The 123,599-nt window shown below is 45.7% G+C and overlaps 1 protein-coding gene across 3 annotated transcripts; it reads left to right on the top strand.

Moving 5' to 3' along the window:
* Positions 1-22,581: 22,581 nt before the first annotated feature.
* Positions 22,582-119,966, top strand: TP63 (tumor protein p63). 3 transcript variants are annotated; one of them, XM_042878484.1, is made up of 14 exons: positions 22,582-22,738; positions 40,292-40,420; positions 40,718-40,850; positions 71,280-71,534; positions 97,636-97,822; positions 99,571-99,686; positions 100,022-100,131; positions 101,006-101,142; positions 101,963-102,045; positions 102,925-103,061; positions 113,565-113,722; positions 114,571-114,715; positions 115,597-115,690; positions 116,952-119,966. In XM_042878484.1, the coding sequence occupies exons 1-14, from the start codon at positions 22,677-22,679 to the stop codon at positions 117,246-117,248; spliced, it is 2,043 nt and encodes a 680-aa protein (XP_042734418.1). In that variant the 5' UTR covers positions 22,582-22,676; the 3' UTR covers positions 117,249-119,966. The 3 variants fall into 3 exon arrangements, with proteins under 3 accessions (XP_042734418.1, XP_042734420.1, XP_042734419.1); XM_042878485.1 differs by lacking the exon at positions 22,582-22,738 and adding an exon at positions 37,246-37,320; XM_042878486.1 differs by lacking the exons at positions 113,565-113,722; positions 114,571-114,715; positions 115,597-115,690; positions 116,952-119,966 and adding an exon at positions 106,901-111,091.
* The last annotated feature ends 3,633 nt before the right edge of the window (positions 119,967-123,599 follow it).

Below are 123,599 nucleotides of genomic sequence, written 5' to 3' on the forward strand. Positions count from 1 at the left end.
ACATTTCCACATTTCCTTCCTCAGGTATTCAGTATTTCTAAACAATTCTGAAATTCTGAAAGTAGGTTTAAAATGAAAATTTTTGGCTGGCTTGGAAATTTATCTTCAGTTATGTTTGAACTAAGAAAGGCAAGAGAAAGAGAGAGAAGAGTGGAACCAGGTGGTTTTGCCATGGGAGGAACCAGGTGGTGTTGCCATTGTAGGGCATAAAATAGGGATCTGTCAACTGGAAATGTGAGCCAGGCAAGATAACTATAGGCAAGAAAAGTGCCATTTCAGCACGTTACTCCTGTCCAGAAACAAAGTGACTGGGTGTGCACCACAGTGCCTGGAAATGTGGCCTCATGGTTTCTGGAGCCAAGCTGATTTGTGCACCATCAGCACAGAAGTATCTGTGCTGCCCTCCTCAATAGTGGTAATCCAAGGCTGCCATGTGCACGGCCTTCTCAGGCATCTCTGTGTCTCAATGTTTGGGGGAAATTTAGTCTCAATCAAGATTGGATGGCTGCGGATCTCCTGGGGAATCGATCAGAATAAGGTTCCTGCATTTTCTCAGTTGTTGTTGTTGTTGAAAGAGGGTGCCATTTTTCTGGAGAGGTTCTCCTAGCCTGCATATGGAAAAGGAAGAAACAACAAAACTCTCCTACCAGGGACAGGAAAGGCTGGTAGTGGTAAGTGCCAGGCATGGTGAAGAGCAAGAAAGCTTCCAAGGTCTTCTCTTATATTTTGTCAAATCCCTGACTGGCTTTTCCACAACTCGTTCCTCGTACCTTATAAATAATACTTAAGTCAACACAGACAATTGTGGCTACTGGTAAAAACCACAGAAAGCAGTTAAACACAATGGAAATGACTTATTCTACCATTTGTTTCTGCTTTGGAACAAGAGAAAAACTTATGAAAAGAAGTGAGTCATTTTTTTTCATCCATCTTGGCTTTTGTCTGCTCAACAAAGTGTCCTTTTTGTGCACAGTTGTGGTCTTAACGTTTTTGTTGCTTTTTATTTATTTACTTTTTTTTTTTTTTTTTTTTTTTTTGCTTTGCTTTGCCTTCTTGGTTTAGGATTGTCTCCCAGTGACAACTGTTAGCACCACAGAGCTAGAACCAGGTAAAAGACGAAGAAAACCGCCATGCCTTTGGGGCAATAACTCTGCTACCTTGCCAAGAAACATGTTTGGCAAGTTTATAAGCCAAGGTGGAGCTGAAGTTCCCTGAGCCCTTCTGCCCTCCTTGAAAGATGTCAGGTGGGAACCTCAGCAAACCTAATATATTGAGTAGTATCTCCAGGTCTGGGCAAACTGGTTCAGGTAGAAGAAATTGCAGCTCGTACTGAACCTTTGCCCACTTCTTGATAGGCTCAGCCTGAACGGTATCTTCTTCCACCTCACAAACCCAAATCTGGCACATGCCTGTCCTCAGAACTGAACTTTCATAGATGATGTGAAAAGTATGGCTGATATCTTAAAATCTTTCTCTTGCATGTCTGCACCTCTACCCTCCCTTGAGGTTAATTGTTTGAACATCAGCCAGTATTTATTCCATGCATGCTAATCTTGGACTGGTGTGGGCTTCAGGCCTTCACTAGAGCATTACTCCCCACAGGGCCACAAACCAACGCATCCCTTTGGCTTTGCTAAGAGTGCATTAGGAAGTAGGGGCTGTGGAGATGCATGTGGTTAGCCCAAGCAGCCACTTGTCATTTCTGGAGAGTCTTTGTGGTTTTTGTGAGGAAAGCAATTTAATGGTCTTCCTCTGAGTTGACTTAGAAAAATTAGAGTGGGGGCCTGCGTGGAGAGAGGTGGAGTGGTTGATTTTTAACCTTAAGGCAATCTTGGTAATTATAGCTGTGTAGACAACTGATCTTTGCAGGGTAAGTTATCTCTAACTTTTCTAGTTGTATTAACCACAACTCAGTGCTGAAAGGGTAACCAGGCACTCGCTCAGCCCTTGTGCCAGCTGCTCTAGGGAAGAAAAATAATTAGCCTGACTTTGTGAAAGGATGTTTGACCTTTTTGGAAGGAGCTGACCTCCTGAGATGTGTTTCATGGCATGGGGAGCGTACGTTGACCCACCTGTATAAAGAGCTGAGCTAAGGAGAAGTCCCACTGGAGAAGTAGCTGAAGGACATCTATGTTATATATGGAAGAAAAGCTACAAGAGCAATGAAAGAAGGCTTAGAAGAAAGAAAAAGTTTGAGGCAGAATAATCCAATATATTTTCTGGCATAATGTCTTCTGATATTTATCTCTTTTGTATTAAAAAGAAACAAAGGGGTGAAGAGCAAGGGTATGTACTACATCCCTGAAATATGAGGTGGCCTTCACACTAGGGATATCTGTGTCCTTTTTTCCAGTCAACAACAGGATGACATCAATATGGGCAGTAGAGATTTTGGGTTAAGGTAGTTCAAAATCTAGGCTGTTCCAGCTGATTGGGTTATCCAGAAACTGCAACTGAGTCTGTAGACTCCTGTTGCCACTACTAAGGGGAGCAAAGGTATCACCTTCCAGCTGCTCAAGCTAGTAACGTCAGCAGCTCTTCTGGGCTGGAAATCAGATAACACAGCAATACTCCTCTGGCCTTAAACTCCTCTTAGAAGATGTTTCTAGGGTTCTTCATGCAGCTGATACCCTGTTGCACATCTTTGTTAAACATAGGGCCTTGTGTTTATATTTTTGCTTGCAAATGACAGGGGTTGGCAGGTTATCTGAATACGCTATCTCTGTCTATATTTGCCTACTTCCAAATCTGTTTACAGTGTGAAAGTGTCAATATTTTTTCCATGTAAGGTAATATAAGCAACTGCCTGGCTGTTGACTCAACTGAGGATTACTAATTTCAATAGCCAGTTAACACATCAGCTTACATTCCAGGTAGAAGCGTGGTGCCTGCTACTTCTGGGAAGCTAACTCTGCAAGCTGCCTGGAGCCCAGAGCAAAGTCAGGGCAGAGCACTGAGACGTTCCCTTTGGGCAGGGCCTCCAGCTTCCCAGTGGACAAGCTGGGCTGGTGGGGGATGCTCTATGGGATGCACTATTTCAGGGTCTCTTCATCTAGTTCTTTGGGCAGCAATTTCCTGAAATGTACCCACCATTTAATTTGTGGTGGGTAGCTGCTGGATTTCCTTTCCTTTTCCTAGTATGATATTATTGAACTTATCCCTCTAACTCACATCTAATGCAGTGAGAGCAGCAGGGCAGGCTTTGTGTAGATTTGTCAGGGTGCTTGTAGGGGACTTGCCAGCCCAGATCCCGCCTATCTAGGTCATAACTGAAATTCTTTTGTTATGTGGTAGCTGTGGAGTGCCTTTAGGAAATAGTTTGGATCTATCTTGCGCTGAGCTATGTCTTGCTCCAAGCAAACAGATATTGAGTCTGAATATATACAGTCTATGCAAGACCTGTGACTGCTCAGGAGTGCTTCTACACTCATTTACACATCTTTGAAATACCAGGAAGTGGCTTAGTAGAAATCCATCCTCTCCATTTTCCTTTACCTTAAAATGTTCTTGAAGTGATCATGAGAATGTAGCGTAGGCTGTCTGTATTTATCTATCTCTAGTTTGGTTTTTCATTTCTTCTGTCGTTATCCTGTAAAACACTGTGTATGCTTTTAAGCATGTTGTTTTTTGTTTAATTTTGTTTCCCAGCTTTGCTAATCCCTTTCTTTTGCACAGATGAGATTTACAGTTCATTTTTTTCCTAAAGGAAATAATGTCCCACAGAGGTCTGCCCTAGGATTGGAGGAGCTGCATGAGTGTTCTTCATTATGTTAGAAATGAGGGTTGATTAAGCTCTGCTGGAGTTAATTTACTTGTATTTCCTTGTAACAATAGAATAGATTTTTATTTATGTACTTGTTCTTGCAGTTTTACTGTGCGTATAGATAAAATGAGGTCAGAATCTAAATAGAAGATGTCAGGATATGGGTAGTTTGTGCACACATTCATGCTTTGCTGGCATTTGGCTTGGCATAAAATGGCTCTCATCTAATGAATGTTTTTGTCAGCTTCTGTGGAAAATATCCTAAACTTGTCAAGCCTATTCATATTATCTGTCAGTGCCAGGAGGGCATCCATTGTGCCCACATAGCATCTGTTTCGTGGTCCAATTACCCAGTGGAATGCAGTAGTAAGTGAAAAGCAGCATTGGAGGGCCAAAGTCATAGTTCAGGTATTGATACCCATACATTATTGATTGGACTAGATGAACTTCATGGTGTTTTTCAAATCTTTATGATTCCATGGTTATCAAAAACTCTGGCTGCCTTGGTGATTCACTGTATCTCTTGCACATAAAAGAACTTAACATAGATGGGCAAGGCAAAGAATGGGGCAAAGGAAACCTTGACCCTGTTTTTTGGTAAGGATCTATTGCACAGTTTCAGCAACCCTTCTGAGGTTGTGCTGGGAGACTGCAGCCAGCGTGGCTGTAAATGTGAGAGCATCCCTCCTCACTCTCCTCCAGAGCTGAGGACAGCGTTGTGTGGGAAGGAGGGCTGTGCAGCAGCCCTGCAGTCACTTCTTGAAGAAAAGGCTTCTTGGACCATCTGAGTCTGTCCAGAGATGGGAACCTTCACCTCCTGCTGACTCACCCTTGGCTCATTTTGACTAGAACCTTGATAGTTTGGACAGATTGTTTCTCTTTCAGTGATTAAAAGGTTACTCTCAGGGCCAGCTGGGGAGAAGGCGTGCTCTGAACCTTCTTGACAAGAGCAAGAATCTCCCTGCTTATCTCACTTGAAATCATCTATTTCACATTCATCATCTGAATTCAATTAAAAATAACCTGCAGCTGTAATTGTTAAGGGCTGTTTTTAACTGAGCACCCTTCATCCCAGAGACGCTGGGTTTTCCCCCTGAAGTTACAAGAGCAGGTGGTCAGTGGGAAATTCCTGCAAGCTTCTTTGTGTGGGGTTGCTCTTGGGGGCTAGTCACAGCATATCAGATGTGACTCTGCATTCATCTCTGCGGAACAGAAGGCTGATTTACTATTCCCTCCCATTTTTATCAATACCCAGGAAAAGCTATGTGAAATGTGGACTTATAGGATGCAGATCTGTTCTTGGGTTTTTGCAGTGCTTGTGCTGTATGATAAGAGCATCGTTTTATGATCACCTGCAGGGAAGTTGGTGTGATCTACTACTACAGTGTGGTGATGGTCTATGACACAGAGCCATTTTAGTTCATCTTGAATGCATAGCATAAGTTTCCTGAAACGTTTGTGTGACTTAGCATGGTTTGTATCACAAAACAATTAGAAATGAATGTGTTTGGAGAGTGTTTAAGCATTCATTCATCATCCTTCCCTTTTTTGTTAATGGAAAGCTTCCTGTTAAGAACTGGGTGAGGCACAGCCTTGCAGAAATGTTCAAAAGCAGCGTGAGAGATCCTTGCTTTTGTTCCTGTGGTGTGGGAAGTCTCTGAATTTTGGGCACCAGTACCTCAGGGTGAACTTCTGCAAAATGCACTCATCCACTGCGGAGACATAACTTATTGCAGGGGAGCAGAGGGCCCTGATTTGCCTCAAGTTATCTTTGCTTTTCTATTCTCTGTCCCTGTTACCAGCAACCCTGGTAGAATTTCCTATGCATTTTTTCTTTTTAATTAGACTGAATATTTGTGGAAAACTTAAGCCTCAGTGGTTTAGCTCTCCTCTCTGACTAATAGCAGAGAAAAATGTTAAAACTTGTTACTCTCTTTTTACTCTGCTTGGCACGTAAGAAGTAGTAGTTTACTCAGAGAAAATTTGGAATAGAAACTCTCTTGATTTCACACAAAGGCTTTGAGTGTTGTGGTGAAAATGGCTTTTGATTAGATGAAGTCAAAAGCCCTTGAAATGCTCATATGTGCAGTGTAAGAAGTGGAATCCTTCTCTTCCAGCTTGTCATCGCTGCATAAATTTGAGCTCTGGGTACTGCTTTGAAAAAGCTTTGGATCCATCACTGCTCCTGGGGCACAGGAGGCAGGACAGCTTCTCCACTGCTGGTTTACTTGGGCAACAGGGTGGCCTTTTTCTGATTCATGGGCCAACCCACAGTCCACTGTGCATCTCTCACCCCAGTTAAATAGACACCTTCAATGAGGAGCAGTTCTGTCCTCACCCTCCCTCCCCCCAACTGAGTCTCTGCTTGTTGCACACTCCCTATTTTGTGGCTTGAGAAGCTGTATTTCTGCTTCAACTGAGGAATTCAGCCTCCTCCTTCCCTGCCTCCTCTTCCCTTAATGCAACCAACCATACTAAGTTGAAAAGATACTTGGCATCCAAACTAACACACCCGTGCTGTAGCTCATCCAACTTTACGTCTCCAGAGCAACTAATCCTGCAACCCACTGATGACTTTTCAGTGGCAGTATGGGAGTATCTCTGGGGCTGGGGTACAAGTGTGCATCTGTTCCTTGGAGTTCAGCTCCCATTCAGATATCCTTCCCTACAAAAGCACTGCTGGTTGGTTTCATTGCAGCACTTTGGAAGCGTTTGCAATCAGTGCTGCACTGCAGCTGAAGCCAACACCTGTGTGCTGGGGAAGCTCTGCTAACCCACCTGCTCTGGGCAGCTCTTCCTTTGCAGGCTGTGAGCTCAGTGTTGCTTCCTTCTACAGAAAAGCCACCAGCACCATTTCCCACTTATGCCAGTGGGAGAGAAAGACTCATCAAATGAATGCATTCCCATGCTCTTTTCCTCCCCTGCTGAGATAGACCACAATTTCTTCAGCTCTTGCTTCTGTGATTGGCCAAGACAATGAAGCCTATGGCTGTGGTGACGAGTGTGGGTTTTTTTGTTGGTGGTGGTTTATTTTTCCTCAAATCTTTTTATTTCCCCAGTGTGCCTTATTGGGGCTGCAGTGCATAGAAATCCACAGCAGAGAGATTCCCTGGCGAAGGAACGGATTCCCTGCCACCTAATAAAATAGTCTGCCCCATAGGTACTTCTACACCCAATTTCATGAATGTTTTCATGTACCAATTCTCCTATCTATTAAAAGCTGAAGCACATTTACAATCTTCCCTTTAAAGAGCACAAGGCACTTGTAGTACTTGCTTTTTGCCTTGCCATCAAGTAGCACAGAACTGGTAGGAAATCGGATTCTTTCTGAACCTCGGCCAGCAGTAATGGGAAACTGGCTAGCTCTCTTGCAAAGCCAGAGGGGAGATTTAGGTTGGATTTAGGCAGAAATTCATTAATCAGAGGTGGTGAGGCCCTGGCACTGCTGCCCAGAGAGCTGTGGGTGCCCCATCTCAAGGTGCTCAGAGACAGGTTGGATGGACCCTAGGCAGCCTGAGTTGGTGGGTGGGGGGCAGCCAGCCCACGGCAGGGAGTGGAGCTGGGTGGGCTTTAAGGTCCCCTCCAACATAAGTCATTCTGCAGCTCTATGAAAGCCACTGCCTTTTGCTGAAATCTTTGTGAAGGAAGATGGGAACTCAGCCTTTGGACGCTGTAACACAGTGAAGCAGTTCCTGAAGAAAGGCACCTTTCCAGCTTTCTGGAGGATTCTGTTCATGTGCTTCAGGGGTGTAAGTAGAAACACTTTCTTCTTTTTGTTACGCTTGAGAAAATGGCTACATCCTTGCTGTTGATTTTAGTGCTTTTTTTCCTTTCCTGCTCTGCTCCCAAGATTCTCCCCATTTCAATCAAACACCATCTTTTGTGTATATATAATAGATAATTTTATACAGGATAGTTTTCATTCACTGATTTCCAGAAGGTATTGTTCAAGTGAGAAGTGCTGCACCATCAGGATGCAGTTTGCTGTGCACACCTCACCTGAGCCAAGGAGCCTCTCCCTGCCACAGCACTTTGCCCATTTCCATCTGTCTGATACCTCTTAAGGGATGTGTGGACATCTCCTAGAGCTGGTTGAATCCCAAGCTACAAGGCTTTACAGAATCATTCTAAGCAGTTCAGTAATGTCCCTTCACCCTGTGCTGATCACATGGCCATTTCAAATGACTCGAGCATTTCACATTTTTGTGTAATCTCCTTAATATGGGGGCACTTTGGGTGCTCTCAGATTTCAGGGAGTTCAGGGTAATTTTAACTTGCTGCAACACTACAAGTTTCCACAGATCTGAGCACAGAGATCTGGTGGGCTTTGGGAAATGAGTGGCTAAGGAGGCAGCAGGTCTATCTGCCCTTCTTTTGGATCAGGCATTAACTGAACAAATATTGTTATTGCTTAGAGAAATAAAGGTGCCAGAGTGGCAGGGAGATGGGCACGTGCTTATTTGCAGATTAGACTGAATAGTGAAGAAACTTTTTGCTGGACAGTTGGACTTTTTTTTTACAAGGTTGCCATTCAGCCCTGTTTTATTGGCAGCATGTTAACACAGATTATTATGCAAACTCACTGAAATGCTTATCTGTGGTTTGCTGATGATGATCTATAAACAGTTCTAATCTCCCTGCCTCCATATCTCTTCCTTCTGTGTTTTGTGAAGTGTTACAGGGGAACACTCTTCAGTGTGGATGTTTCCCACCCTTTTATTTTCCAGCAATTTTGGGAAATGTTTGGAGCTCTGGTCATCTGGTCAGACTTCATCTTTGATCATCCACTGATTCTTAATGATTTTATTGAAGTGGATTTTTTGAAGAAAGAGCTAAGCTGTGGATTCAAGTTTATTCCAGTTTTAAAGTAGGCAGACTAATGGAAGGTAGACCAAGGCAACACACACAGCTTTGTTAATGCTACTCATCCAAAGCTGGATGATGTTGAAGCCTGGAGATGTGCTCCAGGCAGGGACCTGGTGAGCTTGGTCTACTGCGACAGCTCTTCAGACCCTGCAATAGACCAGGCTTGGTCCCTGTATTCAGAGCTGTAAGGAAGAGCAGAAAATATGGCATGTGAATTGTCACGTTTCACCTGTAGGCTGATGAGACTTGCAGGGGCACCAGCTCTGCAGGATACAATCAGATCCCTCCATCCTGAGCACATCCAAACCTCTGCACAGGTGGGAATTATGTTAAATTCAGGATTGAATCCTGCAGAGCCAAGGCTGCCACTGCCTACACCTGGGAGAGACACAGGGAAAGGAGCAGCTCAGTCAGAAACTAGACTGCAGCTGACAGCAACCGATTGTCAGAGGCAGCCTAATTTAATTAGAGCTGAACTGGATCATTATTTAATGAGATCTGAGCCTAATTAATTTTTGGAGTCACAGTAAGGAAGATGCTTTGTTCCTTTTGAATAGATAATTAAGTGAGGCACACATGGGCACTCTGTGCTCTGCTGCATTTGCAAAGGATTTGTTCTTTTTCTTATCTCCATCTTATTTGTATGAGCACTTTGGAATTAGGAATTAATTGTTTCGTTGCTGCTGATGTTGGGTATAATTATCTTGCTTTAGAAAGGCAGAATTTGTCTAGGACCCAGGGCTTTGTCTCCCAGAGCACACTGAGCAGAACCACTCTTGAGGTTGCAAAACCAAGGCTGAGTTACACGGAGATGATGCGTTGTCTCCAAAGTGCTGTGAGCTCAAGGTGCTTCAGGTCAGGAACAGAATAGCCAAGCAGGAGGCACTGCGGAGGGCAGGTGATGGTGTTTCACAATGCCGCTTTCAGTCGATTTCCCAAGGTAGACAAGGTAAATTTCACGTGGCTTATCCTCATCTTCTGTTCTGCCAGAGCTGAACGATGCACCACCGTGCTCAGCTGCCTGTCTCTGGCAGGAGGAGATTCGGTTTGTTCCTGTTTTATTTGTACTGGTGCTGATGCACCAGATCAGAACAGCCTGGCTGTTCCCCACACCCATAGAAGCCCTGGGGATTCGGACATTTGCAAACATATGTTAACATCTCAGTAATTGAAGTGGCGTTCATTTGCAAGCCATAGATTAATATTTTGAGTTTTAATGTTTCTAGAATAGTGTGTGAATTGTTCTTCCTTGGCACCAGCAATTAACCCGCAAGGTTCAATACCCAGCAGGTCATTTCCATTAGAAAGCACATGTTTGAGCCCAGCTTTCTTAGAAGGTATCAAGCTTCACAAGCAAAAAGGATTCATCAAGAACAAAGAGCTTCATGGTTCCTGGCACCTGAGTTAGTGTGAAACAGAGAACTTTCTCCATGATTTTTTTCCTCCTTTGCTTTGCATGCTTTTGAGGGCTCTGTTTGCTCCTTCACTGGACATGTGATGCAGCCACATACACCCATAGCATGAACCAGCAAGGAAACCTTGTGGCACTTGCAGGAGTCACTGACCATATGCCCGAGCTCTCTGCTGTAAAAGTTCCTTCATTGAAAATGAAGGTCATGGCTGTATGACCAGGTTAAGACATTTAAGTTTTAGTACACATTGTGTATCAAACACAGCAATGCTTGCCCTATCTCAGCTTGTCCCATCAAGGCAAGAGAATTGTAATGGTAACTCCTTTTGCAACCCACCCTTATTGAAAAGAAGAAAAGGAACAGCTCATACTGACAACTGATAGAAGCTGGCCAAATGCCTGCTGTATCTGTACACTGATTTTTGCCCCCATCCATACCTTTGGAGATCCCCTCCTATTTCAGCATCCTTCTAAGATGACTGCAAAAGAGGCCCTTCAGAGGGCTACTGCAGAGTAGCAGATGCTTCAAATCAGCTGCACAAACAGGGTGAGCTGCTGATCCATTTCTGCCAACTTCAGCTTCTACACCTACATTTTCAGCTTTGGAAGAGACCTGTGCTGAAAAATATCTTCAGATAGACCCTACAGCTTTAGCTCTGGGACTCCTTGCTAGGGTCTGCCTGTTGGATGCAGTCTGTTATAATTAGGCTTTCCTATTTTTAATTGCTCTAGGGCTGCTTTTCTAGTCACTGACAGTTATTGTTTTTTCCCCTACTCTTACACATCTCTTTACACCTTTCAGATGGTACAAACCCCTTGTATTTCCCCCAGAAACTCCTACCAAAAGCCATCCTGACATTCTCACCTCTAGGGCTCCCTGTTAGCCAGCTACAAAGTAGATCTGGCAAAATGCATTCCCTGTATCTTTGTGACTGGAGCCCTGGAAAGCCATGCTGATGGCCGCACTGGTTGTGTTCCTAGTGGGGTGAGCTTGACCCATAGCTGTTGGTGGATTATCTGACCCATAGATTTTGGTGGAGCTATGCTTCCTCACCTTTCCATGTGGCAACAGGAGCAGCAGCCTCAGGGCTCTTTGCCCTTTCTCTTACCCTTCCCAGCTCTGTGTCCCAGCTCTGCCCCTTTCCTGCACTGCTGGGAATTCTAGAGCTGCCTCGGGCACAACGAGGTGCCTCATGCTTGCCTTGATGTGGTGGCACAGGAAAGGCAAGGTGAGGGTGCTGAGGGTTGGAGCAAGAGAGCCTGAGAGAGCAGGTGCACTGCGGTTAGGGCAGATGACTCCATCCAGTTACTCATCTCCGAGCAGGTCTCCACTTATTCCTCTCTCTTCTTTTCTGGAAAGTTACTGTAATTCGCTTATTTATGATGCTTTCTGTCCCTGCAGGCGGGATGACTTGTTTTACTGCTATCCACTCACCTGTAAATCATTGCTTTAGGTCAGCTGCAGCATTCAAGGGCAGCCTGAACCTACTGAATACTGTCTCCAGCCCGGTTTGCACATTTCCTAACCATCTTGAAATGTGCAAGTAGTTCACATGCAACTTTACTGATGGTCTCACCTGAGGTGATGCTAGATGTATTTTGAAGGATGATGCACGTCCTCAGCACAGAGCCTGGCTGGGTCACACCTCACCTGAGGGAGTGGGTGGCAATGTAGTGTGTGTAGGCAGATGTGAGCTCCAGCTGGACAAAAGCCAGTGCTGGTCTGAGCTGTGTGGCTGTGGCTATTCCGGTGCCAGCATTACCGAGTATAAGGATATTCTGGCCAGGACTTTCAGCCAGGCTCGTGCAACTTACATGGGCTTTGGTCCTGGTCTGAGCAGGGCTCAGTGTGTCTGCTCAAAGTAGGGCAGAGCAGCTCAGCATACTTATCCCACAGATATGCCAAATGCATGTCTGTAGAAGCCAGTAATCGATCCCATCCAGATTCCTCACCATTAATCTTCATCTCCAGCTAGCATCACACGTCTTGAGGTCAACAGTGTTGAGATCAGCCAAAATCAATAAAAATCTACATTGTTAGTGTATCCTTAGTGCAGTGCAGCTGTCCTTGCTATGCAGGGAGCATAACTTAATCTCCCCGCATGATGTGTTGAATTTATTGCTTGGCGACACTCAGGGAATATAGAGTGGTGGTGGGTGGGGAAAATCCTGGCTTTTGATTCAGAATTTGTACTACAGCTGTGAGTAAAAACACACATCTGATGTGCTGACTCAAAGCACATGGCTCCCATCTGTGTTGCAGTCTCTCACCATAATGCTTTGCTTTCCTCCTCTCTGCACTTATTGATCCAGCTAGTTCCAGGTGGATGCAGACTGGGTGGAAAAAGGCATCAGGTACAGAAATAATATTGAATAAAACTGCTCATCAGTAGCAAGTCAGCAGTCTTTAATCCTTCCATGTAAGGGGAAAAAAAGTCATTCAAATTAAGAGATTGTTTTCCTTTTAACTCAGCTCTTGAAAAACGCCACAGTGAATGATTTCATCTCCTTAAGCAGATCCCCTCATCTGGCTCCCCGGCAGGCATTTGCTCAGCGTCTGTGCCACTCTCTGTGCACAAAAAAAAGCTGTTCACAATGTCGGCTCCTGCTCTAAGAGGGATTTCTGAATACCTTTTCCCCAGGCTGCTTGCTTGCTGAGTACACCCCAGGGCATGAGAAATGGGAAAGTAGCAACAGGGGAATGATACAGCTATAGCCCATTAATTAAAATGAAGAGGTTATCCCAGCAGCAAAAGCCTTAAATCAGTGAGAATTCTGCTGCGACTTGAATGAGGACAGAGTTTCATCCCAAGTTTATGTGCCATGTGTCCTGGCTTTGTGCCTGTGGAGCCTCAGTTCTGCTTATAGTTGGGTTTTACACTCTCATTCACAGACCATCCTTATAAGAGCCAGCTCTGGTCACCTCTCTGATGGTTACATCAAAGCCTAAACCAGGCACTCACCTGTGAGAAAAGGGAAGCCACTAGTCTGCAGGAGATTTGCACAGATAAGTAAGACTATGGCTTCTCTGAGGTCAAAGGGAGCTCAGCGCATGGCTGTGGAAAGCTTTGGGAGATCTTTGGAAAATGCTAAGCTTTGATCTACTTCTCCTTGAGGTCAAAGCAACTCCTATTATTTTGCTGCTGATTTGCTTGTGGGTTAAAGTTGAGCTAGAATTACGGAGCAGGACTTTCTGGCTTTAGTTCTGCAGCAAACTTCAAGGAAATCATGGAGAACTGCTTCTTTCCATCCCTGATGTTTCCTGCAGAGCTATTCTCAGTGTACATGTTGTCACCTTATGTGATTTATAATCAGTTGGAGTCCAGGACGTGCAAGCACATGGTTATGTGTATCCACACTGTGATCCCTTGCCCTGATGCCAGAGATAAATGCTTTGACTCTGGACTTCTATTATGTTCTCAGAACCAAACCACTCAGCAAGCCTGCCTCGTGATTCCACTCAACCCTGTCATAATGATTTTAGAAGGAAACCACAAGAAACGTGGTGGTTTTGGGTCTTCGTCAAAGCACAGCAGAATGGCGTTGGCTGAGCGTTTATTTATTTTTTAATTCACTTTAACATTACATTCAGAGTGAAAGTCTGGGCATATACCTAAGCAGACACAAACGTAAAGAAGGCCTTGCATATGGCTGTGGTGAGAAACCACTGGATCTCATCTGAAAACTTACTGGGGACACCAAGGAGAAGATAGTTCTAAATGCATGCAGCTATGTGAAATCCCACCATGAAAACCGTGTGCTCTTTTGGGTTATTCTGCTGTTTTTCAGCTCTTTTCTCTACAAAGCTCCATTTCTTTGGTATACATTCAAATTTTAGCTGCCATGAATCCAATGTTTGCTTCTCCTGTCCACTTTTTTCATGCTCTCCCCAGACTCAAAAACAGCCCAGCTCCCTCTGGCATAGCTGAAAAGCAGATACCTTCCTCTCCACATCTGGGTATGAACGCAGTGGCACGCTGCTGCTGTGGAATAAAATCTTTTTATGATGAATAATAGCTCTGGAACTTGCTGGGCATCTGACCGTTTGTAGTTAGTCAAGGAGTTGCCTAGGTCAGTGGCGGTGTGAGTAATTCTAAAACACTGGGCAGTTGCCTGGGTGGTGTGTAGGTGCCTGCACACCCCATAGCTCTAAGCATGCTTGCAGTGCTGTATGGATGGGGCAGGGAGGAGGTGGTATAGTCACCTGGCTGTATTTTGGGACATCAGACAGAGGTGCCGGGAGGGCGTTTGTGGGGCTGCAGTCTGTAGCAGCTTTCTCTTCCTGGGCTGACCACCATGCTGCTCAATTTGCTGCCAAGGACAAGGGTGGCCAGCCCCAGGGCTGACGCTGGTGCTAAGCAAGCGGTGCTGCACAGGGCATCTGGCTGGTGGAGGTGTTCTCTGTGACTAAGCAAGATCCAGGGCATCAGCCTTGAGCAGGTGACCTGAATTGTTCTTGTTCCTCTAGAGTTCCCGTGGTCCCAATGACACCTGGGCTGGAGGCCACCAGGAGGTAGCACTGATGGGGCTCTCAGTGCCCTGGTGAGTGAAGCCTGCAGTCCTTCCATGAAAGCAGACGTAGCAAAAGCCCTCTGGGATTAATAACAGCTGGCCACATGTGCAGTGCATGCTTTCCTCTTCCTGAGCACTTTACACAAGGATCCTAATGAAGCCAACCTTGCACACCGCAGACTGAGCTCTCTTAGCGCTCTTTAACGGTAGGAGTTGTGAAATATTTGTTGCAGCTATAATTAGGGAGTTGAACAGATGGCAAGAGCTTAGTTATAATTAAAGCGTAATGCACAGTGAAATAGTCCAATGCAGCCAGTGATTCAGCGGCAACCAAAGAATTTTAATTCTTTCTTTGCTGGGCTTAAGCTTCAATTGCAGGAATTGAGACTTCGGGGAAAGTTTGTTGCATCACTTCTTACATAGGGACGTGGCTCTATATTAAAGGACTGTGTGGAAACTTTTGATTGCTATGTATTAAGTTATATTGTGTGGTCTTATTTACCTTAGTAACTTGAAATTCTATGTGAAAAAGGCATGTGAATTGTTTAAACAGCACAGAATCTGCATTTTGCAATCTATAATAGCAGAGACTTTTAAAGTCTGTCTGCCTAATAGTTGATTGTTAATGCTTTAGGATAAGTTATTTGGCAAGGCATTAATTAAATGTTCTTAAGAATACGTTTTATTTATAAAGCTGCTTTAAAAGGTATTATCAGTAATAATAATTTAATGCATATTTAATACCACTTTCAAGTATGGTTCATTAGACACCTTGTGCCATTAGAAGTGGAAGCAAGTGGCTAAGCTGTTCATTTTCTAGGAGACAGTGCTAGAACTGAGAGCAGGCAAAGAGCTGATGCAGACCCTGGGAGCTGAATGGCAATGCCTGTGGCATTGAGGCTTTCTGAATGGATGCTGTTTGAGTTGACTTGCACCATCCTTCACAGTTCCTACCCTTGAGGAGGGCGACTGAAGCAGTCATAAATGCTCCCCAGCTCTGTGCATATCCCAGATGTGAGGTCAGGAGGCAAATGGTGACAAGGTGGCCCTGTGCTTCTATACCCAGCGACGTGACTCAGAGTGACTGGGAGACCCTGGAAAAGGCTGTGGGAAGGCGGGGGGCTGAAGAGGTACTGAGAGGGGCTGGATTGTGGCTTTGTGGGGAGCAAGTAATAAGACAGGAGTGAGACCAAGCTCCGTTTTGCTGACACTTGTGCTTGCAGGATCAAAAAGAAATAAATAAATGGAAAAAGAAAAAAAGAAAAAGAAAAAAAGAACCCACAGCCTTATCTCCGGTCCCAACGCGAGCATTTCCGGCCTGCTGGCCTTTGCGACTGAGGCGGCAGCGCTCAGCAGTGACACGGCGCAGAGAAGCGGTCACGGAGCACGGCCGGGCGGGGCGGCACCGGTAGGTGGCGCTATAACGCACCGCCGTCGGCCCGGCCTCAGGGCGACCAGCGCGCGCTACCCCGAACGCGTGGCACCGCCGGAGAGGTCAGAGGTCAGGGGTCAGAGGTCACGGCCGGCCGCGCGAGGAGGCCTCCCAGGCACAGCGGGAATCCGAGCTCTGCGCACCCAGTAGGTAGGTGGGTGCTTGGGGAGCAGGGACCGGGTTTCTAAGATGTCAGATCGCCTCTGTGGTGGGTGAGTAAAAGTAAGCCAGCCTGCCTGATGCTCCTGGAGGAGCAAAGGTGGTGATCCAGGTGAGCTGGGCCCATGTGGAGTGCAGGCTGCTGCACAGAGGATGTGCAGGTTTGTGAGCTTCCATTGCTGGTGGTTAATGCTTTGGGGAATTTTTGCTTTAATTGCTACTGGTTCTCAGACTGGCTTTAATCCCATCCGTTTGGGTATGCCTGCAGGAGCTGTGCTTACACCTCGGATTGCAATAGAGGCACATAGCCTTAGTGCTGGGAAGTGGAGTCCTGCCAGGCAAGCAGTGAGTTTATTCTGTATCCTGTTTGGAACTGAGAAAAATCTGTTGAGCTCTATGCTATTGCATGGAGGATTTGGCAAAAAGACAGAGAGGTTTCTGCCTGCATGCAGATTATGCAGAGATGGGGAAACACCAGGGGACAATAGCAACAGTAGTGATACATTGCTGAGATTTAGCTCAGCTCTGACTCACAAGGAAAAGTTGGAGGGAGAGAACAAGGAGCGATGCAGCAGTCTTCAGTCTGCAGCATTCCTGTTTCCTCCACTGAGGCAAATGCCATCCTTGTGAGTGACTTTCACTCAGAGGGAGTCTCTCCATGTTGGCGACTTGCTGGAAGCTTTTTGCTTTACGTAGAATAAATTTCTCCTTGGACTCACTTATGGTGTGGTGCTGCTATGTGCCACTGACTTTCAGAAGCAGATAGGAATAGCCCTAATACCTATGCACTGACCTACGTGGCATCTGGTGGGAAAGCCTTCAGGTGGGAGCAAAGCTGAAGAAAACTCCGGGACGGACCTTGAGGTGAGAGGCTGAGGGTGAGCCTGTGCTAGGGGAGTGAAGAGAAGCAGCAGGGAGCTGCTAGCCCTGCCCTGCCACACACCCTGCAGGATGCAGCTCCCAGGGTTACTGGTAGCAACCTGAGCTTGACCCCACAGGGCTCGCCGCTGCTGTGTGTATTTGCAGCACGATTCTGGCCAGAATGCCAGACATGTCATGTGGCAGCTGTACAGGGAAGCCAAGCCTTCCACCTACACAGCTCCTGCCTCTGCTTTGATATGCAACCCAGACCAGACCCCATGGCGGAGCGTTACCACCTGTCCCAGCCCCGCTCAGCCTCCAACCCAGCTTTAGCCGAGCCTGGGGCCCTGCTGTGTCTCAGGAACGCCCTGGGATGGTGGCACAGCTGCAGGGACCTCCGGGAGGGAATTTCCCTCTGCCCAGCAGGTCTATCGCTCCCTTAAGAGCAATGGGAGATTCCCATTGGAGTAGTGCAGTGTCCTGCCAGGTCTTGAGGACAGGGCAGGGACTGGAATATACTGTTGGGGAGCTGACTGCAGTGTGGGAGTCTGCCTTTTTGTCCATGTTTCTGGTTTATCTCAGCCTCACATTCTTCCCCGTATCATAAGGACTGGGTTTGACTGTTCTAATGCAGGCCAGGGAACGGCAGTTGCAGTTTGGTGATGTCCTAGTACTGCTTTCTGAGCTGCTTCCTTCTGCTCTCTCTCAATAGAGAGAAGGGCCCTGATGTTTAGGAAGAGTCAAGAGAATCTCCTTCAATATTTATTTCCCTTCCCAAGATCTATGGTCAGCTCCAAGCCTGCCTTCTTGTCACCTCCTGAGACAGAGTCCTGGGGACCAATGGTCCAAAAGCAGTTTGTGCTTAATTACACTGTTTGCTGTTCCTTCTGAGAGCAACACCAGACTATACTGCTTCCTGCAAGTGGATGGTGCTCTGACCATGCAGATGCAACAGACATGTCACCAAAGGCAAACAGCTCTGAAAGTGGTTTTTGTTGCTTTCAGGAGGGTTTGAAGGGTGCCCTCCTTCATTTCTTCCTAGCTCTAGGTAACACTTAGCAGTCAACATGAGCATATTGCAGAGTACCACTGTTTGCTTGCACTGCAGACGAAAGGAGCTAGGGGAAAGTATTAAGTAAAATGGCTTTTTCTTCTCCCCCTTCAGTTTGCTATTCTATGAAGTCTCCTTCTCTCAGTGCAAGCAGAGCAGGGGCAAGGGTTTGCATGAGCACAAGGCCAGAAGTCTGACATTTGTGGAGAAATGGAACCAGAGATTGCTGTTACCTGGAGGCTTCTCCCACCACCGTGGTGTTTGGCTAGGTGCTCTGCGGCCTGTGAGGTTGCACACCTGTTACCCTTCCATTTCAGTGGAGTTGTTGGTAAGGTGTCTTTCCTCTGAGCTTAGTTCTGTTGCTGGAATTCCTAAAGCCTTAACATCTTTGAAACCTTTAAATATTAGTAAAAATTTAGTTGAAATTGGAAAATGTGTTCAGGAAGGATGTTGACATAGTGTGATCTTTTTCCCTCAGATAGCCAAAATAAAGATTTCTTATTGCCAGGAATGGGAAATTATTCCTCCCTCCAAGTTTTTTGAACAAAAAGAATCCCCAAATATCCCACGGAGTTTCTCACTTTTGAAAGAAATTCATTAAAAAAGAAAAAAAAATACAACCCACAACCACTCCTCTGGAAATCCCAAACTAGGAAAGAAATGTTTCATCCCCATAGTGTAGAGGGTGGGGCTGATTTCCCAGTAGTTGGGAAGGTGGCTGAGAGCAAAGCTGAACCTGCCTTTCCCCATCTGCCTGAGCTTCTCAGATGGCCCCAGATCCATGGCCCTGGAGCCACAGGGGTGTCAGGGAACTGCTGCTTTCTTTTTCACCCTTGTTCAGGACAAAGGTTGGCATGCATCTTGGCGCTGAATCTGGGTGGTGGCAAGTAAATCTGTAGCAGTCCCTGCTAAAACATACACATACGAGAACCGTATGGAGAGGGTGCATGGAGGGGTAATGACAAAATAGAAAAACAGACAGGAAACAGCTGTGGGATTTCCCAGACGTGGAAGCAGCAGTGACAGAGCAATGCCCCGCATTCTTGCCCACCTACACACATGCTTCCTCTACATATCCCCATGCCGCCAGCTCACCACAAGCGCTGTGGGCAGGGTTGGAAATCCACTGGCCAGACAGATCCCCGACAGCCTGGCTTCCATCATTCTCCTGCAGGGCATGCATCTGTTGCTGCTGGGTTAGCACTGCTCTCGGAGCAGCCTGCAGGCATCCCAGAGTGGGCAAGGAATGCTGGGGATGTCATAAGCCCCGTTTCCTCTTGAGTTGCCCACCTTTGAAGGCTGCTACCACAAGAGCTTCATTTCACAGCAGATTTTCTTCAAGGCAGCACGAATGGGGTTGGCCAAATAATGGGGGAGCCTCCCAGCTATACACAGAGCTCTGGCAATAAGCATACGCCCACCCTGGGGCTTGTGATTCCACTGCAGGCTGTGGAGCACAAGGAGCGCCCTGCAGCTGAAGGGAGGTTAATGCAGTCTAGCTGCAAATGCAGATATCTACATTGGGAACCTTTGGCTCAGCATTGGCTGCAAGCGAAGGGCAGGAGGAAAGATGGGGTTAGATTGTTGCAGGTAGTTGTTGCCTGGCTGTCACCCATGGCTTCCCGTGGCTCTGCTTTTTGATGGGAAAAGCAAGCAGTGGACTTTTCAGCCATTTCAAAGAATATCTAGATCTTGGGGGGAAGCTGAAAACGTCCAGCTCTCTGGGAAAAGGCAGCCGCGTTTTGCATGTGCTGCCAGCGTGAGCCAAACTCTGAACCATTTGCATTTGCCCAACCCTGGATGTGAGGACTGGTAAGGACTTTGGGCAGCTGGTGGCCCTTTTTGAAGTTTTTATGGAAATGTCCTTGCTAGACATCCCCTCCCATCAATGCCGTGCGAGCGAGAAGAGAGCCCTGCTCTGAGCTCATTACAATTATGTGGTACTGCTTTTTAAAATTAATTAGTTTTTTTCAGGAGCAGATATTCTTTTGGTGTGAATTACAAGCTGGAGACTGGCTGCCTCATCTTGACTGGGGTGCTGCTAGACGTGTTTGGCTCTCTAAGCAGGAATCACAGGCTGAGTGGTTTGGGCTATAACAAACTTGGGCTTAATGTGACTGGGGAACCGAGGAGCACATGGAAAGGCACGTGGATGTTGGACGATCCTGGCAAAATTTCTTTAGGTGTTGCAAAGAAAGACTTTTTGCACCATTGCTGCTGTGCTGTGTTAATGAGGTGTAAGAGCAGAGCTGAAGTTCATCTTTGGCAGCAGCGGCAGCCCAGCAGCTCCAATCCCAGGAGCAGCCCTTGGGATGTCTTGACTGACCTCATGGTGTTAACTGGGCAGTGCCAGGTGAGGAGAAGGGCTGAGAGCAGAGGGGCAGGTCTGAATCGTGGGGTGGGAGTTGTCCAGTCTTTCCCTGCTTCCAGCATTTTGGTTTTGGCACCCACGTCACGCTGGCAAAGGCTTCTCTAGTTCCAATGGAACAGCGCATGAGCAGTTCCGTTTTCACACAGCATTTCTTTTTCATGAGACTTCTCTCTTCTGAGCTGAAATCTAGCAGGAAATACAAACTCTTCCAGAATGGACACACTCATAACAACTTGCATAAAGCTATGCCTGTTCCGCAAGGGCATGGTAGAAGAGATCCAGCAGGCTGCTGGTCTGTCTCTTGGGGCAGGCAGAAGCTCTCAGCAGTGTACTCCTGTGGACTGGAGCAAGAGGCTGAGCCCAGCCTGATGCCTCTCCAGCCAGGCTGATTGTCTGCACTCATGAGGATTGAAGCCGGATCCTAAGGCCGGGAGAGCATGGTCTCACACTCGTGCTGAAATGGAGTGCATGGGGAGATCTCCTTGTTCTTTGCCTTCAGTACAGGGCGATTGTTCAAAGCTTGCATCTCCTCAGCAGCACAGCCTGCTTTGGCTGTCCTTACACTTCTGCATGGTGCAGAGTTGATGTTTTATGCCAGTCAGAAGCAGTGTCTAGCAGCAAGGAAAGCCTTAGCTTCAGTTAATAAACACGTTGTTCGTGTCCAGCCTCTCTTCCCTGGTCAACACCACTTAGTTGCTTGGGCTTGAGCAGGGATCAGCACTACGAGTTTGCAGGATTCACAATTCACAGATGTTAGGAACTATCAGGCTGAGTGTGGGTGGAGAATGTCAAGTCCGAAATAGCTCCCCTGGCACAGGCAGCAAAGAAAATGTTTCCACATGACATTCTTTGAACCAGAATTTCCTACAGGGAAAGAGCAGAGAGAAAAATAAGAGTCAGTCGCTGCCTTCTCAGAGGGCTTCAGGTTTTTGCTCAGGACTTTGGCATTCGTGCTGACATCAGCATGAGAGATGCTCAGTAGGTGAGCAATGGAGCAGCACCCTCTGTGTACACAAACATACATGTCTGCTGCAAGATGCAATCCCATTGGGTCATAGATACATGGATGCTATTTTTTCCTGCTGGAATCCATTTTAATTTAGCTCCTGATTCATATTTCATTCATTCTCCAAAACCACAAAACCAGGATAGGTTTACAGCCTGTGCTATTTAGATGAGTTATGGAGGGGGAAAAACAGGGGAATAAAGCAGGTTGCCTTCTGAAATGATGGTCTGAGAGGAAAAAAAAAATAAGAAAAGGCAAGGTGAAGGGATTAGAACTGCCCTACTTGGTTTTCAGTTTACTTCAGGAAAATCTGATCTTCCTTTCACCTTAGGTAATGATGGACTTAATTTTGCTCTTATTTCTTCAGACTTTAGTGGTTTGAAGAAGACATCAGCCCTATTTTCTTTCTTCGTACTTCTCAGCATATTTGAAAGTATTGTATCACATGGAAAATATATATTTTCAGAATGCTAACACAAATATCTCAATTTTCTTTGGGGAAAAAAAAACACATAAGATATGGAGTGAAACATTAACAATTACCTCCCCCCCCCCCCCCCCCCCCCCCCCCCCCCGGCCAGGGAGGGAAGAAATGAAGGGGGGACAGAGGCACAGAAGTTCAGAGCTAAATTTAAATGAGGAATTTCCCCGTATTTTGTCATTCTGCTTTTGAAACTACAACCACAACAGACAGTTTGAACTGCGTCGAGAGAGAGACTGAAAAAGAAAATTTCCCCAGGCTGTGTCATGCAGGTATTGGCCCCAGGGAAGCTTTTAGAGCGCGACAAAATGCAGTGCGGGCAGGGGAAGCTCCAGCCAGCTGGAGCTGAGGATGACCAGCGGCTGTGGCAGTTTGCAAAATCGCAAGGGCTGCCAAAATTAAACTGTGAAGTCAGGCGGGAAGGCAACCAATGGCCGACGAGATCAGAAGTTCAGCGATGCCCCAGATGAGCTCCCAACAACAAGTGCGGCCGACATACACCGGAGTTTATTAAGGATGTTGAGAGGAGGGGAAATATTGGCGCAGAAGATGCCCAGCTGGTGAGGAGGGACGGGTGGTGATACTCAGGTCACTTGATGAATCCCATTGGCCAAGCCCCTGGGAGATCCCACCCATCTGCAAGTGCAAAATAAATCTCTAAAGTTGTATCTGGCGTACCACTTGACCTTATTGCTTTTGGCCGGCTGGCTTTGTATCTATTTATTTATTTTTTTGCCCGTGCCCTCAGAGGGGCTGGAAGGAGATGAATTTTGAAGCGGCGCCGTTCAGCACCTTGCAGTACTACCCCGATCCCTGCATCCCGCGGTGAGTCCCGGGCGTGACGTCGCCCTCTCCTATCGCGGCTCTGATCTCTGCGACTCGTGTAATTGTTAACTTGCTGCTATCGGCCGGGGGCAGCTGGGCTGCACGCGGAAAAAATGTGCCGCTCTCTTCATGCTCAGTGGAGCTTACTATTATTTTTGGCTTTCTAACAGGTTACTGTTTAATTATAGGCATCCGCTTAAGATATCGGCCTCTTCCTCTTTGGCGTTAGAGGAAAAATATAAGATAAATAACCTGAAAGCTGATAGCGTTTTGGAGGTGAAGGTTACTCAGAGCTTTGGGAAGTGCACGGGTTGCTGTTACTTTCTATAGCAAGATATATGTTTGTTTGTGTCTTTAAGTGAAAAAACTCATGGGAAGAATATAACCACAGAATCAGTCAGGTTGAAAAAGACCTTAAAGATCATCGAGTCTAACCTAAGCTCTGAGATTTGGGAATTGAAAAGATAAATAAATCGTTTAAAAGATCCAGAAAGGAAACTCCTTCTAAGGGAAAGCACATTTCAAAGAATATATTTTCATTCTGTTTAGCAGCCAGCGCAGAGCCTGACAACCACTCTTATTTTAGCTTTGTTGTTAAGCTGAGTTTTAGAACTTTCCAGCAGATAAAAGAGCGTGTCTGCACGAGGTATCACGGTGTCACATTGTCGGACTGTTTGTTTCTCCCAATAGGAGATACTATATTTAAGCATGTAAATGACATGTAGATGGTATTTTTCCAGTCGTAAAGTTCGGAGAGGTGAAATCCTCAGAGCACGGTTGCTTGCTGGGCTGCTTTAAGGCTCCTTTCTGGCCGTGCTTGCAAAAAGCCCTGGCTGCTGTCAGCATTCCATCTGCAGAAGGGTTAACTCTTAACTCATCCTTTTCATGGTGCATGTGTTGCTCCTCTTCACGGTGCATGTGTTGCATAGCTGAGGGTTTGGCCGTTGCGATCTCTTTTTCTTTCCCCTCCATTGCCAGGATTTGTTGCAGCACTCTGTTTTCCCCTTTAACGTGCTCCGTGTCACTGTGGTTTTGGTGCTCCCTATGCTGGGAAAGCAGGGGAGGGGAGCTGGGAAATAGCGTGCGGTACTTGGCCATGCTGCAGCAGTGCAGGAATGTGGAATGAAGTAGAGGGAGTTGGTTTCTCTTCCAGAGCACCAACATGGGGCTGCCAGCTACACGCAGTTACGCTTTGCTGTCCCAAAAACCCACTAAGGGAGCAGCACCCATCTGGGAAGGTGCACTGGAGGTTGGAGCAGTGGGGTCTTAGCATCTTGAAGGATCATTGAATCACAAATGGTCCCAAGTTTGAAAGGACCCATGAGGATCACTAAATCCTACTCCTTTCAAGTCCAACTTTCAGTGTTTGGAAGATACAGCTAAGCAAATTCCCAGGTAGAAAATAGAAAAAATATTTTTTGATGTATTGAGAAGTCCAAAGATGCACCAGCAATGGTACCTGAGCTGTGGAGCTACCTCCCAGAGCCTGTGAGCTCTGCCGGTTTGTCCCATCCTGTGTCAAAGAACAGAGCTGTAGAATTGGCACTGTGACTAAGGCAAAAATCCCAGCTGGAATCAGGGAACGAAACTCCCTTAGCTGTACTTTGTAGACTCATTGGAGTGGGCCTTCCTCACCACTAGGTCTGTGTCCTCCAACAAATCACTGGTCCCAGCCGCGTGCATTAGCAGCACAATGAGGCTCTGTAAGCAGCCATTGTGTTGTGGGAAGCCTCAGGACAGCTTGGGACAGATAAAGTTTGTGACACCCCTCAGTTGTAAAACCCGATCAAGATGTAGCTCAGGGTAATAACGCTCTCAGCTGTTCCACGTCTGCTTTTATGAACGGAGAGTGGCAGTTGTCCAGTTATTAGTGGCTGTCCTCTGCGTGGTCAGAATCAGCTGGGAGCTGGTCCCTGAAATACTTTTCTCAGTGGGAAGACATTATGGTGCTCAGCTTGGTGCTCTGCCCATGGGATGCCTCTCGGGATGTGCTGGGTGACATTCTTCTGACTGATTTAACAAAACTGAACGGTTTCATAATCGCATTTATTTTACACGCTTTGAAACATTTTTGCTTTGATGTGGTCAGAGCGTGTTATTTAGCCAACACCAACGTGCTTCTCTGCAACTTGGGCTGCATTAATATCTTTCCTTAAAATTACATGTAAATAATAATCTAAAGAGCAAACTGATAGCACTAAGCTGAGGCATGCTGGCAAAACAGTTGTGGAAAGTGTTAGAAATGCTGTTAAAATGGGGGGGGGGGGGGGGGACAGGAGGGGTCTTGCTGACAGCCAGATCAGCTGTGACATGGGACAACTCCCTCCTCCTTTGGCATGGGGAAGGATCTCCACCTTCCCTAAATGCCCACCTAGCTGCAGCTGGAAGCCACTAATGCTGAAGGAGGACGGCACTGTAATTATGATCAAAGTCCAGCTGTTCAGAGCTATGTAATTAGCTTCACTCTCCAAAGCTGCTTTTTTTTTTTCTTTTTCTTTTTTTTTTTTTCCAGCTAATGCCTGGTTGGGGGAGTGCTGTTTACAGATAAGTTACTTGTGTTCTTGGATATATAATGGTCATTAGGCTGTGCTTTACCCAGGAGCTGCCTACTTTTGGGGCTGCATCTGCCTGTGCTCTATGCTGGGTCCTGCCCTGCTCACCCTGTGCTCTGCTAATTGGTGCCCCAGCATTTTGGGTCACTGAGGTTTTCATAGAATCACTAAGGTTGGAAAAGACCTCCAAGATCATAAAGTCCATCTGTTGACCCGTCACCTCCATGCTCACTGACTGCATCCCTCAGTGCCACATCTCCACAGTTCTTGAACACCTCCAGGGACAGTGACTCCACCGCCCCCGTGGGCAGCTGGTGCCAATGCATCAACAGTCTTTTCCTCTTTGAAGGCATTTTGCATCTCACTCTTCCTCTTTTATTTATGTTTTTGTGTTCTCAGCACAAGGGGAGACACGGCCCTGGGTTTTAGTTGAGCAGTTGCTAAGAATAAATAAAAGAACAAGCCATCAAGCAAATGGGGAAAACAAACAAACAAAAACTGGCCAGTTATGCAGAAAACCTGTTGGTAATGGAGAATTGGGGAAACTATCAGAAGTGAGTTGGAGCCAGGAAGAAGGAAAGGGCACAAGACATGACAGCATCTTCTGCTGGGTTCTGTAGCCATACGGATTTTGATGAGCAGGGATCTTCCATCAGGAGCATTGCACGTGTGGCTTCACCTCTCTCCTTCAGTTCACACACCTACCATATGGAGCTGGCAACCAGATGGCAATTCTCAGTTAGGAGCCTCAGCAATGCTAATGCTTGCAATGCACTGAAGGCAAAATCACAGAATCACAGAATCACAGAATTGTAGGGGTTGGAAGGGACCTCCAGAGATCATCGAGTCCAACCCCCCTGCCAAAGCAGGTTCCCTACAGTAGGTCGCACAGGTAGGCGTCCAGGCAGGTCTTGAACATCTCCAGAGAAGGAGACTCCACCACCTCCCTGGGCAGCCTGTTCCAGTGCTCCGTCACCTCACTGTAAAGAAGTTCTTGCGCATATTTGTGTGGAACTTCCTATGCTGCAGTTTCCAGCCGTTTCCCCTTGTCCTGTCTCCACTCACCACTGAAAAGAGTCCGGCCTCGCCATTCTGCCCCCCACACCTCAGATATTTATAGACCTGGATCAGGTCCCCTCTCAGTCTCCTTTTCTCAAGGCTGAACAGACCCAGTTCACTCAGCCTTTCTTCATAGAGGAGATGCTCCAGGCCCTTCACCATCTTCGTGGCCCTCCGCTGGACTCTTTCCAAGAGATCCCTGTCTTTTTTGTACTGGGGAGGCCAGAACTGGACGCAGTGCTCCAGATGAGGTCTTACCAGGGCAGAGTAGAGGGGGAGGATCACCTCCTTTGACCTGCTGGCCACGCTCTTTTTAATGCACCCCAGTAAGCCATTGGCCTTTTTGGCCACAAGGGCACACTGCTGGCTCATGGCCAACCTGTCGTCCACCAGGACACCCAGGTCCCTTTCCGCAGAGCTCCCCTCCAGCAGGTCATCCCCCAACCTGTACTGGTGCATGGAATTATTCCTCCCCAGATGCAAGACTCTTGCTTTTGTTAAACCTCATCCGGTTTTTTTCTGCCCAGCTCTCCAGCCTATCCAGGTCTTGCTGAATGGCAACACAGCCTTCAGGCGTATCAGCCAATCCTCTCAACTTCGTGTCATCGGCAAACTTGCTGAGGGTGGCCATTATCCCCTCATCAAGGTCATTGATGAAGATGTTGAACAAGACCGGACCCAGCACAGACCCCTGAGGAACACCGCTAGTTACAGGCCTCCAACCGGACTCTGCACCACCAACAACGACCCTCTGTGCTCTGCTAGTCAGCCAGTTCTCAACCCACCTCACTGTCCACTCATCTATCCCACACTTCCTCAGCTTTGTTATAAGGACGTCATGGGGGACAGTATCAAATGCCTTGCTGAAATCAAGGTAGACTACATCCACTGCTCTCCCCCTATCCACCCAGCCAGAGACAACATCATAGAAGGCTACCAGGTTGGTCAAGCACGACCTCCCCCTTGTGAACCCGTGCTGACTACTCCTGATAACCTCCTCTTCTTCCAGTTGTCTGGAGATGACATCCAGTACAAGCTGTTCCATCACCTTTCCAGGGACAGAGGTGAGGCTGACTGGCCTATAATTGCCTGGGTCTTCCTTCTTGCCTTTTTTGAAGATCGGGGTGACGTTGGCTATCTTCCAGTCTTCAGGCACCTTCCCCGTCTTTCATCAAAAAACTGTCTGTACCTCTTACTGTTGCTAATAGGCAGAGTTCTCTCTCATTAATGGTTAGTAATTAAGCAGCTTTCTTCCTTTTGGATTGGAAGGGACCATATTCAGGCAAACCTTGCAAGCTACTCTAGTTTGGTTTAGCTGGGGATGTTGGAGCAGGGCAGTGCTTACGCTGTTACAAGGCAGTACCTTGCAGGAAGATGTCATCCCATGTACAGAGCTCTGCATAATGCTTGCATCGAGGCAACAGCATGCTTTTTTTTTTTTTTCTTTGTGCTCTGTGCTAAATAAAATAACCTAACTCTTGCTGTGATGGGGCTGACAAGTCTAATCTGCCACCACCTTTGAGAGGGGAGCCCAAATCTGCCCTTCTAGCAGAAAGACCTGAAGCCAAGTGAGGAATGGCACGTAGTTCGGTACAGATCTTTCTGCAGAACCAGCTGGGGGTGCAGCAGGTACTTTCCAAAGATGTAGAGAGGGACCAGAAGCAGTTCTGAGCAGTTCGTGGTGCAGGACATGAAGAAAGGGTCAGCATGCAGCGTGGCCCTATGAGTGGCTGGGCTTCGTGGCACAGTTCTGCAGGGGATACACTGCCAGCACTGGACATCTCAGCTGCCACCTCGCTAAGGATGTGTCGAGGTGAGAGGGAAGGTGTTCCTTTTATCTTTGAGGTGTTCTTTGCTTGTTCTCCTGCTTTTATAGCACTGTCTCATCAGAAGATGGGATTAGAAGATCTTTACAAAATACTGCCCAAGAGCAGCTTATGGTTCTTCATCCTTTCCCACAAGCTCTGCTCTTCCCTCACTGCCCTCCTCTGTTCTCCACCAGATCTCTTCTCTATGACAGAAACCTCATAGTGCTGAAGATGCTGGGACCCATCCCAGTCACTGCCAAAGACATCACTTTTTTCTTTTCCTCTTCAAAGCACAGTATTGGTTCTTCAGAGTCAAAAAAAGATGCTTAACTGCTTGGAGGCCCTTTTAGTGCTGCTTAAAGGATTAAGGTGGAACTGAATCAACGTTTTCCAACTCCCAAAGGACTGGAAGGAGAATATGCAAAGTCTTTCATGTGGTCCTTTTTCCTCTGAAGAGAGAATACCTAATTTCATCGGATCTTGCTCAACTTCCAAAAAGAAAAAAACCCTGACAAGATTAAAGAATCAAACTCTCAATAGCTCATCTGTTTAGGTACGTTTAAGGTGTTTGTGGTAAACGTTATAAATATAATCCCCTGCTGATTTGTGTGGTACCACCCTGCTACAAGCTGATTTGCCATGGCTTCTTTCAACAAACAGGGATTTCTGGCCTGAGATAAAGTCCAAGTGACCAAATGGTATTGAGTCCCTTTGGGAAAACGTTCTTAGGTTCCACAAGGCAAGGGTGAGGAAGGGATGTCCTGGTCAAGGAAGAAATTGAAGAAACCTGGGTATCTATTTGATGCCTTCCCAGGGAACTGAGCTTTAAGTTAGTTTTGTGTTTCTTGGAAAACCTTCCTGGGAGCTCAGGCGTTGTGCTGGGAGCCAATGGTTATCTGTTGTAGAAATTTTGACTTCTGTTTAATTTCATTTTTGGGAAGCTGAAACCTGTGGTTAAAGTGGAAATAATTAGAAGAAAAACATTTAGCTCTAATAGATTTCTGAGATTTGTTTGATTAGATCTGCTAATGTTGTCTTGCCTGCTTACGTGAAAACATCCGTACCTGTTCTTACTTCTTACCTGTATGATTTTAGTGTCTTACTATGGCATAACAGACCATCTCCTGGTGGGATTTTGCTGCTGAGTCATTTCCTATCAGGTGTTTGAATGCCACAGGTGGCCTGATGTGATAAATACTGATGCAGGGAGGGGAATTCACTTAGCACATGGAGCTATAAAGAGTGAACAGGGGGAAACCCTGCCACTGGGGGAGGGGGGAGTTCAGCAGGCTCTTGGCAACACCAAAAGAAATCTGCTTACAAAGCCTTGCCCTGGGGACACTCAGTGCCTGCTGGACAACACTGGTTTGCCTCTGAGTTGGTGCATGCTGAAAAAAATGCATAGAAAGGAGTGCTGAGCTGCTGGGCTCTGCAAGCAGCAGCTGTGTGCGCAGCCCTGAATCGGCCGCAGAGCTGTCTGAATTCCAAGAGCTGGTGGGGTGAAGCCATGGGCTTAGGTGGTCAGATATGGGATTGAAAACTTAATTGAAAAGTGCTTTTACTTTTTTTTTTTTTCCAAGTTTGTTCATGTGAGAATTTTCTTCTTAAAATACGCAGGCCTGGCAACATGATTCCTAATTGTGATAAAACTGGGGGCTCTGGTGTATTTACAGCACTTCAGGAGCTTCGTGCTTTGAGATAATCACAAGCAAAAACCATAGATCACATAGAGGAGTGGCAGCGTATTGATGAAATTATAGGGAGCGTACCCTGTAATTTCTTAACACCAAGTGCAGTTGCACAAGCAAAGATTCTGTGAGCAGGGCAGGAACTGTTGCCCTGCACGCTCATGGTGTTTCTGATAAGAGCTTCTCTTGTCCTTGTCTTCCAGGACTGTAATCTGCTCTTAATCCTTTGTCCTTCATCTGCCCTGTCTAGCAGGTATTTTGTGACATAGTGAAAGGTTTTTGCAAGTGCTCTTATTTTTGAGAGCAGGATTCTCTGCCCTTGGGCTTAGCAATAGCAGGCCTGCCACAGAGTTGCTCAATGCTGAAAAACGCAGCCAGCTCTGCATTTAGCAGAAGACCTTGTACTCCTGTAGGAGCATCACTGGTGGCAGGGTAGGAAATTGGGTGTTTGTTTTAATCATCCAAAGCACACTGGACTTAGCAGGTTGGCTGTGGGGGACCTTCAGCTAAATTCAGACTTCAGGGCTGCCCCTAACATCTGTTTTGCTGGTGTTTCTCTTTTGCATTTTAATTATTTACTGAAACACAGGATGTTGCTCTTTACAGTTTCCTGCTTCTAAAGAGTTTTGGGGACTTTTTGCATTATCGTGATGGTTTAATTTATGTTTTTTGTAAAATTCAGTCTTCGTTAGAGCTTGAGAGAGGGATTTCATGCATCCCCCGAGCAGTTCATCGACAAAAGAATTTGTGTAACCAAAGACTCAGGAAGAGTAGGTGCCACATGGACCGAGAGTCTTACCTGGCTCAGCTCAAAATGTCACCAGCCTCTCACAGCCAACAGTCTGAGACCCTCCTGTCCTAAAAAAGAACTTAGTGTTTGCTGTCTGGGGAAGCAGTCCCTCCCCTCTCCGATTACATTTAAGTGAGGACAGGCCCTGCCACACGTGGTATCCCAGGGCTGAGGATCAGCAGGACCTTGCAGGATTTCTTTCACTTTGCTTCCTCTTGGTGGGGGGCCACATGGAGACCCACCTGAGGTGTCCCATTGCTGGGATGTCCCCTCACCAGTCGCCTGTCTGTCATGTGTGCCTGGGGGCGATAGCATCTGGTTGTGTAATGCTGAGTGCATTTAGTGTGAGGCCGTGCCTTGAGTACTGTGTTCACTTTTGGACCCCTCACTACAAGAAATCGAGGCCCTTGAACAAGGGGCGATGGAGCTGTGAGAGGTCTGGAGCACAATGAGGAGAGGCTGAGGGTATGGAGATTGTTCAGTCTGGACAAGAGGAGGCACAGGGGAGATGTTATTGCTCTCTACAACCTGAAAGGAGGTTGTGGTGAGGTGGGGGTTGGACTCTGCTCCCAGGTAACAGTGATAGGACGAGGGGAAATGGTCTCAAGTTGTGCCAGGTGACAGATATTAGGAAACGTTTCATCCCAGAAAGAATGGTGATGCACTGGCACAGGCTGTGCAGGGAGCTTGGGCAGTCACCATTGATGTGGCATTGAGGGACATGGTCAGTGGGCATGGTGTGATGGGTTGATGGTTGGCTTAGATTATTTTACAGGTCATTTCTGTGATCTTGGAACTGGCTGCTCAGTGTGCTGTGATGCCCAATGCTTTCCTAGTTCTGGCCCCTCTCAGAGCTACACAGCATCTCATGAGAGCCCATACATGAAGCCCTGCTGCTTTCCTGAAGCTCTGATGTGCGTGGCTGAGTTATTTTACCACCTGTGATAATTAACAGCAATTTCTCATTCTGTGTTGTGGTCTCTGTGCTGGCATGATGGAGGTAAGCTAGTGAAACCTGAGAGATACTGGCTGTGCTCAGCACTGCAACGTTTCAGCAGACAATAGTTAGAAGAGGGAAAACCCAAGTCTCCTTGTTTCCTGTGGGAAATACTAAGAACAAGTTCCTCGTTAACAACAGACAGCAGTGAACTGCTGAAGTTGTTATGGGTAAATGCTGAGCTTGTGGAAAGACTGATAAGCAAAGCTGAAAAGGGGAGGTTTAATTCAGAAATCCTAAGGAAGGTCAGGTTTCCAGCTTGATTTTCCTATATATCTACCCCTGATTGCTCCAGTGCAGTGATGAAGGCCTGTCATAGCTGTGCACTGTAGTCACTTAAAAATGAACGTTCTTCTGAGGTTGTTTTGCTTTGTTTTCTGTTGCTGCTCCCTGGTGCTGCAGGGAATTGAATAACTGGAAGGGACACGGTGAGCTGCTCTGGGCTGTGGTTTAGGCTGCTTTGGATGTTTAATGCCTGCCTTTGCTCTTTTGCCCTTTTGGAACAGAGCTGCCCGATGAAACCAGGGTTTCCTTTTTTACCATGCAGTATTATCTAAAATACTGCAAGATAAGTCCTTTTTTTGTTTAGACCAAAGGGATTTCTTTCTTTCTTTTCTTTTTTTTTCTTTTCTTTTTTTTTTTTGTAATGGACTTGAATATATTTTATGGCTTCTGAACACTTTGCCTGTCAAGTCTACCTTGCAATTCTCATTTTTGAGTTTGCCTTAAAAATACCTGGATTTTGCATTCCTGCTGCTTGCAAGAAGCCTTCTTCGCAGCAGCAAGGCTCTGCCCTCTGCCTGACAGCTCCCACCGCTCCCTCTCTGTGGGCACCCCAAATACGCTTGGGCTGGGGGTGGCTGGATAGGTGAGTTAGTAAAGAATACAGTTACAACAGCTTTCTGATAGGTTTTTTAGTGCTTTTCAAAAATGGATGAAGATTTAAGTTTTCTTTTGACTTTTAAATTCGGAAAATCTTGAGACAGTGTTGCCCTGGAAATGTACTGGTTGTCAGCTGGTCCCTGTGTGCTTTACAAAGCTGATGGCATTGCTGTAGCTGAGAACTGGAAAGACAAAGATGGCCAAGGTCAGTCAGCAGCTGAGCTAAAGATGGCTGGGGTGTGCTGAACCCCAGCCTTGTGCTCCAGCCCCGGGCTTCCCAAAGCGGGTTGCTCAGGCTCCTGAGTGGTTTTCTGGAGGCTGCAAGGGCTCTGTAGTATGAACAAGCGAGCAGCGGGCGGAAAAACATCTTGTAGGGTTCAAGACATGCTGTGGCAGGGCTGACACCTTGGTCAGAGCTTTGTCCCTCTCTGCCTTTGCTGAGAAAGGGAGTGGGTGTTTGGGACATGCAGGAGGGCAGGGGATGTCTGAGGCTGGGTGAGAAGGTGGTTTCCAAGGATGGGTGAGAAGCTGAGGGTGGAGAAGGGGGTGTCCGGAGTTCAATGGGTGATGAGAGAGGTCTGGGAAAGTTCATATAATGCTAACGGATGGAAGGAAAAAGAGCAGGAGTGACTTTCTTCCAACAGTTAGGGGATGATAATGATATCTCTAGTCCTGCCGGGGCCGTTTGCTTCCTGAAGCCCTGAGGACAAAGAATTGCCTCTGACACATAGAAGCGGCCCCTATTTTCAGGCTGAGAATGATGAGATGCAGTTCCTGGGCTGCTGATGTTCTGAACCTGTCTGGCTTCCAGCAGTGGTTTGCAGTGGGCTGTGCAGTGCCCAGGCCAAGAGCCCTTTGGCAGGGCAGCGCAGGTGCGTGGCTTTTCTCCCCATGGAGCTCTGATGCCTGCATTGGAGCTGGTGCTGGTGTGAGGTGTGGTGATGTAATGTGCTCCAAGGGGATGCTGCAGGGCTGAAAATGCTGCATTCACTGTGGGTATTATCAAACGCAGGCTGACTCTAACTGAAAGAAGATGATGAATGGGAGAAAATCCCCCATGTGTTTTTCAGCATGGTGAATGAGGAGGACCGTTCTGTGCAGGCAGTTTCACTTTCTTTGCTATGGGCCAGTTTTGTCCTGAAGGCTTGAGCAAAGAGCATGTGGAAAGCTGAGCCATTCTTCCTCCACCTTTCCCCTCCACTCACACATACAAATGTACCCAAAAAAGAAATTTAAGCCACAGGGAGACCAGAATGCACATACAACAGGCTATCAGAATGCTGAGATTTTTAAAGCAATGCACTCAGCATTCCTCTGAGACAGAATTGTATGAAATGTACGTCTTACATGCAAAGCAGGGCAAATACAGTACAGGCGTCATTTGCTTATGGAGCAGGAAAAAACTCCAGTCCTTGAAAGATGCTGTAGGGCCTCAGCAGTATCACAGGCCCCTTTTGCTGTCTGTCTCTCTCAGCTCCCCTCTCATGTCTCCCACATATGCTTGGCTGCTGGCTTCTGAGGCTGGGGCTCACCCTTCCAGCAGTCAGCTTCCTCAGATTTCTACTGCACATCTCTGTCATTCTCTTTTCTCCCAGCTACCATTCCCACAATAATGGAACAAGTTGCCAAGGGAGGTGGTGGATGTCTTGACCCTGGAGACACACAGGGTCAGGCTGGATGGGGCTCTGAGCATCCAATCAAGCTGCCAGCATCCCTATTTATTGCAGGGAGCTGAACTATATGGCTTTAAACGTCCCTTTCAACACAATGCTTCTATGACAATCCTATGCTGCTACTCCTGCAGTCTGCATTCGGGGCAGGGTCTTTTCTGGGCTCTTCCAGGGTGCACTTGGTCACACAGGCCGGGGTGAGCGTGGTCCCACTGCGGGGAATTCCAGCTGATGCCTCCTGCCAGACACACGCCTGTCCCGTGCTGCCAGAGCCCGCTTCCTTCTCCCCTCGCACAGCTGTGCGCTTCATTAGGTAGCGAGGTCTGCAAATCATGGTAGTGTCAGAATGCAGAGCGGGGGGAATTCCAGCAGGACAAGCGCTGCCAAGTTCCTCAAGTGTCAATGATGGGGTCAGAGGAGGAGCCCCCTCCCCACTCAAGGACTGAAACGCAACTAATGGCAAGATTTGGGCAATTAAATGGAGTGCTCATCAACTTAAAACCGTTTGCCGTTTCTTTTTATGCCCTTCGATGTGTAACCAGAGAAGGCAGCACCCAGCACGGGTGGATTGGATCCATGATTGGGATTGCATGAGTCAGATTGGAGGCTGCTGACTTCTCTGCTCTGTGGCTCGCTTCCCTACCAAGCCTGTGTACTGTGACAACAGTGGGCTGATACAGGAAGGCATGCATGAGCAAGGGGCTGCTGCGCAGTTAACTGCTGAAAGCACCCAGGAAGAAAGGTTAGGTGTCAGCCTAGACATCTGAGTTTGAGTCCTGCTTCCACCCTGAGTTCTAAGTGTGGCTCACGGCAAGTCACAGCATTTTGGAAGCTGTGATTTTCATTCCTGGGCATCAGCTTTTTGGTGCCTTAAGATAAGTGAGGCTGAGGGTTTGTTACTCTAGGGAGTGCAGTGCCTGCTCTACCCAAAGAATTCAAGGCCTTTTCTGAATGTCTGTGCCAAGATGCCCAGAATCACTGAATTGTAGTATGGCTTGGGTTGGAAGGGACCTTAAACCAGTCTCAGCACCTTGCCGTGGGCTGCCTGTTCCCCACCAGCTCAGGCTGCCCAGGGTAATCTGGCCTTGAAGCCTTCCAGGATTGGGGTACCTACAGTTCTCCAGGCAGCTATGCCTGGGCCTCACCATCTTCTAAATGAAAGGTTTCCTCCTAATCTCTAATCTGAATTTCCCCTCTTTTTGTATAAAACCATTCTCCTTTGTCCTGCCACTGTCTGCCCTCATGAAAGGTCAACCTCCCAAAACCACCAGTTCCCTTTCGTGCAGCACCAGCCCAAAGAGTTAGGTGACCAAGGCAGTATTTCTGGCTTGCTGAGTAACCATTAGTAATCCTGTGACCTCCTGGTGACTTAGTTTTCCCACAGGTAAAATGGGAATAATGACTCTGTCTTCCTTTGTAGAGCACTTTGAGAGATATGAATAAAATGAGACACAGTAGATAACACTTAGATATTATTAATTATACATTTGGTTCATTTGTATGATGTGGAATTGCTTTCTTCATACAAGCAGATGTTGTCTTTGCATCAGGGTTTCCTAAATTGTCTGCCATCGGCTCCTTTAGAAGATTTTGTGCAAAAACACAGTACCTTACAAGGAGGGACCTCTCTGGCCCCATCTGCATGTCCAGAGACTGACTACAGTGATAGGAAACTGTACACCAATGAAAGCAGAGGGAAGAAGCAGAAAGTGACATTCTTGAACATGGGCAGCAAACAGAAAAAAGCTCCAAATCATTCTGCGCTTCTGTACTATGAATGATTTCTTCCCACATTTCGCACCGAGGATTTATAATGCATAGAACTGATGTTGAACCATGAAGCTCCGCAAATACAAACCACGCTGACAGCTTCTGAGAGTTCGCACACTGTATGGGGGGAAATGTAAACCCTCATAAAAGTGGTGCCAGGGGTGCTGAGCTCCAGGGAAGCTAAGGAAAAGTGGAAGGGCTCAGATCTCTCGAAAGCCAAAGCAGGACATGATGCTTTATTCATTTCTGATTTCCCCATGTTAACCTTGGGGCAGTTGAGATGATGAAGATACAAGTGTGTTTTGGAGGGGAAACCAAGCAAAATCACACTATCTCCTGGCTGTGGCAACCATTTTTATTTTCTAAGGAGGTCTTGAGCACATGCCACAGTAATGCTCAACTGTATCCTGCGTCAGGTACCCACCCTGTGAAAGTGGGAGGCATCTGCCTTTAAGGTTGAGGCTACAGAGAGGGGTCTGAGCATGCTCTGTATAAAGCCCAGGTCCTGCTTTGTACACGAGCTCCTGGCTTGTCCCACTGGTGAGTTGAGCCTTGCTTTTTTGGTTTAGCTCCTTTCTGTGGAAGGTTGTGTGTGGTGGAAGATGGCTTTTTAGGGTGGGAAGCATTATTGTGCTGCAATGGTTGACTTTAATGGTTTGCTGTTATTGCTTTCTGGTGCAGAAGGTAACTTTTTTGTTTCGTTTTGTGGTGCTGCTTTTTTTTTCTGGTCTTTTTCATACAAAGGTGAGAAGGGGAAAAACGTGGTGAAGAGTGGAAAGCACAAGGTTGGAACGAGCTGAAATGGCTTGTTTTCCTTGGGCTTTGCCACTGGTTCTTGAGGTGCTGCTCTGTGAAAAGCAAATGCTTTGCCAACTGGTTTTATTTGTTGGTTTTCTTTTGGTTTTCTTTTCTGGGGAGGTGGACAGGGTGTTTGTTTTTTTTTTTTTAAATTAATTTCTTTATTGTGAAGCTTAACATTCCTAGGGAGACTCTGATGTTGGTTACTGTGTAGGCACAGCTGAAAATCGCTGCTTTCGTTGGCAGTTTGCAGAGCTCTTGCTCATCTGCATGATGGCAAAATGCATCAGCTGGGATGCAGCCCCACTCTGCTGGTTTATCAAAGCTGTGTAGTCAAGGTGATCAGCAGAAAGCAAAACAATTTTGAAGCAGGAGGCTTCAGAGATCTTGAAAAGTAATCTTGGAAAGTGTTTTCACCTGTTGTATGCCTTGTGGCTTCACCCACTCCTGTAAAACAAGCAGATTGGGACTGGGGTAGATCTTGATGGGAGCAGGTTTGCATTGCTGGCTAAAACTCATCCTGGGGCTCAGTGGTTGAAGAACAGTGCCAGTAAACCTTGCACTCTGGGTAAGAATCTGCATCTCGCAGAAGATTTAAACGGCTGTTTTTGTTAATTAAAGATCCCTTTATGGCTTTTAAAGGAGGGGACTCAGGAGTGCAATGTCTATTCAGCTCACAGCTTGATGGGGCCATAAATCCTTCTGCAGTTCTACCTTGGTGCACTTACAGCTTGTGGCAAGCTGCCTGCGGGCTCCTTCAGCAGTTAGTGAAGTGAATTAAGAGTCTAGTTTGTAGGCTTAAAGCAGAAGGTGGGCTCGACAAGGCTTACCACCATGCTTTGTGTCGTTCTAGTCAGTGGTTTGGTGCAAGAGGCTGCGATCAGCAGCACTATCTCCTGTGATGCATTTTGGGATGAGTGGCTGCGGGTGAAAGGGGTTTTGTTTGAGCATCCCTTAATAAAAGGAGCAATTTGAACAATGCAAGCTCCTGCTCTCTTGTGATTAACTTCAGGCACTCAGGGATTATTTTACTGGAGAGGAGGGTTTGCTGATGTGGGAGAGAACAATTAGCTGGAGAACTGAAATTCATGAGCAGATGGATCCTGCCCAGGCTTCAGTTGTGTTATTTTCTAGCAGAAGAGCAAATTTGCTTCATTTGGTGGACTCGTTAGTAGACAGAGGCTACTCTGCTCTGTTAAAGGTTGTTTGTTAAGGAAAGTGGCACTGGGTTTATATTTTAATACGTGATGATAAGGGAAGGAAACAGCTTGGTTTGCATATGGGGAGTGTTGAAGGGGTCTCACTTTTACTTCCATGGAAGTAAGAGTTAATCAGGAAACTTCTCATTTGGTATAGGGAAATATGCCTTTTTGGCTGTCGGGTAAAATCTGCTGTAGCTCTTGTGACCTGGGACTGCCCAGCTGTGGGCAGGAGCATTGTGGCATGCAGCAACATCATTGCTCTGAGGCTTTTTGAAGGAGAGGCAGTCTCTTTCATGACAACTACTTGGTGAATTCGATTCCTGTGGAAGTAGCAGTGATGTGATATAGCTGTCTGTTGTCACTACCTAGGGACTTAGTTCCTAATAAGTGTTAAGTCTGAATGCAATCAGTGGCAGAGCAGCTGGGGGCCTTCACCTTAGGGGCTCACTGTATTGATGTTCTGCTCCAAAGCTTGTTGTGTCACTGATGCTCAGCTTATATAGCAGCTTCGGGGCAGGTCTGCTGGTCTGGGTTTCAATATGGCACTCCTGAAAGTGCCTTACAAGACTGAAAGCCTGAAAGGAGTAATTTCTAGTACTTTGTGGGATAACTGCTGTTCTCGGAGGACTTGTGATTGTTTATGTTCAGTGTGGGCATGCTGTCATGTTGGTGAGAGCGCTATTAGCTATAGTGCTTGGGTATTTTAAAGGGGTTTTTTAATCTTAATCACAGGAAAAAATGGATGAGTAACTGAAGTGATGCTGAAGCTTTCTACACTGAGAGCAGCGAGGCACTGGCACAGGTTGCCCAGAGAGGTGGTGGTGCCCCATCCCTGGAGACAGCCAGGGTCAGGCTGGAACACAGCTCTGAGCACCTGATGGAGCTGTGGGTGTTTCTGTTCACCTCAAGGTTGAACCAGGTGGCCTTGAAGGGGCCATTCCGACTCATACAATTCCATGATGTATTTGACATGTGCTTAGCTGTGGCTCTAGAGGCTGAAGCTGCTTGATTTCTCTTTGCTTAGGAAAATTATCTGCCCTTTTTGAAGAGTGTGCAGTTTGTGAGCAGCAGAAGTGAGGAAATCCCTGCTTTTGCAGCTCCGAGTCATTCTGAAAGCATGAGAGGCCTTATAAATTCAATATAAAGAGCTGGATTCCCCCTCTAGCAGCAGTCAACAATAGATGCTTCAGGAATAAGTAGAGGAAAAGAACAGCTGTAGTGTGATCTTCCCTCTCAGACACTTTTTTAATTTTTGCTGCTTAATAAATCTGACTTTTCCATACATCTTATTCTGATGTCTTAAACATCACCAAATGCACCAAAACAAATGTTAATCCGATTCTCTGTGGAATCCAGTTTTAGTCCTGTCTGCTGTCACAGCTGCTCCTCGGGCAAGGGCTGCTGCTGTTTCCTTGTGTTGTGCCCGAAGGACTCTTCCATGAAAATGTGGGGTGCCTTCATCCTCACGGGAGGAAAAGCAGTCACCTGACTGATGGTTGAATTAAAAGCTGAACTGAGATCTCAAGTGCAAATATATTTGAGAAATTCCCCCGTGCATCCCTGCAGCCGTTGAGTATTTTGACCCAGGCGTAAGAACTGCTGCGTTTGAATTTAGCAATGGGGCAGTGGGATGAGAATGTGCAGCTGTGGGAGGCGTGAGTGCTCCAGCTTCGTCACCACTCCTCTAGGGCCCACCTATTTCTGTGAGGCTTGTGGGAGCTTAAGGGGATAAAAATGGCTGAGGTAATTAGCGGATCCGGCACTGAGCAGCTGGGGTGGCTCAGAAATTATTGCGGCTGTGAAAGGTGGTTGAGAAGCAGGCATATCCTGATGTGATATAACTGAACTCCTTGATTAAAAGGAAAAATAGTTATCTTGTTGTTTTTTAATATATTTTAGTTCAAGGCTTGAGCTGCAGACATAGATGGAGTCACCTAATCGCTTTAGGTTGTGCAGTGCAGAGTGGGGAGTTGTGCACCATTTAGGTACTCTATACCTGCTGCACAACATTCCCTACTCTACGTGAGAAGTTCCAGGAGCAAAATGGAGAGGTTTTTTCTTTCTCTGGGATTTCTTGTGATGCATCATTCCAGTAGACACTGAGATGTATTTAACTTATTTAGAAGAGTGGTTGAATTCTCTGCTGTCTAAATACAGCATCTGCAGCAGTGTGGAATGTGTGTTGTACAGCTGTGAATGTTACAGGCATTCAGTGTGTCTCCTTTTTCACACAATAGCTTCTATTTATGGGTTTTCATCAAGTTGGACTCTTGCATTCAACATATCTTTGTGTGTTTTCTTTTTTCTTTCTTTTTTTTTCTGCTTTTCTTTCATAAGGTTTGTAGAAACTCCGAGCCATTTCTCCTGGAAGGAGAGTTTCTACCGCTCAGCCATGTCCCAGAGCTCCCAGCCCAGGGAGTTCCTCAGCCCAGAGATGATCCAGCATATCTGGGACTTCCTGGAACAGTAAGTTGCCCTTCAGTGGGATCTATGGAAGAAGGTGTTTAGGAGCAAGACAGCCCTGCAGTTTTGTTGTCTGGGGTGGTTTTGGGATTTCAGTCTTCTGTATCTCCAGGTCCAGCCATGGTCAGGGACTGTTGCTAGCATGGAGGGTGGTGGAGTGGGTGCTCACTGGGAATTCCTTCATTGATCCTGAGACTGGTTTAATGGTGGCACCCAAGTCCTGGGGAACACCCTGACACACAGGGAGTTGAGGGGAATGGGATTTGGCCCATTTTAACTGCACTGCTTTGTTCCTCATAGGCCAATATGCTCAGTTCAGCCAATTGATTTGAACTTCATTGATGACCCATCTGAAAATGGCCCTACAAACAAGATAGAGATCAGCATGGATTGCGTCCGTCTGCAGGATACGGAGCTGAGTGACCCAATGTGGGTGAGTAGAGAGGATTTCTTTAACCCCTAGAGGAAGGTGATTCTTTGCAGAAGCCATTCCTGCTGCATTGCTCTGAGATTCTTTTCCCCTTCCTGGTGGCTCTGTGGCTGCTTTCTGTTGTCTTCTGCCCATGGAAGCTGTTTGGGAGTGTGGCTCTACCAGGTGACTGTGGTGGTGTCAAGCTGTGGTGCCAGTGCTTGTGGCTAGCTGAGATGCTGAGAGAGCCCTTTTTAGCCTTTGGGGCTGCCAGAGGGAACAGGTTGACTCTTCACCAGCTCCTCTCCTGCTAAAGCAAGGGCAGCGAAGGGATGAGGCAGGTAAACATGTGAAAGAGCCATCTCTTGTGCTTGTCCAGGTGCTTAGCTGTCCCTGCTCTCTCCTTGCTTAGAACTTTGTTTTGTGGCCCAAAGGTTAAAATAGTTCTGAGCGCTAAACTGGCTTGAAGACCAGATGAATGAAAACTTGCTTTCAGATCATGGTTGTTTTGTTCTTTTCTCCCCATGTTTTTCCAGATTCTTAGCTGTGGATGTCTTGCCAGTATCCTTTCTGGCTGGAATGTGTATCAAACCCTGGTGTGTGCCTTTGGCACAGAGTGGCCAGTTCCTTCTTACCAATAGCTCTGGTGAAGAAGCCAGATGCTGCTCTTGCAGGCTGGTGCAGGTGGTGTGTCAGGAGTTTGAGCTATTTGTTTACACTTTCCTGGGCCTTAGGTACTGCAGGGCAAAAATCCTATGTGCTTTGGAGTCAGTTGCTTTCTAAATGTTCTTGTTCCTCTGTACTTTTGTCCTGAGAAACTACAGTTTAATTTCCTAGCTAATCAACAAATGTCTTTTGTGTTCAGCCATGGTGTGTTTGCAGCACTGGTGTCGGTGAGACCTAAACCCAAAGGTTTGCATCTGCAGAGGAAGAACTCCCAGATTACACTGACTGCACTCCTGGGTACCAGAACGTTTGACCTGTTTCTGCCTGCCTGATGTGACTGCTGAAACAGGACAGGGTAGTGTGTGTGGAACTGCAAAGGGTGGAAAGGCCATTTTGAGTTTGGGTGTCTGTGTAGCTAATGTGAAGCAGCTACTCCAGCCACTCTACAGAGGGACAGCTGATTCCTGTCTGGTTATCTCTTGATTTGGGGTGGGCTCAGAGGGGCAGCACTGAGTGTGCAAGCCTGCAATGTGAGTCTGAAAGGATACTTCTCAAATTTCCTTGTTGCCCTACTAAAGCTCCAGTAAAATGGCATCTCTCTCTTCAGCTTTTTCAAGAGACTGTCTGTGTTTAAGAGGGAATATCTGCTTTTCAAATTGGGCTGGCAGTTTTCTATTTGAACTAGTTATGCCCCCATGTATAACAATCCCTGGTACTTTAAAGTAGCTTTGCACCTTCCATGTCTACACCTGGACTTGCTGTGTTGAGTACTAGCAAAGCCTTCATATCTCTGGCTTCTCTGAGCTGTCAGCAGTGCACAGCAGCAGCTGCCAGGCTATCTTGGAGCTGTTGTTCAAAGTCTCCCTCTCCTGTCTGTGGTGCAGTGAAACATCAGTGGAAAATCCCTTCTTGTCCTCTCTGACCACTGCTGGAGTCAGTTCTGGGGCTGGGAAAGCAGGGCAGGCAGCTTTAGCTGTGAAATTATTTCTTGCTTATGATGCCAGCCTTCCAGGAGGCATCTCTGAGGAGGCCAAGATGCATGGTAACATCTTTAAGAGTTTTTCACCCCAGTGATCAGCCAAAGGGGGAGTGGGGAAATTCCATCCCATCCCTGCCTTTACTGTTAAGCAACAGGTCAGGCGCTGCTCGAGTCTGGGTGTCCCCATGTTCATTAATAAAAGTTCCAGTTTGCCTTCACTGGAAGACAGAACCTTTGCTTAGTTGAGTGCTGCACAAAAGCCTTCACAAAGTGAAATATGCATTGCAAACCTGTGCAAACAGCCTCTCTTTTAAAAGGAGGAAAGCTCTTTTTACTCCCCTTAGCACCACCACCACCTCCCTATAAATTTGCAAACATCCCTGACAGGTGACAACTCCCCCTTGCAGAGAAGTCTGTGTTTGCTTTGCTGTTTCTGGGGCTTGCAGCTTGCACTGGCAGAGAATGTGTAGCCTCAGGCAAGGTGTTTGCTGTTTGTCGGCTTTAATCTGAAATACCTTACAACCCTCTTCCCCTCCAGCTTCTCTTTTCCTTTGGATAGCTTCGGGGCAAGAGCTCCCCTTGCACCTGTCTCTCTGTAACCTCAGCCATGTCACTCCTAGACACGAGGTGCTGCACGCAGCTGATTGCAGCAAAGAGTTGAAGAGGGCAGATAAACACAAAGGAATGCAGCAGAAACAGAGGGGCCCTGAAAGATGAACAGTGAGATCAAGGCAGAGTGCTTTTCATTATTAGATTTGTCTCTGGAAAAGAGCGAGGCCAGCTTGTCTCTGCGATGTACCACTGTGTGATATCTTAAAAGGCTCATGGTGAATGAGACTGGTTTATTCAAAGCAGTTGTCCTTCTGTGGACTTTAAAGAGATCCCAACTGAGGTTTGAAATAAGCATTGTGCTTTCATGCAACTTGCAGCTGAAAAACGAATCTTCCAGCCTTAAGAGATGTTTCATCCTTGATCCTAAGAGTTTTGCTGGCAAGAGCTGTGATTTTATTTTGATTTTGGTACAGTTGCCTGCAAGCAACAGAACTGGTAGGGGAGAATGAGCATCAGTGTTCAGAGCAGTGCCCTAAGAAAACTGTCCCACTGGTGGGCTTCTCTGCTGGGTCCTTCTCTGCTGAACAGCCACCAGTTGCATCCATTTCTTTTTAAGAGCAACTCTCTCTTGGGAGAGAGCTGAAGGAGAAGATGGTTACAAAGGAACCCCTTATGTCCAAGCTACAACCATGTCTGTTGCTCATCTGTGACCTTGCAGTTCTCATGCTCTTTCTTCTTAAGGAAGAAATATTCTTCCTGCATTCTGTGGAAGAAAGGAGTGGGAGAAAATGGCAATTGGCATTACCTTAGGGTGAGATGAGCTGGAGGGGACAGGAAGAGAATTTGTGAGTCTGGTGTGAAATTAAACAGTCAGCAGCCTTCCCCTTGTCTCGTGCCTTGTGACCAGCTCTTTCACAATGTCCTGTGCAGCTGGTTTCAGGATGCCTGTCTGTGAGGCTGCTGGCTGTGCCTCTTTCTCTCCCATAGCTTTAACCACAAGCAGGCTGGGAAGCCCCAGCAGCAATCTACCTCCCCATGTAGCAGAGTAGGAAGGCTGGTGGTCCCTATAGGCAGAGATAGCATTTAGAATCTGCCATGGCCCTGGTGTGGCGTGGAGCTGCAGGCACCCAAAAAGGTAAGTGGTACGTGCATCCTATGAGCCACTGTTGGGTTTCACCCAAGAAGATGCTGCTCCCTGATCTCCTTCATGGCCTAGGATAGAGCTTGTGACTGTGGGGCCTATGGTGGGGTGATGGCCAGCTCCCTGAGTTGCAGAGGGATGGTGCCTCCAAGGATTCTCCTGTGGTGCTTGAAGCCAGATGTTGTATGAAAAACAGATTTCTTCTGACTGATGGAGCTCCCTGGAGCTGTGGAGGGAGGGGTCTGAGGGCTCCTCAAGGAATGAGCGTGTGGCAGGGCAATAACCCCTCCACTGCCCTGGAGCCCTTATGACTTTCCTTCACCCCTCAGAAGTCCTTTTAAGTCAGCAGTGTTAAGGGATGCTAGCTAGACCCAAACAAAGCTACTCTGGGCTAACAACTTTAGCAGGAGGCTTCCTGAAAAAGTGTGTTCTGTGGGGCTTGCAGAGCCCGGAGATATCCTGTTGTCCTGCCCCTGTCCCAGCAGCATGTGGGGGGCTCTAGGAACCGTGAGGGTCCTCACTAATGGGAGCAGGCGTGCTGTCCTGAGTGATGGAGCAGCTTGGTCCCCCTCCCCCAGGTACATACCTTCCTTTTGTGCCCCTGAGCAAGCCGTCCTCCTCGGCCCCTTGCCTAACCAGTTCAGTGGAATGCTTTTTTTTGCAGACAGTTGCTTTGGTCAGAGTTTTCTTAACCTGTATCTATCTGTCCCTCCCTGCAAAAGGGGGAGAAAATTCCTTGCTTTTATTTTTATGTCCTTCCTCACCTGCTGTCATGGGTGTCTGCTTTGCCTTGGTTAGGCACCGCTGTGCTCCCACTGCAGGACTGATGGTGTGTGCACTTCAGTCAGGGAGGGTGTTTTGGGTTTGAGTCTGCAGCTCAGGCACTGGGTGTCCCAGACCTGGCGAGTTGAGAAGTTTTGGAAGTGCAAAGTGTGCTTTAAGTTCTGTAACCTTGCTGCTCAGGCCTAGATGGAGGAAAAAATGGGCTGTGGGAGAGGCAGGATGCAGCCTGTATAGGGCACGGATGTGTCAGTGCTCTCAGCCTCAGTCCTCACACTGCAGATCTGTGTTGGCATTTGACAGGGAGCAGGAGACCTTTTTCTAGTTATCTTCAACCTGCTGTAGGTTTTTTGGAGGTGCCACCCTAATCAGCTTGTGCAGGGCAGCTGGGGAGCAATGGGGCTGAGGCCCTTGGGTAGCTGGTGGCTCTCTATGGCATAGTCTTAACTTTTACCATTGTATGAAACAGTTCCGTAATTTATATTTGGTGGCCATACACTAAATTCCTGGCTACCTAAGAGCCTATCAACTGATTAGGATAGATCAGGATCTTGTTATGAACAAGAATGCAATAGACAGACAAACAAAATTGACCCTTTGTCCAGAAGAATTTATAGTGTCTGCTGCATCCTATCTAGTGCTTTAATATTAACGGGCAGGCTCTGATCTCTGTTAGTTTAATTGCTTACTTAAAAGTGTTTGCTGTGTCAGGAGAAGTGAGCTCTGCTTGCTGCAAGGTAATGGTTGAAGAAGAGAATGGAAGGTGATGACAGGATGGTGAGACTGAAATGAGGAGGATGTCTCTGTGCTCCAACAGCAGGCAGGGAGCAGGCACAGTATGGCTGTGTGGTGCAGGAAGTTTGTGCAGCACTCTGTGCAGAGGCTGGCAGCATGTCATGTATACTTCCCAGGGTTCTGGCAGGTGCTGCGGCCCTGAATTTTGTTGGGAAATGGTTTTGCACCTGGTTGATAAGGCTGATTTGATAAGTAGATGAAGCAAAGTGTGTTGTGTGGCTGTCTGTTTCCATACCTAAGTGTTCCCAGGTTGACTGTGGAAGGGAAGGAAGGACTTCTGTACAGCACAGATTCATGATTAAAGCTTTTATTACAATCTGGTTCGTGCTTGAGAGAGTTTGAGGTCTGCCAAGTTTCTCTTCTGTGTGGGTATTTATTTGTTCTGTAGCTGTGTGAAGAAAGCTGAGATTATGCAGAGGCATTTTCATAATGAGCAAATGCATTATGCTGTTGGAAGTTTCCCTCTAGCACATCTTGTTTGCAGTTGAACTCCCAGACTCTCCTAATTTAGACTTGGTTTTGTGACACTGCTGAATATTTAATCTTGTGCAGCATGGGGTCCCTTCAGATGGTGTAGTTGTCACACTAAAGGTGGCGGATCTAAATCCAGAACTGACCAATTCATTCAGATAATGGATGCATCTAGAGAATGCACTCGTGTATTCAATTTGAGCAAAATGAGGCCTGGTGAGTTCTCTTATTCTTTGTGTTGTAGTGTTCTGAAATATTCCCATTTCTTTGCAATAATTTTTAATTGCTCCCTTACCTGCACTGCTTTGCACTGGTTCTGGCTGCATTTCTTTTTGTAGGAATGCAACCAGTTAATGAGCATGGTGACACTGAGCATATTTTTTTTTTTAATGCCACTTTCCCTCAGTTCTTCATGGTATTGGAGAAAACAAGCTAAGTGATGCCTGCTCTGATACAGACCATTTTGGAAGCTTATTTACAGTTCTTTTAAATATTTCTACCCTCTACATTGCTTTGCATTCAGTTTGGGAGGGAATAAACCCATTTTAAGTTAAAAAGCACAAGCCTGCTGTGCTGGGAATGAGCCACGTGAAGCAGGGTGCTCTGCAGCATGCTGTAGTGTAAGGGGCTGCAGCGGCTCCTCAGCAGGGCTGGTTTTAAATCCCCAGCTCCCCTTGCAGGCAGAGGTTGAGGTGGAAGAGTGTTGCAACTGCAGATCCTGTCTACGTGCAAATACCACGGAATAAAAGAAGCAGTCGCTTCAGAAGATGTCTTTCCTGAGCAGCTAGGCCTGCCTCCAAAAGTTTCCATGGCGCTGCACGTGCGCCTTGCGTAGGTATGGAGCAGTGACGTGCTACTGCTTACTTTACATCTTTAAAAGCTCTGCAGAAATGCTTAATTAAAAAGGATCTTGATCTTAGAACAACAGACCGCAGGCACTTCTTGCCTTCAGAGCAAGCTGAAGTTTATGCTATCATGCTTGGAACTTTACAGCACAAGTTTCTATTTAGTTGATAGGATTCCCCCCCCCCGTTTTTTTTTTTTTTTTTTTTAAACCTATAAATGTACTTCCAGGTTATTTATTGTGAATATTTTGATTGTGTTAGAGCCAGAAGCAGCCAATCACTTGGGCAGCTGTGGACAGCTGGCATTCCATCAATCCGTGGAAAGAGCTGAATACCAACAGAGGTGGAGTTTCATGTTCATCTGGACTGTTTTGTTTTTTTTCCATCAAATAAATGGAAGGAGGAAAATAAGGCACTTCTGTCTTATTACCTGAAAACAGGGTGGTGAATTGAGCTGTTCACCTCCAGCCAGATAAAGACCTTGCAGAACTTTGTGGAACCCCTTCTTGTGAGGTGGGATGGATGCATGGAAAGCACACTACAGTCCTGTTGTGAAGCTGCAGTGCTGCCCTTGCCAGTTTGGCACTGTGAGTGGGCTGGAGGTTCATGGGGTGCTCCTTCGGAGCATCATTTCCCTTCCCAAAGTGACTGTGCTGTATGGGGTGTAATTTCTGGTTTTAAAGACTTCTCTTGCATTAATTAGGATTCCTGCTTTGAAGGAAGCCTGGTGCATCCAATGTTTTGCTATGTGTTGCTTTGTGGTTCTACAGATTCTTCCTGCAGTTCTGTTAATGACTATTATTTTTCCTCCATTACTCCATGATGAGACTTGTGAGCAAGGTAATGTTTTCCTCCAAGCGCCTCTGCTTCTCACCTCACTGTCATTGATTTGATAGCATTTAAATTAATGAGTGAATTGTCAGGCAGTCACGGAAAATTAAATCAGTGTCTGTGAAGCATAGATTAAGGAGTGCCTTTTGGCCTGGGTTAAGTTCACTCGCAGCTGAACAGGCTCTTTGCTAATCAGCATCTGAATTTGCAGAGGTTAATGAAAGATCAAAGGAGTTTTTGGTAATGAATGTAACTGTCATCTCTAGAACATGAATTTGTCTCCAGCCTGTTTAAGCAGAGGGGAAAGGTAACCCCAAAATACCCTTCTTCCTCTCTCCAGGCACAGCTGGGTAAGGTGGACCTTGCAGTGGTTTCCAGGCTGGATTAAATAAGTCTGAAATGAGAGTAATGATAATTCTTCGGGGGATCCTTGCTGGCCAGATAACTATGGCCATTCACTATAAGTGTTCCTATACCAGTGGCAGATGTGGCATATGAGAGTATGCAGGGGGTACTTGGACACAGATTGAGACTGTAAAATTGAATGCTTCTGCATGGGAAACATAAGGAACAAGCAGCTCCCTGGCTGGAAGGGCTGCAGCAGTGCTTGGGTGTCCTGCAACAAGAGCTAAGAGCTGGTTAGCCCAAACATGGAGTGATGCACTCCTGTGGGGAGCATCGGTGGCTGACAGCTGCAGCATCTGGGCTTAAGCAGAGAGTTTGTAGACCAATTTCAAATTATTGTAGCCTGATGACTCCTTAAACATTAGGTTATTGTACGAGGGGTACGGGGAGAAAGCAGGCAAGGTGTAGGGACTGGCTGTGAAGAGCTGCTGTGGTTGTGTATTTGTTAACAGTTGCGCATTTCCTGTGTGTGATCTGTAGTTTATACAAGATAAGGGAAGAACAACACTTTCCCTTCAGCTGTTTGAGCAAGAACAAACATGATCTGTCAACAGTTGCTTCTCTTCTAACTAAAAACAAAGACTCCCTAATCTGTCACTATCTCCTGTTTTTTCCCTGTCCCCAGCCGGAGCGCTCTGTCCCGTGCTGAGATGCAGGTTTGTGCTGCACCCACATCTTCCTCCAGCTGGATGGATGGGGCTGGTTTTGCTGCTCAAGACTTAAGTATCTGACTGTAACTTCATTGAATTTTCTTGAGTAACTTAATTTTTGCACAATTTTCTTTGATGGGAAATGGAATGCACAAAGGTCAAGCAAAAATGCAGCTTGAACACTGATTGCTGTCACTCAGGCAAAAGTGCTACTGGTGGCAGAGAGTTGCATGGCCAGGTCATGCAATGTCTGCTAACCCATAGTTTTGTACCTACCAGTGAACAAGTGTCACTTCTGGCCAGTGGCTTTGCAGGTTTATCAGCTGCCCTAGAAATGTTTCTTTCTGCAGGAGGTTGTTAACTTTCATTCCTGAGCATTTTTAGCAGAAAGCAACTCGTCTTTAAAGAGTTTTTAAGGTACCAAAATGTGAGGAAAAACTGGAGAATCAGGAATAAAACAGAAAGCTTTTTGATTAATAAATTATCTTGCTTGATTTCCATCTTGCGTTGTACTCCAGCTTCGGGAGGCAAGTCTGCTGGCTGTGGTGGGAATATCCATAGGAGCAGGAGACAGGATTGGAGAGGTTGGACTGTGCAGCTGGTAGGGGAAGATGTGGAGACCTTGCATCATCTTGGCAGGAAAGCTGAATCTTTCCAGAGGAGTGTCTTTGCTGCTTTATTAAATGGAGCTTGGCAGCCCAGGGGCAGAGTCCCTGGGGGCTGCGTGTGTCCTTCCTAAACCAATATTGCACCGGGGTTGTGAAGAGAACTGGTTTTGTTTCACAATTCTTTTCCACCTTCCCTCTCCCTGCTCCCCTCACATAGCGTTATCTCTTGATGTGGTGCCATTAACTCTCTAATTAGCCCTGGGGGTGTTCTGGGGAGATAACGAGGCTGTAGGAGCTCAAATAAGCAGCGTGTGCAGATGTTTACCCAGGGTCGGAGGGCAGACCTGTTGTGACAGCCGATTGCCTTGGGGAGGGCAGACTCCTTTGGGAAGGGAGAAGCTGATCTGTGCTTCAGGCAGACCAGGAGCAGGGCTCCCCTCCTGCCCGAGGCAAGTCGGTGTCTTTTCCATGCATTGCAAAATGGGGAAAAATGCAGTTGGAAGTCCTTGGAATAGAGGATTCTGGAATAGTGAGTGTGATCAGGGTATGTCTGTAGCTTGATGGCTGTGCACGAGGCCACGTCCAGTTGCTCTGGTTGATGGTGGGCAGGGTCAGCAGCATCTCTTTGGGTGTTTTTTCTTCTGTATTTTGCCTTGCCATAACACTTTTTAAAGGGGAAAGTCCCTGTTTCAGTACACAATTTTTTTCCTTCCTAACCTCTTCTCTTGGTTTGAGCAATGAAGACCAGCTGATACCTCTGCACTGGTATTTGGGAAGGAAGGGTGATCTTTGTTTTTTGCCTGCTGCTATGGTTTGGGGTGTGTGTGTGTGTGTGTGTGTGTGTCCCCATAAAGTCTTCATTGGAAAAGCTCCCAAAGCTAATTGGCAGAGGCTCAGTTTTGAGCATTCAGCAGTTATTCAGATGAGGGGGGGGGAAACGCATTCTATTTTTTCCTCCTCCTTCTGTTATCTCAGTCTTAATTTGTAAACATTTCTGAGCTGAGTGGATGTCACGGTCCGTGGTGACGCGGTTGATCCAGCTGCTATTTTTACAACAGAGTGGAGAGGTCTGAGCAGAGTTATTCCCTTTGATGTGCAGGAAATTCTACATGAGCCACCTAACAAGCAGGCAAGTTTGTGTATTTCCCCCCCCCTCTCCTCTCCAAGAACTTACACAATCTCCAATTAATGCCACAATTAAAGACTTGTGGCAATGGTATTTTAAATTGTCATGATTTAGTACGGTTACCTTGCTTTCAGGAAGGCTTATTGATGTCTTGCTCATGGTAACCAGGCAGAGATGCTGGCATGGACCATGTAAGAGCATGCAGAAAGTAAATTGTTTAAAAGAATAAACAAAACAAAAACTTGAATTGATGATTTGACTTGGCTGATGCCTCATTCTGGAAACCTAGGGGTCTTGTTTGTGCCTTACTTTACTTTTCAGCATACCAGTGGGAGCTGCAAAGCATTGCCAGAGTTTTTCTGGAGCAATGAAGTCAGACCTGGGAGGGTTGCACTTGAAACTTTCAGATCTCACTGGTAATGATTATTTTTGGTTTTGCAGGGTATTGGAGGTAACTTTATTTAAAAGTTGAGAGGTTTCCCTTCCAAAGGCTGAGCTGCTTTGCTTGTCTAAGATCAGCGAGCTAAGCAAAGCTTGAGCAGCAGGCTTTGCAAAACCCAATGCTCTGGGTTGATTTATTTCTTTATTTTCTAATTTCATTTTGTAGGAGAGGAAGGATTGAGGGAAGCTCACTGGACTAAAAGAATAAAGTTGAACCTTGTTGCAATGTGAATAGGAATAATATATCTTAGCACGCAGAACGAAGGTCTCTGTCTCAAATGGTTTGCTTTCTTTGGCTAAGCCGATTGGTGCAATAGGTTACAACCTCTATCTACAAGGATTGTCTTGCTTATGACTTCAGGCCATCACAGTCACAGCAGAACTGAGAGTGTTTTCCTTGGAGACCTGTCCAAAAGGCTCAGATTAATGAATCCCATTGCTGGGAAGTGAGAGTGCAGTTTGAAGGGGGGTCCTTTTAGCTTTGTGATGTTCATTTAGCAGTATACAGTTCAGAGAGTTAAGATTGCCTCTGACCAAAGCTGTGAGATGCTGCCTCGCCATTGTTGGCTTGTTTTTTGATCTTTAAGAGGAGGGAATTGAATACATACAAGGAGTTTTTTTCTTTCTTTTTTTTTTTTTTTTTTTTTTTAAATTTATTTTGAGGGGGTTGCTGTCTCCTGCATGCAGCCTGGGAGCTCTGGTGGGTGCTGTTACCTCCAGCCACTTATGCTAGGGTGACAGGAGGACAGACCTCCTTTGTGGCACCTGAGGATGACTGATCTGCAAAAGGCCACTTGTCCAGCATCCACTTCAAGATGATTGTACAGGCTGATGCTTCTGAAACACAGAGCTACGTCAGGGCTGTGTGTACAGAGGGCAGGGATTTGTGCTGACATGTCAATTTATTCATGCTATATACATTTCTCCTCGTGTTTGACATGCAGATCTCCTTGGATAAACTTCCACACATCTCTATGTAGTTCATCTGGGTGTTGCTTCACCCACAGCCACCTCCAGCCACCTGTGGGACAGAAGATAGCAGATGCTTAACACAACACTGCTGTGTTAATGACTTGGAACAGGAGGAAAAGGAGGTTCTTCTCTGTTTCATAGCACAACTAGCAAATGAGGTTTTTGCAGTGGCTTGCTGAAGCTGGGAGATGTGTGTTTGTCTTGCCTCCTTCTGTGCTTCCCCTTCATAGCTTTTGAGCTCGCGCATCAGTATCAAAACTTAAATCCTGATAATATTTAGGAGTCACAATTGCCTGTCATCCATGCCAGTCCACTTCGTCACTGCTAGGCAGCTGTAACTCCACAGGTGACTTGCAGCTTCATGTCTAGCTCTGCAAACTTTGCAGTGGTGCTGCGAAGTGACCTGCCTGGCTAACGGTGCTGTGGCTGCTCCCTGCAAACCTCGCCTATACTTTCAGATTAGCACATGTGGTTTTCTGGCTTGTACCCATCTCAGGTGAGATCGCATAAACGCACTGAGATCAGCCTGTAGTGCTGGAAAAGGTGAACAGAATTGAAAATGAAGGGGCTGCAGCAGGCTCTTGAGCTGTCCCTGTGATGTTGGAAACCTGCTCTGTGCTCAGCAGGCTTTTCCTGGTGGTTCAGGAGCAGTGAGGATGTGTGGGACTCCAGCTGTGCTGGGTTTTTGATGCTGGGGAGGGTTCCATGCTAATCCCTGTTCCTGGGGGCACCTCTTTGTGCTGTGCTGCCCAAGAAAGAATGGGTAACATGCATGGTAAATGTTTGCAATCTGTTGCTCAGGTGGCCAGCAGGCATTTGCCATGTCATACTAGCAGGGTTAGAGCTAAATGAGACAGCTGCAGCTCTTTGCATGGTGAGAGGAGCTCCTGCACAATGGAGAAGGCACTGTGATCCTCTGCTGCTTGCTATGGTGTTGGTTCCTCTCTGGCTGTGGTTTTGTCCCATTTTTATCAGAAGAAAAGAAGCTGGTGGAGCTCTCAGTGTCCTCTAATTCAGGGTGGCAGGAAGCCAGGGGTGGCTTTTTCTGTCCTGTGCTGGCGCAGGCATCTGAGGCTTGCAGCAGTGCAGGCTGCTTACACTGATGTCCCCTCCTCGTGTGCCCGAAGACGTTGAGGTTAAAGGATGCCTGAAGGCAAAGGAGTTGTGACAGAGAGCAGAAGCAGCTCTCTGGCAGGAGGTATTGACTGGGCTTGGGTTGCAGCTCTGCTAGGGACCTCACTTTCCTTCCCTCTACGCAGCTCCCATGGGTCACTTGCTCACTGAGGCTAGGTTTTCGTTGCGAACGGCTGCAGCAGTGCGGGTACTTAGCAATTAGCCACTGGTCGGCTTCACGGCCGGTCCTCAAAGTCTGGAGCACCGTCGTTAGGCTGGGAGGGCGGGCGGCCGCTCTCTGATCTGGATGTTCGGTTTCCTCTCTCTCTCCCCCTTCCCCGCCCCTTTAAAAAGGCGTTTTGTTTCCCCTCTTCGGCTGTAGCTCGCCCCGCTCTTCCCGAAGCACAGGAGAGGAGAGCTGCCTTTTGTTCTCTCTATGCATCCCACGCAAGGAGAGACGGCAGCGGTGGATCCCACTCGCGGCTCGGGGCGGTCCGGCAGCTCTGCTGCACGGCTGCCGGAGTGGGATCCTGGGGGGTTTGTGCAGCCGCAGAGTAAAGCAGACGGGCAGATCGCTTTCCCCACTCCGAAGTGTCTTTCTGAAATCTCTAGTTGCTGTGGGTGCAGCGTTCGGGTGGTTTTTGCTGAGGATTACTCAGCGATTTCTCCCATGTGCTAGCTCAAAATCACGACTCCCTCTGGTTGAGTTGCTTTTCTGATTTGTAACCATTGTGATTTGAAAGTTTACTGCAGAATTAGATGCGATTGCAGAGGAGGAAGATATGTAGCTAGAGAGCAGCTATGTCCCATGAGCGTGGATGAAAGCATGTGGATGACAGAGCATGTGTCTGAATTATGGTGCACGGAGTAAGAATTGCTTCTCAGAAAGCCCCTTGAGTGCCTTGTCCAAAAGCTGAGTGCTGCAGCAGTCGGAGGTTTGGCTGTGCTGCTGCCCTCCCAGTCTCCAGCGATGCATCTCAATGTCTTCCCGAGCTGTTTGGGCTTTGGTCACAGCCAAGGCTGTGCCTTGAGAAAACTCCAAAGTCTTCTAAGAAAATAAATAAATAGAGGCTCTTCGGAGCAGCTGCTTGGGAGCAGCTCTGCATTTTGAGTTTCTGAACTCATCGAAAAGTGACAGGGGAAAGTTGTAGTTTCCTTTCTTTTCTTCCTTTTTTTTTCCCCCCCTTTGTCATTCCCCCTCCTTCCCTTTGCTTTTTAGAGATTGGTGATAAGGAATTCTAACTACTTAATGAGCTGGGAGAGGCCTCTCTCCATTGGAGTGGAGGACTCCAGGTGGCACTTTGACAGATTGGACAGGTAAGGCAGGAGAGCCCCACCTCCTCCTCCTCGCCTATAGTTAGGTATATAAGGGAAACTTAAATTATGCAGAGAGGCACACTCCGAGTCCTGTTATCTTCCAAGTAGCATCACATACCTTTTCAGGGTCTTCTAGGGGGTGGGAGGTGTTTGTCAAAATCCTGGAGCCAGAAGAAAGAACAGCAGCATTGATCAATTTGACTGCTAACATGTTGTACCTGGAAAACAATGCCCAGTCCCAGTATAGCGAGGTAAGGATCCTAGGTTTGAGCTGTGATATCTTTTAATATATTTTATTTGTAGTGAAATCATGCAACTTTTCACCCCTGTAGTCCCCATGTTAGGCATGCAAGATGCATTTATTTTTCTGAAACTTTGCGCCTTCCAAATGGCAAGTAGAGTTTGCTGAGCTAGATATTGAAATGAGAATGAACTTGAAGCCTTTACGTTTGTGACAGCAAATTTCTTTTGGGAGCCTTGATGAACCAAATATATGTAGTTAAAAAAATATGTAATTTTTTGTGTTAGTAAAGCAAGGCAAAGTAGTCATTTACTGTATGCAATGCGTAGAGTTTGCATTCCTGTAGCAGTATGAGCAGTATCTGTGTTGAGTGCATTATAACTCGTTAGCTAGTCTTTTTATTGCCAAAATTGCTCATTGTTAAAAATGGGTTTAGGAAATAAACCAAAAACTCTCTAATTCCATTCTTTGGTTACGTTTAAGTAATATGTGCAGAGGTTCTCTGCCGCAGGAGTTGCGTTAGCGTCCACCCCAATAACTCCTTTACACGGTGCTGTTAATGCTTTTTGTCTTGAAGCAGCAGCAAGATACTTTATACAGGCTATCCGTAAACACTGTGTGGGGATGAATTCTCACACAATGGATGCGACTTGTTGCACTGTATGGGTGCAAGTGGAACGCAAACTTCAGCTACAGACTTTTTTGTTTGTTTTTTAGCCCAGTAGATCGGTGTTTTTGTAAGGTAGAAGCTGAGTGAATTGCTGCATACTGTGCAAATCTTTGAAGGAAGTTACCTGGGGTTGAGGCAGATCTAACAACAATATTGGTTTACATTCCAGTGGAGACAGCAGCTGTGTTGACACTCGTCAGAATGGCGATGCAGCAAAATCTTCTCTGTATGTGTGCGTGTGTATTCGTGGTGAAAATGCTTCAAGCGGAGGGCATGGGGTGTGGGACCTGCAGCAGACAGAAGCTCAGCCACTTGGAAAAGAAAACAAAATAGGAATTGCACGGTGGAGAGCGCAGATAGGGGATGCGATAGCTGGCGAGGAAAAGCCTGTTAAATGTACGCTTGGGGCTTGCACACCTGGGATGGCGGTTTGCAACTCAGATAAACTGGAAGCTGTGTGTTTTCCAGGTCTCCTGTATTTCAGGGTATGCAAGCACACGGTATGCTCTTGTGCCCAGAAGACACTAATGTAGTGACTATTTTTTTTCTCTCAGGTTAATTATAAACTCTTAAATGGGGAGAGAGCACTTCTTGGCGTGTTTGCTTGGCATTATTTGTCTCCTGCTATCTGATCAACTTTCGCTGAATAGCAGCGGTGGGGCTGTGGAGTCCCCATGGTTGACTTGCTGGGCTCATCTGTCAGAAGCGATGCGCTCGGGAGCATTCGTGCTCCGCTTAAATGCCGCTTGCTGTAGCAGCAGGGGAGGCTTGTAAGAGGCTTTAGCTCCCTTATATATTTTTTTTCCCCTTCTTACATTTGATCTTGATGCGCTGGCTTTGTTCATTCAGTGAAGCGTTGAACGCTGTGGAAGGAAAATGCGATTAGCGCTGACTTTGCTTTATTACTGATATAGCAGCCCTTATAGCAGCCCTCTGAGTGAGATGGAGACCTGTGACCTCTGTGAGAATGCGTCCTGATGAACCTTGCTCATCCTAGGCTTGAAAAAAAGATGTCAGCTTTCACCAGAAGTTAAATAAAAAAGAAAAAACTGGAACTACCTTTAGCTAGCAGCGTGGATGTAGGAGTTTCAGTTTATTGAACTCAGACTTAAAAATGGCGAACAGTTGGCTTCCCTCCCATTGAAACACATTTCCTTTCCTCTCTTCCCCATTGCTGTGCCTGGGATGCTCGCTGCCTTCCAGCGCTGTCTCCTTATGGGTGCTGTCCTCTGCCCGCTCTGCCCTGCAGCGTGAGCCTTGTGCAAGGCCCGGCCAGGCCTGCGTGGTCAGGGCAGCAAGCTTGTGCTGTGGCCCGCGGCCCTGTGAGGTCTGTGCCCGCGAGCGTGGTGTCAAATGCCACAGTGAGATGAGGAGTTGCTTCCAAGCAGGCAAAATTTGGTTAAGGGAAGTTGAGAGCGAGGTTTGAGGAGTCAGTTGCAGGCCAGAAGGCTGGAGGTGGGACCTGCCCCAAGCTTTTGTTGCAGTTTAATGCAATCCAGTGTTTGATCTGGGTTGATTGTAAGAGCAATTGAGCTCTTTGGCGGAGTGCTGGACTTGGTGGCTCTGGAGATCCTTATGTTGGAGTAGATGATGTGAACAGGAGGGATATGTGGCATGGCTAGAATGTAGCAGGACGATGAAGTGGTGGTTAGCAGGAATCTTGGGATCTTGGTTTGCTCTCCTTCCTTGTTTCTCTATCTGGCAGTTCTAGGTATTGTGCAGAAACTTCTGCAAGGAGATGTGCCCCAGATGGGATGCACTTGTGAACTGGCTGTGCTCCATGAGGAGGGTCCTTGGAGGTGTTCAAGAAATGTTTGGATGTGGTACTTAAGGACGTGGCTTAGTGGGCAATATTGGTGGTAGGTAGTGAGCTTGACTAGGTAATCCTAGAGGTCTTTTCCAACCTTAATGATTCTATGTGTAAATCTGTCCAATCTTATCTGCCTTTCTTGGGTGCTGAATGGGGAGGATGAGAGCAGTAAAGAGATCCCGTTGGGGACTGATTCTTCTGGAATACGACTGAGATGATGATTTGGAGAGATTAATGTGTTTGCTCAAATCAAATTAAGGCACAGCCAAAAGAATAAACATAACTTCTTCAAACGCTGATAAGAAGTGTGCTGTGAATTTTGATCATCTCCTTCTTCCCCAAGATCTTCCTGCTCTTTGTGGGAGAGAGGCAAATTAAAGCATCTCTTTCCGTTAAGATTTTTATCATAGTTTTGGGAGGGGAATGGGGAAATGAGTTTCAGACAAAACTTTAAAACCTCTAGTGCTCTCCTGTTACGGCTTTTTGGCAACATTCCTTCATGCTAGAAGTTTAAAAGGCTGTAGTTGGATTGCTGCAAACAACTTTGATTCAAGGTTAGAATAACCTGTTCAAGAAGGATGGATCTCATATAGTGTGTGTTTATATAAATAAAAACTTGAACTAATAGTTGAAATGCGTGTGTTTGACCTGTAGTGCCCTGGGTATGAGTATTGCTTCTTCAGGAGCAGCCAGGCGGTTCTGTAGGGTGGCCTGGAAGGATGTCCTGAAGGAGTTGGGCCACCTCTGTGAGGCCTGAGAAACATGCACTGGTGTGGGATGTTGCTTTAGCAAACAGTTTCAGGTTAAGGAATTTAGAAATTGAGATATAGCTGGCTTTTGAGTATGACCCACTTCAGTGTGCGGTAAAAGTGTGGTTGGAGTTTCACCACCCTTGTTGTCTGAACTTGGTTGTCAACCACCTGAGAGGACAAAGCTGTGGCCCTTCTGGTGTTGCTTTCCTTGACTGATCGTGAGATGCGGCATTGGTCGCCGCTGTTCTGTCTTACCCTGCTCTGTGGCCCTCAGACAGGCCTAGGGTAAAGGAAGGAATTTTGGGAGAAGGCCACCTGGTCACTCCCAAGGGAACCACTGTCCTCCCTTCCTGCAGACCTGTCTTTTTCCTCCTTCCATTTGTGAAGGTGTCCTGGAGTTCAGCCACCTCTGATTAGGGAGATGTTAACTCCCAGTGCCTGGGAGGGAACTTCTTTCTGAGCAGTGGAGGGTTCAGGTAGGAGCACCATGCCTTTCAGTGGCTTCTGAATATTAAGATGATACTAACAAACCTGCCTGTTTGGGTGCAGGCCTCATTATGAGCAAGAAGTAAGGAGGTGCACTGAGGATTACATTTTTGCCAGCTGGACGATGACAAAGATGCTTCTTGACTATTCACCCCTCATTTTTTGCTGTAATTGTACTTAAAGAACTAAGTTTTTTGTCATATGATGTCTTCTGTGCAAGCTTGTGATATGAGTAGCTTATCCTAGACTGCAGAGGTCTTCTGTGAGGATGTAGAGGCTCTGTATAGCCAACCCTTTCCTCTGAGAGGTTTGAACACCTCAGTTGCAGATCTTTGTCCTATAATAGAAAAGCTGAAGTAGACTTGCATATACCTTATCTTTTTGGAGAAGTAGACTTGCATATACCTTATCTTTTTGGAGAATTGAAGTGGTTGGTTTTCTGGTAAAGAAACTGAAGCAGTCCAGAGGTCTCAGGAAGCTGAGATACACCTTTTGCCACATGCTCCCATCCCCCTGCCAGCTGAAATAGGAGGACCACTCAACAGAGGAAACACGGGGAAGGGCAAGAGCTGGATCTGTGTCATGCAAGGGTTTAATTGTTTACTATCAGAGCAGGTTTGTCATGTCATGGGTGGTCTTCTGTTTTGTAACATGATACATAAAAGCTTGGGTGATAGCAGCACTGATAGTGGAACTGACATGATCCTTTGTAGGGTAGTGAATTGGAACTGTTACTTGAAAAAATCCTCCTAGCTTTAGGCAGAGGATCTGGACTGGCCCTCCGCAGTCATAGGGTATAGCTCAGAAATGAATGATTGAAACTGTATGTGGGTGGAATAATTGAATAAGATTGTTTGTTAATAGACAGAAATGAAACCAGATGATGTTCTGTCTGCACAGCCTCAACTTCTGACGGTGCTGTGTGGTACATCTGCAGAAATTAGGGTAGTCTGTGCAAAATTATTGCTCAGTAACATACTGTGGTTTGCACAGTAATGCGTTGGTACTGGACATCAGATTGTAAAATGGAGATGCAATTTCTAATCCTTTGCTTAAATTGAGGATGAGTGTTGGGGCAAGATGTTTTTGCAGTTGGCAAATTATTAGTTTGCTTCACTTGGGAAGAAACCAATTCTAAATACTTTCTATAGTAAAAAGAAAAAGAAGTCAATGTAAAGGAGCAGCCATTGAAGTGAGGGTGGTTTTCTTGAATTGGTGACTATAAATGGTGGTCTTTTTTTTCTTTTTTTTTTTTTCACTTGTGTGGGGTGTTTTCTTGTTGGTTTTGTTTGTTTTGTTTTGTCACCGACAGCTGAGTTCTCTGCATTTCTTCTACCACAAGCAGACTATTTTACTGTCCTATTGCATGGCTTCCTTAGGAGTGTATCTTCTTTCTTTTCACTTTCTTTTTAAAATTAATAAGTAATGATTTTAAGTCAGGTGAAATTGCTCAGGGACAGGAGAAAGAAGAAAAGCATGGAGAAAAACAAAAGGGAGCTTTGTCTGCCTCTGAAATGCATCCTTGCCCATCTGGTGGAAGCCTTTTGGGTTGCATCTGCCAAGTTATGCCTAGCAGAAGAGTTTTTCCTAGCATGGCCTTGTTTTACATGTTTCAGAAGCACTGCAAGATCCATGGGGAAGCAGGAAAGCTATGGATGTAGGATGTGAGAGGGTGTCTCCTGTAAACCATGTATTTTGTGCTTTCCTTCCTCGGGAAGATGTTGGCTATGGGTAGTGGAGAAACTACTTATTTCATTATCGTGAAGGGCTGAATAAAAGCGGGTGTTGCCTGGCTCAAGGCAAATTTTAAGTTCTATTTACAAAATGTTCCCACTGAAAAATCTGGAAACGCTTCAGAAAGGAACTCTTGCACCGATGGATTTGTGCTAGACACTATTAAGCCCTGTTATTTTTCTGGCACTGCCTCCAACGCTTCTTGAGAATGTGCAGAGTAGGCAATAAAATGAGCGCAACTCTTTTAAAGCAAGGTTGCATAAATCATCTGAAAGGAGAGCAGCTTCTCATATACCAACAGTAACGCTCCACTTCAGCCTCTCTAGTGGAGAAGAGAGCTCAAACTTTGTGTAAATTGGCCTGCATTACTGTCAAGTCACTTTTGGTATCAGATGGAATTAAGAGGAAAAAGGTTATTTTCCAAGAGTGTCAAAGTTCAACTTTTTTTTCAGTTGCACACGTTTTCTAGATTCTCTGCCATCGGCTGGCAGTGCCTTAACAACAAAATGAGACTGTGATCATTAGTGATACCTGAGTCCATCCATAGTTAGGGATTTGAATGGATCTCTCCAAGTGAGTCGACTTGCCGTTCTTCAAAAACGTCCTGATCTGTGTTGTTTTCTTGTATTATTCAGTAACTTATGAGAAATATTCCAGTCCTCACTCTCCCATGTGGAGCTTCCATCAGGGCTTTGCTTTGCTGTGAGAAGATGTTCCTGTCAGAGGGAATAAAGAGCAGCTTTTTCAATAGGGGTATACCATAGGATGAAGATTTAGCAGGGCAGCCAAAATATGCAGGCTGTTACTTGGCAGAAAGCTACTGAGAAGAAAGTGCGGTGAAATATAGGGTTGAACTTGTTTCTCTTAACCAGGCTGACTCCTGCAGAAGTTCTGATTTTTCTTCTAAAGAAAAGCTGATGAGAGATTTTCCTTTCCAGGTTTTGCTTAGCTGCCTGCCATTGCCTTCTGCACAGAAAAAATAGAGCAGCACGGGGTTAAAATTACTGCAGTCTTACTTAAAGATAAATACTAAGAGGAAAAATTGTAAGAGATATTGTTCAAGAAGGCTCTGATAAGTACATGGCATGTTTTAGTTCTCTGGTGTTGGCAGAGTGATGTTGAATCATCTTTGGTAGCTTGAGTCTAAACTTCCTTGTTGGAAAGCTCCCTTTTTCATAGGGCACGAGCAGTAACAAAAACGTGGGATGCTTTTTTGTTGTTTTTTAATTGTACCAGGTTTGAGTGATTTGGGAGTCGAGCCAAGAATGCTCACTGATATCTGGTTTTTTTTTTTTTTTTTGCAAATCCTCTGCCTGCTGTTGTTTCACCTGGAGCCTGAATGGTACAACTAAAGGAGCAGTGTTTTAACCAGGATGTGCGTGTTGATGTCTAGAATAGATGGCTTGAGGTGCGATGTGTTTCTGAGGCTGTGCCCAGTCATCCTCTGTTTGGAAGTGGACCCAAGCAGCAAGGCTGAGCATGCTTGAAAATTAATGCATTGATTGGAGCCTGGCAGTCTCCTGGGATTGATTCCAGAGTTTGGATCCGGATTTAAACTTCCCCCCAAGGACTTTGGGAAGTGGTATACAAGGGGGCTGGTGAAATTTGAGATGTGTCCAACTTCCTCAAGATGGCAAGAAGATGAACGTTTTTACCAAGGGCAAGAGAGTGGGAGGAAACGCCCAGTTTAGGGAGAAATATTTTATGGTGGGGTAGTGTCTGGGAATGAAAGGGATGGATTGTGTCTCGGCAGATATGGATCTTTTAGTTTTAATCCACATCTAGGAAGTAAATACAAAGACTCTTGCTGACTTCTGGGAGCAGGGAGAAGGGAGGAGGTGCAGTGCTAGGCTTCTTGGGCATGCTGCTTAAGGGGAAATCCCTGCAGCACAGAGCTCAAGTCCAGCTACATGAGGGACCTGATGTGTAGGACTGGTGCGGTGCCTCAGGAGCTGGTGTGAACAGAACTGTAGGAACTCTCAAAGTATAAGTATGCTGTTAATAAGCGTCAAGTCAGCCAGTGAATGTCTCTGCTATAAGGAGAGGATTAGTTAAACTTGCTTGGTTTTTATTTTTTAAGTAAACTTTTGTTGTGGTCATCAGAAAATACCTTTTGGGGGTGCAGTTGCTCAAAGTAAAGAATAAAATTCTGACAGGCTGCTCTGCAGAGATCAGATTCTACAAATTTAAGTTGTTTCTGAAATCATTAGTAGCCTCTGCAAGCCTTTACTGTGATTTCTTACACTATAGTTTTACTCTGTTTTTATTTTGTTGCTCCTTCAGGAGCTCTGATGATGACTGAGTGGATTAAGTCAGTAGGTGAATTTCCTTTAACCCCCCTTTCAGCAGCAGATAAGCAAGTTCTTGAAGAGGAAACTAGAAAATATACTGTCTGCACTTGATCTAAAAAATATTAGTCATTTTGCAAGCAGGAAACTACTAGTTGAATAATAAAGTGAGAAAACTGCCTTTATTGGATCACTGTGCTCTATGTCTGAAACTATCTGAATATTCAGTTTGGAGGAGTAATGAGTTAAATATGAATGGAAACTGATGGGCATGCTGTCACCCGGAAATCTAGAACCCCTTTCTCTATTTTGCTGCTGAAACTGCACGCAGCTGCGGTGACCACAAATAACTAGAAATACCTTGCAGTTAGAAGCATTTACTAAAATAATGGAACCTGCTCTGAAAAAGTTCTCACTGTCTTGCTGACGTGATTCTGTACTGAACAACAAACCTATCGACTTCTCAGTTCAGTGTCTCAGAGGTACATGGCCAAACCTGTGCCTGGCCCTAAGTGCTTGTGGCACCATTTGTTTTAGTGTGTGCTGAAGTCACAGCGAGGGAAATGCTGGAAGGTGATTTTGATTGTTATTAGACACTGGAGGGTCTGTAACAGCTTTGTGGAAATTCTATGAATGCATTGTGGTAATGTCATTTAAATGGTGGGGAAAATATTCTGGAGGGTTGCAAGGCTGATGCAGTGAAGGCGGCGTGGAAGAAGCCCAGCCTTTGCGTGCACTTCATGCGTACCTGCATGCACGCTCGCCTCATTCTTGAAGGCTGGCTTCTGGGGTGTTCTGGTGTTGTACCTCTACAGGACAGCAGCTACTTTAACGTACCAGATAAAGCCATATGTTGGAAGACAAAGCCCTGCCTCCTTTTATTCTTTGCATTTGGGGCATAATTAGGATTTGGCAGCCAGTCCTCTTGATTTCCCCCACTCAATCTTAAAAGCTTCTCAGTCAGTGGTGCTGCTTGTGTTATTTGGTGTCTCAGGCTTTTTGAGAGTGCCATCCCGTGTGCTCTGTTCTGGATTGATGAGGTGGCCAAATAACATAGAAAACCCAGTAGATGTTCCTTTTAATCCATGGGGACTCTGGTGCCACAGTATAACCCTTTTTCTGTGCTTGCTTTAACTTGTTTTAATTTGCCCTTTGCCCTCCTGTAACTCTTTCTGAATTCTTATATTCTGTAGCTGCACCATGCTTCAAAGAGTGGGTGTGGGGGTTTGTGTGGTTTCTTTGGCTTTTTTTAACTGTTTGATTTATTTAACTTGCAGATGATCTGAATTTCTCGTTCTGACTAAAATGTTACCTAGCTGAAGTATTCTACCTTGCTGGCTGAGAGCTGATGCGCTCTGGTTTTATTTAGCAAAACGACAAATTTGGGAGTTAACTGCAATCCCTGGTGCTATTCTGACCCCGATTACTCATTGTCTTTGTGCCCTATGGCCATACTTTGGTTAGTGTCCGCTGCCTTTCAGTGTGGATGACACACAGATATCCTGTCCAGCCGAATGCTGCCCTCTCAGCGCAATAAAATGCTGCATGTCTGAAATGACTGATAACCATCAATGATTACCACTCAGTTAAGAGTTCAAGAAACAAGGCAGCTTTAATCAGCTACTGAAGTCTTCCTCTCCAGCTCACCCACCCCCCAATTTAGAATTTTAATCTGTTTGCCTGATATTTAAAGCTCACCTTTTTTCTTTGATCCGACTTTTGACCTTACTTACCAACCTGACACACAGCATTTCTGCCGAGTTGTGGTCCTGCAATCACTCAGTCGCTGAAATTAGGCCAAAAAAAAAAGCAACCAAAAAAACACCCCTTGCTTCTTCTGTTTTTCCTGTTGTAAGTTGTTGTCTTCAGTTACATTTACATCTCTTGGGAGCATAAGGGGAGCCTTTCCAAATAGTCTGTACTTTCTGGCTCTTCAGATCTTTGTTGACATGATGTTGTCCAGCTGGTAATAGGAGAACGTAGGGAAGCTCTTGGTCTCTGTTTTAGCCTTAGGAAGCTAAGTGTTTGGGGTTATAAATCAGTTTGCTTTAAAATCATGGAGTTCTCATGTCCCATTATGTCTGGCATCTCACAGAGATGATATGATATTTCTTCTTCCTCTGCTTATGTGTTTTCTATTATATGCCAAATAGATTGCTGAGCACAAACTGAGTAAAGAAATGACAGAGTATGGTGCAATAGGATGGATTTGGGGCTTTTTTCTATTTTAATGTAGCTACATTTTCAAAATAACTAAGCATTGCCTAGATGCTCTAATGGAAGTCTGCATGAAATGATTTGGTGTTCAGTGATGAAATTGGTTTTGGTGCAAGGAGGTATTTTTTTTAAGGACCTCAGTTTGGAGTCTTTTTTTTTTTTTTTTTTCCATTAAAGGCCTAAAATACAGCTTTTAGGAATTCAGTAGTAGTATTTTTATATGCATTGGAAAACAGTTAAAATACTTGAACAGTACAGGATATCCAGATTTACTGTGAAATGGGATGCACTGTCATCCTGATAATCCTTGAGTTGGACAAGCTCTCCTACCTGAACCTGTGGCAGGTGGTAGGAGCCAGGAATTACAGGCATTCCTGCTTTGGGCTGTGCTTGTTTTAAAAGCACCCTGCTTCTGGCTGAAAAATATTTCTTGCTGAGCTAAAGTAAATGAATTAACCAAGGGGCAAAACTCAGAGTTTAGTTAAAAAGGAAAACAAGTACAGCTAGGGGGGAATAAGAAAACTCCAAAGCTTGCAGCCCTCTGGGCGCTCAGGAACTTGGGCTTGTGTTGTGTTTCATTGACCCGAGTTATTTTCTAAGCTTAAAAATACCTGCTTTTTTGAACTTCGACTCCTCACATGAGAAGTTCTGCTGCTGTTAACAGAGCTGTCTGAATAGAAACATGCTGGTTGCAGTTTGCTGGGTATGGCCATTATAGTTGTGCCATGTGTGTTAACCTGAGGAGTACAGGTTTTGGCTGACATGCACAATGGAATAGCCAGTGCCAGTGAAAATCAGCCAGGCTTTTCCTCTGCAAATAGCTCAGTCAATCCCAAATAAATTCCCTTCTTAGTAAAACAGGACGCAGAAATACTTGTGCTCCCTGCTTTACAGGTGGGATTGAGCTGAGGAGATGTTAAACCTCTGGTTGTGCTGTGGCTGGTCAAAGAGCCAAGATGGGACTTGCTGACTGCAGGAACTCTTCTGGTCCAGTGAATCCCATTGTGTTGGAAGCCTGTAACACTGCTCAGATGTGAAGTAGCCTCTTTTACTGGAATAAGCAGTAAAACTTAAGTCGATTTGATGTAGTGCTAAAGTCCATGACCTTTGATAAATAGAGCGTAGGTTCCCAGGCATTAAAGCTCATATCTTGGTTAAGTGTTGATACCTATGGTTCGACCAAAGGTATTTGGTTGCTCACTCTTCACGTTGAGTGCGTTATCATTTTATCTGAGGGCTTCTAAATGTTTGATGTATTTAGCTGTGCTGTTAGTCTGGAAGGAAGACTCTTCAAAATAGCCCACTGGATTTGTTTCCACTTCAGAAGTAGAGTTGGAGGAGCATGGAGGCTGTGTGACCTGCTGCCAGCACCGGGGCTCTCAGCAAGCATCTGGGCCTGAGCTGCTGTTGCAGTGACTTTGTGCTCCTTCTTCATGGCCAGGAGGGGACCACGTCCAAACTGATGTGTTCCTCCTGAAAGATGTGCAGTCCTGAGCTCTTTCTCACAGATCTTTATGAATCACTGGTTCAGAAGGTTTTTTCAGTCTTTCTTGATGAGAAAAGAGGCTAGAGATTCAAAACAAAATCATACATCTCATTGTGATGAGTTAGTTATCTTTCAGCTTCAGTTCTGATCTTAGCTGAGGGGCATGGGTGGAACCCTTAATTTCTTGGCACTTCTTTGTAATGGCACAAGCACTTTGCCTACATTGGGTGTTGTATCAGCTGCCTTCTGAGCAACTGACAAAGCTGCACAGTTCTGCACTCAGCAGGATCTTGATTAATAATTATGATAGAAGCACTTCTGTTGAGCTTAAGTGCTTTATTTCCACCTTCTAAGCCTTTCTTTGGGAAGGTCTGAAAAACTAAGTTGATGTAAATCTATCTTGATAAGCTTAAGGTGTCTGTCTTGTATTTTGGATAGGCATCAAGCACTTTGGAAAACATTTATCCTGCTGCTCCTAGAAGATCTCCTCTCCATCAGGAATCTGAATCTGAAATATCACTGTAACCTTCAACTGGAAGCCTTGGTGCATCAGTTGTGGTGCAGTTAAGGACAAAGCACCAGAGTAGCAAAACGCCTTGCAAAATCTTGTTGCTAATATCTGTGGAATTTTGCTATATTGATTTTGGAATCTTGTATCTTGGGAGAATAAGCCCCAATCGTGGTGTTTTGCAAGGCTTTCTCAGTAGCTGGACAGTGCTTTTTAGCCATCTAGGCCCAGTGGCTAAAAACAAAGACTAAGTGTGGGATATGTGTTCCTATGGAGATGTGGAGAGGGGTTTTGACAGGTAGGGATGCAGCCAGCAGTGTTTTCTATGTGTGAAGCTGGTGAGTTTTTCATTGTTTCAAGTGGAAAAATACCAAAGCTGTGAGATACTGATAACTGAGTAGTTAATGGCTAGAAATGTGTTTTTTTGGTTGTGTTTTTCTGTGTGTGTGTGTGTGTGTGTGTGTGTGTGTGTGTGTGTGTGTGAGAAGTCTCTTTGTAATCACTTGTGTGACTTCCTTCATGCAGTAGTAATGGGAGGATCTCTTTGCAGATGCATCTGTAGCTTTACCTTTTAACATGTTGGATTGTAAAGTGAGGTACAAGCAATAAAGCACTCGTTCTGTAGAGGAGGCTCTCAATTCGGGTGATCTGGGGAACCTTTCTGGGCATACCAGCTCTGCCTTGTGCAGTGCAGCATTTGTATTGCCCTCTTGTGGCAGATGCCCCAGTGCAGCTGGATTTGGGATTAAAGAATTTTGCAGCTTTTTCAATTCAGCAGCATCTCCAGTGAAACTGTGGCTTTGCTTGTCCAGAAGTGTGAGTTAGCATGAAAACCTGAAAGCAGAGCCGATGGGATGTAGGAAGTGAAACTGGTAGCTCAAGATATGTTATTGAAATGATGTTCCAAAAGACGTAATCTAGGATATAATTGTATCTCTCTAATTATTTGCAGTTAAACTTGCCTGAAGGTTTTGCGGTGTTTTACTGGTTATTAATGATTCCAGAAACTTGGTGGGGGGGGAACAAAATAGAGAACAAAGGCTTAAGAACTTGATAATCTGTGCTTTCAGCTCTGCATGCTTGCCATTTCCAACCAGCTAGCACTCTTGCTTTGCCAGGCATCATTGTTGGGGCTGGATCCCGCAGTCATTTCAAACAACCCTACACGAAAACCAGAATGTGACCTAAATTTGGGGCCATCAATGTAGGCAAGAATCTATTTCTGAATTAAACACAGTTGTCCTTCTTTCTGTATGGCGAGGGGAGGCTGTGTGTGTTCAGATATATGCCCAGCAGCAGACTCCCTTGGAGGGTGATGCCTTCCAGCTGTGCCCACCCTTGATGTCTTTGTTCTCACCAGCGCTCACCGGCATCAGCCTTGCTGGGCCAGAGCAGTTTTATTGCAGCAGGAGCTGCTGTACGGGTGGATTCCAGCGTGCGCCTTCCTGGGCCTGCTGCCCCTCTAATTGTTGTGCTGTCAGGAGGCGTGTGCCTCCAAAAGCCTTATCTGATTCCTCCAGAGGCCTTGCAAGCAATTCAGATGTTGACCCCTCGAGCGCACACAGCTCAGCTTTGGGGCATAGCTGGCAGGTTTAGCTCAAAGCCAGCAAGCTTGCTTTGTCACCGGGGCGAGAGCACCTGTCTGGGGGGGGGGATGAGGGGCCGGGGAAGGTGAAAAGCTGGTGGGACTCAAAGGGGAGAAGGGAAGGCCAACAGCTGATTGTGTCAACGCTGGGATAAATGCGAGGAGATTAATAGTTATTTAAAGAGCAAATGGGGACATGGCATTTGGCTGTGGCATGTGAGCATATAAATGTGGTGGAATGGCTGCTCTGCTGGTAACATTTAGACAGATGGTTCCTGGACTGAATGGAATGTAAAGGATCTTTGATTCTCATAAGGATATCTTGAATTTTAATGGGGTACTTTTTTTTTTTAATTGATGTCCAGGCAGCACCCTCAGCATTTCCTGATGGTGCTGTCTTGTTAACATCAGCTGGCTGTTTGGTCATCCTTCCCCACAGTTTTGAGTAGCTTGGGATTGGAAGGAACAGTCTAAGTGAAAGCTAAAGCACTATTGTTTTTCTGTCTGTCTGAGCTGCTGTAGGAGACTGTTTTCATCACAGTTGCCTTTTCATCATTGGACTGGTTAGGGAGTGTGTCTGATGCTAATCTCCATGAGAAATAAAACAACTGAGCAGTATTCTTGCTGTTGTGTTTTGTTTTTTTTTTGGGTTTTTTTTTTTTTTGGTTTTTTTTTTTTTTTGGTTTTTTTTTTGAGGAGTCTTTAGGTGTTGTTAGAATCAGGGGTGTGGGACTAATTTAGGGTAAATGATCCCAAAATCTGTTTTGCTGTTTATTTGTATGATGAAGAAGAAGGATGGAGAGGTTGGGTTTCTTGTGTATAGAGATAGATAGATAGATAGATAGATAGATAGATAGATATTTTTTTTTAACTGAATGCAAAAAACATTGACCAACAAAAAGAATGTTCCTGGCACTGTGTATCAGCATCCAGCTCCAGCAAAAACACAGTCTGTTAAATAGGTCTTGGTTGTTGGATTGCCTGTGCAGGTAAGATGTAACGGTCATCTGCTTTGCTGAAGCTGCAATCTCTCCTTTGAGAGGAAGATCCAGTCTGGGTTGTTGCCTCCTGTGACAGCTACTTAGCGTGCTTTGAGCCCAGTTGTGGGCTCAGCCATCTAACACAAGTACTGGGTCAGCCACTGTCTTCTCTTCTGCTGCAGATGGGGAAACTGAGGCAGCAAGGGTAAATTACTAACCTGAGGCAACAAAGTCGCTGCTTCACCCAGGATTAGGGCTCAATATGTAATTGCTTTTATTACTCTGCTGCCTGAAGGCCTTAGTCAAAGTGAAGGCCCATTAAGTGGAGTGCTTTTTACATAGTAAGGAGCAATCCTTGCCCTGCAGACCTTGCAGCCTGAAGTAGGCCATGGGTGGAGGGGGAGGCAAAGTGACTTGTGTAAGGACACCGTGTGCTGCTGGCAGGGCAAGGGAGAGATCCAGCCATCCTTCCTTTGCTTGGTCTCTCTGCAGACCATCCCATAATGAGTTCCCTACGTTGTTCCCTACCAGATCTTTTCCTTCTCCTAGTAGCAAGCTGTACCCTTTGTGGTAGGTCCTGCATGCCTCACTGAAGACCCAAGAACACCAGTCTCGCCTTGGGCCTTTAATTAAAGGCTCAATGGTATAGCAGCCTTTTCCAGGGATATTGAGCAAGGAAGAGTTCTGTGGTGGCTTTACCACCTTCTTTTGAAAGGGACAGCTGAGAGCGTACAGTTCCTGAGCACAGGGAGGGCATTTATCCTTGGAAGGGAACCAGTCTGTTCTTCCATGATTGAAATGACTGGAGAAACAGGAGGTTGTGTGCCTTGTCCATAGTCTGTGGGGAGTTCAGTAGATAGCCTTTCATTCCCTTATTCCCTTACAGATCATGATGAGCAGTGATGTGGTACTTAAAGCTGTGTGTGAACCAGAATCCTGCCTGTGATACTTTCTTGTCCTTGTGTTTCACAGTCTTAGAATTGATGTTCAAGGAAACTTAGCACTTTTTTTCTTTTCTTTCAAGGAATTTATCCACTTTTATCATACTTCGTTTCACTTCTCCTTCCTTTGTCAGAAGGATCCTGGTTTACTGAATTGTTAGATTGCAGGAGGGCATTGAATGGGTTTGCTCATTCTTGTTGCCCTTCTCTGAATTTTTTTCCCCCCTCTCAACTCTTGGAGGTGCGGAACAAGGGCTGTGTATAGTCTTTAGGACATCTGACTTCTCTGCCAAACTCTCTGATCTAACCTCTGTATTTCTGTACTTTGTCCTGTAGCCTTCTTTTTTGATGTTTTATTTGTCATTTGTAGCTGGAGGATACTTCTGGGGCACAACAGTGTCTGCTTAAGTGCTGTGTGGTGTGCAGCTGCTGATGCTGTAGGCACGCTGGGAAATGTTGCATGCAGTGAGCTGCTCCTGCTTGGCATGATACCTTCAGTTCCTCTGTGCTGCTGTCTGACTGTTTTCTGGCTACAAGCATGCTTTGAAGGCTGTGCACCTTTGCCAATGGCGTAGCCATGCAGTTACCACTTGATACAGGTGTCCAAAATGTCAATATGCGTGGTGGGATCTGATCTACAAGGAGCAGTCTTTAGGTAGAACATGAGACAATGTAGCCTTGTGCATGATACAGCTGGTTTCACTGTAACAAAACGATGGTTTGTATCAGGTACTAGCCTTCCCTCCACCTGGTCTGGGTTTGGGTGTTGTTAGGCACAGGGTTCCTGCCCCCTGTGATGGCTCGCTGCCCTGTGAATCACCTCTTCATTGTGTGCATGGTGTGTCTTTTTTTTCCAGCTCTGTTCCATACTGTTGATCTACTGTGTGGCTGCATGAAGCTTTACCTCTTTGTCTTTCAGTCACTGATGGAAAATGGAGTATCTTCTCTGCAAATACCCTTCCTTATTGAATGACACGCACAGGGTGGTGCTGAGATCATGATGTCCACGCTGCATCAAGCTGGTCCTTGCTAACGTTCCTTCTGTGCATTTCTTTGCCTCTAGCCGCAGTACACGAACCTGGGGCTCCTAAACAGCATGGACCAGCAGATTCAGAATGGCTCTTCCTCTACCAGCCCCTACAACACGGAGCACGCGCAGAACAGCGTCACGGCCCCTTCGCCTTATGCCCAGCCCAGCTCCACTTTTGATGCCCTCTCGCCCTCCCCAGCCATCCCTTCCAACACAGACTACCCAGGACCTCACAGCTTCGATGTATCATTTCAACAGTCCAGCACAGCAAAGTCTGCAACGTGGACGGTAAGGATGCAGCACAGCCTCGCTCCTTCGTTGGCTTCAGTCCTGTGGCCAATGGTGACACTGCTGTTCTGATACATATCCAGGCTTGTGCAAGAACAGAGTGACCTGTGTCCTCTTAAGTGCATGACATGTCACACAGAAGGGAGAGATTTATCTTGGCTGCTCTGGGAGGGTGTGGTGGGAATTGAACCCTCAGTAATATTACTAAATCCCAGGTGAATAAAATGCCTCACAAAAAGACAGTCACTTAAAGACTGTGTGATGAAACAGTGTCTCTCTTATTTAAGTGTAGCATATTGAAGTTAAAACCTGGGATGGGCATAAAGATGGCTTCAGAGTTTGCCATGGCATCCTTCATCCATGGGTATGTGTTAGGTTCCATGTGCGGGGCTGTGCCAGTAGGACAGAGGTACAGGATGGAGGTGGTTTGCCCTGATCAACTATTAATATTTTTCTAAACTTAAAAATTTTCCTTAGCTGTGTGTCCCGGTGTGGTTTAGGGCTCTAGAGTAGAGATTCTTTAAGATAGCAATATTCTCCATTGCTAAGATGTTCAGTATTTGTCTTCCACTACTTCAAGCACTCCAAATCAGTGCAGTGAATAAACCCCTGTGTGGTGAGTGAGGAGAATTAGGTAAATTGAACCTTGGTCCTCTGAATAACACTAGAGTTAGATGCCTAAATCAGGTATTACCAGTAACCCCTGCTGTGCTTGGTAATTAAGGAAATCAGATTTGAATCCCCAGTGGAGGGAACCAATTTATTTTTATTTTGTTTTATTTTTTTGTCCCTTCAGATGTACCTATTGATTCTTCTAGCAGCAGGTCAAATCTCAGCTTCCATCATAGTATGATTTGTCTTACTTTTCTTCACTCAAAGCTGTTTTGAGTATCTCACTTTATGGTGCCTTTATTTAATGATATCAGATTATCCAACACTTGTTTTCCGTCTTTAAAACTACACAAACAAAAGCAGTGAGTTGCAGGGATTTTTAATTTAAAATGCTTTTTGGTTTTTTTTGTTTGTTTGTTTTCTGTTTTTTTTGTTTTTTTTTTCTTTTTTTACCACATTCGCTTTTCTTCCTTTCCATATTTAGTCCAAGGAACTCCTTTGGTCTCAGAGTAAATACAGTCTAGAAACTGCAACTGGCCACTGCTGGTAGGAAACACTGTAACCTGCATGCTTCCTATTGGACAGATGGGAAGAGATGTTGTGTAATAATGAATCAGTACAAAATTGCATCTTTCATATGTAAAAGTTCTTTTTAAGTAAACTTTTGTCTAAAACTGGTAACGATACCTTTGTTTTAAGGGTATGTTTCACAGAGTTGAAATGCTTTGTCTGGTCAAGGGCAATTTATTTATTTCTTTATGGATGAATCTGTGGAAGTCCATGTGAGATTGAAATGCATCTTTTTTTATCTGTACTGGCTGTGATGTCTTGCTGTAGTTCATGCTTTTCATGTCCAGGTTTCTCCACTTGCACTACACTATTTATTTTCATTCCCCTTTTAAGTAAGGAAATTGTCAGGTCTGCTTTCCATTTCTCAGGGCAAGAAAATGCTGCCCTTGGATTTTTGCAGGCTGCTGTGGAGAGGGTCCTTTGAGAGAGATATGAAAAGACATTCTCTTTTGATAAATATAGTACAAAGAATTATCTAACGCAGCTGCAGGGAACAGGAGTGTTTGATGCTATCCTTTCAACTATGAAAAGTGGTCTTTTGAAATGAGTTTTGAACGTCAGTGGTAGGCTGTTCCAGAAGAGCTGAAGACGAGCTGCTCGCAAGCGTGAGGTTGAGCAAGCACTTGAGAGAATTCACTGCAATGACAGCAGCTCTTGGGGGTAGAAGCGAGGCTGAGATTTAACGTGGATCTAGGTAGTAGTCAGATCAGATTGCATGGTGGTCGCTTTTTTTTCTTTCCTTGGGGGCAGGCATTTTCCATTTTCTTCATCCACAACGTGAACTGTGCGACAGGCACATGTGTTGCCTGTAGCTGTTGCAGTCTGTGGCACAGGAACAAGCCTGTATGTTTTAGTCAAGGAGCAACCTCCAAAACAGCTCTGTGTTTGTGGAGGAGTGTCCTGGTGTACCTGTGCTGAGCCTAGAGCTGCTTGTGCAGGAGCTGTGTGTATGCAGTGGCTGATGACAGTCTTGTGGTGGCTGCCGGGGACCTTCAATCTATGTTTCACACTTGAGCATCTTTCCATCTTCAGAGCTCTGCCCTTCTGCTAATTAATCCACCAACTCATTTCACATGGGCTGTTGAGCAGTTGGTAATGTGTTCGACAGCTTTATCAGTGGGGTGGGTGTGGAGGGACTTGGAGGTTCTCTCCTGCTGCTGTCCTGAGAAATGTGGAAACACGTGTGAAACGTTGATGAAAGAAGGATTGCCCCATCCTCACAGCAGGAGCAAGTTCTCTGAGTTGCTCACTAGCCTCCCCCCCCCCCCAAATGTGACTTCATGTGCTTTGATTAATGCCTGTCGTCATCTTCTTTTTTAATGATGGATTAGGAACCTACCCAACTGGAAGAGTTTCTTCACTGCAGTGACCTATTAAATGTTTAATTACTAGATGGCCCCACCCTTATTAAGAGTCCAAAACTTGAAAGCCTTGTTTCTTAGGGTTTTTTCCTCTTGCATTCCCCAAGGTGACAGCGTTAAGGAAACTTGTGTCTCACTTTCCCCACTTTGGGAGTGGATGAGTGAGGCTGACCCACCTTGCTCTGCTAGGAGGGATCAGTGGGGGCAGGCAGTGAATCTCGAGTCTTGGCTGACAGGATGCTTTGCTGTAGCTCATCTGAGTTTGTTTGGAGCTGAGTTGTGTTGGATTAGGTCATGGGAGAGCAAAGGCCTGGCGGCCTGGATGGAAGACTTTGGTTATTTCCTCTGAAAAAGCAAAGGTGCTTTGGGAGGGTTAGAGGTCTGTGAAGATGCTTCAGGCTTTTTGGTGCTTAGCTTCTGAGGGAAAAAATGATCTGAAATCAGACATAGATCCCAGGGCTATTTCTGGAAGTGGGAGAAAGGGGGGAGGGAAACCTAGGTCTCTGCGAGCAGCCCCAAATTCTACTCGTACCCCTCCAAACCTGTTTTGTAGTATGGTGATGTTTTCTTTGGGGCAGGTTTATTTTCACAGGGCAGAGGACACCCTGTGCTGAGTCAGCGCTGTTCGTGTAGGATAAGCTGGGGAAGAGATGAATGTAACACTGGGAGGGCTGCTTCTCTGCTCAGGTTTGTGATGGGCTCCTAACTCAAGGGGAGAAGGAGCTGGCCAAAAACTGCAGAGAAACACCAGTTGCTGCTAGGTGAGAGTGATTTCTTATGCATGAGCAGTTTGCTTTGAAAATATTGCAGATTTTCTCTGTGAAATCTTTCATGACCTTAAGTAGGAATTCCAGTAAAACATGCTGTCTAATCAGGTTAGCTGTTCATTTGTATGCAACGTTGAACTAATTAATGATGACAAATTGAGATTGGATTGCGGAGGACTTTATAAGCATCCTTGATTATTTTTTTTTAATTAATGACCTGAGAACACAAGAATATAACCAAGTTAATCAGTCTTTTCAGAAGGAAAATTTTAACGATTGCCACTCTCTTTCAGTCTTTAAAAACAAAAGCCTTGGTAATCTAAACTGAACAGAGCTTCTCACATGCATGCAGGGGTTGGGGGAGCTCTTCCTGCAGTTTAAGCTCGCTGAAAGCCAGTAGTGGATCAAGCAGTTATTGCTTGGTAGGCAGAAGGTCGTTAAGTCTGAGAGAGAAGCCATATGAATTTGGTGAAATTAGGTGAAGCTTATCCAGAACTGTGCGTCATTTATTGTGGGATACTTCCTCTGTGAGAATTCTCATATACCTGGGCTTGTGAGATCTCCTCCCATTTCTGCAGCAGAAGCAAACAAGGCGTTTCAAAAGCGTGCCACCTCAGACTTTTTTTTTTCCCTTTCTGGAAGTAACTTTGTGTGCAGATGTTCCCACCCACTCCAAGTGCAAGTAAATAAATAACTGCACTGGCTTTTCCCACTAAAAAAAGATTTGGCAATCACCTGTTGCTAGCACAGAGCTTGCTATATGACTGCTTGCTTGGAGAAGAACATGGTTGCAGTGGGGAAGATTAAAAAATAAAAATAATTTAAAGAAATAATTATGTCAAGGTTAGTAAAGTTAACATTGCTGCCAAACTCAAGCTATCAAGAAACAAATCAGATCCTCCTATCCCCATAAGCAAGATACCACCTTATAAGTCATGAGACTTTATTAAAGGCAAACAGGTTCTTCGGATGTTCCCTCAGGTTTTTGAGCCTTTAGGGTGCATCTATTAAATCTTCTGAAGCATTTCTGGGTAGTCACGAGAGTAGAGGAAAAAGAAGGCAAAAGTAGCTTTAAGTTTTTGCATGAAAACCAAAATTTGTTTGTGATTGTTTTTGATTTTGCTGAAGAAAGCCCTGCAAGACTTGCATAATGGGAGTGTTGGCAATAGTTGAGCATAGCAGTTTTTTCTCATGCCCTGCAGTAGGTTGGAGCTGAGCAGGGTTGGTCCTTGCAGAGCTTTGTTATGAAACACAGAGCTCCACAAAGTTGCAATCCGTGTTCCAGTCAGGCACTTTGGTTCTCCTGTGCTCAGTAAACTTGATTGTACCTCAAGTTCTATTAAAGCGTTTTGATTTCAGACTCTTAGCTGTCAAGGCGAGGTGACAACCTGTGCAACATGCAAGAAAGCAAGTAAATGCATTGTGCAGTCTGGGGTTAGTAGATTCAGAAGGGTTTTGTTCTTAAGGTGAAAGGAATGTGCTTAAATTAGTCCCTGCTAGGAGTAACAGGTTTCTGTGGTTGAGAGTACAGATTCCGTGGCTGGTCTATCTCAGTCGTCTTATTTCGATTTGATTTATTCCACTTCTGCTTTAAAAAAAACAAAATTTTGTCCTGAATCACCTGGTATAAAATGGGAAGCTTCATTTCCCTTCTATAAAATGAATTGGAGGATGATGTCCGTGGGGATAGCACAGCAGTGAGATGGCAATTTGATGCATGCGTTGCCTTGGCTCTAATTGTGTGTTCTCTTACATAAGTTGTTCAAATAGTGCAAATGGAACAACGCTCTGCTAATGCTTCTACTGCTGGTCATTTTTCTGCATTGTATGTGACAACTTTTTAAGGGCTGGTGAGTCTCCCTAAAGACCTTGCACATAGGGCTGTGCTGGGTGTTAATGTGAAGGTTTAGCTTTGTTACACCTCAGTGATGTGCCACTTGCACCAGCTAGTTGTCTTTTAGGCAGTGCAGTCTGAGCTTTCCTGATTTCTACCCTCCTTAAAGCTACTGGGAGAAGGACGATGGGATTTTGAATTTGTCTACTTTAGAGCCTCCTTGTCAGCAATGCTGTGGGCTTTGGTTGTTAGCACAAAGCTAAAAGAAGGGTCCCTGCAGAAGTGAATGCAGGGTCTGTGGATGTTTCTGAGCATTGGAGTTGGTCCCCTTCTGGACACTTTGCTAATCCTTTCATGACTTTAGGTTTTCTCTTCAACCCAACTGATTGCTGATGCACAGACTGGAAGAACTGACGCAATGCTGTGAGCTCAGGGCTTGGCTCCACACAGATCTCAGCAAAGCAGGAGCATTGCCTTATTTGGACACTTGTCTGGGTGAGAAGTGGTGGGAACTGGCTTCCTGAGGCTCTGTGCAGCTTTACCTGTTTTTGAAGATGCTGCTCCTAATGCGTGTGCCCTTTGTCTGCTCAGAGCGAGCAGGGAGAGGGATGGGCTTTTGTTGCTGCGACAGCTCTCATGTACAGAAAGGTTGCGATTGTGTCCTCCTGTTTGAATGAGCTGAAGTGTTTCCCTCTGTGTAGTACCACAGGGCCTGATGTTAAGGCTGTTGGTGCCTATGAAACTTGTCCTGGGTCATCTGCCTGGAAGGAGGGCAGCAGCTTGCTGTCTGTGCAGGAGGTGCCGTTCTCACGGCTGGGATGTGTTTCAAGCGAGCAGAGCTGGGAAGAACCAGTTCCCCTGTGAGAACCAGTCCAGGAGGGGCCTGCTGGATTGTCTTCTGTTTTTTTTTTTTTTTTCGTTGGTTTTTTTCCTTTGAGTGAAAGGAGATCCAAGTTCATTAGCTTCCTATTAAAATGCAGTTGTGCTTTTTTTCCCCCCTCTAAGCTCATTGTCATGTATATTCTGTCTTTATTACCAGTTATCTTTTTCTGACTCCTTACCAGCAGCTCCAGAGCTCCTTGTAATGATTTCTAGAAAATGTCTTGTTTTGAGTTTGTCTCTGCTTCTCTCTGCCTCTCTCTGTTTTTGCATCCTCCGTTGTTTTGTAAATCCTACAAGGCAATGTAGGGTACCTCTCTGAGGTGCAACTGTTTTAGTGCTGAGTTTTGGTAGATGCTTTTCATTAGCCAAGTGTCCTCCGTGATGACAAGAGGAAGGCATTTATTTAAATTGATGGTGTGAATGTTCTTTTCTTTCAGCTAGGATTTAGTTTCCTGGTTGCTGTGTTTGTGCTTTCTCTCTCCCGGCAAAACAAGAGACCAGACAGAGCTCACTGCAGGGTCTGCAAGTGCAAAACACTGAGATGTTAGGGATGGGCACAGTGGGATGGAGAAAGTAATTGTGGGGAGAGGTTGTCTTGTCTTGGCACCCCCAGGGGAAGAAGATTTACGTGCTGCTTTGCTCAAGTGACTTCTAGCTGTACTGGCATCAGTCTGTTTTTATTATTTTTTGCCTTATTTTTTTTTTCTCAGAAAGCTGGCAAAACTGTCTTCAAGTTTTAGTTGTTTCCAAAGAGAAAATGCAGAGGGAGAGAACTAAGTGTAAGAAACATCTTGGGTTCTTAATGAGAACTTTTTACATCTGTGGAGAGGAAAAGCGTTAATTAAACATAATTTTCATCAACGCAACTGGCACAAAAAAGCCCCACCTACTTTCATGAGAAAGGAATAAAGAGAATCATAATCCTGGATTAGGTATCTTTCACTACACGTATATAAAAACAACACCATGTGAAAAGGGGGAAAATATGTATATACACATACACACCAAACATACCGATGTGCCTCCAGCAGCATTACCAAAGGAATTAACTTTACAAGAAGCAGCCACAGCCTGGAAAGAAGCCATTTTTTGAATAAAAGCTGAATGAGCCTTGCGGTTTCTGAGAAGTATGAGAAGGAAGGGTTAAAAAAACATTTAGAGATAAGAATAGCTGATGTTGGGAGATGAGTGAACATCTTGAAGCAGGGGAGGGTCACTATTTAAATCACCTTTCTTTTTTTTTTCTCCTGTGCTTAGTTAAAAATTGGCTTCTGCGAAGAACAACATGTAGGATTAATGTAGTACTTTAAATCTTCAAAGTGCTGCACAAACATTACTCCCCTAATCAGCAAACACCTTTTCTTGGTAGGAAAATCAGGTATGTCGTTGCCGTTTTAGAGGAGGGAAACCAAGGTGCCAGAAGTCCCAGTGTTTCCAAACTAGCACTCCTTTGGAGTGGTGTGGGATTTTTTTCGTTGTCGGATTATTGGAGTGGTGTTTTTTTGGGGTGGTGTTTCTGGATGCTTCAGGGCTTTTTCGTACTGTTCAGCACAGGGACTGCCTCTGTGCTAGCTCCTAAAAGCTGCTGAGCTCTCTTGGATTTTTATAAGCGTGAAACATGCAAACTGCAAAGCAGCCTTCACTGCTCAGATGTGGCATCCCAGGAGCTGCCTCCTTCCCTTCCTGCAGGTCACAGCCAGCAGAGCCAGGAGGGAGGCAGCATGCTCTGGGGCATGGAGAGCTTCTGAAAAAGTTGCCTTAAATGAGCACTGCTTGAAGATGTTTCGACCAAACTACCCCTAAAAACAAAACAAAAAACTAAACAAATGTTGACCAAAACAAGGAGTGATGTTAAATTACTTCTGATAAGGTTTTTCAGACAGGCTGATATAAGAAGTATTGCTTGCCTTGCAGACAAAGACTGGCCTTGGAGGTGATTGTTCCTGTCCTCAGATCAGTTGAAATACTGCAGCCATGTATATCTTATTTCCCTGACAACTTGATACAGAACAAGCAACAGTTGGTGGTGTGCTGAGGCAAACGTGATGGTTTTTGTGTTGCTTTGGTGGTGCTCTGTATACTGAGGGTTTAGCTTCAGTGCTTGGCAGACCATGTCCTGTGAAGAAATGTCCTATTTTGTTGTTTTTTTTTTTTGTGTGTGTCCTGAGTAGGGATGCTGAGTAGGGATGACTTCTGTATAGAAAGAGCATGAACTTTATTATGCAATGGAAATCTGTTCATGTGCAGGTGTGTCAGATTTGTTATGGTAAACAGAGTAGAATAAGCTACTCAAGTAAGAGCTTAGATCCTCTGACAAATAGACCAGGGTGGAGAAATTGCATCTCTGTGTTATACAGAATTTACATTTCTAGTTGTTACAGATAACGCTTAAACACTGGAGCAAAGCTTGATGCATCCACAGAAGTAAACTGCTACTTCTCCATCATCTTATCAGATGTATTCTATGACAGTTGTTTGTTTATTGTTTGAAAGAGGGCAAGACAGTTGCTCCTCTGAGGAGGATGAGTGCTTCATGTTCTGCTGATGTGCATCAGTTGCCAAAATAAGGAAAATAGGGTCTATTTTTCTGGCTTTTCCTGCTTTAGCAGTAATGATCATGCTGCTCTGCAAGGCTTAAAGAGCAGCATCCCTGCGTGGATCATCTGGAGCCTGGGGCTCACTGTGCATCCCTCTTGGGGAGAGAAGCAGCATTGCCCCGAGCTGCTTGGGTAGAGCTCAGTACAGATGAGCTAAGGGTTTGACCCTGAACCCAGCCTCTGTGCTGCTCCAGCCCTGTGATTTAGATTTGATCTGGGTAACGTTGTGCAAGGCATTCCTTCTGCCTCCATTTCTTCCCCTGCATTTCTACATGCCCACCCTCAAAGTCAGGACTGTGCCACCACATTGCAGAGCACTTAAATCCCCAATGTGAAACGCTTGGGGGAATGGCTGGGGCTGCTGCTTGCTTGCAGCCTGTATCACTAGACTTAATCAAGAGGCCTGAAAGCTTATTTGTAAAAAGATTTGTCTTGCAAACCTAAGTATATCTCCAGGCTAAAGCTCAGAACTGCCCAAGTCCTGACTAGGTTAATTGCTTCCCCTCTTGAGAGCTCACTATTTTCCAGCATCAGGCCCATCAGGTATGGGATATGCTGATGCAGAGGCCGTGTGGAGGCTATGGCTCAAAGGAAAGCCTCTTCCTCCTTGTGTATCTGGAGTGTGACAGTGTGTGAGCTGTGCTGTGTTAGCTGCAGTGATGAGCTGGGCTGAACACGCCCTGCTGCTGTCGGGGCTCATCAGCTCACCCGTGGGAGCTGCAGCTGGGAGCTTCTGCCGGGGAGCTGCCCTCCTCCTGGCCTCCTTGGGGAAAAAAAAATGGAGCTGAGCAGAGATTTGCTGTCAGATGTGTCCTCATAGCCTCTCCTAAGGCAAATGGATGGGAGCAGAGCTCTTGGGCTCAGTGTCCAGCAGCATGCCCTCTCTGTTTGCGTTTCGAGCATCAGCATCACCATGGGTGGCAAAGTATTCTCATGAGATGTTTCTTAGGTGGCTGAGCACTAAATGTCATCTGTTCATTAATCAGTCAGGTGGCGACTGGTTTTATGATGAGTTCTTTGTTTCCTGTCCCTTCTGCTGCACACTGCTTGTGTTATTCATTCTGAGTCACTTTCTTGACCAGCACTTGGTGAGCAAAGGAGACTCCAAAAATCACTTGCAATTCTACTTCTCTCACTAAAGACTTTTACAGTGTCAACACTAACAAAAAAAAAAAAAAAAAAAAAAAAGATGACAGCCCTTAGGAAAAGCTTCAGAAGAGCAATCATTAGTTCTGTAAAGATTAAAGGTTCTCAGAAATGGAGCACATGGACTGACTGCTTTAAAATACTGGTCTTATAAATAATTAATACATTTTTAATTAAATTTAATCTTTATTTGTTAGCCCCTTAATGTGCTGACTTCTCTGGTGAGTCACTTCTGCTGGTTTCCTTTGCTGTGCCTCTCTTAAGGTACTACAAAGATGGGATTCTGTTTCTGGGCTTATTTTCCAGCTGTTCTATGCAATACTCAGTTGAACTGGATTGCATTGGTGCTGCTGGTATGCATGGAAGAGCTGTTGGGAGGAGCAGCTCTGTGGATGCGCTGGTTCCAGGCTGCATTTGCAGGGACACGTGCTGGAAGAAAACCATTTCCATGCTGCATGTCTAACGTTGTGAGCACAAAACACTCCGATGCTGTTAGTCACACCACTGATCTCAATCTGCTTAATGGGGCTGTTTTGTTTTTAATGCGCTGCTGTTCTGATGTGTGTTTTGAAATGCGTTTTAGGGATGGTTCCTAAACGTAGAACTTACAGGGTCTTCTTGAGTAGGGTTGCTTGGTAGTATTTTAAGTGTCAGTGAAGCATATGGCCAAGATCAACTGCTGCTTAGTGACTGGGAACGACTCACTTGTGACTGCTTCTCTCCACTCCACAGGCTGGAGTTGCTACCAGTTGCCCGCTTGGCTCTGAAGCCCAAACTGCTGGGTTTCACCTTACCCTGCACCCCTGGATCACACCGTGTCTGTGATGTGACTCCAGCATGACCTTCTCGCTATGGGAAAGTCAGCACTTCCCAGTGCCCAGGAGAAGTAGGGTTCAGCATGCAGGCTTCTGGGGAGTGATGTAGAGTAGTTGCTGCTGTGTGCTGGGGGTTCTCTGGCCAGCCTGGCATGGATCACCAAGGGTGTAGCAATTCACTCTAGTAGGTTTTTTTTTTTTTTTTTTTGGTTGTTTTATTTTTCCCACTGGCCATACCAATCTGATTACACCTTCGAGGGATCATCCACCCCTAAAGCTTAATTAAGGAGCTCTTGTCTGACTCGTCACTGACTCACCTGCCACTGTATGAGCTCATGTCTGACTTGTCCTAGGAAGATAGTGAAATATGTCAGGCTTCTCTGAAATACAGCAGTTTTTTTGTTTTATTGCATCCCTGACATTGCTGTTGGCTGCTGCATAGGTGAACAGAAAGATGTCTGCTCTGACTTGGTCACATTTATCTAAACTCAGTCACTCACCTCTTTGTGCCTTGATAAACTAGCTGGCGTTTTGCTTGCACAGCTGTAGGTATGTTAGAGTTAATAAAAAAATAAAATTAAATAACCTTTGAGTTTTGGCTTCGGGCAAAGTAGGTGAAATGATGTGTTTTGGAGATGAATGCTCTTGCAGAAGGCAAGATGTAGCTTGCAGGAGAACATCTGCAACCAATCCATTCTGTATGAGATGGGGCCAAGACTTGTTTGTATCTCAGTACCTGTTTAAACATGTTGTAGCATAGCAAAAAGAGGTTTTGAATGCATTGAGGAAGGGTGGGTAAGAAGGGAAAGAGACATCAGGCTGAATGTTTGCTTAATAGCTTTGATTTCTTCATTAAACTTTTAAGCACTTTAATAATTTGATTAGCTGCTTTCAGAGTGCTGTAGAACTTTTTTTCTTTTTTAAATAAAGAATGAAGAATCCTGCTCATCTTGGCACTACAAAATGAGCTTGATTTCTGGCCTGGAGCAAATCTGGTAACTGTTGACAACTTTGGCGTACCTACTCTGAGGACTGTCAGCAGAAGGCTGTTTGGTAATACATTGATCAAGGAGTGTGGAGATCCAGTCACCAGGCAGACTGCCCAGACACCAGAATGCAGCTTCCCAATCAGGTGCTCCTTGCCAGCTGCTCCTGTCCCCTGTGTGCTGTAAGAACTGAATGTAGAATGAGACGTTAGCAGCTGCACTTAGCAGAGTATGTTTGCCTGCCTTTAACTGTGCACTTGAAATGCCTCATTTTAAGGCCTGTTGCAGCATAGAACGTTTATATGACTCAGGAGCAGCAGAAATGGTTAGGCAAGTAGGAGAGGTTATCCTGTTCTGCTTAGTGGTGAGCTCTGCATTACTTTCCTTTCTTCTTTAGCGTGCCCCTGAGATGCACACACAGCCATATTTCTAGTTTACACATACAACTCATGTGAGTTTTGGATGTGTAGACTGCATATGACTGTGGGATCTGCTGTCAGCAGGGTGCAGCAGCTTGCTCAGATCTTTCTCCTGGTCGTGTGGGCTGGATTTCCAGCTAGGGAGCTGGGTTGACTCATTTGGACTGAATAAGATGCAGAATGTGAATGTAGTGCTTCTAAAATTCTGCCAAAGGAGAAGTGCATTCAAAGTGCTCTGTTATGCATGGTATAGTTTGTAATACTACCTGGGTAGTATCTTTTTTTTTTTTTCTCCCTTGCCTAGCACCAAATCCTGCCATGAGTGCTTGATTAGCACAGGACCAGAGTTCAATTAATGTTCTTCAAGGAACCCAGAGCACAAGTAAATTAGGGAACTGCAAGGTGTAGAATGTCCTGTCCTCTGCCTTTGATGTAGGCAGGGCTTTTCCACTGTGCTCAGTAGAGCACAGATATGCTTACCTCTGTGTTTCCATGTGTTGGTCAAGTCTCTGGTGACTCTGTGCTGTTCTTCACCTGTATTCGCTGGCTGGCCAACAGCGAAGCCTCGTGTGACTTGGCCAGGCTTAGCAGGTGGACACCCATGCTAGAGCAAGCCTTAGGCTTCATCTGTGCTGCATAGATTTGCAAGGCTGTGTCTAGAAAAAGAAATGTGTCTGCGTAGTGCTGCAGCAACAGGCAGAGTTCAATAGATCGGGCATGTTGCAGTTCGAGCATGCCAGACTGGGGGGCTGTGCAGTGATGGCTCTGCAGTGTGTGATGCCCGTTCTCCAGCATGTCACGTGCTGGATTAGTTTGTGTTGAGCCAGCAGTCCCTGCAGCTGTGCTATGGGTGTGCCTTCTTTGCAAGCCTCAAGCAAGTGCTGGTTGCTTTTGCATTGCCCTGCAGGGAGCATCGTGACCTCGGGAGGCCCCAGGGCTGTGTTCAGGTGCATGATGTACCTCACTTCCCATGTTATTCAGAGCTTCTGATAAGGAGACTTTAGGTGGCCCTCTTGCCCTGCAGGATGGGCAGAGTTGTTAGCTCTGCTGAACTGAAGAAAATATCTAATGTATAATATAAGCTGCCTGAATGGATTTCTTTCCTGATGTGCTGATGATTCATGTGCTCTTCATTTTCTGGTTCTGGAGCTGTGTTGCCCTGGCAGTTTTGAGCAATAGCAGAGCTCATCTCTGAAGAAATAATCTTTTGGAGGTAGCCTCCAGAACAGTTGGCTATTGGAGAGTTGCTTTGCTTCCTTCAGAGATCTCATCCCAAAATCATCAAGGCAAGTGGCCAAAGTACACGGCAGAAATGATGTTGTCTTGCACAAATGTTGGCTTAACTCATGTTTCTGTCCTGCTCCTGTGTAAGCATTGCCCATTCCTCAGGTTCCTTCAGCTGCCTCTGTACCAACACACGAAGAATCTGCTCACTCTCAGTGAATTGTGCAATCTAATTATGCCTCCCAGCCCATCAGAGCAATGTGAGGATAGGTCCATCTTGCTTTTGTGAAGGAGTCTTTCAGAAGCATATTCTTTGGAGATGCAGCATATAGAGGAGCGTATATCAGCTTGTACAAGAATGGCCTGGGGACTTGCTTGGTTTTTTCCCCTTGGCTACGTGAGCAGCTAAAACCTGTTACCTGCAGAAGTTGGAAGCTCTGTGCAGAAAATTAGCTTCAGTTGGTGAAAGAGTCGAGATAGCATTTTTGTTAGCTAATTAAAGGATTAAAGGTGCAGAGATTTCAAGTGAACTGTCAGTATGCTACAGAAGAGAGCCTTTGATGGTTGAATCTGATTTGAGATTAAACAAATTGCATTTAAATAAGGAGTGTGTAGCAACAGTTGCAGTCTATCTGGGCCTCTGTCATTTGCTGTTCTCTGGGGTCAGGTAGCTGTTGTGCTGTGACTAGAGCTTCTCCTTCCTCGCCAGCTTGCTTCTTCCCAAGTATTTTTCCCTGGATTAGTTTTATCTGTTGCATCCTGATTTTGTTTTATCCAGTGCCTTGAGCAGGCACGCTTTGTACGCTATCTGAGATAATGATGCCATGATGGGCGCAACAGCATCAGTAGCATAGTTGTGTCCATGCGGTGTGTTTTGTGATCTCTGGTTCTGTTTAGGGCTCATTCTTGTATCTTGGTGCTTTGTCTGCAACTGTAGATCTAAATATTTGTTTCTCCATGGATTCATTAGTGCTTAGACGGAAAGTGTCTTCTGGGTTACTCTGGTGGTTTAATGGCATCTTCTGTTAGCTGTCACGGGCCTTGCCCTTAGTAGCATTTGCAGTGTGGCCAGCTCAAGAGATTGACTATGTAGCTATCTCAGAGCTGACTTCCTGCAAGGGTTTTAATTCATCCTGTACAGCACTCTGCAGAACAACAGCATGTTCTGTCCATAGGAGCTTTGCACCTTTCTCTTACAGCTCATATATGATGCATAAGGAGTGCCAGACAGTGTGAGCCAATAACTTGTTCTGATGTTGAAACTCTTGTCTTGTTTTGCTTCATTTTCTTTTATTTCGTTTTAAAGAGGGAAGGAGTTTGTCTCTAGTTGCCTTTAACCCATATAAGATTGTGAGGATGCTGGGTTTATTGGACACTGAGAGTGGAAAGATAAAGGAAATCCCAAAGCTTCACTAGTGAAAAATCTGCTGTTCAAAAATTGATAATGATTTTAAAATATATGGCATCACTTACTAATTGGGTGTGGTTAGTTGGGAAATCTGACTTGAAAATGATGGTTCCCAGGAACTATTCCTGTTCTCACTGTAATCTAGTAACAGAGATGCTTTTTGTTTGGGAGAGCAGTGTCCCTTTAAATGAGAAGTCTTCTCAAAAAGCGTCTGTGGCTTGGGGTCTTCAGAACTTGCTGCTTCCTAGTAGAGCACTGCAGGGGTAGTGGGGACAAAGAGCTGTCTGGTATTTTTCTTGAAAAGCCACTTTCAAGACTCATGAGGATTTGCATCTAAATCAACACTTACTCCTGCTATGTTTCTAGTTAGGTCACGTGGATGGCAAGATAATCCTTCAGTTACTAAGTGAAATCAATTGCTTAGGTATTAATTACTGTCATCTGTTTCCAATAATTTATAGATCTGAAATAGTCATGAAGGGTTTGGAAGATTATCCCTGCTGAGTTCATCTCTCAGACCTGCAGATTTGCCTTTACAGTGCATCAAGATCCATGCAGCTTTATGCAGTTGTGCATTCTTTCCAAAGTTATAAAGCTACCGAAGAATCACTGGAATATGTGTTGTCTGTGCTGTGTTCGAGCCTTTTTGTGTGAACTGTTCCTTTGGCTTGTGTGTGAGGTGGAACGTGACTTTTTTTTTTTTCCTTCCCCTTTTTTTGGGGTAGGAGATGGAAAAATGGAAGGTTGTTTTTTTTTGTTTGTTTGTTTTTTGTTTTTTTGTTTTTTAATAGAAGAGGTCTAGGATGGGCAGCTGGTAGCACTGCAAAGCCTTCTTTTCTCTTTGCTTTGCTCCGCAGAATGGCTGTCTTCTGTTAGTTGCTGCAGTTGCATAGCTTTAGGGCTGCTGGCAGGAGAAAGCTGGAGGAATACCTGGAGCCTGGGATGGGCTTGTTGATCTTCCTAGCAGAGAAGATGCCACAGCATTGACCTCACCAGCTGCCTGGGGCTGAGGCACAGTGTTCTGGAGGTGGGAATGTTTTGGTGGCCTCACAGCTGCAGCAGTGACACTGTGTTCCTCAATGTGGTCTTGATAAACCGTTTCCCATGGTACGAAGGGTCTCTGTTCAGTAAGGCACTTGAGGGAGTGCATAACCTCTAGCACGTGAATATTCCCTGTGAAATGTAGGGCTCTGTTGGAGTCAGCAAGACTGCTCCCATCCTTAAAGGTAGGCATCTGCTTAAACACCTTGCTGAATCATGCCTTGACTTTGAAAGTAGGCTCAGGAGAAACCACATCAGTTGACTTGAGGACTGTGCTTAGCTGGGTCATTGAGAATGGAAGGGGAGGGCTGGGAGAGAGGAGGATCTGGATAAAATGCAGATCCCGGAACCTTGAAAACGGTGGTTAATAGCTAGTGACACTGTATTCTTCTGAGTTTTTTTGCTGTTCATCCCCGAAAATTAACTGTGTGAATAACATGTAAAGCTGTGACTTAGTCACTATTCATCCTGAGTGTGGTAGAGCTGCTGTTGTACTTTATTTATCTAACTTAAATCTGAGGCAGTTACCACATAAATCTAACTTGCTATGTTACATGTGTTGGTTTTCTTTCTTTCTTTTTTTTTTTTTCATCCTTATGTTTTTTTGCTGCAACTCAGACCTAGAATATGTCCTCTAAGATTGGCAAATCCTGAAAACAGAAGGATGCTTGTAGAAATTATTTGGTTCTTCTTTGGATTTCCTGTCCTTTAGGAGAAGCAGAGCATCTTAAACAGTTTTCATATAGAGGAAGAAAACTGCAGCCTGCTTGTTATCGGCATGCTTGTTTGTTGCATCGCTGGCCATGCTGTCTGTCATGGCCAGAAAAGCTTTGCTGGCTCTTTGGTTTAATTATTCAATGAAATGCTCTGCAAGCAGGAGAACAATATTTGCATAGATGTAATTCTGGAAATTGAGCGTAATGTGATCAGGAAATGGAACAGGCCCTGGCTGTTATCATGGAAGAGACTTGTTGGTACCTGTACATTGTTTCAAAAGTAATAAGATCTGACTCAGAAAAGTTTCCTGGACGTAAGTAGAAAAAACTCAATGCCCTTTTGGCAAGGGGCTCACTCTAATCTTCCTGCAAGAGAACAGAAAAGACCTGTAAATTCAGCATCTGAAAGGATGCTGAGGATTTAGAGGCCAATGGTCTTTCTCAAAGCAGAAAAGCAGGGGTGTGTGTGTGTGTTCAGGACTTTCTTTTTCTGAAATAGAAGCCAAGGGACAAGGTGCTTGTGTGCGCTGCCAGTGAAATCTCAGCAGGAAGACATGATGCTACTTGCAAGGTATGCACAAGACAAGACCAGAGGCGCCGCAGAGCTTGATTATTGTCAAGGGCTCAGTTGGAACTTGCCTTTGCTCTTTGGCCTGCAGCATTTATGTAGAAACTGGGGACGCTGCTTCTTGCTTCCAAGCTTTGCCTTGATGAGTCCTGCCCACATCTTAGGCGGGGAGGAAAAAAGGGGGGGAATAGGGGGAGCCTGTGAAGTAAACAGGAAAATTACTCACCTTAATGATGCATTTCACTGGCATTGCTGCTTTGAGATCCTGTCAGTTTTTAATACTTTCTGTCTTTCCTCGATCGCCTCCCATAGGTGTGATTAATACCTTGGTTTATTAGAATGATGGAGAGGCATTTGTACTTTCCCCCAGGTGGAATAAATGGAGGGAGAAGGGATAGTAAAAAGGGAAGGAAAGGGATCACCTTTCTACATCTGAGCTGTTCAGTCTGTCTTAAGAGCACAAATACAAAAGAGCTCATAGACTTCTGTAGTAGATCCTTTTTCCATCAGAGCATTGAAGTTCACAGCTGAGATCCTCCCATCTTGGTTGGCTATCAGCCCTGCTTTTGGGTTGCAGTAGCCAGTTCTGCACTCAAGGGCCGGTGAGGGAGCAGTTCTGCAGGTGGTCATAGCACAACTCTGAAGAAGGTATGTCCATCCCAGTCAAGAAACTATATGGTCACTGACTTGATGCAGCTGCTCACTGTTTTAGAAGCAGAGAGTATCTTGCTTGTGCTTAGAAAGACTATGTGCCTTTCTGAAGGATTCTTGTGGGTTCTTCTATAGGTAACGAAACCCAGGTCTTATGGAGGGTGTTGTAAGATGAATACCTGATCCCCACGCAGGTTGTAGGGAAAGGAGAAAGGAAGAACCCATCATAGGCATGCAAACAGAACTTTATAGGTAAGATAAGTCCATTTGTGTTGTAAGTGGCACTTAGGCAAGGAAAACATAAGTCATACTTATGTGAATTTCTTCAGGTGTTACTTGTCCTCGAAGCAGAACACTAGAGCTTAAGTCAAGCAAAAGGGTACAGAAAAGAAAATGTATCTGGAGAGCAGTATTAAGTATGAGAGGTTACAAGACACTAAACTTGCCTTTAGCTTTGACTCATCTGAATTTTCTCTCCTGTAGCTGCTCATCAGAAGGAAAGTGTGCAAAGATGACAGGCTTGCAGTTCTGCAAATCGTTCCTGAGGCTGTCAGTGACCCAGCTGGAATGATGGGTCGATGTTTGACATGTGAACATGCAACATGCTGACCCTGTAGGATTTTGCAAGCAGGTCAGCCATTTGGTGCGAGCTGGAATTTGGGTGGAAATCTATCATCATTCTAGCAAAGTGTCCTGCTTTCTAGGGTGTTGAATGGTTGGTAGACAATCTGGCATGGAGCCTGATACCTCTGGGTCTGACTCGGCAAAAATCACTGCTTGAGATGTTGCTGATGGAAAAGACTGTGCTGCCAGAACAACTTTGGTACTTTTTCACTATTCTCTCATCCAGCTTGGTTTTTTCTTTGCTCTAACAGATGCTGTGCTAATGACTTGTTTATCTTCCTCTGAGATATCCATGAAATCCCCTTATTTGCAGATGAGGGAACTAAGAAGCATCTTGAAGTTAAATCTGAAATTTCCTTGTACCCAGATTCATCCCCTTGATCTTCAGCTTGTCTGGAGCTGTTTAAACCTGTGGCTGAGGACCATGCTGAGGTCCTTATGCTGAGGACCCAGAGCATATGTCTTCTCTGTAGAGGGCTCTAATATTATATGGGGCTCTTACAGCTTATTCATGTTAACGGAACCAGGGTTTGGTGGTTGGTTGTTATTTTCTTTATGCACCGTTCTGCCAGAAGTTAGCGTTTGTTAATTAGGGTTAGCATGAGTGGGGTTTCTACAGTGATTATTTCTTAGTGCAGTAGTCTTGTGTGGTAATCTGTAATACAGAAGCCACCAGGAGATATGCAGATGTCAGCTTAAGAGGCTGAGAGTTAAACAGTGTAAGAGCCTGTGTCCAGCCCACCTCTTGAAGTGGGGAGGGTGAAGGAGAAGGAAAAAGCAAAGCAGTGCATCTTGAGACCCCATTACAGGCCTTATTTGCAAAATGATCCTAAAGAAACCTTCTTCAAGGATGGAAGTACAATAGACTTAATGTTTTACTGATGGCTTGTAAATTGGCAGTGTTAATGTCAGTTAATTGATAGAGTCTGTGGAAAATAACATCACAGGGATATGCAAAGTCAAACTCTGAGACACATTCTGATCCTATGGGAGTTGATACAGTGTTCAAAGCCAGGTAAGTTTGCCAGGTAAGCACAGTTGCTTTGTCCTGTTCCATCTGAGGGAACTGTACTACAGTTGGGATAGTTTCAGGGTATTTTGTTTGTGTAAATTTATTTTTACAAGCAGCTGTTTGGAAATGTACCTCAGATTTTAGGCAGTATTAAATAAGTTTTCCCTGTGGAAGCTACTTCATTCAGTGTGAAAATACCTATGCATTTTGTAATGTGGAATCCCACAGTCATTGGGTACTTACTGGGTGTAGGGAAGGATGTTCAGCATTGGCTTCCATTGTTGTTTTTTTCAGCATGCACACTGCTAATTTAGTCATTTCATCATTTCACCTCATTTGCAAAACTTCCTCTGCCAAGTAGCCTATCAGAAATGCAAATACTAGACATTATTAGTATCTGAAACTTACGTGGTACAGCTGAAGTTTCGGTTTAGAAACGGGTAGAGAAATTCAGTGTATAAAAAAAGAAGTTTTCAAGCCAAACCTTGAAAGGTCTTTACTTATTGATGAATCGAGTCTGTAAAGGCAAAAATGACTTGCAAAAGCCCTTAAATGTGAAGTTTGTAAATTTACAACTGTTTCACAGTTGGAAGAATTGTAGGGGAAAATATCAGTGTTACTTGTTCTGGTTTTGCTGCTGTTACTAGGTAGAATTCTTCCTAATGTAGAGAATACTTCCTGATCAACATCATTTTACATAAAGATCTCTGGGGAGATGTTGAAGCATTCTCATGAATGAATGGTCTAGTTCTCCTTAAGGTGAGAGAATTCAGCTGATGCTCCAAACCCAGTGTTATGGGGGGGGATTTCAGTGTGGTTCCAGGTGCATGTCCCCATGTCTGTCAGTTTCTCAGCTCCTTCAGCACTCTCCTTGAGGAGTACTGTGTTGCTGGGGAAGGGCATTTGCACGATACTCATGGGACTGCATACAAGTGTAGTAAAGGGGGGAAAAACAATTGGAGGGGGGAACGAGGAGCTGGTTTCTCTCGGAAAGTGGTGTTCAAATCTTCTAGGCCTCTTTTTCACCCTCCTTAAGTCTGCTGCAGCCTCCTGGCAGGCTTTGCCACTTGCCCAGCTCCGTTTCTCCGCTGCCCGCAGGGCTGTGTGCCAGGAGGGCAGCCAGGCCCCAGCCTGCTGAATCCTAGGCTGGAGGCTACGTTTCTCCATCCTCCTCCCTTGCCACCCCTCCCCATTCCCATTTACCTAAGCAGGTCAACGCAGACACATATATCTTTATTTCACCGCAGTTCCAAGCTGCCGTCAGCGTCCAGCCTGGCGTTGGGCACGCGGTATGCCCTGAGGCAGCGCAGAGCTGCACCGACATGCTCCTTGCCACTTCTTTTTCCATTTTTCTGTGTTTTTTGTCTGTCCCGGCTGAGCGTGTGGGTCATGTTTCTCTCCCCCCCTTGTCCCCTCCGTGCTGCCAGCCGGGGGACGCGGGGCCCACCTGCCTGATGTCAACATCTTGCAGGGCGAGGCTGGGGAGGAATGTGCCGCTCCCAGCCCGGCGCAGGTAATTAATCCCCGCGACTGACAGGTGGCAACAGGCGGCCTTTGGCTGCAGCTCCTGAGGAAAAGCGCTTGGAGGAAAGATTTTAAGAGCTCGTGAGCACCATTCGTGTGCGCGGGCCGTGCGGCGGCAGGGCCAGGGAAGGGGCAGGGGAGCTGAAGGGGAAGGTGAAGCTGAAGTCTCTGCACAGGCGGATTCCTGTGGGCGAGGCTGCCCCTCCCCGAGGGGGGGGGGAAAGAGGATGACTTGTGATTTCCTTTGCCTGGGGCACAGGAATTTGGTAAAAGTCTTCAGAGTGCTCCTGGCGCTGTCAGCATCCCCTCCTGCTCCAGTCCTCCCAGTTGTTGCATGGTGGGGCATCCATCCGCTGCAAATTGTTCACAGGTGCTTCTTGCTGGCCCAGCGTGAACTTAAATGTGGTGGATCTGGCGTGGTGCCGACAGCTGTTGAACTCATCTATCGTGTCATTGGTTTGCATGTCTGCTAGCGGCAGATTGTATGCTCTGTGCTCTGATGAGGTGGAAGATCTCAGCCCAGAGAGGCAACAAATCAGCTGTGCATGTTATAGATGACCACAAGCAGCTTTGCGCCCATGGATACCTGCCCTCACCCCTAGCAATTGCAAATTAGATGTTCGATCGCTGTTTGGCAAAGCCAAACTATTTAAGGTGTATGCATAAATATTACTTTTTATTCCACACAGGTAAATTCCTTTCTCCGCACTTTTTTATTCTAAATGAGTAAACCTTGTTCCGCTTTACACAGGTTTTCTGCTTGTTTCATAACTCCTTATTCTCAGCTGTGCATACTTCAGCACAAGTAAACGTTGCTTCTCCATTGTTTTTTTTCTCAGAGTTAGTTTGTTAGGGGAGAACTGCAGCTGAACGATGGCTTTGAAAACGTCAAATGAAATGAATCCAGTGTTTAACTGAGTAAGGCTGAAACGTGACTTCTTGAAAGAAGTTTGCAGAAGGTTTGAAAAACCTGTTGATGTGAGCAGAAGGGGCTCAGAGCTGTCACGGTGTAAGCTGACTTCTGGGATCACCTTCAAGTTGACATTCATCAGCATTTGCAGAGCTGGCTGAACCCCACTCCTTTTAAAGATTTAAGGGCTGTAATCCCTTGGCTAGATCAGAGGGTAAGGCAGATATTAGAGGTAGATTTCCAAAGTAGTGTTTGGGGGAATTTACCTCATCAGAGTTCTGTGGGGGGGATTGAGCGCTTGCTGAAAAGCCACTGCAGCTTATGTTGCACAAAGCACTTCCAGGAGACTTCTGTCCTTCCTAGTGAAAATTTTCCATTTGAGAAGTGAAAAAGTGTTTTGTTTTCTCCCTTAAGCCCTTTGTTGACACGCCTTCTGGAGAAGGGGCTTGCTGAAAAATCAGGCAGGTGTTGCCTGATGGTGGCTGGCGTGCGCTTTGTGATACTGAATTACCAGCCAGGGTGCCAAGAGTGGGTAATACAGTATGTCTGCACAGGCAGGTGGGGAGGGCAGGGCTGCGGGTGCTGGAATGTTTTCTTCTTTCCGTTTAAAACATATTATTAAGCAAAAAGCTAAATTCACTGTTGTCTTTAGCAGTCTCTTGAAGTCTGCTTATTTGGGCATGACGTGCAGCAATTGAACCCCAAAGAAAAATCTGAGCCAAGCTTTTCCCCTCTCTCCTGAGTAGATAACGTGTTGCCAGGCTTCCTTCTTTTGTTTCCAATAGCTTTGCTGTGTGTCTGATAAAAGCCATGTTGCCACTCCTCAGGCTGTTGGCGCAGCTTTTATTCCTCATGCTAGGAAATGACTGTCGCTAAATGACAGGCTTGTTGATAGAGATCAGATTCATTTTTAGTACTTCTTTTTTTTTCCTAATTAGGTTAATTTCCGTACTCAGGCAAGTAACAGAAGTATATTGGTTAATAGTGATGCTTTAGACTTGTTAAATACTTGAAATGGAGGCAGTTAAGAGGTACTTAAGGGAGAAATTCATTTATTGGCAATTTTCAGTCTGGACTAGTGCTAAATGTTGGCTCTGTTTTGATTTTTGACATCACTGTTTTTCAAATGACAATCTTGTCCTTCCTTCCCAGGTAGTGGGGGTACTGAATCTGTCTTGGGTCTCCATGATGGGTGTGACTGATCTCCTGATCTCATCCATCATGCAGTGAGCTCCAGTTGTCTCCTGCACCACAATGGTGGGCAGGGTGCCTGTCACCTCCTGCAAAGTGGGGTGATTTGGGGACCACTGAGGAGAATGCATGCAGGCATTCCCTGAATGCACAGAGACAGCTCCTGCCTCAAGGGTTTTCTCATACGTATTTGCTTTGAAATCTATATACAATATCCTGTCTTACTCTGTGGATATAGTGATTATCGCTGATCCAGTATGAAGTTGCTGTGACCGAGTTGTTTGCATCTATTTATGCCGGTAGATGACTGGGCATCAGTTTACCTATGGTCACGGCGAAGTTGGCAGTTTGGGAAGCTCAAGTGCTTTACTGTCTGACAGTAGATACCCCACGGACAGATTTACACCAGTGTTAAATGACTGGCCTCTTGACAATTACAGGCTTGTGGGTCACTGTGCTGGGGTGGATGTGAAATCTCTGCCAAGCTGTGGTGTGCTGCGGCCCTGAGCTCTTTGCAACAGCCAGGAGGCTCGAACTCTTGCAGGCAGTGACAGAAAGGTGCTGTGGCCATCCTGTCTGACTGTCTTTCTGCATGGGTTGCTGCTGCTTGCCTCCCAAAGTGGAGATGAGCATCACAACCTTTGATGAGCTTCTGGTCACCTTATTACTCTGATATGCAAAGTTCACATTGGTGTTGTTCAGGGCCTGGAGCTCCTGGGTCTAAAGGCTGACAAAACCTAAGTTTTGGGAAGATGCATCCTTATTGGAAGAGCTTTTCACTGTAACTCATTAGTTCTTAGCTGCTGATTCTGTAGATGTAAGCTGCAGGTCCTGTTCTTCCCTTCTGATTGTAGCTGAAGGGCTCAAAGCAGTTGAGCTGCTGAGGGGCAGCTCTACCTTTGCCCATGCTATCTGGTGTGTTTGTGCTGGGGTTGGACACCCACCTCTCCTGTCCTTCTAGAAGCAGTTGTTTTCTGCTTCTCTGCAACCCCAGTGAAAATGTTAGATGTAAAATTATAATCAGCACCACCAGGGGAGTGCATCTCCTTCCACTTCTTCACTTCTCTGAATGCTTGCAGACGCCAGACACGTTCATTCTTGGTGTGTGCTGCTGTACTTAAGGTTTCATTTTGGCCCTCTGCATTTGGGTGCATGGTTTCTTCTTGCTTCCTTGACACGGGGACATCCAAGCGATGACGTGGCTTTCTGTGTATGCTTTCTAAACTTTCATCCTCCTTCAAATAAGAATCTTTTCCTACTTTTGGGGTGAAAAGACAACGCAGTGAGCTCACTCTTACCTTTAGCAAGGAATTGCTTTTTAATTAAAAAACAATAAGGAATTTCAGGTTTTAAAAGATGTCTGATATAAATCACCATCTAGATCTGTTTCACAACTTTTTTTTGTAATTGTTTGGCATGTTCCCCATTTCCGCGGGCTGAGTAAATCCTTTGTGGGTTTAATCTCTAGCCTGCAGGCACATAAAATGCATTGCACAATTTGGCCTTTGCATTTCAGAGAATCTTCTTCCTTGGCTTAAATACCTGTAGCATCTCTGCCGTATGGCAGGGTGGTGTTGAGTGAGGAGGGAAGAGATCACTTTGTCTTAATTTTAATCCCCCTTCATTGTTTCCCCAGCTTTGGTTTTCCTGTTAGCAGCGCACACACTTTGAAATGCAAATAATCTCTGGATATCACTAGCTAATGCTCCTGTTGCCATGTCACCCACTGCCCACCCGTTGGTGTGCCAGCTCTTCCCATCCTAGCAGGGTGGATGGCCAACTTGTGCTCCCGACCTGTATGAACCTGTTGGTGCCGTGTTTGAACAGTTGGGACTTGGGCTGTATCGGCCATGGCTGCTAGAGACATTTGTTCAAGAAAACAGCCACCTTGGAGCTTTCACTTCTTTCCCTGCTAGAAGCAAAGAGATGGAAGTGGGGAAATGCCAGCAATTCCTGTGGGTTACGTGGTTAGTTATTGAAGAGCTTGGCATTCACAGATGTCTGAACACCAAGAGAAACCTGAATGGCTCTGAAGTTGGGTATCAGTGTGAACTGCATTGCTTTGGTACAGCAGAGAAGGGTGAAAAGTCTCCTGCGCAGGGGACATCTAGAAAAATGGGTTAGGGTGGCAGTGTAGTGAACCATGTAAGAGTTTCCTTTTCACTGTTCCTGTTAAATGAGTATTTTTAATTCAGCTAGAGCTTCTAAACAGAAACCAGTGACTTCAGCCCATGCTGAAGTCATGCATTTTGCTGAGTAAAGGTTTCCAGATGCGAACGCCGTTTGGGGATGTGCTGCGCCAGCGCGTTAGTGCAAGAATGTCCTAAAAGGGAATCTAATATGCTGTGAACTAGCACAGTGAGTAGGAGTGTCCTAGCTGAGGGTGTTCATTACATAACCCCCAGGATGGTGACTGCCTCTGTTTTGGAACCAGCTCCGAAGTTGTGCTCCAGGTCCCAACGTGGACCAGGTCTTTTGGAATGTTTTCACTCCTCAGAGCTTTGAGGTCTGTGTGCATCTTATTTCACCATTTCCTCTCTGCCTTGGTGAATGAGATACTTAACTTTAAAAGTAAGGAGACTGATGTAGGTTATTCAGCACAGGTATGAGATGCTTTCAAAAGATAACTGACAAGTCAGATTTGGCACAACTCTCAGGTTGGTCAAGGTCTTGCTTTTAAATACTGTTCAGTTCCAGGCTTCATGGTTTTTACTCCATTTTCAAAACCAGGAGGGCTTTTAACAAAACAGGATGAATTACTTTACACGTGTTGTTTTCAGTGCTTCCAGGATTACAGGGTATTGTAAAATGAATGCTTTCCATTTTTGTATAAACGCACTGCCCTTCTGTCCGTCCGTCCCCCCCTCCTTGTTCAAGGGATGCATAAGAGAAATAAGGATTGTATTTGATCATATAATAGCACAGTTCTTTTTGAACATTTTTGTCTTTGGGAAAACTAGATGTTAGTCTTATGTTCTACTTTGCTAAAACAAGTAAAGATTTAGTGTTTGTTTTGTCACTTGTTTGGAAGTGTGGCAGGGAGATTGGAGGTTGATGATCCTTGAGGTCCCTTCCAACTCAAGCCATTCAATGATCCTGTGACTCTGTGATTCTCTGAACAAATGCAGTGCATGTGCATTTGGCATACGTATAAATCCATCTCCATCCTTCTGGTATGCCTCCACCTCTCTAACTGACCATCCTGACTCTCTTGCTCTTTTTACCTTTTTTCCCCTCATTCAGTATTCCACCGAACTGAAGAAGCTGTACTGCCAGATTGCCAAGACATGCCCCATTCAGATCAAAGTGATGACCCCACCACCCCAAGGAGCTGTCATCCGGGCTATGCCAGTCTACAAGAAAGCAGAGCACGTCACCGAAGTGGTCAAACGCTGCCCGAACCACGAGCTGAGCCGAGAGTTCAACGAGGGTAAGAGGGCAGTGCTTTTGCTCATAGTCCCTTTCCAAAACTGCTTGGCCCATGAGCAGTAGTGCAGGGGCTTTGCAGCAATTTCACAGCAAGCCTTTGGAAGCAGGCCTCCTTGCAGTGGTTCATTTAGCTTTTTACTCCCTGTGCTTAGCAGGAAGCTTAGTCCTGTGCTTTAATTCTTCCTGTGCAAGTGTGTCCTTGAGAAGAAAGTACGAAAATAAACCTCGTGCCTGCCCAGGTTGGATGGATGTCTGTCCCTGTAGCAGGCAGTGCCTTTCTGGCAACCTTTCCCCACTCTGCTTGTGCTCCCTCGATGAGAAGCAGCTGTTTTTGTGCTCAGGAATGAGCTTCCATGTCGCTGGGGCAGGGATCTAGTAACAGGATGCAATATCATCTCCAGTCCTTAATCCGCGTCTCAAAGACAGAGGGGCTGTTTATCTCTGGCAGGATAACACTAAGTGCCAGCATCAACTGCAGGCAGCCTTCCTGTATGCTTAACATTATCAGTTCACTCATATGAGAAGAATCAAGATTAAAACACGATTACTGTGAAGTAGTAGCTGTTATAAAAATGTCACGGGGCTTTCTGCAAACTCATGAGCTAGACTCCATTTTTCTGTGGCTGCTTAAGTTCACATAAGTTCAGATGAGCATCTGTTTTAGTCTAATAGCATTATTCACCTCCTACTGTAAAAAAAAAAAAAAAAAAAAAAAAAAAAAAAAAAAGGTGTCAGTTAACGGAGTGTTTCAGGAGCCTGGATCCCTTGGCTGGGTACAGTGTGGTCAGCTAGACAAGCATAAAAACAAGCAGGGACTTGGGATATGAAAGTCAGAATGAAGTGAGACAGTTCTTTGAAATAAGCTTTTGTGTTAAAATGCTTTGGACAGAATTTGAATATTATTTTGAGAGTTTATACTTGGTTCAGTGACATACCTTTAAGGAGGAATGTGATTTAAATGCTGAATTTGTGTTTTGAAAGTAGTTTTCTCAAAATACACTATTTTGAGTAAGAAATTAACAGTTCAAACACAAAATGAATTGGGAGGCAAAATGAGTTGGGAGGGACTTTTCATAAGGGCACGCAGCAGCAGGACAAGGGGGTAATGGTTTTAAACTGGAAGAAAGTAGATTTAGACCAGATATCAGCAAGAAATTCTTTGCTGTGAGGGTGGTGAGACACTGGAACAGGCTGCCCAGTGAGGTTGTGAATGCCTCTTCCCTGGAAGTATTCAAGGCCAGGCTGGACGGGGCTTTGAGCAACCTGATCTAGAGGGAGGTATCCCTGCCTATAGGAGGGGGGTTGAAACTAGATGGTATTAAGGGTCCCTTCTAGTGCAAGCCATTATGTGATTCTGTGAGTTCTTCAGGTGAACATGAAACACGCTTCTTTCTTCAGAACTTAACTGTGTTGTAGAAACACTAAAGAAAATTTGCAGGAAAGAGGGGAAACTTTTTTTTTTTTTTTTTTTTTTAACATTGAAAAGGTGTCTAGAAACATCACATTCCCTGCATCTGTTAGCTAAGGAAACATTGTTTTTATGTGTGTTTTTTTTGTTTGTTTGTTGGTTTGATTTTTGTCTGGTGGATGAGAGTTTGGGAAGAGGTGTTTCAAGGTCTGGGGAGGCATGTGTGTGCTGTGATAGACCTGTGGGACAGAGCGTGTGGGTTCCTATTGGTTGGGAAGTCTTGCTGCCCTGCACTTCAGCTAGTGTCAGTCAGTGATGTTTTTGTTTCCTTGCCCTTGCAGGGCAGATCGCACCTCCTAGCCACCTGATCAGAGTGGAAGGAAACAGCCATGCCCAGTACGTGGAAGACCCCATCACTGGAAGACAGAGTGTGCTGGTCCCATATGAGCCACCTCAGGTATGTTGTGAGCTCAGGGCTGGGGCATCCTGACATTCAAAAGGGTTGGAGTTCAAACTGTAGCCAAAGGAGCCAAGATCTTGTACGTGCCCTGTCCTCATCACTGTTAATCCCTCTTCATCAGAAACGGGGCTTTAGACACTCTCTGCATTCCTTCAGAGTATGAGTTCTTTATTTTTTTAATTTAAGGAAGCCTTGTTGTGGGGAAGACTTGATGATAGCCTAGTTCTTTATTGTACAGCTGTGGGAGTTGGAGGGATTTTAAGAGGGACAGCTAGAAAAAGCAGAGCTTACCACTCACCATCTCTTCTGCTCATCCTCTCCATCTCATCCAGGTTGGTACTGAGTTCACAACAGTCTTGTACAACTTCATGTGTAACAGTAGCTGTGTAGGAGGGATGAACCGTCGCCCAATTCTCATCATTGTCACACTGGAAACCAGAGAGTAAGTGGTGCTTAACAAGTGTAGCTTGAGATGGCCTTCTGGCTCTTCTTTTGCTCAGGGCAGTGTTGCAAGGTCCTTAGGGATGTATTTGATTTTAGGGATCATGGAACATTTTTAAATCTTGAGAGATAGGAGTTGCCCAGTAACTGGATATTGACTGGCACTTGGGGGGTTTGGGTTGGTCTATGCATAGTCTGGCGCAAACCGTTCAGGTTCTGTACTTACCATGCTCTTATGTGAAGTAGATAAGGGTGTTTTTGATGCAGATAAGAAGTTTCAATACATGGAAGAAGTCTCACCAGTATGTCTATCTGGCTTAATCCTCCTGTGAATGGCTGGATGCTTTGCTGTGTCCACTGAGCAGAGTGCTTTCATGCCCTCTCTCTAATATAGCAAATTTCTCTGAAACTGCCAGGGAAAAGGTGGAGACCAGTGGTTAGACGTAGCAAAAACAAAGCATCTGGCAGCTATTCTAGCTGTTCACATTTGGTTTAAGTCACTGAAAGTGGAATTTGATGATCTTGAAAATCCTTTCCAACCTAAATAATTGTGTGATTCCTTCAAATCTGACTGTGATGTCATCCCTTCTGCATAGGTTCCATTTAAGAAGATCAAGTCAACAGTTGGATCAGTGCAGATAGATAATCTGAATCCATTCACTTCTGTAACTTGTGTTGAATCTGTGTATTATTTACTAACCATGTCTAAGATGAGCTTCCAGGAGATGGAACTCACGAATACTGGCCTAGAGGGAGTAAAGCAGGAGTAGATGCTAGCTTCTGATGTTGGCCTCCTGTAAGCTTGAAGGTGTGAGGGATGCTGACGGTGACTATCTGATCCGCTGGCTGATGTCCTCTTTCACTTTCCTTCCCAGTGGGCAAGTCTTGGGCCGCCGATGTTTTGAAGCTCGCATTTGTGCTTGCCCAGGCAGAGATCGCAAAGCAGATGAGGACAGCATCCGCAAGCAGCAAGTCTCTGACAGCACAAAGAATGGTGATGGTACGAAACGCCGTAAGTAGCTGGCAGAGCTGGGTGGATTGCAGATGACGCTGTCAGCAGGTGCAGCCCTGGCACTTGTGTGGGGATGGAGCGGTCCTGCGCATGGGCTTGGAAGCAGGAGGGCATTAAATGTCTGTTTTCACTGGGTGAATCAATCTGCAAAATGAGCCGGTGTTCACAAAATGTTTGACAGTCTGTAGTGGTGTTACAAGCGCTGTTTGTTCTGACTGAAGGGGGATGACTCTATCTTGACACCTTCAGGGTACCTGGATGGGACTGTAACCACTTCCACACTGTAACCGCTTTGTTTGGGACTGTGCTGCTGTTCCCTCATCCTTTTAGCAATTGTCTTCCACAAACAGGAATCTAGATAAAGACTTCACACAAACTGTGCTGTGTGTCTGAGGTCCTAAGGCAAGTAGCCTCTTTCTGTGCTCTGTGGAGTACAACACACTCATCAAAAGTGCAAAAAATGGAAACTCAGTCTTGGTTTCCCATATGTGCTCAGTGATAACACTGGGTTGTATAGCAAAGAGGCAAACTTCAATGAGAGACAAATAGGAGATTTTCATTTCCACAGTGGGTTCTGTATGCTCACTTCATCCACTCACTGTGGATTACTGATCCACCAATGGCTCTTTGCAAGTTGTCTGCTTCACAAAGCCAGTAGCTATGCACACAGTTTTGGAGTGGTTCAGGCAGAGATCCTTTCAAAGCACTGCATGTTAACACCAGGCTTACGCTTGATTTCTCTCTTTCTCTTCTTTTTTTACTTCCTTTGCTGTTTGTGTTTTGCTTTAGTTTAATGGGATGCTTTTTTGTTTTCTTCTAGCTTTTCGACAAGGAACTCATGGCATACAGATGACATCTATCAAGAAAAGACGTTCTCCAGATGATGAGCTCTTGTACTTGCCGGTGAGTTCTCTCTATCTTTTGCTTTTATCCCATGTTTCTTATCCTCCTTAGTGCATTGAGGCAGGTCAACTGCTCACCTAGACATCATAGAGAACTGTGTTCAGTGGGTGGGGTTGGAGTGTGGAATGCTTTCCCTAGAGATGCATCTGTTTTAAATGCGTGTTCCAAACAAAATTTGTAAATAAATAAATAAATAAATCTTATTGACTGTTGATTGAGACTGGCTTGTGCTAAGCACAGGGTGGGATCACCATCATGGAGACCTAACTAGGTTTCCTCCTCTGATGTTTTTGAGTCCGTAGCACTTGATTTTCTATAGGGATGATGTGTTGAATCCTGCTTTCTTGCTGAAGCTTATGGGTTTTGTGTACTACCATTACAGTGGGATGGTAGAGGTAAAATACTCAGTAATAAGTGTAGGATCAGAAAAGGCAAGAAAGTAATTGGCCACTGAACTGCTTTCACTGTAAGTTACATTTAGCTGGGTGAATCACAAATGGCAGCCTTCTTGGGGGAGAAGGGAGATCTAAACTTAACATCCAAATTCAGTAATCCTTTTTTTCTTAAGCGTAAGTCAAAGTTCATCACCACATTTGATTTGGACCGGAACATTGCTTTTGATTGGTATAGATTTATGTCAAGGTAGATGACAATCTCAAGATGTTCACTAGCCTGCAATGTCAGATTATCTCTTCAACATTTATCTAATGTACATCTAACACAAGACTTAGCAGTTTTACTGCTTACATGTTGAGTATAGGCAGTATTTGCATCCTGCTGTGGCTGTTTACTTGAATGTATCTACAGCTCACTGAAGTGGTGGTCACTTTAGATGCAGTTCCTTACGGCTTTTCTTTTCATCCTCTTCCTATGACCTAGGTGAGGGGACGAGAAACATATGAAATGCTACTCAAGATCAAGGAGTCTCTGGAACTTATGCAGTACCTCCCCCAGCACACAATTGAAACTTACCGGCAGCAGCAGCAACAGCAGCACCAGCACTTGCTCCAGAAGCAGTGAGTATGGATGTGCTTGCAGTGACCTCTGTAATGAGGATTGTGGGGAAGGGAGAGAGAGGAGAGAGACACAGAAAACTTCTGCACAGGTGTTTATAGGGACGCGGTGCTTAACCAACAGTATGAAACTGCTTGTTGATCTCCTACACAGAGCCGGTAGAAGTCAATACCAGGAAGAAAAACTTCAATACCAGAACTTGAGAGAGAGATTTTGCAATGGGACAGAGCAGTCCTCCTTTCTTAAATGCAGGTCGTGACTGCTTGCAGGTCCCTTTCTACCTGCTACATGTGTGTGACCAAGCCGAGGATCATAGGGTGGGCTGTGCTGTGTTCCCAGCTTTGTGGGAATGGCAGTGAATGTGGAGCCCTCCACCCCTTGTCTAGGGAATCCTCTGAAACATTTTGCAAAGAGTATACGGTGCTGGAACTGTGAGCATCAGCCTGCCCATGTGCTTGAATATTGCTGCTGCACTGATTTGATGTTGTTGAAGGGCTGGCGGCTGTCTCTTGGTGGGATGTAGATATTGCAATCTCCTGAGCTGTAACATTGGAAGCTGACAATTGGGACTGAGGGTTTGACAGTTAAGAATTGCTCTCTGACCAATGGGTACTCCGAAGAAGGGTTCTTTGTTGGCACTTCTAAAGCATTTTTAAACAAACAAACAAAAAAAAGTACTCTGTGACTGGCTCTCCATGTTGTGCATGAGAAACTTTCCATCTGGGCAGACACAGCCGCTGTCTGCTAGCAAGGCTCTACCAGGATTACTTCAAGTGGTGTAAGTGGCAGGAGGATAGGGAGAAGAAGGGCCAAATAAGTGTCTGGTTTCAGTCTTCCTCTCTGCTCCTAATGCTTTACAGTTACAGAGACTGGGTGACAGAATGAGTTTGCAGACATACCCCAAGTGGTGTCATTCACAGGCCTTGCTTCACCTGCTGTGTCAGGTGGCAGCACATAGCTGGCCAGGCTGTAGGTGGCCGCCAGCGGTAGTGCTTAGCATCTTGTGCGTTCCTCCTGGCAACCTCACGTGTCAGGAGGCTGTGGGTATATCTCATTCCCTTGCAGAGGTTAGCACAAGGCCAAGGCACCACTTAAGTCCCATCTGAGCCTGTAGGGATTTATTTCAATGCCTTGGCCTTGTCTCAGGGCTTCTGCAATACCACGGCTCTATGCCAGATCTCTGCATATGTTCGCATTTCGACCTGTGTGTTTTTAGTGTCAGCTGGAGTCTTGAAGAGGCTTTATAGCCCTGTGCTGAAATGGCTGGAGCATCCAGGGGCTCTGGGCAATCTGAGAGACTTTTTAATAAAAATAAAATTCAGTCATCTGAGCTGTTTGTGTATATTATAACTTGTGTTTACTAGCTGCTAGGCATTGTGGCCTTTGTGCACTCAGTTGCATCTCTTCAAAGCTCCACCTGAACTGCAGCCATTTCAGTTGAGAAATGGTTGTGTAAGCAGAAATGGATGGCAGCAGATGACAGCTTTCATTTGGTGCTGACAGTTGTGTGGCCATAATTACTGTTTTCATTCTTCTATCAATAGGATGGGTTCCTGGCAACTGAAGTTGGTATTTGTTACCTTTAAGACTAGCATGCGTGAGTCTCGCCATTTAATTTAATGAAACTTCTTTTTGGCATGTCTCCTGGCACTTGTCCAGTTAAATACTCATTTTTCTCAGCTGCTGAGTGTGCTGGGGTACTGGGGAGACAGATTAACAGCTTTTAAGGATGCCGAGAACGTGGGGGGGAATTATCTTTCAGTGTTTGTCCAGAGCTACTGGAATTATCTCTGCTGACAGCTTGCCATGAAATAGGGTCCTCTGTACTGAAATGTACTTTCAAACATTAGGTGCGGTTGGGTTCTAGCACTTTGGCCTCGATCATCTAGGGTATGTATTAATTTCTGAAGGAATGTGTTGAGGGCAAAGGGAAATTGGGGCTGGCGAGACTCATAGATATGATTATACCCTCCCCAAAAAGCCCCCCCAGAGTTCCAGATCGTGATGTGAGAATAAGGAGAGAAGGCACTTTGTGGGAGCTGGCGTTGGTAAGAGCAGTCTTGCATGTGAGTGGGTTCAGCTAACAACATGTTGTACGTTTTCATTTTTTCTGAAGGTTAGGAAGAGCAAGAATGAGATTTGTGGTAAAAAGTAATTTTTGAAAAAAAAAAAAAAAAAAAAATCTGACTTTTGGAAACACTGTAATACAGACCAGCATTGCATTTCACGGACCAGCAGTGCTGTCTTACAGTTCTGTAATTAAAAAAAAAGAACAAATCTGGTGACAGTCAGCTGCCTGTCCCACAAGATGATCAAAAATACTGTGCTGTTCCATGCTGTGCCGGACCGTATCTTTCTCTGTCTCATCTCCTCTCTCTGTTTGCTCCTTTGTGCATGGTTTTCTCTTACTAACCTTATTTACAGTTGTGCCAAATACCTTCATGATCATAGGTGGGAAGGCCTTTTTTTTGTTTTGATTTCTGAAGTTTCTGTTCTTCCTTTTCCACTGCCAAATCCTGTGAAGAGCAGCACACACATTTATGTAGAGGGCTTCCTTTTCATGCTTTGCTGCTGACGTTTAAAATCTTTCTGTCAAAGGTTGACCAGAACATTTTTGCTTCCAAAGATACCAGAGCCCACACTTCTTATGGGGAAGGAAAGTTTTTTTCTGTCGTATGTTGCAAAATGCATTTACCACCAGTGTTCTCAAGGAATACTGGAAAACACTTTTTCTTACTCAATGAGACTTCCTGTTGTGGCTTTCACCCTGCTGTTTTCAGAACAGTCTATTTGAATTGGTCAGAGCACGTTAGAAAGAGGTTTGCAAAGTCTTCCAATGCCCACTGAGGAGGTGATTTATATACTCCAGCAGATGTTTCTTTCGTATTAACAGGGCTGCAGCCACCAACCCAGTGGTAGCCTTTCATTCTAGTGAGCAGCCCAGCTCATTACCCAAATGAGAAGGGATTGACCTTGTAAGTGAGGTGTGATGGAGCAAAGCTATCCAGTGTCTGGTGTGCTCCAGCTGAGACAAAAACTGTTGCTCACCGTGGCAGGGAGGAGGCTGGTGGGAGAAGTATTCTATTCTATTCTACATACCCCCACCTAGATATTCTCATTTTTGCTGTAGAAGCTATGGTGGATTTCTGCATGGTTTGGTTTTGTATTGTTGTGCTTGCGTGTGTTGTGAGCTCCAGGCATTTGGATGCTGTTTTCAACTGAAGCATTACCAAGGTGAAAGTAAGCAAGAAAATGTGTGGGATTAGGTACGTGAAGACATGCTGTGCTCACTTTGCTGGCACTGAGGGTTGGTGCATTTGCATCAGGTGGCAGTCCCAGGGCCCTCTCAGCTTCAGGCCCTCTGCCTTCCAAAGGGAGAGTGCCTGAGATAGAATCAGTACAGCTCATTCACAACAGGCACCACTATCTCCCTAGCACCAGCTTCTGGTTTTTAAGTAACCGAAGTTTGAAATGAACTCTATGGAAGCTGCATCTCTCACGCATTTGGCTGAGTGCTTTTTTCTTCTCATATTTCTTTGGCTCATTTGAGCACTGCTGGGAACAGTATCAGGTACCGTTTGCACCCGTGTGACTGGGACGCAGAAATCCGATTGCCATATCAAATAGTTGCTTTTTCTTGCCAAGCACTCACACCTGGGGCTTTCCAACTTCCTAAATTTGCTTGTTGCATACCCTCACTGCAGGTGCTAAGACATCAGTTTATCCTGTCTGTCGAGTCCGTACTGTGATCATGAAGGTGGAAAATGGCTGTTTCTCTCTTGCTGTCTGATGAAGGGCCCTGTACATTCATCTCTTCTTTTCTCTGGTTCCTTCTCTGCAGTCTCCTTTCGGCCTGCTTCAGGAGTGAACTCGTGGACTCAAGGAGAGACTCTCCCAAACAGACCGATACCATCCTAAAACATTCCAGCCCCCCAAAACCATCAGTATATCCATAAATGGAACTGGCGGGTTGGCTTTGCCCAGCTCGTGGGACTAGGAGCACTGGGGCAAATATGCAGCCTGATAGCAACAGAGTACATAGTGAGAGTAATCTCCTGGAGGGACTCAAACTTTGCCAAAACAAGACGCTTCTACAGATCTCTTAGCTGTAGCCGGTGGCGCTGGGAGCTCTGGAACCATGATGTTGTCTGTCTTGGTGTAACTTTTTCTTCTTGTTTTTGTAATCTCTTTCCTGTTAACTTCTGTATTTGTGAAACACATAGGGTTTCTCTGAGCAGGTCTCAATTTTAAAATGCCTTGTCTTGTATAAATTTTAAGAAAGTATTCAGGGGCTGGGTGGGGATAAGGAGGAGGGGGGGGATGTTTTGAAGTCTGTGCTAATCTGTTAGGCCTGTTTTAATGCCATTTATGCAGTAATAGTGCAATTAGCTGAAGTGTCTGTACTGCTGGACAGAGGGAGATAGTAACTATATTGGCACTAATTAAGTCATTTTTCCCCTGTAGAAATGCCTTCTAGTTTGGTGTTACGAATTGTTTCCCTCTATTTCATAAAAAGTCTATCTAAAATAGATAAAAATTACTGGGAAGACTGGACAACGCTGTCAGACTTTGCACTGAAACTTCTGGGCTTAGTCCAGATGTACTGAACTTAAAAAGCTCCTTCCTTGCTCTCATGAGCTCAGTCCAAGTGGACAAGTGAAGGTGAAGTTGGAGTCTTGCTGTGTAATGACATCCATGTGCACCCAGTGTCCCTGTTCCTTTATTATTGAGGGTGTAAAGGGCAATCTGTTCATCGCATGACTTATTGAAAGCTTATCCAAAGATCAGAGCTCATCCCTTTCCATGCAGACTTTCAGCAGTTATTAGATGTTCCTTCATTAAGCTTACTACATTGTACCCTTCTCTACTGTCCTCAGCTCAAAGATGTGCCAGCATCTGTTAGAGATAGCTCAGCCTGATGGCCTTAAGCCATTCCTACTTTGTCCAGTAATCCTGCAATCAGTAGCCATTGCTTTTGCTCAGTGTCTCCATGAAGTGGTCTGAATTAGCAATTTCTGCACAGAAGACCCTTTCTCAACAAGGACTCGTAACCCTTTATACTGCTGGTGTCAAATCTACCTCTGGAAGGTGTTTGAAGGGGGCTTAACAAAGTTTGTATTCTTTAGAAGTTTGATGTCTAGGTGCCAAACCCAGATCAGCACAAAGGAAGCATGGTGAACAGGCAAGTAAAACATGCCATGGAATTCAACTGGTATTGCTGACTGTGGCTCTGGGAGCAGATACTGGAGATGAGAGAGGGGCTGTGGAGGATGCCTGCTGTGGCTTATCTTCACAAAGAGTGGTGGTCCTTAATGCTGATAGAAAAGTGTCCTCTGCCTGTGTTCTCAGACGGTAGCATCTCATCTAGGGAAGCCTCTGGTGTTCATGGCTGTGGAAAGTAGAAATGTAAAAAGCTTTCTGAGGGGCGCAGTAGGAAAGGAGCTTCCTGCACGCTGGTGTTTGTCTGCATCAGTGCTGTTCATGGAGCAGAGCATGGATTCATATGCCAGGGATCAGCTGTCCATGGGAGCTGGGGGCTGGATCAATACTAATAGGAACCTGTGTACCTGTAGCTCTGCACTGGATTTACTTGAGGCAGGTGCATACCCACCACTGATACAGTTCTGGTTAGGCACAGCCTGAAGAAAAGATGCCTTTCAAACATGGAACAGGGCTCCTGGCCACCCACAAAGAAAGAGAAGGCCTGATGCAGTGGGAGATCTTTTATCTCTGAACATCTCATCATCTGCTTCCAGGCAATAGAGCTGTGATCTAAGCAGGTGATGACTCGCTCCAAAATCTCTTTTGAGAGCTGTATTCCATCTCTGAATATCTCCTTTGTTGTCTTAATGAGATGACTTCTACCGTAAGAGTGTGGGGGAGAGCTGATGCAGAAGAGCCCCAGAAAAGTGATTAACTATAAATAATAACTAAACACCAGCAGTTTACTATTCATGCAGTTGCACTTCTACCATTGTTCCTTATATAAAATCAGTCAAATCAAGTATCTCTTCACTTTGTTTGGGAACTGCAAGAAGTACTTTGAGATCACAGAAAAGATAATTTTCCCTCTGTGCCTTTTTATTTGGGACAAGAAAGGCAACACTTATTCTCAACTCTCACCCAGGGAAAGAATCTGAACTGCAAATGCAGCCCAAATGTGGGCTTGGCAGCGTTAGTCAGCCCTTCCAAAATGGGTTCTTTACATTGGTTCTGTCTGCTTATGGATGGCAATGTGGAAACACTGGGATGGAGTAAATACTGGGATAAGGGTGCCTAATGCATGTCAAGAGGTTTGCTTCAAGGCCTGCCTGCTGGTGAGTTTGAGGAGGCAAACTATCCAAAGGTGTCAGGTAGCCACAGCCCACCATCAGCAGGTCCCAGCTGATGCTCCAGTTCATTGTTTAGCCTGGCCTGTGTGAAAACTCTTGTATCACTGTGGGCAATACAAATACAGCACCTGGGACTTGCACAAAGCAAGCAAGTGAATTAGTTGGATCCCTCTGTCCTCTGGAAAGGCTCTTATGTTTGTACACCTTGCTTAGAAGTGGATGACTGTGAAGGTGGTCTTAATGGTGACTCTGTTTGCTCTCCAGCTAGAAGGTGATTATCTTAGGAAGCGCAGCTTTTTCCATCAAATAACCTGGAGCTGGAAGTAGTCGAAATTGCTTTTCTGTCTCTCCTCTGCAGCTAGACAAAAGAACAAAAACCCTTGTCTCAGACAGCTGTCTTTCAGATTTTTCACCTTTTACTTCAGAAAAGTAAGCCTTTCAAGGAATAAGCAGTTAATACTGGGCCTTCTCAGTCAGGTCAGTCTTTGTCAACTGGTTAATGTATATCCACTTGCAGCTGTATTCCCTGAAGAGCATATCACATCCACTGCTTACGTTGGGAAATTCCCAAACCTGATATCTAATGGGAATTATTAGTTCCACCCTTGTCTCTGTGCTGTAGCTGCTGTCTGCCTTGTGACAGCCAGAGCTTCTCCTTTCCATGCTCAGTTGGTTAGTAAGCATGCAAGCCACTTTAGTGGTCAGAAAGATGCTCTGTTGGTTGCTTAAAGCTGCACCTTTTTGAGATGTGAAGAGCAATCTCTGCTTCTTAGTGTCCTGTTTCATGAGCCTTGTAAATGGGTGAGTGCAACTGAGCATGTGTTATTTGTGTCATCATTAGACATGTTGACATCCCAAGGTTATGCAGTCCAGTGGGCATCCCTACTTGAAAAAAAGTTGTTATTGGGCATACAAACCATACATGAACTTAGGGTGCAATCCTTCTGTCTTTGCTGTGGCCAACATAAGGAAAAGCAGGCTGGGAACTTGGGTCTCTGCATTGTGAGTAGCTCTAGGTCTTCAGGGACGGCAAATTGTAGGCACTGGGGCTGGGGGAATTCTTACTCTCCAACTCTGAGCTGTCCTGCTCTTGCACTTAGTGAAACTTCGTCATTTACATGAATGCTGCTTACATTATGGTGTGCTTATCTAAAGTTAATGAGGATTCCTACTGAATCAGATAATAGATGTATCCAAGCAGTTCCCTACCTCTGGTAAAGGGCTGATACCTGCTGAGCTGGGAAAGCACAGAGTTGTATAAGGTAACCTGTGAACTGAACTGTGCTTAATATGTGGGAGAGTAAGTTCCTTCCTGACCTCTTGAGATGATCAGTATATGCCTTGAAGCATGAGAGTTGATTGCCCTCATATAAGCTTGCATAACTACAAACCTTACTGGATAAATAATTACCTTGCCACTTAAAGAGAGAAAAATCAGTTGCAGAATGTGACTCAGTGCCTTTTGTATCAGGCTGTTCCAAGAAGTATAATAGTCTCTTAATTGAAGTCCTTATACCTTGATATTAAAATGCATTTCATTGGCATTGATATCAAAGAAATGTTAATGCTTCTACTTCTAATCTTTCTTGAGATGTAGTATGTGTGATTTTAATGAAAATCACTGTGCATGACATTCTTACAATATCTATTTTTTAAAAAAGGAAAAAAAGCAATATATTTTAAATGAATCCAAGAACGCCATGTAGACTGTGTGTTTAATACCAAAAACATTTTCTTGTGTTTCTAAGGCTGTTGCTATATTGATGTGTGACATGAATTTTGAATAAAATTTTGCATCTTGGTTTATCTTGGGACTCTTCTTTGGCTAGATGGTTTTCCTAAGAACTTTCACTAGATGGTTGTCCGTAGAACTTTCACGTCTGCTTATGTGACTGATCTAATTGAAAATGATTGTGGGTACAAAAAAATACTGTACTGTTGTTTCTCTTTGGTTTTATTTGCTTGATTCTTGATTCTCTTGATTCTCGTAAGTACAAGTGAGTTAAGAATGGAGCCCATAAGCTGGAAGTGGAAGTATGCACTTGCTTCATGTAGCACAGGGTGCTTTGAGTTGGCTTCTGTCTGTTTGCTTTTTTTTCGGTGTTCTGTAGGAGCCAAACTAATTTTAATGAGATCACTGCTGGTAGCATAGGGAGCACAGTTAGGCCCGTTCCTGACCTCCTTGGAGACTCTTGTTTTGTGCCAATAGACTAAAAGATGGTATAGAACTGTGAACTCACTGAATAAAACCTGCCCTGAACTTAACTAGTCAAAAGCAATCTCTTCTGGGAGGTGTCTGATTCGATGCAGAGTTTCGCTGTGGAGGCTGCTGTACACTATGACTTCCTCGCTTGCATATCATGCAGGCTTTGCCCTAAGAGAATACTTGGGTGCATTAACTTCAACTGAAGCTCAGGCTGGGTTCATAAACTTGTAAAATGGAAATATTAATTCTAGTCCTAAATCCACAGGCCTTTTGAGTTAAGGATGGCATCCATCTAACTTGAATTTTATGGCTAGCCTTAACTTTGTAATTGGCGAGCTGAAACCTCTGATCTGAATCGTTCTCTTCACTCTCAAAAGTTGGGCCTGAACTTCATGGCTTGGTTTCACTTCCCCCTGGGAGTTGATGCTGTCATTAATATTAATTTGTGAAGCTTCTTGTGCTTTCTACTTCCTTGAGTCTATGAAGTTTGCTGGATCTTGTCCTGCATCTTCACTGCCGAAGGACAGTTCACACCCTTCAGTACCTCCTATAATTGTGTAATTAGCTAACATTTTTTCATGGCCTTAGATATTCTAGCCTGTTAGCATAGATGTTTCTCCACCCAACATCACGAGCTTTGAAAGTGCAGGAAGTTGGAGACAGTGTAATTGTATGAGACTTGACCTTGAGCGCTGAAGGCTTTAATAAATTACCAGGAATAAGCCTTTTCTTTCCTTTGCACTTATTGTAAGCAGTAACTGTTCCCTTTGCGTGGAAGGAAAGCCAGTTCCCAGGAATTGGTGTGTAGCCAGTTATACCCAGATAGACAAGTTTCCCGGTGGGAAATAAGAGGGAATGTGCCCTTTCACATGCACTGAGGCTGAGTGAGCACTGATCTCCAGCGGGCTTGTGAGGGTATGTCATGTTTGGGAAGTGTGCCTGCTTCCTGAGTGTCTTTGCCCAGTCTTGTGAATGCCCTTGGTGTGCAGAGAGTGAACCTGCTCTATTGGCACGGCAGCCCTCTGCCAAGTGTGCTGATGGGCCCACTTTAATGATCGTGTTCTACATATTCCAGCTAAGACCCCACTCAGGATGGGCTGCCATAGCCGTAACCCAAGCTGAAAGCTGGGCTGCTGTTCTTAATCAGCCCCAAGGATTGCTTATGAGGTGGGATTGCAGCCCTGTTGAGGCTGGGGAGGGAGGAGCTTGCCAGCGAGCCTCTGGCTCTGTTCATGGGTATGCTGGATGGAGTCTGGGGCTGTCTGGACTTGAGGGAGGTCAGTCTGTTGTTGAATGGTTGCAGGAATCTGATACTCTCCACAAGCAGCCTGCAGGGTCTGGATGCCAAATTCTCTTCAACACCAGCAAAAGCTGCATCTCAGCATCTTGTTCCCTGAGGTGGGGGGAGTCTGTCCTGAGCAAAGAGCCTCTGCTTTTTACATATACACGTGGTAATAGTTTGATTATGTGAACGACTGAATTTTGGAGGAAAAAAAAAAGGTGATAAATGCTTCCTGCTCTGAAAGTTGTCTGAAATCAGATTTTAGGATTAGATAGGATGGCATGAGATAGCTTTCTCAGTTCTTTTTCTTTTGAAAAAGCATTTGACCACAGAGAGCTTGGCATGGAAATATTTTTTTTTCCAAGTTCTAGCAACTGTTAGCTGGCTTTGCATATGTTCTCTTCAACAGTAAAAGCTATGTGGAAATGTTTTCCTTAAAGAAAAAATCAGAACCAAAAGCAAAGCTTCTTTTTTCTTCAGTATTTCCCTATTTTGTACCTTGAATCCCCAGAACCTCTGGCAAATCTCTTAGTTCTTCTCCAATGATATTCAGCTGCAGCTCTCCCATGCTGTTGGTAATTTCACTAGCAGTAGCTCAGCTCTGCCTCAGAGAAATGTATTCTCTTGGATGTGCACTCCTGATCAAGTGCTATGATTCCTGTTGTAATACCTCTTTCTTTTGCAGGACCTCCATTCAGTCACAGTCCTCCTATGGCTCCAACTCGCCACCTCTCAGCAAGATGAATAGCATGAACAAGCTGCCCTCTGTCAGCCAGCTCATAAACCCCCAGCAGCGCAACGCACTGACCCCAACCACCATCCCTGACGGCATGGGAACAAACAGTAAGAGACCCTCCTCCTCTTTCTCCTGCTCTCTGCATGTTCCCTGCTAATCTGGGGAAGGAGACTCTGTATCTCTGAGGTGCTATTGTGCCACGGGGAAATCACCCCCCCTTTTCCAGGCCTTCAGCATCCTGCTCTGAGTCTCACAAGGGATGACAGAGCCCCTTCCCAATGCAAATCTTGTTGGCTGCACTGCTGTCTGTCTTTCAAGGTGTCTCATCTTCCTTTCCCAGCAGAGGAGTTGGAAATGTTGGCAAACTTTTCCCTTCACTTCAGTTAAGGTGCTTCTTAGTTTCAGAGGAAATATCTGCAGCTTGCAGCTCTGTAACCTGCTTCCTCCTGGCTGCTGAAGACTGCTTAGCAGCCCTGTAAATCCAGGATGACAGACATGGTTCTGGGGTCTAAAAGATGCTTTTTTTTGTTGTTGTTGTATTTCGAAAGTGCTGGGCTCTCGCCCACACCTGTTGCTGATCCCCCTTTGGGTGCTCAGTGTCTCTGAAACAAAACTCTTTGGCTTCTGTATTGGGTTACTCTGCTGGCTCAGTTCCTCTCCTTTCCTGCAGCAGAGAAAGATGAGATACCCCCAGCTCATTGAGGTTTGTTACTGAGCCTGCTTGCAATGGAAGGTGATGCAGAGGCAATGCTATCAGCAGTAGCTTCAGTAAAAGGAGAGCAGCAGAAGAACTGTATGTCATCTGGTCTTTGTACAGTCATTGAAGCCTTAAATATGTCAGCAGCCTACTCTGCAACAGTTCAAGGCTGCTTGGGCTGTGATTGTGCTGTGCTGGGAGTGAAGCAGGATGCAGGGATGCTTTGATAACAGTGTGCTTCCTCCTTCTCTCCTCTAGTTCCCATGATGGGCACCCACATGGCCATGACCGGCGACATGAATGGCCTCAGCCCCACACAGGCGCTGCCTCCTCCCCTCTCCATGCCTTCAACGTCCCACTGTACTCCCCCTCCTCCATACCCCACAGACTGCAGCATTGTCAGGTGAGCAGAAGCAGGCTGCACATCTCCCATCTTTGGGGAGCAGAGGAGTCGTGCTGGGACCCTGAAGGGCCCTGCTGGGTTCCTCACTCCATTCTCCTGGAGCACTGGATCTGGTGGGTTTGGCAGTCCTGAGGTTGGCACCCTCTGGGCACCCAAGCCTCAAACTCCCCACCTCTGAGCAACTGAGAGAAACAGGGATTGAAGGACTGCATGAAAGCCAAAGGATGCAGCATCTGCTGGACTGGTGGAGCTGAGGGCACCCTGCACTAAGACAGGGGATCTTGCAGATGTTTTTATTGGTGCTAGTATCTTTTTCTCCTGTGTACTTGCAGTAAGCTGTGACTGGGGTCAGGAATGCATCCAACCTCCCTATTGATGTGGCCCCTTTGCCCTCCATTAAGTTGAACAGGTTGAAAGATGCTCCCCATGATCCTTTTTGCTTAGAGAGGAATATGCTGATGTGAATTACTTTGGGTGTGTGATGTGTCTGAGCCCCAAAACAACTGCTTTGGTGACAACCTCGATCTATGTGATGTGCTGCCGTGGGCTCAGCTGCCTTCTGGGTGAAGCGAGCTGGCAGAAGGGATCTTATGAGCCTTCTTGCCCCAAGATCTGGGCTGCAGCATCAGCTTTTGACTACTGCAAACTGCTGTCATGAGGGTTGTCTGCTAGGCAGCAAGCTTAAAGGACTCCCTCATTCATTTGATACGGCAGCTATGTGGCTTGCTGGCCTGGGATGACTTGGAGAAGGTCAAGCAAAGGGTAAAAGCTTCATCTCCTGTTGCTGCAGGTTGGCTGTTTGTTTGGTTTTTCTGTGGTTTGGGCTGTTGCAGCCAGGGTGATCCTTTTTTCTCTCTCCTTCCTTCCTTCCTCCTCTGCAGCTTCTTAGCGAGGTTGGGCTGCTCATCCTGTGTGGATTATTTCACGACCCAAGGGCTGACCACCATCTATCAGATTGAGCATTACTCCATGGATGTAAGTAACTCCTCACCATTTCCTTTGTTTGCACTCTTGGCCCTGATGTAGGAACAAGTCAGAAATCCAGGCTCAGTATTTTATTTTTGGTGATTTGTTGGATTTAAGGCTGTTGCACACCAGAGAAGATATACTGGCAGGTAAAAAGAGGCTGGACACAATGCCAGCACTAGTGTTGTAACTGCCTTGTCTAGCACAAAGAGAGTACCTCTTCCTCCCCACTGCTGTCCTTTTTAGCCCCCAGAGCGGCCCTAGCCCACACGCCTGTTAATTCTGCAAGGCTTGGTTTCAGTTTACACCGCCCTGAAACGCCTCACTCGCCTGCAGACAAGTAGGCTGTCCAAAAGTGGTCTGCATTTTTCTCTCCCTGCTCTTGTTCTCTGGCCTTGCTTTAACGATCTTCTCTTGCCACTGGCATCTCAGCCCAGCTCTCCTTTCTCTTGCATGGCTCCTCTTGCAGGGTTGCTTCCTCCTCTCCTGCGCCACTGCTCTCTGGAGAGCTGGCCCTCCCATTTCTGCCCCAAGACTTTGCAAGGCTATAATGCTTTCTAGAGTGGGCTGCCTGCCTTCTGCTGATGCTCTAATTAGAAAAGCTGACCCAAATTAACCAAAGCTGGTTGTTTTTGTTTTGTTTTGTTTTGTTTTTCCAAAAGCCAGTATCACATTTCCCAGAGCTAGGTAATGCTGCCCTCAGATAACGTACCTGTAGAGAATACAGGGCCTCAAAATCCAAATATTTCTTCAAGTTTAGGCTTCTGTCTTAAATTTTGGGTTTGTTCGAGTAATTAAGGCAGTTTTAATAGAATCAGACCCAGAGTTTTGAGTACTGGAGCCCAAACTTTAATTGTAAAATCCTTTTGCAGGCTTTGAAATAAACACTGAAGTTTTCAAAGCTGTTGAACTTCTGCAGTCCAGCATCCCCCCACCACAGACAACCAGCAGAACTCTCCACAGTGTTTTGGAGGCCTACAGTCCAGTTAAACTTGTAGCTTTAGGTCATCATACCTTATGCATGAATGTGTCACCTCAGAACGGACCTTGGGTCATCAGTCCTTGCTGCCTCTCAGCTCCATGTGCTTGTTCAGAAGTGGTGAGCCAGCAAACAACCACCTTCAGGATTAGTGGCTTCTGTAGCGCATCGCAGCCACCACGGGTTAACCATAAGCATTTGCAGAGCGGCCCAGAGGCTGCTTCTACCGGAGTCCAGACCCTCCGGATTGCCCAGGGACTGCCCCGTTAAGCCCTGCTCCTTGCCTTGCAGGATCTGGTGAGCCTCAAGATCCCGGAGCAGTTCCGCCACGCCATCTGGAAGGGCATCCTGGACCACCGGCAGCTCCATGACTTCTCCTCTCCTCCCCACCTCCTGCGTACTCCCAGCGGTGCCTCCACCGTCAGCGTGGGCTCCAGCGAAACCCGGGGGGAGCGGGTCATCGATGCTGTCCGTTTCACTCTCCGCCAGACCATTTCCTTCCCGCCCCGCGACGAGTGGAACGACTTCAACTTCGACATGGATGCCCGGCGCAACAAACAGCAACGCATCAAGGAGGAAGGGGAGTGAGCCCCACCAACGTCGCTCCACCCCGCCTGGGACGTGAACTGCTCAGCCCTTCATTTGTCTTCCTTCTGCTACTGTATCCCTGGATGAAGGGCGGCGGGAGCCTCCTCGCTCGCTCACGCTACTTATGCCCTTGATGCTGTCTAGGTCACACTCCTGGACCGCGACCTCCACCCCAGCTCTTGCTACAGAAGGAGCTGAGTGAAGGGGGACGGCGGGTGGTGTTTCCTCAAAAGGTGTCGGCCTTCGTAAGAAGGTGTTGTTCTTGTTTCCTGGTTTCCTTTTTTTTGGTGGGAAGAGGGGCTTCTTTCCTTGACTTTCCAACCCTCGTACACCTTGTGAGTGTCCTGACCTGCAAGCTGTCTCTCTCTCATCCAGCAATCCCACTTTGAAAAGCCGGGATGGTTAGAATAAGTTTTAAAAAGCCCCATAAAAAAAAAAAATCAAAAAAAAAAATAAAAAAAATCAAAAAAGAAAAGACCAAAGTCGCTAAACCCCAAACTGACAGCTCATCCCAAAAACCAAATGGGAATTGGTCTGCTGAACATTGCACTTAAACAGCCTCTTCCCACAGAGCTCAGTGCTCTGTTCGTGTGTAATATTCTCCAGCGGAGACAGCACGTGCACTTTGCTGGACAGGCCAGCACTTACGACCTCCTGCAACCCACTTCTTCCTATTCCTTTGTGTTCTACAGGGAAAAAAAACAAAAACAATCTGCTGTCTTCTCATCTTGAATGTAGACTTCCTTGCATTTCCTGGTTTACTTATTTCAGGATATAAATACAAATACAGCCGTCAATAATTCAGACTTGTCCCCCACCCGTTGTTCACCATTCTGTACTACTACTGACATTTAAGCTAGAGAATTAGGCTTTGCAACGTGTGCTGCCTGGTTAGTTTAGCAGAAGGATTTGCCTGCCTGTTCTCCAGTTGAACAGAGGACAAAACAGGAGCTGCACGCTGATTGCAGGGCTTTGGCCACCTTATACCCAGGCAGTCCTTCACGTAGATCTTGTTAGATTGGTTTCCTGCCAGTTAAAGGTAGAGCTGTCCTTAGCGATGCCTGCAATAACTGGAGTCTGTTCTGTTGCTGGTGACTACATGATCAGCAACTGAAAGTGGAGAGTAAATAAATATTTGTATCTTTTCCAACGGCCTTGGAACAAGCACCAGTTCTTTGGTACTGCTACTGCAAAAAGTCCTGTTTACATGAACTGAAATGATTTTTCTGTTTTTCTTCATTGGTTAAACAGCAGCTGTGCTCTGAGGCATTTCCTCTATGACTGCCAGTGTCTGTGGACGAGCAACTGAACAGAGTACGTGTTTTCACATTTATATTGGCCAAGGTAGTGAGGCTGACGTATGGAAACAAATCTAAAGAGGCTCAACTAAGCACGGCTGCTTTCAAGTTGGCTTTTACTGCTAACAGTAAGTCTGAGGCTTGTTTGCTGTTTGGTTCTTTACTGGAGAAAGATAGAAAAAGCAGCTTTTAAATATCTTGTCCTCTTACCTTGTTACAACCAACGAATCTGGTTTCAATGCAGAGGTGTTTTTGTGGGCCCTGCTGTGTGCCTCTATGTGGATGTAACACGGTTGGCATCCTCTGTCTGTCCCTTGTGCCAGGTTGCATTCAAAGACTGCCTTTTGGTAACTGTGCAAGCCTAGTTTTGGATAGCTCTGAACGGTAATGCAAGATGGTTACCTTGTAAAGTGTGTATATATATATTTTTTTGTATGTGTAATTTGTTTCCTACAGCATAACATGCCATTTTTTAAAATTTTTTCTTGGGCTACCGGGTGTGACAGAACCACAATAAAATGTTTTTTCATTTTTGTTCTGTTTTTTTTTTTTTAATTATTATTTTTATGCCAAATGCTTACAGTATACTTTGTAACAAATGACTTGTCGCTCGACAAATATATTTGTATTTTTCATACTGAGATTCCTGTGTTACTTTGCAGTTGAGGGGAAGGGGCAGGTAACTGAGAGCCTGTTTTATCACTTTGTTTTGTAACACTTCAAAGAGCAGCGTCCTAGATTTCAAAGTATTTAACGTGCTCAGTGTGAAAACTTACTATGTCTTTTTTTTTTCTCTTCCTAGTATGCTACAAAAGAAGCGAGTCAGCCTCCTGACTCCGCACGAGAATTAATTCAGCAGGGCAGTGTTAGGCAGGGCAGTGTTAGTGTGGGTACTCTGTGGGTTCCTGGCAGGGAACCAGGTTTGTGCCCTCTGTGGTTTTGCATCTCCATTGTGTAATCCTTCGGAGCTGCTTCAGTATTGTAAGATACTGATGCAAAAAGTCCCTTCGTTCTAGGAACAAGCTTCTGACTACTATAAAGGTTAATGCTGTGCCTGCAGTCTGGGCACAAAATCGTCAGTATCTGCTTTTCAGTTCAGCAGTGAGATGGAGCTTTGCTGCTGCATCACTAGTGATTAAAATATATGCTGTGAAAACTTTTCTATGTACCACTATGGAGCGTACTTCTATGTAACTGGAATCTTCAAGCGAGTTTGAACAGCTGCAGCTTTTACCCTCCCCTGTAGAGCTGTGATTTTGTTGTTGGTTTTTTGTTGTTGTTGTTGTTGTTGTTGTTTTGATACATCAAAGCCTATCGGTTAATTGAGCTGAGAATCTACTGATGCTTCTGGTAATGACAGTGTTTCCTCTACCAGGTCTTGTTTTGGAACGCCTTGTTGTTGAAGTCAATGAAAATAAAAGCCAGATTGAAAATGACATCCCGTTCCCAAGCAGTTTCTTTTCTTGCTTGTGCGCCTCCTTGGAAATGAGCAGGAGACTTTGTCGCTTATCCAGCTGAGCAGCTGGGACTGTGACAGTGTCTCCTCTGTGTGCGTGCCCTTTAATCCCTATAGGCACTCCTTGGTGGCTGCTTCTGCAGTCCTAACTTGGCCCAGCGCAGGGGCTGTGGAGATGGTTTTGTGCTATCTCATATTGGGCCCATTTAGTTGCACCAGGAAGGTGTCTGCCTCCCTGCAGATACTCCAGAGGGAGAATTTCCTCTGTGTGTGCTTGCCTTGAGCTGACTTCCCTTTCTCCATTGTAAGGGGGTATGTCTGTATGTTTGAATTTTGTGCTTCAGCTTCCACCTTTGGTCTGTCTGGAGTGTTGAGTCATATGGAGCTTGACAGTAACACCATCAGTGGCTTCTGCACAGAGCTCCTATCTGTCTCCCATGACTTTCTGAGGTTGTGGAAGGGCTCAGGAAGGCAACAAAAGGTCTGTTTAAAAACAAACAAGCAAAACAAAACCACCCCTATAAAGATCTCTCGAGAGGAAAACTCCATTCTTCCCTATGGGAGTTAATTCCATGCTTACCATTACCCAGGGAATACCTCTCTGATTTCCTTCATTTTCAGTTGCTTCTGTTGCTGTTCTTGGCCAGAGAAGCTCCCGTCTTTGGGTATTGCTGCCTGGAGGCATCGTTCCACTCTGGGTTCTGCTGTGACAGCCAGGGGGTGCTCAAATGTGACATTAAAAAAAAGCTAACAAGCTGCTCTCAAAGAGAGAAGTGCTGCTGGGAATGCAGGAGCTTGCTGTTTCAGCTCCATGCCTCCCGATGAGCTAACTGAATCAGGTAAAAGAGGATTTTGGTTTCTGTGAACCAGGTAAGCTTGAAATGTGTTTGCTGTTGATTGCAGTAGCTATGAACCATTGCTGGATTAATAATTTTGGCTTATATTGCAGCAAGGGTTTATGTGCTGAGGAATCCCACGCTGCTGCTTTTCACCAGCCATATATATATGGATCTGCTGGAATCTTGTCTTTGGATAATGGGATAATTCCTTAACAGGTATGAAGGGTTTTTTTTTTTGTTGTTTTTGTTTTTCTCCTTTACTACCATAACCACTGCAGCCCTTGGCTCTTTTGGCTGTGCCACTTCCTCCATCGCTGGGGCTGCATGCTCAGACACGAGGTGGGTGCATCCTGGCATGCTTAGTACTTATCTAAGGCAGCTGGGCTGCTACCAACCATGACGGCATGTGAGGGGGATGCTTACATTGTCTATTCCAACAGCCAGCAGCTGGAGATGGGGGGCTTCCATGCAGACAGAGGCTTTTATTTTTCCTTTTTTTTTTTCCTTTTTTTTTCTTTTCCCCTTCTTCTCCTCTCCTCCCCTTCTTCTTCTCCTTCTTTTCTTTTAATTAAAAAGAAAGAAATGGGTTGCTGCCCCGTTCCTGCCGTGCTGACCCATTCTTTTGCATAGGTTCCGTACCGCTGCGGAGGGCTACGGTCGGGGCACCACTGCCCTCTGCCGGGGCCGCACTCGGGGCTCCCGGGGCCGCTCCTCCTACAGCAGCCGGGGACAGCCTCCCTCCCTCCCACCGTGGAGGCTGCGGCCCTCCACGGTTCCCCCATGCAGCATCACCCCGCAGCAACCAGGCTGAAATGCGCTTTACCTTCCTAGCCAGGAACTCCCACAGCAGCACCTGGCTCTGCAGCTCAGTGTGGGGCTCCCACGGCAGCACCCAGCTGAGCCAGTCTGGGTGGGGAGTCAGGCACCCTGCCAGGGCCCACCTGCCTGCAGCTCTGTACTGTGCACCTGCAGGGTGCTGCCACCCTGGGGCTCCCTGCCAGCTGTGTGCTTTCAGAGCTCAGCATGGCTGTAGTGTGGTTTTGGGGAGGGAGAAGGGCAAAGGGGGGAGCTGCTCCTTGCAGTGGACAGGTGCCTGCTGCAGTGTGGGAATGGAGATATTTTATAAGGAGGAGATGGGGAGAGAGGGAGGATGGCATACGCTGTGCTGGGAGGTGGGCAGTGCAGGTGCTGGTCTCTGATTTCCTCCTGTTTTTCCTAAATGGCACCTTGGGGATTCAGCTGCTTTCTTCCTGTTTTTCTCCTGAAATTGCTGTTGTTTGTTGGCAGGGCTGTTGGGTTTTGTTTATGGTTGTTTTGTGTTGGTTGTTTTTATTTTCCAAAATCCCTCAGCAAGCGTCTGATTAATTCAGCTTCTGATTCCTTGGAAATGGCCTCTGGAGATGGTGCTGAAGATTTCTACACATGCCATCCAACTTCTGGGCTGCATAGCCTTCAGCACTGGAATTGGGTAAGAAATGTTACAACAGCTCCCAGCACTCTGCAGTTAGGAAAGAAAATATTGCACAGTGCCACATGGAGGAAAAAAAAAAAAAAAAAAAAAAGAAATCTGATTAATTAAAGGTGTGGGTGGGTGCACAATTGCATCGAATTATCCATGCGTCATGGCGAAATGGGAGATAAAGGCATGGATACGGTGTGCCAAGGAGGCAACCAAGTGCCACTGGCGTGGGTATGGGGGTGGTGAGAGCTTGAGGGTCACATCCAGCATGGGATGAAGTGCCCATGTGCAAAAAACTGGTAAGGAAGGCAGTGGTTAGGAGCTTCCAGCAGCTGTGCTGTGCACGGAAGGCTGAGGGCTGGTGGTAAAAGTGGTGCCTAAACCACATGCGTGCTTTGGATTTGCTCAACTGTAAGAGTGGTGACTCAGGTGGAGGGGTGGCAGGATGTGCCCCACCTGCCCTCACTGCCCCCAGGGGGAGGAGAAGCTGTCAGCAGGCAACTGTTCAGGTAGGAATTGCGTGGTCTGGCCACAGGCAGTGGCTGTCTGGGGTTACAGAGGTGCCTGAAGGGGGAGGAAACTGACTGTAACAGAGATCCCTGCCAGGGACACCAGAAGGCAGGCAAGGACAGTTGGTGGGTATGTTGTGTCCTGTGTAATCTCATCCTTTTGCTGCACAGAGAGGTCTTGGGAGTGGTGAGAGCTGATTCCCTTCATCTGTGCTGCTCTGGAAGAGTATGAGCATCCCTGTTGCGACTGAAGAAGAGCAGTGCTGACTGGGAAGCCATGTGGGACTGGTAGAAGGGCAGGGCAGCTGTCTTGTGGGTAGTGGTGGAGGGCCCTGTATCTGCCCACAATTGTCTGTTGCTCCCTTCAACCCAATAGATCTTCCCAAGGGAGTGGTCAGGTGCTGGAACAGCTTCCCCAGGACGGTGGTTGTGGCACTAAGGTTGCCAGAGCTCAAGCAGTGTATGGACAACGCTCTCAGACATAGGGTTTGGATTTTGGGTGGTCTTGTGTGAAGCCAAGGGTTGGACTCAATGATCCTTGTGGGTCTTTTCCAACTCAGGATGTTCTATGAGTCTAAGAGTGCCAGGTCATTGTGCTGCAGTGTCCCAGGCCATGGTGACTGCTGCATGGCTGCCTAGAGGATGAAGCAAGGAGCCCTGATGGATTTTTCCCAGAACAGGAAGTATTTCGGAGGAAAACAGCAGTGCAGGGAGGGATCTGCATGGCAAAGTTGAAGGCATCAGGGAGAGCTGAAGTCAGTGAGCACCAACACCAGTTGGAGCCTGGTGA

Source organism: Lagopus leucura, unplaced genomic scaffold (assembly GCF_019238085.1).
Source record: "Lagopus leucura isolate 7727_CA_CO unplaced genomic scaffold, USGS_WTPT01 Super-Scaffold_100021, whole genome shotgun sequence".
In the NCBI taxonomy this organism is placed as follows: domain Eukaryota; kingdom Metazoa; phylum Chordata; class Aves; order Galliformes; family Phasianidae; genus Lagopus; species Lagopus leucura.

Bases quoted from the DNA above. Each gene is read 5' to 3' on its own strand.
- TP63 (XM_042878484.1), top strand. From the start codon at position 22,677: ATGAATTTTGAAGCGGCGCCGTTCAGCACCTTGCAGTACTACCCCGAT. The intron at 40,421-40,717 runs GTAAGTTGCCCT...TGTTCCTCATAG, and splicing joins ATCTGGGACTTCCTGGAACA to GCCAATATGCTCAGTTCAGC. The intron at 99,687-100,021 runs GTATGTTGTGAG...CATCTCATCCAG, and splicing joins TCCCATATGAGCCACCTCAG to GTTGGTACTGAGTTCACAAC.